The sequence below is a fragment of the Pezoporus occidentalis genome, unplaced genomic scaffold (genome assembly GCF_034315485.1).
Source record: "Pezoporus occidentalis ecotype Australia unplaced genomic scaffold, CSIRO_AGI_Poc_V1 ctg103, whole genome shotgun sequence".
Classification (NCBI taxonomy): Eukaryota; Metazoa; Chordata; class Aves; order Psittaciformes; family Psittacidae; genus Pezoporus; species Pezoporus occidentalis.
Window position 1 is genome coordinate 189,777 of NW_026912812.1, and position 144,179 is coordinate 333,955.

Below are 144,179 nucleotides of genomic sequence, written 5' to 3' on the forward strand. Positions count from 1 at the left end.
CTGACCTGGGTTAGAGACCCTCCATCCGTTACATCCATTGTCAGAATTAGCAGTTTATTAACAAATCTTATTTAAAAGCAAAGATGTCCAAACCCTCAGATTTTTAGTTATGATTCTTAATCTACAGATACCATAGAATAGAAGGTGGTTGTGACTCCCCCCTCCTGGAATGATGAAACTGTACTGCTAGAAAAGAATAAGAGTCCAGAAAATGGTATGGCAAAAAGGGATGGAAGAATTCAAGAAGTGAAAATCACCTTGATTTTTAAATCTTGTAAATTCCAATGTATTCAATTTTAAAATTTAAGTGCAGGTAGCAGCTCTTTTCCATAAAACTCAGTGAGACATAATTTGAAATATGAGACCAAACATAGACTAAAACTACCTACAAAAAGGGCTAATTAACAGTCCAAACCCCTTTTACTCAAACCCCACAAGAATTTAATCAGTCTTATTCATAAGTAAACTGTAAAGTTTCATTTGTTCATACAGCAAACAAGATTTCCTGTAGAATTTCTTAAGAATTTTAGTTATCATGATAAGCTGCTATCTTTGTTCTTTATTTGTTATTTCTGAATGTGCATCATATTAAAACCTTGGTTTCCATGCTACTGAAGTGTGATTCATATCTTGTGGCTAAAAAGACTGGCTTTTGTTTCCAAAATTTCTGCTGTGAGAAAACATCTGCTGAAATGTAGATTGTTTGTGGTGTGTGAATGAAATATGTATTCTTTATAAGCTTCTCCAGTAAGAACAGACTCATCACAAGACATGTGACAACAACCATTCACACAGCTGCATTTGAGTTGGCACATTACCCACTAATAGTGTGATCAAACAGTTTTTTTCTATTTAGAAAGAAAGGTTTCATGTGACATTTACATGTGAATTATTTACATGATTTCCAGGTGGTAGATGTATACATTACACTTGTCACAGGACAGACTATTTCTATCACTAAAAATAACATAATCAAGATTATTACCCCGTAAAATATAATCATCTCTATTACACAGAGAAAAGGCACCTTACAACACCAACAAACACTTGTTCAACTGGAAATCCAGCTTTAAATCCTAGGAGCAGAGATTTTTTCTTACTCATCTGCAGTTTAGTCAGCTGTAATGGGAACTGTCTAACACATTCCAACATGAGTACTCAAGCTTAAACCACGACACAGGAGATACCTATTGCTGGTGGCATGTCCCAAGCTTCCAAATAGAGTTCATATATCTAGACCAGAAATCCATGCTTTTGCATCCGTGTGCCCCTCTACCTTTTCTCAAATGGGGAATGGTTATTACTGTTCACACTACAGAGCGGTGGATACAGATGAGCTTCGTGGAATCCCTCTGTCATTGTGAATTGTAATGTAGAAGAAAATGGGAATTCCACAAACTTTTGATGCAAGAATTTTTGGAGAATCATAGAATCATTCCGACTAGAAAAAGCCTTTAACATCGAGTCCAACCATAAACCTAACACTGCCAAGTCCACCATTAAACCATGTTCCTAAAAACCCCTAATGTTTTTATGACAGGCAGGGAACCTCTGAGGATTTTGAAATTCAGGCTGCCTTTATTGGATCACTGTATGTTTGCGTATTTTCAGCAACTTCAAAAGGTTTACATTTAGTGCAAACATCAGTAATGAAAGCATTAGTTCACTGTCATCCAGCATTTCTCAGTCATGTGAGGAAGAATTTTAAAAAGACGAAACTTGTGGCTTTTCTTTTGTATGCCACAGTATTTGATATCATCAGCTGTTCAAAGAGCTTCTATTACTTTCTCACTTAAGGGCATTGCCAGACTTTTGGATGAATCGGAAATATCTGCAAAATGTTTTCATTCTCTACTTCAGTACTAATTTTGAGTTGCCAGATTTTTTTTTCCTAGCAATTGTTATCAGGTAGGAAACGGGTTATATTTCACTCCTGTTTTCAGTACGTAAGCAGTGCAGTACACCACTGATGGCCGTACAGGTTAAACTACTCTACTAGTTTTTGTTAGCTGTCATGTCAGCATGTTAATGTGGATGAACAGGGAAGAATGAGCTACCTGTCAACCCACAAAAAGTGCATGCACCATAGAGGATCTTGTAAGGCTGCTTTCTTTGTAACACCTGTTTTTCTGAGAAAGATGAGGCTCCAGCTTTTCCCATGGTAAGAGGCATAGCTGGAGTGCACTCATCCTGTCAAAAATCCTGATTGCAGTGGTGCTCAAAAGGGTTCTTACTCTGGCAAAGAGAAAACTAGAAACTCATTACAGAATGCCAGATTGACTGTAATATTTCTTACTAATAGATTTCTTCTTCTTTGTACACATATGGTACATTGTTTCTTCTAAATTATTGATACCTGGTAACAACACAGAAATAAATGGGTTGCTTGGCTATCGCAAGGGAGGGTAGGAAGAATAATGAATTGCATTTAGACTATAATTTGTTCCAATGAATTGTTCCAATGAGTGCTGCGGTTTTGGTGATGTGTTTAACTGCATTAGGAAAAGCACCAGATATGCACACTGGTATTGAGGGGAGGATGAGGTACAACTACTTCCCTGAAGTAGTTGTAGCCTACAAAAGTCTGTCAGAGTTTTCTGGTACTATACAACTATTGCCTATAGATAGTTAAGCTGTTAAATAGCTCTTAAGCTATTTAGTTTACTTATTAAACCAAAAGTCATACAGCAACAAAGAAATGTGTTACTTGCATAGTGAAAGTGAAAAGAAAGACTGGAGAAGAGCTAAAATTGTAATTGAAAACCATTCTCTTTCTGACAGAAATTCTTCCTGAGAAAACCAGCTGTCAGGTGCTTAACCATTTCCTAACCATAGAATCACAGAATCATAGAACAGTTAGGGTAAAAAAGGACCTTAAGATCATCTAGTTCTAACCCCCTGCCATGGGCAGGGACACCTCACACTAAACCATCTCACCCTAGGCCTCATCCAGCCTGGCCTTGAACACTGCAAGGGATGGAGCATTCACAACCTCCCTGGGCAACCCATTCCAGTGCCTCACCACCATAACAGGAAAGAATTTCCTCCTCATATCCAATCTAAATTTCCCCTAAGTTTTAACCCGTTACCCCTTGTCCTGTCACTACAGTCCCTAATGAAGAGTCCCTCCTCAGCATCCCTATAGGCCCCCTTCAGATACTGGAAGGCTGCTATGAGGTCTCCATGCAGCCTTCTCTTCTCCAGGCTGAACAGCCCCAACTTCCTCAGCCTATCTTCATACAGGAGGTGCTCCAGTCCCCTGATCATCCTCGTGGCCCTTCTCTGGACTTGTTCCAACAGTTCCATGTCCTTTTTATGTTGAGAACACCAGAACTGCACACAGTACTCCAGGTGAGGTCTCATGAGAGCAGAGTAGAGGGGCAGGATCACCTCCTTCGACCTGCTGGTCACACTCCTTTTGATGCAGCCCAGGATACGGTTGGCTTTCTGGGCTGCGAGCGCACACTGAAGCCGGCTCATATTAGTTTTCTCATCGACCAACACCCCCAAGTCCTTCTCCGCAGGGCTGCTCTGAATCTCTTCTCTGCCCAACCTGTAGCTGTGCCTGGGATTGCTCCAACCCAGGTGTAGGACCTTGCACTTGTCATGGTTAAACTTCATGAGGTTGGCATCAGCCCACCTCACAAGTGTGTCAAGGTCCCTCTGGATGGCATTCCTTCCCTCCAGCGTATCAACCGAACCACACAGCTTGGTGTCATTGGCAAACTTGCTGAGGGCGCACTCAATCCCACTGTCCATGTCAGCAACGAAGATGTTGAAGAAGACCAATCCCAACACTGATCCCTGAGGGACACCACTCGTTACTGTCTCCAGCTGGACATTGAGCCATTGACCACAACTCTTTGTGTGTGGCCATCCAGCCAGTTCTTTACCCACCGAGTGGTCCATCCGTCAAATTGATGTCTCTTCAATTTAGAGACAAGGACCTTGTGTGGGACAGTGTCGCTTTGCACAAGTCCAGGTAGATGACATCAACTGCTCTACCCCTGTCCATCTCCATCTCTAAGAGTAAAATACTTCTTGACACCCTTGAACAAAAACAACATCAAGATGAGCTCTTTACAGGAGACTGTGGTAGTGCCAGTCAGTAACGGTCAGTACTGCATAAATAAACGTCCTGCTGCGTCTATGCACCAAGTTTAAACAACACAGAGGCAGATGTCTGTGATGTCCATCCTGGTATTTAAGTGGCCCCCTTCAAATTCTTCTTGTGATCTAGCCTGAGTGAGCTCTCAGAAGAAAACAAATAGTGTGCTAGCTCCTAACACAGTAAAACACTTCCCTGTGTAGAAGTATTCCTCTGTAGTCACCAGGTTGGCATTTCATCTGCTTCCTTAGGTATTCCAAGCAACTCCACTGCTATTGTGAAGAACAGAGGGATAATGTTTGCATTACATCGCCACAATGTTTGCACCAGACTTCAGATAAGTAAGTACTCATCCAGTCAATGTACATATGTAATTTCATTCTTAGCCTTCTTCCCCCCCCCCCACCCCGTTTCTTCATGCTCACACATTTAACAGAAATTTTATAGATGCTCTTCACAACTCTCCCCCAAAACTTCAGAAGCATATTCTCTCCCTTCTCTGTACGTTATATAAAATACAACTGAATTTTTTCCCCAGTATCATGTTAATGTTTTGCAACACAAGAAAAAGTTACACTTCTTTCACAAGAAAACAGAGAAAAATAAAGTGCTGGAAAATAGCCCTTTACTGATATTTAAATAAGTTTTTAAGATCAATGTTACACACAGGGGTAACACATAGTGTTCTCCCTTGTTCCCAGGAAAGCTCAACTTCATTTCTTAATTATTAAAGTGAAACTGAAAACTGCATTCTAGACTGTGGAGAATACAGGAAATAAAATATGTGCTCATAAATCCTGGCTTTTTCTTTAAAACCTGTGAAAACCTATTCCCAGAGCTAAGTAGTTAATGTAACAGACGCCTTATCTCCTCCTAGACTGATTTTTCGCTTTGGCTGCTTCGTACTACTTGAAAGGCAGAAATATGTATTCTGTTTGGTAAGCAGGGTGGTATTCAAAGACTGATGTATTCAGCTATGATCCTAAGAAAGATTGTTTCATTGTTACAAGTTTCCCCAGTGGTATTCTGCCATGATTTTCCCTAACTATTTTTCTTTGCCTTGCTTTCTTGTTTTTTGTTTTTTTTTTTTTGCATTTTGAATAGAGCTCATTTTTGCACAGTTTGTAGGAGTATCATATATGTTTTCTTGATATTTTCCAGCACTAAAAGAATGCTTTTGGCTTAGGATGCTTGAAGAAATCAGTTATGGAGTGAAGTGGGTGTTCCCCTGTTCTGTGACATTTTAGTAAGCTGAGCTAAACTTTACAATTATATATGCCTGCTACCTCAGTGGGATTGCTCTTGCAGGAAAGTGATCAGATGCTTTTAAGAGGGAACCTCCCTTGGATAGGGAACCAAGGGAGTCTGATCAGCAGAACCAAGGGGTCTGATCAGCAGAACATACAGTAACTATATGGAACAGTGACCTCATTCAAAGCCCTGTATGGAACTTACGGCATTGTTGGCATTTTGAGAAACCGTGTTTCCTTGATGGGCTCTCATTTTTATGCACATGACTGCTAACAGTCTGGTTATTCAATTTTAAAAGTAGACATGGGGGAAGTAACAGAGGAAAATGATTCATTTAGTTGCTCTGTGTGGGTGTGTGAGCCTATGGATTTAAAAAGCCACAGGAGTACAGAAAAATATAGTGGGAGGAGAACTTGCACTGAAGAGTTTGTCAGCTTCAGAAGCATCGCATTCAGAAGTTTCACATTTACATGTCTCTATTTGGCTGTATCAGTGAGAACTTTGTATCAGAACAGAAACATGACTTTTCAGCCATGTTTGTATTTCTGTCATTTATCTGATTAACAAATATAGTAACATCTCGTCTATCAAGTGGTTTAAAATCTCTGTGGTGTAGATGTCAGGAAATGGCAGAAATTTTCAATTCTGAGCTGATATGCCTAAGTATTTAACTCTGCCAAAAATGGTAAGGGTATAACCCCCATTTATATTAGATGGATGAATGGCTCAGGAGAGTAAGCCTTAAAGCATTATTAGGCTGCTTTGTTCTGAAATAGATACAGGCAAAGGCATAATATGTAATGACAGGGCTAGGAAAAAAGGGAGAGGTGGTGTGAGGGATGCTAGCCGCTCTTTCAGAGATTTCAGAGTCTACCAAATAATGCCAAGTTGAAATGCCAACACCGAAACAAAAATGCTTTGTGGCAGTACAGCAGACGTCAGTGTCAACATGGTAGCACTGAATGCAAATATGCCTTAAAAGACTAGGGTTTTCTGCTCACTATACATACACTCAAGCATAAATTTTGAATTAACAAAAGTAATGACCCTGCCTCCCTCCCCACCCTGAACACTGACAATGGCTGGTTTTTTTTTAAAGAAAGCTTTACAGAAGGAAATTTTAGAGACAAATGCTGCTGTTTCTTGCCAAATCTGGCTAAACTGGGTGCAATGGGAACTATTCCTGATCCCTGGCTTTGCCAAGAGATGAGGGAAGAATTCCCTCAATACCGAGGTAGGCTTCTGCTTGACAAAGCAAGGTCTGAACTTCTCTCTCACGAAGAGGAAGAAGTCCCCAGCAGGGGGAGCTTGCTGGGTGCTAGGGGAGATAAACGAGGTTTCTGGACTATGAAGGATTCTGGCTGCAGGAATCATCTCACCAAACATCAGTTACGGATAGTTTCTTCTCCCTGTAAGGTGTAAACAGCCTCTTAACTTTCACTGGGGACCACGGTGGCTTTTAGCACAAGATAAATTTGACGACTTGAAAGCAGTAAAAAGCTCTGCTCTCTGAATCTGTTGACCTGGCTCTTACGCTACAATGTCCCAAGGCAAAATCCATTATTTCTTTGCTACTAGTAAATGTTTATATTTCAAAGGTAGCTTGAAGGCCCTCCAACCTAAACAAGAAGCTGTGGATTTGGTGAGTGGTTGAAGAAGACTGTCTCCCCACACTTGCATTTTTGCTTCTTGTATATGTGAAGAAACTGAATTGTGGTCTGTCAAAACAGAAATTCCACCTTCTCTTTCATCGGATAGGTAGAGTTTTTGAGGTGAACATTAACACTTATTCAGTACAAACATGCAGCAGAATGTTAATGTGCCTGCTGATGAATGTACTACACCTTTCCAAGAGAAGATGACCAGACAAAGAAAACATCATTTGGTTAAAAGGCTAAGGCTAAGATCAGAGGCAAAGCACAAGAAAAAACTGGAAGGAAAGAAGGTAGAGAACTTGCTCTTGTAAAGCCCAGACAAGTCTTGCAGACCATAGTTATATGTACATCACTCTTTACAGCGTGGCAGAGGACAAAACGCAAAACCAGTGTGACCACAGGATTTACATAAGGGAATTATGGACACAGGTTGGTGCCCTAGGTCAAAGGTTCTCTAACAGAGATTTAGCTCACAGTTAAAAGTAGGTCAGGCCCTGTAAATTTTCAGTGCCTGCAATTAGGGAAAATATAAGGTCATGTTTTCAATTTACAGTTTGTTTCTTGCAGTCTGGCATTGCTGATGATACTTAAGTAATGGTTCTTAGAATAATTTACTCATCATACTCAGACTTGGCTCAAGACTTCTTTTGTATTTGTATACATTTAGAGTCGCCTATGTCTAGAGTCTGCTAATTACAGCTTTTGAATCTGTTCTCAGCATTGCACAGATACCTTTACTTAAAATAACAGTAGGAACATAATAAGCAGAGAGAAAAATAATCAGACACAACTGTCTTTAAGCTGATCCACATCACGTTATATTGGATACCCCATCAAAGTAAAAAACACTTAGAAAAGAGTGATTCTTTTATGGCTGTGAAACCCAAAAGTATTCAACTTCTTGTTGGAAAGATTAATCAAATTGCACCATGCTGCTGCCTTAACCACATTAGGGCTTCAAGGATGTTAGTTTATTCACAGCCTTCTTTCATCTAACACTATATTAAATCATTATTCAGAGTCACTTTAATATTGTAGATCCCAGTTCCACGTTTCTCCTTCTCACTGAAAATGGCTTATTTTAAGAACTGACAGGTTAACATTAATATCTCTAGCAAATAAAAAATAACTTTTTTTTTCTATTTGTCATGTCATTAATAATGTATTTATAATCTCGTCTAACTAAGAGTGATGTGTTTTTAGCTTAACTGCACACTAAGGCTTTGGAAAGTAATACTTAGTTCTGTTCAGTCATATTCCTAGCAATGCCTGTTTTGTGGTTCACCCTTTTCCCAGAAGACTCATATTTTAGTTTTTCCATTTTGTTATCAATACAGAATCTTTCTCAGTCCCCAGAAAGCTTGATTTAAAGCCACTTGTTTCCAGTTTGTTTCAAATGTTTGCCCACAATATCATTCTGTGCCATACAGAGCAGCTATTCACCAGATGCCAGATGCATAAAGTGCTCTTCAGTTGGCTTCTTTCCTCAAAATTACTGATTTCTATGCCAAACTAATTTCTAATTTTTGGACTTCATAGCTGCTGATTGTGCTGTTTTCCTCAAGGCAGTTGTTACTGGAAACAGTCCCAGATGTCAGTGACTTGTGTCATAAAACTTCTGTAAAAGTCTCAGTATATTCTCTTTCTCATGTATTTTTCCTGGAGGTTCTGAGGCTGAACAACCACACCTCAGCAGTGATAGGTAATTGTGGAACCCAGAATTTGCTGCAGAGCTGAAGTGTCACTTTCATGATCTATGAGAGCTACATCTCAACAGCTGCTTATACATCCTAAATAACACTTAAAACATTATATCCAGACTTTGTTTAAACATACATGATGATGTAGGTATATTACTTTTGAAATAATTTCACTTTCTTACCATATGAGGCCTCTTGGCATTTTTTCTCAGAAGGTGAAAACATGCATGAAATACATCACAGTTGCAAAGCAGCTCCATAGCTGAGGTGTCTTACAAATGACAGTTTGAGAGCTGTCCCAAGACTTATGAGTTACAGAACTGAAAGGTATGAAGATAGGGCTACTTTGTGTAAAATGCTACACACTATTGAGTTGAGAGTACAAGCTTTATTGTGTAGGAAAAGATACCAGTAGTGTTATGCTGCATTTGTATATGCCTATTACAATGCTGCTTTCAATTACATAATCATGTGTTATTTTATTGTATAGCACTATATGTTTATTTGACCTCTCAAGAAATACATAAGAAGGAAGATTTAAGGCTTCTTAGACTGCTGTAAATCCTAGAATTTTTATTTTCTTGCTTTACAGTAAGCTAAATTTTATTATATTTCTGCATGTAATAATGGTAGATACGACAGAATTATCTTTGGTAGTTTCCAAACTTACATTTGAGCAGCATGTTAATACTGCTTATCCATTTTCTAGGATTCTTCTTCTCCCTCATTCTTCTCTAGGCCTATCAAAACCTCCTTTCCTAACTACTTCATATCCTACAGCAGATGTTTTGCTGATCCTTTTCTCAGAGAAAGAAGAGAACATAAAAGCAACTACTCCCCAGGAGCACAATCTGATACCTTCACAGGCTTGCTTTAAGCCTCACATCTGAAGGATTTTGTGGGAAAGCACCTGAGTGGAGTGAATACTTCTGATTTGCTTTCTCTGGAGAAGTGATGATTACAGCAAGTTGCTGGGGAGCTGGTCGTCCCTCCCACTGTTCCAGTCATGGGAACAACACAGAAGCACAAAATAAAGGTCAGAATATCATATTTGACAATATTTACATAATGAAAAGCACACACAGAAGCCTCATAGGTGAATTACACGCACAACTGTGCTTGGTAAATCATGGAATAATTCCTAAAATAAGGATCAAGGCACAGGTTGTCAAAACAACCGTAACTAATTTTTCTTTCTGCTTCTCAATTAATTTTACAGGAGATAAGTTTCCTGTATTAAATATATTTTAGAATATCTCAGATATTTTATTCTTCTATCTGCTACAACTTCTATCTGGTGGCTATACCATACAGTACCATAGGACTGGATTCTCTAATATATTATCAACCCTTCCTGTTTCTATATACTGCAATAAAATAGAGTTCCATTAGTTTATATGCTGGCTATTCTGCTTTAAGACCTAGCTTCCCCAGTGTTAACGGGATGGTTACAGCCGCCCAGTCTTCTCACTGCTGGCTGTGAGAGATTAATCATTCTGTACACAGATGAGGAAAAAGAGAATTCTACTCCTCCTCTCCAGTGTCCTCTTTGTATGGCTTGTCTCTTTTACACATTCCCTGGCATGATAGGCAGTTAAGTGACACACTAATTGAGACATTGCATCTGCTGGAGAAACTCCTGAGAGTCTTCTGAAATTCATCCCTGTTTAGAAAAGTACAGGTGCAAATGTGGGTGTTGGTTTTTTTTATCCTTTTTCTTTTTTTTTTCCCCAAAGTAAATATGCATACGGTATGTATTCCTTGAGCAGAGGTGCTGTCCTCTTTCAGACCTTTGGAAGTGTCTCCTGCAAAGCAAAAAGTAATGCTTTAGATTCTCAAAAGTATAATAAAGATCACTAAATACAGATAGGCCTCAGGCACCAGTTTTTGTTTTGCATGCCAGCTTCTTCAGTGAGAGTGTTTAGGTTAAAGGTCAGTAGGCATACGGGGATTTTCATATCTAGATTTGAACATGCACAGATCCTGAGAGTGTTTGAATAGCAGGTTTGGATTTTGGCCTTCCATCTTTTCCCATCTTTCTAAATAGCTGTTTCCTATTGCTGCACGGAAAAAAAAAAAAAAAAAGTCTTTTCAGAAGTAGGAAAAGCCTATGACTATAATGAAAAAATGTATTGCTCACTTTTTGTTTTGTACACACCTGTCACAAATATTTGTGAATTTCTTGTGAAACCAGTGGACTGTAACATCTTTGTTATTGTTGTTACCATTTTTATTACATTAAAAGGAAAAGGGAAATAACCTGAAATGGGTGAACTTGGCAGCACTGTCAGTGTGTTTCTGTGCGGATTCTGTGTGGAAAAAAAAAAAGACAAATTCTGAGACTAAAGAAGTCTGACAAAGCCCAGGAAATGCTCTACCTCACGATTCTTCTCCTTTATTTTTTTATTCTTTTTTTTAATCTTTGTTTGGTTTCCCTTGTTTTGGTTAAAAAAAAAAAATAAAAGTAAAGAAGAGCAAATGTATCAAGTTGAATGAAGGAATGACTATTTACAGTCACACTCTTTTTTTTCTACTCAAATGTCAGTTATGCAAGTTGAATAACAATTGAAACCACAAAAATGCATTTCACTTTTCTGCAGAATAATTCACACACAAATTACAGAATTACAGAATGGCACCGAATCGTGCAATGTTCAGACCTGTTCACAACCTTGTATAAGACAAAAAACGCATTTTATTTATTAAAGAAAAAACAAAACAAAACAAAAGACGAAAACCAAAGTAAATACTGCAGAAGATGCACTAGAATACAAAATATATCCCCGTTTCTAATAATCCAAAGCACCACGGCTATCTAGAATAGGTGGCAATTTTTTTTATTGATAAGATCATAGTTCTGCTGGAACTGATCTTTTACGGTAGGAGAGGAGATGGGACTCCCAGTTTAAGGAAAATTGAGAAAAAAATCAGGATAATAAGAAAATATTTTAGGAATAGAAATCCATATTCAAAAGATATTGTGAATGTATCTTAGTAATAGTAGCTATGTCTAATTTAACCATATGTTATCAATCCAAATATTGATTTTTATGGTTAAACAAGGTTTTAAAAATCTATTCATACATATAAGATCTTTCTATCTTTTAAACAAAAGGCTGGCTGCTTTCTCAAAGGAGATATGTCAATATATTCAAAAGTCACCTTGGGTTAATATAAAAGATAAACAGACCTACTGATACTTTGTCATTTTATATACTGCATACCAGCTACAGACATAGCCTTCAGCATTATGATAAAAAGTACCTATTAGCTGTCTTCCTTCCCCCATCTCACTCCCAGAAAGCATTATTAATGAGATATTTTCACAGGTAGGAAGAGACTAAGTAACTGTTTGAGGGGTTTTACTTTCAAGTCATTGATAAGTTGTTTTAATTAAAATATTTCTGAAACTGCATCTGAACATTCAGTGTGGATAGAGTGCGGGACACAGTACTGTGTTATGGTGCCTTGCAAAAGGAAAAAAAAAGCATCTATGCTTTGTAAATACATTTTAGTTCTCTTGCACAAATAGTTTTGTGTCAGGCCATGTGCGGGCACCTTTGAAATCTTGCTTGAAGTAGTTTATAGCTTTGTCTAAGTTGCGGTACTTCTGCGTGATGGTTTATACGATGACAAATTACTCTTCACATGTACAGGACTCTTCACAGTTGTGAGGTTTAGCACTGCTATATAAAGAATTAAGCTTATTATGCCCAAAAGAATTAAATTATGCTGAGGCAATTTGATTAGGTGTGTCCAAAGGAAGATACAACAGTAATGAACTAAACGTTTAAAGTGAACATTAATAGTAGTACAGTAATTGAAGTATTTGCTTAACTAATTTCTTTAAATCTATTTTCCCTTTCATTCAGTCTATTTGATGTTCTTGTAAAAATGTTATTTGGCTTCTAGATGATTCAAAGCATGAAAGTTGATTGAGCTTTCTAACCTTATTTTAGTGTTTGTACACACTTCACAAAATCTTGTATTCATGATCTGATAGCAGAAATTCTGGATTTGTTGGATTTCTTTCAAAATATTTTTAAAGATTTTAAAATCTTTTAAAATCTTAATTTAAACCTTCTTGAAACATACAGGTCTGTGCATGAATTGTGATAAAAAAATTAATAGCACCTACTAATTTCAGCTTGTTGAACCAGTCATGAATGGAAGCTGGTTGATATTTCATTAGAGTTATTTTCAGTTGAAGCAAATGGAAAACCTAGATGTCCCATAGTGTCTGCTAAAAACCAAAACGAGAGAAGACTACTGAAGCAGTGAGGCAACACTGTGGGTGAATCAATAGATTCCTGCAGAAGCAGGTTATTCAAAATCAGCACCTTGCCTTCAGGGGCAGGTAGTGATGCAGTGATGACAAATGATGTCTTATGGGCAGCCTTCACAGCACAGCTATTTTCAGCAAAATATAATTTAATAATTATTTTCATGTCAGCACAATTTAGCATATTTATTCTTTTGTAAATTTTAATTCCTCTTACGAGGAATGACCCTATCAAAGTAACAGGGTCATAAGGATTGTTACATGTTGAGATTAACCTCTCTTCTACATCATTGCTTCCAAGCTTTAGATCAGTTCTGATTTATTTTGGAAACAGTTTGTGTGCTGTTTCCAGGCTACTCTTTCCATTTTATTGTAATGGTACTAATATATATTACTTTATTTATATTAATATTTATTGGCCACTTCCTCCCCTATAACCTGATTTTCTCTCTTCATTTCTGAAACTTTTTTTGTAACTAGCTAGTTGTACCATACCTATAACATGGATTTACACTGATACGAATGTCTTTCCTTCTCCGCAAACTGAGGTGAGCAAGCACATGTTAATATTAGGGCAGTTTGTGGTATTTATGCTGAAATCTCAGAGCCATCAGTACTTCACCTTAAGACAAAGGCTATAGGGATCTGTGAATCTTAGTTTACTCCTATGGAAGTTTGTAAATGGTACTTGCTGTGGTGGTTGGTACATAGATGGGTATTTTTACTGTGGTTGCCTTCTGACGTTGCTTACAACCCTAATATCCTGTTTTCTCACTGCCTCTGTTGAGCTTGAAACACCTGAGTCCTTGAGGCATTATGAGGAGTACTGAAAGAAGAGGTTGACTTTTTTTTCCCTCAAAGGTGAAGATATGGAATGAAAGTGAACAGACATGGCCCCTAGTCAGGGTTTGTGCAGTATGTTTATGGTTCGGGAGCCATTTATTAATTATTCAAATTAGCGTTATTATTCTCATCAATATGCTCGCTTGAAGCATAACCACTCAAGAGGAACAATTCCTTAAAAAAAAATTTCCCTTGGAAATCTCCTGCTTTGCATTGTTTTCCACCTAGTAACGATAGGTCTTCAGGTGCAATTTGGCAACTGAGCATCAATATATTGCTACAGGTCTTCTGGATTTTGATTTTTTTATTACCTGTATTGTGTGATAGTTGTGTTATTTGTATGAGTAATATGGTATTTTAAGGAATGTTAGGCATTCTATGTTTGTTAGATTTCAGGCAGGATGTTCAATTTACTTCTGACTTTTCAAGAGTCAACTTCTGAGCATAATTCAAATCTATTTTTTAATTATTCTGCAGAATATAAACTGGTGCTATTTATTACAGCTTGATAACTTCAAATGGAATGTGTGCAAAGTGTGCAAAGATTCATTTATTTCAGCAAATCCACTGAGCAATAATTCTGATTTTGTTTCAACTGACAGTGGAAAAAAAAAATTATTGCAGAGCTTTTTAAAGTGTTTACCCCAAAGGCTGGAAACCTTAAGCCATGCCAAAATGAAGGAATTTTTAACAATTTTAAACAATTATTGCTGCTTCAGTTCAGACAAAATTAATGATTTTTATGATTCTCTTCCACTTCCCCCCCTCCCTAGTAAACAATTGAGTCTATAAGAATAGGTCTCAACTTACAAACTACACCTGTCATTTTCCTTTTGCAAGTCAGTATTATTGATATCTTCTAATTTCAGTCTCTGTAGTTGTTTACTAGGTGCAGTAAGATCACAGCAGGTAAAAATGTTTTGAAGCATTGCCACAGGAACTCTTAAAAAAATAAAAGTATTTATTTCAATTACATCTAATATCACTTTCCATGTATTTAATTTAGGCACCTTAAGCATTCATTCTTGAAGGTTACAGTTTAATTTCGTGAAGAAAGCAATTTAAAAGGATATTTCTACTCCTGTATTTTTTGCTTGTTTTGCTTTTGTTGCTTGTTTTCCCCATGCCTTTGAAATAACCAGAGTTGTGTGTGATTTCATGAATGTGTCTTTGTGCAGTTTACAGCTGCAGAAAAAAGAAAACACATTCCGATGAAGAGTCATGGAGGTAATTTCAATGACTAATGTGTTTAGCTTTGCATTGTGGCCTGCCTGTTCAACAGCTAGGAGTTAGATAAAAGAAAGCAATGAAGGGAGAGTTAAAAATATGAGAAAGAAAGCTAAAATAATGGTACTGGTACAACTTCCCCACACCTCTGCTAAGCAACAGAGAAAGTGCTTGCAAATTTGGTACAGTGCGATAAGAGTGGCTGGGCAGAATACAACATGGATAAGGCAGTAATCCTCAGATCAGGGCAGAACAAAAATCTCAAGAATCCTTCAATAGGAGGAAGTTTGAAAACAAAGGAGATACTGTCAAAATATGCCATAGATATCTTCTCAAAACAACAAGGTGATTTTTTGTTTGTTTACTTTTCAGTGGTGGGATTTGCTCACAAAGAGGATTTATTTATTTATTGCTTTACCTAAAGGCTTTTTACTTTGTGAAAAGCAATATAAATTACTCTGTTTCTAAAGCCCCCTGTCAGTGCAAACATGCTGTGACAAGCTCCCCCAAGGGAAGTCTTGTAGGGTCCAAATCCCAGCTGAAATTCCTGAGTGAGCCATGCTGAATGTTTGAGACTGTTACCTGATTGCTGGCTGGAGTGACTGAATTGCAGAATACTGACTTGAAAGGTACAAAAGCCTGAGGATCTGTACATCTGGCAGTACAGGTGGCTGCTCATCAAACCAAACAGCACTATTGTTTGTTTCTTTTTCTGAATCCTATCACTCCTTAGAAGCTATGATGAAATTGCAAAAGTACTCATCATTGATTAGCTTCTGTTAACTTTATTTTCAGTAATATCTCTTCCTGGATTGCATTTAGAACACTGAGGTGGAGTACTCTGTAACTGATCCCTAATTCAGATACACACACAGCACACACTATTGCTATCGGTGTTTCTTCTTCCAGTGTAAAATAGAAGATAGGAAAAAAGAGAAGAGAAAGAGAGAAAATAATATTTAATTGTGGCTCACCTGATCTGGCCATAGGATGCAACAATCACCTGCTCAGGGACTAACAGCACCCACAGTTTGGATGAACCATTAACTTCAACAGAAGACCTTGCAAAGCAGCATGTTACTCAGAATTAATGAGGAGAGCCACTTCCCTTAAACTGGAGTGATTTCCAAGAAAAAGTTAGGCTAGATATTAGACAACTTACATGGAAGCCACAGTTTTCTAGAAATTGATATGTTTTTTTCTTCCTATATCACCATTTCAATAGTTTCAGTTACAGGACATGAACAGTGTCACCAGCTTGCTGTCCTGATTATTTTCTTGAAGAACAAGCTTGAAAAGGACTGATTTATTTTCATCTGTGGGTCTCTGTACATTTCTTAAGCTATGTATATTGCTAACTGTGAAATACTACTAAACACTGTGATTTCTGTGGTTTTTACAGATGGAAATGACTGAGCTACTAGAAAAAAAGTTTTATTTCATAGACATAGGTGAATTAGAATGCAGAGTAGTGTTTAAAGCTTGTTCTGTAAATTATGTCATTCTTATCAAGTATTTTTGAGAACATGTAGTACCTCAGCTTTTTGCATACATGTAAATACAGTGTCAAAGAGGCACAATTAACATAATATACCAAATATTATCAATATTGTCTGTTGTTACACTGTGTGAATACCAAGAAACTCCATCAAATGCCTAGTGTTAATAATAGTAATTCAACAGCAAAATGGGTATCTCATTTTTTCCTTTCCTTCCCCTGTGACATATTGTCACCTAAATCAGAACGATTTGTCCATTTGTAGAAAATTCTGCTATAAGTCTGCATACAGCTTGATGTTGGAAGTTACTGTATTTTCTGACTGCATGTTAGACATACATAGATCTTTGTAGGATAGTTCAATACAGATATATATATATATCTCATGTGCTTGCACTGCTTATGGACTGCAGTTGTAATAAACTTGGCGAGAACGACAGTAGGTTGTTCTAGCCACCAGCCTAAGCTATCTGGAACATCATCATCAAGTTTAATGTCATTAATCACATATATGTGAAAAATATACTATGGTAGCAACTACTCAGCTGCTTGTGGGTAGACTGTACACAGATGCTGAAGGAACAAATTCAGCAAAGTCAGAGCATCAATAACCTTAGCAGTGATAGAACAGCACAAATACATCTGGAATTCTTGTACTTAGTGTATTGTACTTAATTTTATTTTTTAAAACAGTTCAGGTGATCCACAATCATGATTTTAAGGAAACTGTATTTCCAGCCATCAGGAACCGTAACATTTTAAGCCATAAATCCTAAAATGGCTGTTTTTTTTATTCTGCTCTGCGTATAACAGAAAAATTAGAGATGAAGGGTGAAAAAACCCACTGAGCTGTGTTTCTTCCATCTGTGTAGCTACAAAGGAAAGGAAAACAAGAGGAAAACACACATAAAGTAACTACCACGTTCTGCCCTGCTAAAGGTAACTGCCTCATTGTGTCCATTATAAATGTTGCCATGACGCTAGTTCAAACTTTGGGACTTAAACAGAGATCACAAAATACATATTTATACATATTGAGAATGTTATGGAAATGACCTAAATATTTTATACAAGGATAGCGATACATCTTGAACAAACACCATCTAGCCATAACACTCTGGAACATGGACTGCCAAAACAATTGTAGCTGGGGAGAGGTTTCTACAGGAAGCCTAATACCCCCAAGTAAACTTGTTTACAGGTCTACTTTTAGAGAGGCTTTCCTTTTCCTTTACTGCAGAAGTACTGTGTGGTGGGGGAGGTGGAGGTTTTCCTCTGTGCTTTCTTCCCTAAGGGTTTCACTAAGGAAGAATTACTGTAAATTCACAAGATGGTCTATGGAGCCAATAGGTCACTAGAAGACTGTACAGGCACAAGCTGAAGATTATTCCCGTATCTTTTCTTTTCTTTGTCCATTCTTTGGACTGGCTGATTCTAGAACATGGACATAAAAGGCAACATCTACCTAGAAAACTAAGTAGAGCCTAGATGTTGGCAATGACCCAGATACTGCAGCTCAGACATACATACACTGTTAAATTCGTAAAATTCCTTGTATGGCTTTCTGCCACTGCAACTGCAGCCATTGAAAACTCTGAGGTCTTTTTAATGTAACAACATACTGATCACTAGATCCTACAGTGACTTCCTAAATGAACTATTAAGGAATAGTAGCTTCCATGGTTCTATGAGCTACTAATATAACTCTGATTTTCGTCTTTTTTTATTTTTCAGATATTTGTTATGCCTTCCTTTTGGCATAAGTTTCTCCTTACCTGTCACCAATTTTCTCTTCAACAGCCACTCTTTTAATTATTGGTTTATTGTTATTTTTGGATTTCCTTGTCTGCTGTGCTTATTGTCTTTCCTTTTCATCAGTTTAATCTTCCTGTTCAATTCTTGTTGCATTTCTAGGAATGTACTGTATGAATCCCAGTTCTAGAGAGAAGACTCTAAAAGGCCTGTGACTGATAAAAGGCCACAAGACTTTCTGGTTATTAAACATCTCAAGATTGTACAGAGATGCTTAATTACTTTTAGCAATTAATGAATACATAATTTCACCAAGAACAACATGATATTCTCTTATTAGTGAGCATGCAGAAGACTATTTGCCAGATTTTCAGATCTGATAGAATTAGGGAACTGGATGAAACATAAACTCAATTCACTGCATATTACTATAACTATTTATGTTTTTAGTAGGGATAGTAAGAGTGATCACTAGAAAATAGAAAAAAACAAAGTGTAACAGACTCGTTGCATTTCATTCAATAACTGCAGTAACTGAAGTAACCTTCAGCTGCAACTCCTGATTATTTTAGCACTGAGGTAGTAACAAGATCAGAAATTATTCCTCCATCTCTAGAAACACATTTAAATCACACCAGTCTTGGGCCATTATCCAGACCATGGGCCACCTTAAGCCAAGCCTGAAGGTTAGCTGAAAGGTTCAGACAGACCAACCTGCAGCTGTTTGTTTGTTTCTTAACATAGATGAGACTGCCTCACCCAATTTTTGTGATTATTGTTTGGTTTCTTTTCAAATACTACTCCAAAGTATTGTAATGTGTTTCTTGAAAGGATTATCAACTACTTTTTAAGGACCATGTATCATGCTGCACATTATAAAGAAACCTCACCCTTAATTTAGTAAAGTGGAAGAGCCCAGACCCAAATTTACCAAGTATAAAGTCAAGGAATTCTTATAAGAGAAATCCTGGGTGAAAAATTAATGCTTGCTGGAGTCTTGCTGCCTCTATCCTTTTTAGTAAGCTCTCCTTGCGAAATAAGCTGTGAACTGGCTCCAGATACACACCCTCAGAAAAAAAAACAGCAATATTTTATACCTCTGAAGTGAGCAACTTTAAATCTCTGGCAGATAGACTAGATAGCAGCTCCATTGACTATTGAGGGGAAATGATAAACTTCTAAAGTTTTGTGATATATTGGTGATGCAATCTATTTTAGCTATAGAGACACAGTAAGAATATTTGTGTGAAACACTAAAGAAACTGAAGTTCTGAACTCTTTGTGCTGAGATCTCTGGAATTCCTAAGACTACTGATGGTCAAAAAAGCAGTGGCACCATGTAGGTTTTGAAGCTGGTTTTATGTACTGTTTTTCACATGATTGAAGACATACTAAAATTGAGCACTTCTTTTCTGAAAGATCTTTTATTACAAAGAATGCCCATGATAGGTTTTTTTCCAACTTCCACACTTTGTTAGGGACTTTACCAAGTTAGATATATATGATGCAGAATACAAATGAGAAATAAGGCAATTTGCTTCAGAGGAAACAGAAGAACAACTTTTTTCACTGTACAGATAATTTTCTAATTCAGTATCTTCAATGATATTAGTGTAAACAGAAAAACCTTTAAAGAACATTCTGAACTGCAAAAGAACACTCTAGACACTGGCCTGGTTTCTTGTACATCTATAATATACAAACATTTAAGAGACAGCTTCTGCATAGCTGAGATTGTTAAAACCTTACTTTTCAGACAGCACCTGAGGCTCTACATTGAAGCTGATGCTACATAGCTAGTTGCGAAAATTAACAGGTAAGTCACTATAACTGAGGAGGTAAGCATTTATCTTGCGCGTAAGAAAGACACATTCATTAGAAGATTTTCAGAAGACTCATTACCAGCAAGTGTTAAATACTACAAGTTAGTCTGTGGGCCAGGCTGAATTCAGAGAACCAGAGATAATAGGACTATAAAGATGATAACTAACAACAGTTGGGGCTTGCTTAGTGATTCATGTAAACACAGTCTGGATAGGACACTTAATAGGATAAATAATTGGGGAAAAAAGGGTAAAGCAAACAATATATCAAATGGTGTAGAATACAAGTGTTCAAGTCTTTCCCATAGCAAAGATACCTGCTCCTGTTACCCTTTTTCCAGTGTTACTCTTTACTCTATGTAATGTAGTAGCTCCCTGAATACACGTTAGCTTTAATTCTCCAGAGACAGTTGCTTCCCTAGTTTTCTGCCCTAACAGACTGACTGTCCTCTCTCCTTCACTTCCTTAGGTGTCAATCACAGCTGAAGTTTCTTCTTGGAATGACAGAAAGTTGTGGTCAGTCTGGATGGGAAAAAATGTTACAGGTCTAAATTACAAAACCTACAAAAATGACAATTGCTCATTGAGAAATAGTGTCTTAGAATTAAGCCCTGGACAAGTAACCCATGGAGGCTATAGCCTCCTTGCGACAGAAGGCTGAAAATGATGGGTTGGGCAATTAGCCATCAGGTGTGACACAAGGTATAGCTCACTATGCTTTTGAAGACTATGGACTCAATGAATGACTGCATTCTGTATGATGTCAATGAAAATAGTCTGAATGGAACTAACACATATCACATTTTTGTTCCCAAGCAGGTTATTTCCTGATTAAAATCACTGTGTTTGGGCTTTCTTTTTTTTGTTTGTTTGCTTGTTCTTATTTATTATTAATTACACATTATGTTCATGGAAATCACTCTCTGTAATTATACAGACTTAATTATACTGATTTACTTTGTTATTGGTTTTAGCCTTGGCCTTTGGCATTCTTATATCGGTATATCTATTTGCTATTTTCTACATTCTTCTTTATGTATACCTACTAGATTTGATAGGAAGTTCTATCAAAAAGAGAGAATGCAATTGCCAGTTAATAAGATACCTGTAGTTTGCCTTAGTCATGGAAAGGTTTTATAAGGCTAAATTCAAATTCATGACAACTAGCTATATTTATTAAAATTAGCTCAGGTTTGTTGGTACAGAATTAAACTCTGGCCTGGCAACTGTATTGTCACTTCTAATTTAGATAATATTTCTTACTCATTAGTCTTACTTTGTGTATACCCTTTCCTCTTAATGAGTGCAGAAAGAGAATTTGCAGGCTACTGAGTTAGCTGTCATAATGGTAAGCTTGTTTCACGCCCTCTCAAACCACAGGTTTTGTTACATTATAAGCCAATTTAGCGACAAAGCCCTCTTAATAAGTACAGTTCAGCAGTGTTTAAAAAGAGACATAAAATGATCAGCTCTTCATATATTTGCTCAGACCTTTGCACAGAAGGTCTTGGTGCAGCAAGATCATATGTTGGTGGAGCTGGATCATATGCTGCCCACATTTGCTGATTGTCATGGTGATTTATTGTTGGAACCAAAACTTTCCTGCTTCCGCACACTAATAATCGTTGGCTATTTGCAACATTCATGGCCAAAAGCATTGGAAATATACTCTAAGGTACCAGTAAATTTAACAACTGGAATGGAATTTCCTGGACATTAAAACTCAGTCATCAGGAGTTTTAAATTGTTGGAATTGTCCTTTACACAGTTTTGGCATGTTTCCATATCATTCCCAGGGGCCTTTCAGCGATTAGCACATGCCAGTGGTCATTTGCAGTTTGCATGCAGCCATGTAGTTTGGAAAGTAAGAAAATATAACAGTACTGATCTGATTTGTGTGCCAATGAGCTTCATTGGCAGGGAAGGATCGTGAGAACAGAAGGCTTTTGTAGATCCTCATAGTCTGTCAAAAATATCATACAATATATGCAGAAACATATTTTTCTCGATTTTTCTTTAAATGGGTTTGTATTTGCAGTCATAAATCTTTGTATAATCATGTAACAAAACCAAACTTACCTCTTCTACCAGGAAGGAGAGGAGAAGGAAGGAGTGGCAGTTGGTCATACTAGTGTCTTTGTTAAGAGGCTCTACCAGGTCATCCTGACTTGCCCTTGGGAAGGAATGACTTGTTACCACTGATTACTTTATGGCTCTCAGTACTCAGTGGGAGTGGATTACATTGGATTAAAATAATGAGTGGCTCTTTACTTTTCAGGATAAAGCCATGATGCTCATTAGGAATGATAATGTAAGACTACTTTAGCTGTATAATAAAATTTACTTTTAATGCTTAGGGGGGAAGAGGGTTGCTGAATGTTTTAGGCAGATGAGGTTAATTTAAGTAAGTTGTTTGCTCTAACTGTATAGCTCTTCAGAACATTTTGGTTTAGATTAAAAAAAAGAGAGCTCTCGAGCTGAAAGACAGTTTTTGCATAAAATTGTTCTCTTCTGCTCATTTCTGTACACAAGAGAAAGCCTGAGAATAGCAAGCAATGTATAGATTTTTATACTTGCTCTATAATGATATTGTTCCTTCATTCCTGTGTTTATAGGTGAAACAAGCTTTTCATTTTACATATCTTAGGATCTGAGCAGAATCATGATCCTGCCTCACAGATGGTGTTTATAAATTTCTCAAATTTTCTCAAAAAGTGGAAAACACTTGAACACTGTCTCTAAATATGATTTTCTTCTACTCAAGAAGAAAGTTGAAGCAACTAAGACTATAGATTTCATTGGATTAGTCCAAGTTAATGAATTTAAAATAATGAAAATACCATTAATAACAAAGACCTTTCAGCACTAACCATTATGTGAGGATCGTAGTCTGCTTGTCCAAACATTAATTATGTTTCATATTTTCTTTATATGGCTCTACAACTTCCGGAAATGCTCCCCAAGTTAAGTACTCAATAGAAAACTGGGTGTAATTTTAAACACTGGCATATCAGAAATAACCCTGCAAGGGTAGTGGGAACAGGGAGCCAGGTGTGGAGACAGGAGAAGAGAAAAAGAATGTTCTGGTTCTATCCTGTGGCTTCAAAAATACAAACAACAGGGAGAAAAAAAGAAAAATCTTTCTTGTCAACCTAATTGTCATTAAAACTGTGCACCGTTCAACTAGTACCTGTAAATGAGACTTTTACAAGAAAGTCAATATAAAGCAGTGTACTGTTAACCCCATTACTGAGTTTCTTTTTTCTAGATATACTTATTTCTGTTTAAGTTTTAAAAAGTGGGGCAGAATTTCCCTCAATATTCCTGGCTCCTCACAGTAAAATGTTTTTGTGACCTTCCCAGTCACTATAGAATCAGTATGTAAACTATTCACTGACTCTAATTCAACTTTTCTAGATTATTAGTTCCCTGAAATTAGTACAGTCACCTGAGTTACCATAGATATTCTTTCTTAACAGAACAAAGGCATATGCAAAATAACACCTAAATCAGCAGTACTCCTGTATACCTCCCAAATTTGAGTTGCACAAATCACAATTTTAAATTGCACTCCTCTTTCTTCATCTCCAGGGAGGCAGAAGAGAAATCATAGATAACCAAACCAGATTTCTTCTGTGTTATTTGCACTGCAAACAGATAGAACAAGTCAGCACACAGAACTAAGCTGAGGGAAGTAAAATTTTGGCTATGGACAGAAAGAGTAGCATAAAGGCTAGAAATGAGTCAAAGATGACCTTAAGATAGCAAACAGTGTTTATAATTCTTACAGATTCCTCCCAGATGACAAGATTTCTGTTGGTCTCATGATGATCCTGTGAATCTCCAGCCCATTCAGGAATTTCTGTCTGTTTAGTAAAAATCCCCTCTTCCAAAAAGCTCCCAACTTGTGAAATGAGTGAGGGGCCAGGAGACAGAGCTGAGGATGGGACTGTGCAGGATAGGAGAAGAAATGGGGCAGAACACATGCATGGAACAAAAGAACATCGGTCCTTTTGGAGTCAGGGTAGCAGGTGTGACTGCTGACAAGCAAGAGCTCCGGAAGAAGATGATAACCACAAAGCATACCGGATATGGAAGAATGTCTTCATTAATATGGCACATCACACACGCCAGGGATAGGGAAAGCAACCACTCCCTTGATGCACAAACACATTTTTCTTAAAGATCTCATCATTCAATGGCATCAGGATTAATGACTACAAAGGCAGAAAGGCTGGATTTCAGTAATGAGGAGAAAAGTGATCTCTAATGGTTCAAGAGAATTTATTATGGGAAGATGTAATCTTTAGTTCAGACCTAATAATCTGCCTGGGTAGTAGCCTAGAGATAAAATGAGAAGAGGCTAGTTAGAGCTCTATAACACACATGAAGGTGATCTGCAGAGGAATAAATCCTTTTAATTGACCACATGACATCAGTCACAGTCATCTTTTGCAAGATCAAACATGTTGTTAAACCTGAAAATATACTACTTTAAAAAGAACATTAATAATAAGAAAAGCCCAACAGAAAATCTTACACTGTAAAGAAGGCTCCACGACTGCTGAATCATGATTGGATGAGTTTTGCTTGTTTTACACTGAATATGACACAGGATCTCTACTGTATCCAAATTATCAAATAGAAAAGAAAATACTAAGACATGGATTAGGCAGAGCCAGGTGAGGATGGATTTGCAAAAGCTGCAGATACTGTGATATCAAAAATGTGTTAGGTGCCTGTGTGCAAAAGGCCCCAGTGACACATAAGGAAGTTCACCATGCCCTCTGTGATTCTCTGTGTGCTGAACTACTGAAATCTTGTATTTGATGTTAAATAGGTGGCTGATCCATAGAAGTGGATTTCCAATAGCAGGTAGTGACAAATGTTCAGAAGATGTGCTTTCTGTCCAGCAGCATGAATTTTCCTTACTTGCCAAATCAGAGAGCTGAAGAATAACCACAGTACCTCCTTGGTGCCATGCAAGTTCCCAGGGCCTCAGAAGGGAACTGGGAGATGAAGTCTATCACAGGAGGCTAAAGCCTGGTTTCTCCTTCATGTAGCCCCTACTAGAGTTGGAGCTGGCAGATGAGACAGTGTAAGTATGGGTATTTCTGACAGTATCTAAGTAGCACAGAAGGTCAAGAAAGAGACTTTGTTCAACCTCAGTGAGGAAGTAAAAGGAAGACTGGAAGCCATTAAATTAAAAATTAGAAGAAGAGCCTTGCACAATAACTGTAAGTTTTCAACGCAAAGATAACGTAGCTGAAGAGAAGAATAAGCGCAGAACAGCAATTTGTTCTGCATATGGAGTGATCACTGCATACTTGTGTTGACAGGAGAAGAAACCAGGGAGCAGGGAGAGGCTAGGGGTGAAAAGAGTACTGAAAGCGATTGGACAGTTTTGGCTGGAAGAAACTGTGCTTGGATAGATGGATAGGTTTGGAGTGCGTTTATTTCCAGTTTCTGCCCTAAAATCAAAAGAAAGTGGCTGGAGAAGGAAGACATGGTGTACAGTATTGACCATGGTTGTATTTGTGTGCTTGTTTTGTATGTGTTTGTTTGTTTTCCAGGATACTAGAAAGTTCTTGTGAAGAGAGGAGTGAAGAACTGAGGAGTGACAGAAGCTAGTGAATAGCTGATGTCCTCTGCAGAGGTGTTTGGCCAGGAATGTGGCAGGAATATGACTGCAAAGCACCGACCTCATGAGGTTCTTTAACTGTATTTTTTCAAAAATCTTGTTTGCTGAAGACATATTTTCAAAACATCATTGGGTTAACTCCTGCCATACTAACAAGAACCTTAACATCATTAAGGTTTAGTCAAATTAATTTTATCTGCATATCTTGGCTCAGCGTACTTTGCATCTGAGATAGCTTCCTAGGAGACTAACTGAGCAAATTAAGCCGGTGAACAAGAAAGCGTTGTGCTACCGAGCCCCAGCGGAGGAGGAGCGCCCGCAGAGCCCATCCGAGCACAGGCACGAGCACCGGCACCGACTGCGAGGCGGGAGCCACTCTCCGCCCGCTGGTTGGCTATGGCCGGGCTTTGCGCAGCCCTTGTTTTCCCCGCACGTTAACACCTGGGCCATCGCTCATCACCTCCACCAGCAAAGTGGGGCGGAGAAGCTCGCATGCCCGGTGCTTCGGTCACCATCGTGCGAGCGCCCGGGCGCTGGTGCAGCGCTGACGGCCTGACCGGGCCATGCGGACGGACGGACAGGGGCCAGCACCACGGACACTGCCTCAGCCTCCCGGCAGCCGGGCACGGGCGGATCCGGCGGCACTGAACCGTGGCGACACCGACGGGCCCACAGCTGCGGTCGCTCTCCGGCGGCTGGGCACCCCGGGTGTGTTCGGTGGGAGACAGAGGAGCTCTTCCAGGCTCTCTGCCCGCGTACAATGTGTTTACAAAGGGTGACTCCCAGGCTCCCGAGTTCAGTGTTGGAACTAAGTTGATCGCGATTATTCCGGGGGAAGGAGGAGGAGGAAAATGGGCGGGAGAAGCGGCGGCAGGTCAGAAAAGGGTCCCCGTGGGTGTTTTGTCAACAGTTAGGCAGTACCTCGTACTTTCTTTGCTGCTCCTTCCCTTTAAAGTGTTTAGCTTAGAACGCCGGTATAATAACTCGGGGATTTATACCCCAACAAGACAGGAACTGCGTCCTCTTCCGTGGATGCCACGGGCGCTTGCGAACAGCAGCAGTGTGCCCAGTGACTTCCTTCTTTCCCGTAGGTGTCCCGCTGACCCTGTCCCCGGTGGAGCCTGGTGTGTCCGTGTACTCCTGACCAGGGCTCCCTCACCCCTCTTTGGGAGGGCCGCGTGCTATCTCCGGTTTCTCTGCTGGAGGACCCTGCGGTCGTCATGGTTTCAGCCCAAGGGAGATGAGGAGTGAAAGACACAAACCTCATCGCTTCACACAGGTAGCGTCCGACTCGCAGCGCCTCCGTCGCGGTCCCCCCACTGCCGGCACCCCCGCCGACGCCGCCCCTCCTCGCGTGACCTTCCCAACATGGCGGCACAGCCGCTCCCTCCGCCCGCCGCCGCGAGGGGCCTCCCCGGCGAGGGGGCGGTGGCCGATCAACCGGGCGGGGCGGGGCGGGAGAGCGGCCGAGTGGCTGGGCTGGGCGGGGTGGGCCGGGCCGAGCCGCGCACACTGCGGGCGCTCGGCCAGCAGACGGCGGCCGCGTTGGGGTGCAGAGGGTGTCGCGCACTGTCCCGCCGCTGCAACGGGAGCCGGCCGGGAGACGGCGTCCGTTTAGCAGGGCAGACGCGGGGCAAGAGGCGCTGGAAAGCCCTGGCCTCCCCCTACACCTGCGCCCTCCGGGGGCGGTGAGTGGGTGTAGCCGCCGCCGATCACCTGGATCCCCACCCCGTAGCGCCTCCGCCTCTGTCCCCGCCCGGCTGGGGAAGGCGCCGCCGCCGCTGGGAGTGAGACCGGCCGCGGGCAGCAGGCTTGGGGCGCGCGGGTGAAGCAAAGCGAGAGCTTGCGGCGCCGGTGGGGCCCTGACAGCCGGGGCGAGGCGGGCAGGAGGGCGGCGGCCCCTGGCCGGTGGAGCCTGCGGCGCGGGGCAGTGGAGTCGCGGCAGGATGAACCCCAATGTCACCTACGCCAGTCGCAAGCGGCGGAAACCTGTGCAGAAAATGTAAGTGGCCCCGAGGGGCGGGAGGGGAAGGAGGCGGACAGGGGAGACCGGCTTTCTCGCGGCTCGGCACCGCGCCGTGGAGGCCCGGTGGGGGGCTGGCCGGTGCACGGTGCGGTGCAGGGGGTGGCGCCCAGGGGTGCCAGAGGGGTTTACTGATTTTAGCTTTGTTTCTTTAAAGAGAAAAGGGGTGTCGGAGCGCGGAGGGTCGGGGCTGTGGAAGGAGGGAGCTGTGCCGGCAGCGCGGCGCAGCCGGCTGACCTACATTGGGAGGCATCTGAGGTGACTGCTCCGAGCGATGCCTGCTCTCGCCCCACCGGAGCGGGTCCCGCCTGTGGGGCCTGCCGGTGGGTGGGCGGGCGGGTGAGTGCCGCGCTGTCTCTGCCGCTCTCCCCGCGCTCCCGTACTCCCGGGCCGCTCCGCTCCTCTCCGCAGTGCTGCGCGGCTGCCGGCGCGTGTCTCTGCCGGCGGCGCGGGGTCTGAGCTACGAAAGGCTCGGCCGATTCCCACCCTGCAGGGCTGTGTTTAGCCTGTTTCGGAAGGCTGAACCAGCTTTAACCCCCTGGTACTACAATACGTGTTATTTGTTCAGCTCTAAACAAACTCAACTGCTGAGACCGGTCGAAAGAGGGGGAAAGAGGAAAAAAAAAAACCAACAACAAAACCAACCAAAAAATGTCTGTCCTTATGGTGGCTGTTTGTTGTATTAATTTATCATTTTGAAACTCTAAGATCAGCTTAGTGCATGAGTAATTTCATATTATGCACCTGCTTTAGGTTGAGTTCCAGACTTTGAAGGCTCCCCTGAAACGCTGGCCTCAGGAGAGTGTTTTTCCAGGCTAGGGGGGATGCTTAACTTGTACTTTCAACTGAAAGTCAATAATCTATAGCTCATAAACTACTACTGAGTTGCAAGAAAACTAAGCAAAGTTCAAAAAATCCCCGTGTATTTCTGTGGGGTACTTTGGTACATGTAAAATAACTGCCAAGACCTCAAAAGCGTTGAAGGAGAGAATGACAAATATTTAACAAAGTTCTATTGTGAATTACATGTTTTTAGATTTATAGCAGACAACTGACCTGGGGGGGGAGGGGAATTAGCTTGAGTGCTTGCTTCTTTACGTTTGGAGTTGTTAAAATGAGTGCATGTACATAACTGGGGCTTCACCCTGCAAATTAACACAGAAAGCCTAAAAGCTTGAAAATCCCCTTGCTAGAAGATACATTCCGTATGAAAACAGCAATGTTTGCTTTTTTTGATCGTTATTTTCCAAGGAAAAATGTAGAGGTACTGGGTTAAATTCATTCTGTAGGTATGGAAGAATGATTAAGAAGTGAATGTGTTTTTTTCATGAAGAAATAAAGATATAGTTGTGGTATTTCTGGATTAGCAATAACTAACGCAAATAATTCTGGAGTTATGATTGTGAAAGGGCGAGGTGTTCTGCCTTACTGGTAAAATTGCTTAATGTCTGGCTTACTGTTAAATTCTGGTTAGTCTTAGATGATGTGAAGCCTTATGGTAGTATCCACATACGTAATCCTTTTCCATGTATCTCCTTTTCATGTAAGTTAGCCCAGCTTCTCTGGTTAGTTGAACTTGAAGCCTTTTTTATTACTAATGGATCTGTTTATCTGTAAGGGACTTTACCCTTTAGGACTAAAGGAGAGAGAAGCATGTGTTTCTTCTTAAAAGTATTAAAATAGTTTGGTGCCTCATAAATTGAAGTGGAGGCTGGTAACTAACCCACCTTTCTTGGGTTGCTAGGAATTGGTTTTATGCAGGACAAAGTAATTTTGCACATAACGTGTATGTGTTTTTTCTCTCCTAAAAATGGCTATGCCCTTTGTTTGCTTTTGCCGTTAGACCAACCTTACAGGACATTGCAAGCAGGTCAGAGGGTTCCCATTTCTTACATACATAATTACCATACTTTTAGGCCAAAAAGTGAGAGAGGCAATAAGCTTTTGTAACTGACTGGGGAGGGAGGGAAGATGTACTTGCTGCTGGTTACTAAAGGTTTGACAGTACCGTGGCTTAAATGTGTTTGAGGTTGATGTTTCTTCCCCTGGTAGGATTCATAGCTTCCTCACCCTCCTGCCCCCCCCCCCCCCCCTTTTCCTTTTTTATTTATAGAAAGGTGATACATTGTTGGGACTGGTATCTTTTATAGAAGAGATTGTTTCTGTAGATAGTTCTTCTAATGTTTTATTTCCTACCTATGTAACTCTGAATGGAGCATGATGATTGGTAACCTGTGGCAGCAGGCAGCTAGCTTATAGAAATGGAAGAAGCTATTAATATAATGTCATAGTTGCCATGGAAAAAAATGAAGTGGATTAAATACTTCTTGCTTCAGGTACAAATAACTCCTTAAAGCCATTTTAGTAACTCAATACCAGTTTAAGAAACTTTCCCCCTGCAGCTCCCTGTTTTGGTTATGTGCATTGTGAAGAACCAGACTTAAAGGGGAATCTCAGGCTGTAGCCTGGCAGCGCCGAGGGTTGAAATGTGTTGCTTCAGTTCAGTAGGGAATTACAGTATCACAGCTGAAAAAGGAAAGCATGGGGGCACTTAACAGGCAACTCTTTCTGCAGTTCATCATCTTATCGGGGGAAAAAAGTTTAAAAAAAAGAAAAAAAGAAAAGCCCACTAAACCATGTGCACTCCAATTGCATGTACTGTGCTACAGAAATCGCTTTCTTAAAACCTGGGAGACTTTCAGTTTCCTTCCAATGTAGTGTTTGAACCCTGCGAGTCCCTCTGGTGGCAGCACGTCTGTGGGGCCTCTCGCCCCCCACTGGAGCTTGGGCAGCAATGGATGGCCTCAACTTTTTGCTTTTTCCTTTTTTTCTTTAGTCTTGAATTCCTTTTCTCTGGGAATTATTGACTGACATGCTGAATTAATATAATAGTATTGTAGTAGGAAGAATAAAATGCAGGTTTTATGGAATTGGGGATTGCTGCAGATAGACTCTAATATTAGGTAAAGGATATTAAATACGTGTAGCTTCACCCTGTAGTTTTTATATTTTTCTGCCTGCTAGCTCTAATTTGCCTTGTTTTTCGCACTCTTTTCTCAGTTCTCAATTCCAATAGGAATTGTTTTGCACAACTAGCTAAACAAAAGACAAGGAGCGGGTTGGGGAGGTGTAGATGCTTCGTACTATGCAGGCATGAAATGCATGATGGCATGTTTCTTTAACATGGAACAAAACCACGTTGTAATGCTATCTTAAATGTATTAATGATATGAAATACTTGAGAGAAAAATGTTTGACTGATTGAGCCTTGATTTTGAGTAGCTGTAGTAATATCAGAAAGCAGTGCAGAGATATTTTAATGTAAAAAAAAAAAAAAGTATTTATGTAGTCTTTCAAGGCAAACAAACAAGAAGTGCCAGAGCAAACTTTTAAAATGGAAGTTCATGAGAAAAGGAAAAATAGTCATTAAAGATTCCTTTGTGTAAAGCAGGATCTGCTACAAACAGCAGCTTGAACCTCTTTTTTGAAAAGGAGGCAATAAAACTGTTACTGCATGTAAAATAGACTTATTAGATATAACTGATAGCCTTGCCAGCCTTGGGGTACCTACATATTACATGTGGACTGCTACTTAAAATTCACTGGTTTTAAGGCTTGTGAGGTGGCTTTGGTTGGTTGATTTTTGGTCAATACTTCTTGCAGATGTATACATTTTAGAAAGAGAACCTGAAGCAAATGGGGGTAGACAGATGTAGACATCATGGTCAGTAGATAGGAACATACTTTTTTTTTCTTTTTTTTCCTGTTTCAAAACAGCTTTGGGTTGTCATCTTGAACAGTAATAAAATATGTTAAAAGCAAGTGTGAAACTTTAATTCTTGATTGGTGTTCTGGCCGTCTCTATCACTCTGGTGGAGTCCTTCATACACCAAAACAACCTGAGCAAACTATGACATTGTTTACTAGTAGAAGACAGTTGCCCGGCATCAGATGAGTAGCACACTGCTGATTGAGGTGGTGTTTGCTTTAGTAAAAACAATTTTGTCCTTCCAGTGGCCTAAGTCTTCTCTGGCTTTACTGCCTGCTAAAGAAGTCACTGGAAAGGGTCTCATGCCCCTTCAGGATGGGCTGACAACAACTTTTGGTCGATGAGGTCAATAGTCTGTGTTGTATTTGTTGCTTTGAAAGGAATTGTTAGCTGAATTTTCAGTAATTGTAAACTTGCTGTGGGAGAGAAGAGTAAATGCTTAGAAGTATATTTCAGTTGCTTAAGTAAACAGAATTTTGGAGGATATCACCTATTGAAAGGCCTGCTTAATGGTAGCTCATGCATTTCATATACCTGACCTACATTGAATTAAATCATATAAATAAGAATAACATATGTTATTGCATATACTGCTAAATGAGATAACAAATATACATAGCGGTAAGGATTAAATCCGTTAGCTAGATGGCATGTATACTCTTATATCCTTCTTTCCTAAGCAATAAAATGGTTCTGATGAACTTCAAATTCTATTTTTTTAAATAGAATTACTTCTTTTAACATTTAGCTGTGTCCTTAGTGCTTATCTTGCACATTATTGTGTTTCCTGACTTAATTCCACACTTCAGTATTGCTAATCATTTACCATGCCTTTTAGTAATTGGTTTTTGATTTTTCTCCTTTTCACAGTTTTTGTTGTCATATTATGAAAAAAATAAATTTGCGTTTTCATTTTCTTAAAGAACTGCTTCAGTGTCCCTTTAAAAATACAAAATATCATGTAAATATTGAAACTTATTTTGGCCTTTTCATAATAATGAATACTCAGGTACTTGTGCACTTCCTTTGCAGTAATTTGGTGCTGTTAATGTCTGTAAAGGTGCACATGGTAAGGATATGTAATGGAAAGTTCTGATTAAGTATTCTATAGCAGACCTGTGAAAATACTGGTCAGCTAATGTTATGATGTCAAATCCTTTAGAACTGTAAAATAAGAGTGCTTGCTTGTCTTGCACTGTTGGATGATAAGGATTGTAGCTCATTTCAGAGGCACTGAGTGTGTAGAGACCTCTGGCCTTTGATTAGGGAACTCAAATTTCCTGTGAAAGGTAAAAGATCATGAACTGAAAGATCAGCTTAAAATCCACCCCCTCCGTTAGTCCTTCCCCCTACCCCTTATTTTTTTAAAATTCTTTTAAATAAAACACATACCACATACATGGATTTAATCTTGACATAGCATGTAATTTTCCTTGAAGGTAATTTTCTGCAACGTAGCTAGGGCTGTCTTTAGCATCAAGGGTTTACATAAGTGGATGGAAAATGGTTTAGCTTGCTACTCACGCCTCCCGGCACTTCCGCTCTCATTCCCATCATCACTGAAGGATGCCTTTTTATGCAATGGATTTTAGTTGGGTGACAAGGGGGAAAACTAGGGAAAATTAAGAAAAATCAGTGCTTGATTTGGAGGGAGAGAGCATGATAAGATTTATGCTGCAAATAATGGTGACTTAATATTCAGAAGTGTTGTAGACTACACTTACAGAATCCTTATGCTTTGAACTAGTTAGGAGTAAGAGAAATCGTTAGAAACTAAAGCAAAACATCAGTCTAACAGCTTGATGAGATAACTACGCAGTTGCATATGGTTTGAGCTAACTTGTCAAAGTGCTTATAGAGGTTTTAAGCAAGTGGAGGACAGTTGTGAAAATAAAAATTGGTATTTAGTGCTTGTTTATTTGGAAAAGATAGCATGCTTTGAACAGTTTGCATTGGGACCTCCACTTTTCAGAAGCAGACCTGTTTGATTTGATATATATAACTGATTTGATATATAACTGATTATTATACAACTGTTACCTGCTTCAATTTGGAATTTATTATTCAATCTCTGTTTGTGGCAGTTTAATACATAAAAAGTATAAAATAACTCTTAATGTTACTGGTAACATTTAGTGATTTTTAAACTATATTTTATAAGGGTTATATTTAAATTGTGTTAATCATATGGCTTGTACAAGTAAATATTCTGCCAGAATAAGAAAATGTGAAGAAAGCTTTACTGAATTATTTTAGGCTTAATATTCACATGGGGATATGGTAAGCTGCAGCTCTTCACATCAGGGCTTGTGACCAAACCACACATCTATTTGTCATCCATTGCAGTTGGTGAGGAACCTATGCTTTTTTTCCAAGAGAATTTTCATATTTCTTGATCAATCTGCTTTCCCACTTTCCCAGTATTTTTAGGATAAAGCTCTGCTAGACCTTACCCTGCAGCAAGCTTAACTTTATCCATCTAGGGAGTAAGTAGCTGCTGATGATATATTTCTGTGTACGAACAACATTTTGTGTTACAGCATCTTCCAAGTTTTCAGGCTTCACATAAGGAGCATGCCTCCTTTAATGTGCAAAACAGCAGTCACAGTGCTAGGGGAAAGGCAGTCAGACTTAAGTGCAAGTTTTTGACAAGTGACACTTGAATACACATATGCCTGTACAAAGAAGGGCTTGATTTTAAAGAAATGTATTAACATTTTGAATTTAACTTCTTGAATTTAGTATGAAATATAATTAAAACATAAAGCAAGCTAAAAATAGGAATGTTCACTCTATCACTATTTATTTGACTGGAAATACAGATGAAATTATTTTTCAGTTTGCTTTCAGCAGTGGCAAAAATAACTATCAGAGCTCTTGCAATTTCTCGTTGTAAAATTGATGTAAGGGTGAAGTTTAGAAGCAGACTAAATGAAATACTGAAGAAATTAACTGTTGAATGTCTTCATATTCAGTATTTTTGTGAGTGAAACATCTTGCAGAGCCAACATTCCTTATGAGAGCTGCATGAATTGATAGCTGCTGCACAACTACCTCAATTAGATCTACAATACTGGAAAAGTGAGAATGATCACTCTTTAATTAGAAAACTGTTTAATAAATATCATAAAATCCATATGGCTCATGCAGCTAAATGATTTGGTTTCAGTATGATTTGGTTTCAGTATTGGTTTGTAATGACTAATTGTAATTCAAGTGAACAGGGATTTAAACCTATTCCTAGAAGTCTGTGTATGTGGGAAGGTGTAAGTATTCATGTATCTGGAATTGGAGCTCAGAGTGGGTATGATTGGAAAATTGCAAGTTTGCAAAAGCTTAGTTATGTAATTCATCAGTAATAGGTTTTTTAATTGTTTGTTGTAAGGTACAAAGATGTCTTCATGCTCAAATGGAATGTTTTCAGCCGAGAAGTGACTTAAAGGATGAGCTCAATAGTGTTTACTGCAAAGATTTTTCCCTGCTGACAGAGCTGTATCTCTTGTTTACTTGTGCAGTTTTGTATGCCTTCTTGTCTGGCAATTTACTAAAATGTCTGTTGTGTGCAATTGACACTAGCCTGTTCCAAACATTGGCAAAAATTAAAGACCCCTGTAAAAAACCTGTAACATGTAAAAGTGTGCTGTCAAATACATTTGTACAAATATTATGAGATGTTATTGAATCATTTGTAATATGACCATTATGAAGAATTCAAATGACATTTGAGTGAAAGCGTGGGAAGCTTTTTATAAAAACATGTTTGAATCTCAATGGTTTCAAATGTTCATTATGTGTTCAAATAGACATTGTAGCTGTCACTGCTTCATTTAAGTGTGTGTGTTGAATGGGGGATTAAACCATTTCAGATTAATTCCACTCCTTTTCCGCCCCACAGGGAAACAGAAGTCACTTGGAAAAAACATTTTGCTTGTTAAGGTTTTAAAGACAATTTGTAACATTAGATGTGGCAGATATTTACCTTAATTTGGGGAAGTGACTTAAGTTTGTATTTTGTTTGTTTTTTTTTGCCACAGAGTAAAGCCATCCCCAGCTGAAGGAGTCAAGTCCAATCCGTCCAAGAGACACAGGGACCGCTTGAATGCGGAGCTGGACCGCTTGGCTAGTCTTCTGCCTTTCCCTCAAGATGTTATTGCCAAATTGGATAAGCTGTCTGTGCTTAGGCTCAGCGTCAGTTACCTGAGAGCCAAAAGTTTTTTTGACGGTAAGGGTTGGGATTTTATTTGGACTGCTTGTAAAATACTGTTTATACTGTATGCTGATTTCAGCTGTTTAAATACTTAAAACTGTTAAATTTATCTGTATTTTAATGGAACATCCAGTTGCGTGGGTATTTGCAATGTAACTGTATAAAGTAAACTTTACAGTTTCTTGAAAACTGTAACTACTTACATTTCATGTAAATCACCAGGCTCTCAAAGCTTTGCATTTGGAAGTAATATTGTCCTTAATGAGTCTTCCAGTCCTTTTCTTTAGACCATCAAAAATACCTAAGAAATTTCCTTCTTTTTTTTTTTTTCCCCCCCTTTCTGAGAATTGCCTTCATAAAACTGTTGCTGTTCAAAACATGTCTTTTGAGTTTCTATGAGTCGTTTTGCGTAATGATGCATAAAAAATGACTTTGTTTTGATACAGTATAATTGCTAGTGCCCCTTCCTATAGTTTCTTACAAAGGTGATTTCTAAAGAATAGAGGGAAAAGTCTTTCCTGTATTCAGGTCCTGATTAATGCAGAGCATGAAGCATTAAGATGACAGCTAAGATTCTCCAGTTGTGTGGGCAGGTTTTCACTGACCCCAGCCTTGTCAAGGGTAATACAGCAGCACTTGTGCTTCTGGCCTGATTACTACTCTGTATTCTGTTGCACCGCCTTAGAGCTGACTGAAGAATCTTACCCCTCCTTCACTTCTTTAGCTGTCCTATAGGATGAGAGATGCGATGACTGGCCTCATGCCAGTTTCTTCAAAGGCAGAAATAGTCTGGTCCTTTTCATTGCTGGAATAAAGTAGGCAGCTTGTACTTAATAATTGTTCTTTTCTATCAGTCAGTGAAGCTTTATGATATTACACTGAAGATGGACTTATATTGATCAGTCTTAGATAAGGAATCTTGCTTGCATGGAGTTGATATAAAATTGCAATTTTTAAATATTTATTTAACAAAGCATTTTGGATATTAAAATAACCTCTGCCCTTACCAGTTTAAGATTTAGTGTTTCTGCCTCTTGATGGTGACTTCATACCATGGATGAAAGGATTGAAGAAACTTAGCTACCTCAGATAGTTTCACTTTTTCCTGCAGAAATACAGGGTACTTATTTTCATTTATTGTGTCTCAAGGCTAGAGTTGGCGAAATATTTCTAGCAGTGTTTTTTTTTTAAATGAAAATATTTGCTCCCGTGAAATGAAAGAATTCTTCTGGCACATCAGTTTCATGAAATTGTGTTCTGAAACAAATACAGGATTGCAAGTGTTTTGCCTTAGGTGGGATGAAGTGATAAAAACAAATCTCAATTTCTCATGCAATGGAAGTGCTTGGTTTTTGTTTCTCTCCCCACCCTGACAATTTGCACTTTAAGGTCCTAGAATAAAAGGTTTAAGGCTGTGATTTCTGTAGGGGGGGGGGGGGGTGTGGGGGATGGGGGAAATCATGGCTGTAAAGAGACAAAAATCACTTCACACCAAAATGTACATCAGTTGCTTGTTTTTAATTTGAATGTGAAGGAAGTTTTCAGCTGTTGAGAATGATGATGAGTTAGATATATATTAATGGCAGAGAAGTTACATTTGCATTTCAGGTTACACTTTAACTACTATGGATCCAGAACTAAAGCAGACTTAACCTGTTTTTTTCACCTCAGTAGCATACTATTAGGTTGGTATCCATGTTAGATAAACATATGCTGCTAATGTTACCTTACTGGACCACAGCTGTAGAATATAGGGTATTTAATTGTACTGTGATGAATTAAGTAGCAGAATTTTAGTTTGCTTTGCAGGAAATGACTTTTCAGACAGCAAGTAAATGTGTATACTAGGTGCATTACAACAGACTATTTTTCCTATAGTGTCCATAAAATAAAAAAAGCCTGATAAATGTGAAAAGATGAACAATGTGATGTTGCTTATCTTGTGCAAGACATTTTGAACAATGTAGGATGAAGCAAGTTTAATTTATACCTTCAGATAAAGAAGCTTCAGTAAAAGCTCTCTTAACCTTTGGTGTTTTTTTTTTTTTGCAGAAAAGGGCTTTTTTATATAATTTTCAGGCCTTTGAACTGTAGGACTGTGAATCAGGTTGGTAGTTGGCATCTATCTGAAGGTGTTTAAAGGCTAGCATCAATCACTGAAGATAAACAAAAGTAACTAATCTATAACTATGACAGACCCAGTATTGAAAATAAGATTTTGTACTGTTTTAATGTGCTTAAATAACATGGAGTCTATCTCAGTTGAAATTTACCCTCCAAAAGATAAATTAGGTCTTTGAAGTACAGAACTAATCGAAATATCCTGAAAACTCCTAGGTTGGTGTTCCATGATCTGTGCAGTGCTCCTCACAGAACTGCTTTTCTGAAGGAATGTTTTGTGTAGTTATATATATGCGGAAAGCCCTGTAGAGTAAATCTGACAAACGCAAGCGTGAGCACTGATTGTCACCTTGAGTGCCTAGGCTGGGCCAACAGGTCCACTTTATTAACACAGCATGCCGAAGTAAAGGGAAACGCTAAATGAATAACAGGATGCAAATGGGGGTGTGTGTAAATTCCTGCGGAAAGTAAAATATAAATGTGTAATCATATGATCTTGCTTGAAAGGAAACCCAAGTTTTTGCTGTAACAATAGATATTTTTTCAAAGAAAACACTTACGTTTTTCCAAGTTTAAATAATCCAGAGTGAATGTCTGTTTTCTGAAGGGGAAGGGAGTTGGGGTAAAGAACTGTTTTGTGAAAGACATCCCAAGAAGAAGTTACATCAGTTTGAATGAATGTGTGTTACTTAGATGTCTGCAAGGGTTTGTTTGTTTTTTTTTTTGTTACTTTAAAAGCTAAGTGTATATATACATACAAAGAAAAAAAAAAAACAAAGAAACCCCTTCCCCTACCCCCAGTCATTAAAGTGGTACAGAATTCTCTCCAGAGCTACAGGCAGGTGAGTGTTTTTCTATATTGTCAACTGAAACATGCTGAACTTCTGCGTGCTTACCATATTTCAAGTCATAGAAAATGGGTGTATGTTCGCTACCCCCCTTCTAGAACCTCAAAACCTCTTTGTTACTGATTCTGTTAAGCAGTTGCTTTTGATTGCTGTAGTTAGTGAAGAAGGTACTGTGCTGCTAAGTGACCCCTTTGTATCACTACCCTTTAGATACACTAGTTCTGTGTGGTCAGGTTAGTCTTAAGTCTGCCTCATGTCAGAAGGTTTTCTGTATCCCCATGTCAAGCACGGTCTTACATATATAATATATAACTTCGACCTTGTAGTTAAGAAGGAAATTTCTGTCGTGGCTTAAAATATTGTGTCTCAAGTCTGATTCTTTTTTTTATTTATTTATTTTTATTTATTTATTTTTAACATAAGCTCAAAGTTCTTCTGTGGTGAGTCAAAGCTGATGAGTGATTTAAGGTGGTGTCGTTTCTCAGCGGTGCAGTGCTATAGCTGCCTGAAGTGGATTAGCAGTCCTCAAAGTCAAGCAGGTTAGCTTAAATCACTGTTGGAGTATTTATTTTGTGCATGTAAGATAATTCCTGAAAGTGGCTTAAGGCAAGCTTTTTATTTTTAAGAGACTAGGATAAATCAGGCAGGTGACTGCTGACAGTCAGTAAAGAAAGACTTAATATGTTGTCCTGGTATTATTTTACTCCGTTTTGATGATAAGTGCCCATGCATGTGTGCATTCAGCGGTGAAAAATATAAAGTGGAATATGAGACAACAGCTCTTTGTGTAGGTGCAGGTTAGTGTGAGTTCAGCATCTGGAGAACAACTGGATGATCATTTAGGCATAGCCTGTGTTCCCAATGCATACTAATGGAAAAAGCTCTTTTGCCTCTAGCTTTGGTCCTTATAGGATGAATTGATAATCATTTAAATTCTTTACTGCAGTAAGGAAGAACATTTATAATAGGTCTTCTCAGGCTTTGGTGAAGTGGTTAGATTAAAGTAATAAAAGTAGAGCTTGTACAAACACTTTTTTAATAATAGCAGCATGATTTTTGTTTTTAAAGGTATAGTGAGAATTAAGGAGAAGCTTGCAGAATCTAAAATGAAGTAGCTGTGCCTATGCATGTGTATCGATACATTAGAAACAAAATTTAACATGTTGCTTATTAATTATCCTTTCATCCATTTCAGTAAGAATTCCTGTGGTTTAAAGAATGCGTTGGGATTTTTTTCCCCTTCTTGCCTATTGGACAGTATTCTGCAATTACAGAAGAAAGTTTCTGCTCAAAATTAGTTTAGAATTGGTTTCTTATGTTGTATGCAAGTGATTCTGGCAAGCCTAGCAATAACAAAATAATTAAGTATTTTTCCTGTAAGTTTTCATTGCTTAATTTTACTTTGTAATATAATTAACACACATTCCTTGGCATAACGTAGCCTGAATTTGCAGTGCACCCATTGTCATCACATAAAATATACTCTTTGATATAATGCATTTTTTCCTGTGATGCCTGTTGTTCTATCACACTGTGTATTGGAGAGAACAAAGATGTGTATGGCTCCTGCTCTGGAGAGGATAGCTTAAGATAAGATGTACAGATGCCAAAGATGGGCAAAGTGGAAGACAGTGTATTTATTCTGTCACATTGAGAAGAGCTACAATGTCTTTACAGCCTAGAGGATATAGATAGCCTTTCTGCTGAGTGTTAGGTGGTGGTCTGAAACAAACCTGAAAGTACGAACAAACTGATTGAAGCTCAGTAAGTTAAGGCCAGGATAATGCAGCAGATGTGGCCTCACTTGCTTTTATTTCAGACTGTTTCTATATTTACCTGCCTTGTTTGTCTAAGGCAGCTTTCCTCGTGTATTTTTTTGAAAGTGTGACTTCCCTTTGGTGTTACAGTCTTTCCCTGCCCTTCCTGCTGCATACATAGACACTCCTGACTCCCAGGTCAGGAAAATCTAAAGCTTTCCAGGGTAGAGCAGTGGAATAAGGCTGCACTTACTGCTTTCAAGTATCTGTGTTGATGCTATATAGGAATTTACTGTTGCCAGCGGATTCTGGTGGGCTTGACTTGTCTTGCTTGATTCATGACTGTCTTGAGCCATTTTTGTATTCCCAAGGTAGAAAACATGCCATAGTTTGAGAGAGATTGTTTGTGCATTTTGTAGAACATTATTCAATTGTGATATGAAGTTAAATGGAGAATCTACTGCATCTCTTGGTGATTCTTCTAGCAGATATATAATCCTGTTAAAATATTAACTGGCCTTAAATTTGTTTGGCTTCCAGCCTTGGAAGTTATGTCGTTCTCTATCCAGTTATCTTTCTTGGACTTTGTATTTCTGCTGTGCGTATGAATTCATTTTCACTTTTTTGAATGAGCTGCTTTGAGTCTTTAAGTCTTACCTGAGAGTGTAGGAGGGGAACAAAAAAAAAAATTTGGGAAAAAAAAAAAATCCCACAAAAGAGCCAACTGTGTTTCCTCTTGTACTCTTCCTCCTGGCCCCAATCCAAAACTATTACAAAGTGTGAACCTTGGAATTGTATAGCTATTTCAGTAGCAGACAGTCGTACCATTCAAGTTATTACCTAATCCATGACTGTTCTTCCATGCTGCTGTACTTGTGTTCTCCCCCCACCCCCTGCTCATGCCCACCAACATTTCCCCCTTCTGTCCCTGATCCCCTGAGATTCATACTGAGCATTTGTGGCTGTCTGCTACAGGCTATTTTAGCCTGTATTTACGTAACAGGACATAAGTAGGGATTTAGACTTTGAAGTCCTAAATTCTGATCCTCCAAAATGATGATTAAGAGCCATGTAGCTGTGACATCACTTTAAACCTCAAACTACGTATGTTTTCACTATCCTGTGCTCATTCTTAGCCTACTCAGAAACTTCTTTTTTTAGGAGTGCTCTTTCACTAAGCTTGTCATGCAGCTTAACAGCTCTGTACCACTATGGGTTGATGCAACTGACATTTAATATACCCCAAACCAAGCACCTAAAATTGAAAAGTATGTTTATGTTGCAAAGAGCTCAGTATGCCAATTTATCTGTAGGATAAAGAGGAGAAACTGGCTACAAATACTGACAGTTCACATGTTGTTTGGATTTTCTGTTCTGAATCTGTTTTCAATGATTAATGTTAATCATTATTAGAACTCAGTTTGGAAGGGAGAGAAATAAAAGGTTATCTCTTTTTCTCTGCCCTATATGTATTATTTACATATGGAAAGTCATGTAGGAGACTTTTATGTTTCCCAAAGCTGTTGTAAAGTTTCTTGAAAACCCTGTGTCCCAGTATGCAAAGCATTTGTCTTTTCTCCATAGTCTCCATAGATTAGTTTTAAGCATACTGTTCTGGACTTTGCTCTGGATATCTGCTACAGCAAATCATAGAATCATAGAATAGTTAGGGTTGGAAAGGACCTTAAGATCATCTAGTTCCAACCCCCCTGCCATGGGCAGGGACACCTCACACTAAACCATCTCACCCAAGGCTTTCTCCAGCCTGGCCTTGAACACTGCCAGGGATGGAGCATTCACAACCTCCCTGGGCAGCCCATTCCAGTGCCTCACCACCATAACAGGAAAGAATTTCCTCCTTATATCCAATCTAAACTTCCCCTGTTTAAGTTTGAACCCGTTACCCCTTGTCCTGTCACTACAGTCCCTAATGAAGAGTCCCTCCCCAGCATCCCTATAGGCCCCCTTCAGATACTGGAAGGCTGCTGTGAGGTCTCCACACAGCCTTCTCTTCTCCAGGCTGAACAGCCCCAACTTTCTCAGCCTATCTTCATACTGGAGGTGCTCCAGTCCCCTGATCATCCTCGTGGCCCTTCTCTGGACTTGTTCCAACATTTCCATGTCCTTTTTATGTTGAGGACACCAGAACTGCACACAATACTCCAGGTGAGGTCTCACGAGAGCAGAGTAGAGGGGCAGGATCACCTCCTTCGACCTGCTGGTCACGCTCCTTTTGATGCAGCCCAGGATACGGTTGGCTTTCTGGGCTGCAATCACACACTGAAGCCGGCTCATGTTCATTTTCTCATCAGTGAACACCCCGAAGTCCTTCTCCACAGGGCTGCTCTGAATCTCTTCTCTGCCCAACCTGTAGCTGTGCCTGGGATTGCTCCAACCCAGGTGTAGGACCTTGCACTTATCATGGTTAAACTTCATGAGGTTGGCATCAGCCCACCTCACAAGTGTGTCGAGGTCCCTCTGGATGACATTCCTTCCCTCCAGGGTATCAACCAAACCACACAGCTTGGTGTCATCGGCAAACTTGCTGAGGGAACACTCAATCCCACTGTCCATGTCACCGACAAAGATGTTGAATGAGTCCGGTCCCACCACCAATCCCTGAGGGACACCACTTGTTACTGGTCTCCAGCCGGACAATGAGCCATTGACCACAACTCTTTGTGTGCGACTATCCAGCCAGTTCTTTATCCACTGAGTGGTCCGTTCATCAAATTGATGTCTCTCCAATTCAGAGACAATATTCTCTCATTTGCAAGATCAGAGCCTAAAGTATAATTTATCCTATGCTAACCATCTATGTGCTTTGGAAACTGACATTTTTACGGTTAGTATGAACTCAAACCCGGAATGGGTAGCAAGGTGAAAAGCTGTGTCAGGAAATACTGCTGCTTCTGTGACACTTTGTATTCCAAATCTTGTAATCTTTGTTAGCATTTTTATTACTATACTGTAGCATCTAAAGATAATGAGATTTTGAGCTTTTTGGTTTTGTTATACAGCCACAGTAACTTTTGATCCCTTCTCCAAATACAGTTTGAGTGGAGAAGTATAATTAGAGGTAGCACCAGGTTTTCAACATCTGTCTTCCATAGGCTTTTGATTCATCCATTTGAATTTGAAAAGTATAGTTTGCTTGACTGTGGCCTTAAAAAATATGTCATGGTAACTTAAGACTTCAGTGTGAATTCACTTTAAAAATGTGTACAAATAATCTGTTAATGCTGCAATAGCTTTTAATGCTCTGTGTGCCTTGATGACTCAGCAGTTTTCCTCCTGTGCTTGTTGATAGGAGAAATGCTCTAGCTTTTCCTGTTCAACTTTATCTGTGTTCTGATAAGGAAATAAGAGTTGCTTGTCTGATTGAGCTCTGTAGATGTTTACAGTTCTGTTCAGTTATAACTCTGTTTATTTTTCCCAAGTAAACAAAAATATTAACTCTGTTAGAACAGTTTCTGTTTCATACATGCTTTGATAGAGCACTAACTAGTTAAAGAATAAGTGCTTTGGGAATCATTTTGGAAAGCTAGCTAGATAACTGGAACCTCATTCTAGTTACTGGAGCTCGGTTGTTGTAATCAATTAATTTATAATGCCTTTTTAAAGAGAATCTGAAAAAGGTAAAAGAAATAACCAGTTTCTAAAGTGCTTTTCAGAGTTTCAGTTGATGTACTGATAAATGTTCCTGGGAAAAGCCTTCTGGGACTTCTGCAGCTCAATGCACAATGCCTGTCAGATTTGTATGTTTTAGCAAGGTATTCTATTAGTGATAAAGCTTACTATAGGTATTCTAGAAACTTAAATGAAGTAAACTGAAGAATTAGAATAGAGTTATCTGTAACAGCCTTAAGAAAATAGTTTTACTGTTTGCCAGCTGCAAACATTAAAGGGGACATACAAATAGGAATTAGTTGCCCTTAGTGATGCATGCTAAACTCTGGTTTTTAGTTGAACAAAGAGATACTCATTTTTTTTCCACTGAATAATTGCCTCTTGAAATTAAGCCTGTGTGCCTTTTGAATTGTTCAGTACTGCACACCTTATGCATGGCATCATATAATATCTAATAAGCTGAAAGGCATACATGCTTGCCCCCTGAAGACACATTCTAACTGATTGCATAAAGTAGAAATTTACTATAGCAAGTCCATGAACTGGCTGGTCAACTGCTAATTCCCCCATCAGACTGCATTGTCACATCTTCAGCGGTACAGTTCCTGTGGGCTAGCATGAGTAGCTAGCTTTTTGTACCAAAGTATTCAGTTTCAGTGAATTTATTTTTTTCCTTTTGGTGTCTAAGTCAGAGAAACAAAGTGGAGGATATCTTTCCTTATTGATTTTTTATTTTTTTTATTTTATTTTTTTTCATACCATGTATATATTTTGCATGTTTGGAGGAAAAGATAAGGGTAGCTCCCAGTCCCCTCCTTGTTTGTACCATTTGTTGTTTGGTGTACTTCTATCAAACAATAAGAGATGTGCCTAGAAAAAATGATCCCAGTCTTTCCTTGTCCTTACAACTGCTCTTAATTTTGATTTGATACCATCATGCTTTGCATGGTGCTATATATAGTTTCTTACCAGAGACCAGGCTGTTGATTCAGTCACATTAAAGGATGTTGAAATGTATCTGGCGTCATGCAGCACGCTGATACTGAAGGCTTTTGTTAATATGCTTTCTTGACCTATTTAATGGGGAACTGTAGACAGGTGGAGCCTAATACATAGTTTTGTGGTTTGTAGCTGATCCTTCAGAAGGACAGCAATGCAAATATGAATTCCTGGTCAGTATGCTAATCAGGTGGCATAAACCTGGGTTTATAAAATGAGTTATTCCTAGTGATGTGGAAGGAAAAAAGATTGCTCCTTCTCTTCATGCACTTTATCAGCATTTGAATGTAGAGCACAGAGCTTATGCTCCCCTGCAGGAAAGGTTTGAGCCCCTTGGCTGTAAAAGGTTTTTAGGAATGGATCAGCCTGTGTCTTTCTGTCCCTCTTCTGCTTCTCTCAAGCTATATTTGCTGACTGCGGGTCCTCTGCTGGAATGCTTGCAATTACTTCCCTTCAGTGTTAGGAGCGTCAGCTATCCTGAATTCCTTAGTATTTCTTCTGACATGGATGTACAACTCTGAAATGGCTACCCTTCATTAAGTGAAGAAGTCTTTCCTCAGCTGTTACCCTGTGAGAGTACTAGTCTTATTCATCTGTAGACTATGGGCTCATCAGGCCTAACAAACCTGACTGCCTCTTATGAAGAATGCCTACTTTTGTGGACAATGGGAGAGCAGCTGATATTGTTTCCCTTGACTTTAACAAGATCTTCATTGTTTATGTACCACCAACCTGGTGATTTAGGGTCTTTCCAGAGTATCTCTCCAGTTCTCCCCCAAGCAATCCATTTGTCTTCTCCTCTGTGTAGTACAATTGAGGTCTCACTGCGCTGACCTCAGAGGCAACCTGTTAAGTGCAGGGGGTGACTAGAGGTTTCTGCAAAGAGCAAGGAAGGGCTAATCTTTCAGACTGAGGACGTGCATGTGGCTTTAACAGGGTGCATCTATGGGCCTTGACAGTGAAATAAGATGGGAATAAGTCCCATATCCCGAGTAGAGGTAATACAGTCTTGGGCTGGAAAGGAAGCAACCTTCCAAAAGCATGTTTGACTCCCTTGCCATGCTTCAGTCATTGCAGAAACTTTTCTGTTAAATTGCTGGAAAGTTTTTCGATTTTGCATAAAAAACCAACTTCATCTGTTTGGTGAAGTCTATGTGGTTTTTTTTTTTCTCAATTTAAAGGAGAGATTTCTGTTAGAAAGTGCTTATTCACTAATATCATTAAATAGCAAGGGTTAGACTTGAATGGTCTTGTAAAGGAACCTTCAGACTTGAATGGTCTTGTAAAGGAACCTTCCAAACCTACCTCCATACCCTTTTAATGTAATAGTGGCAAAATTCAATATTGCATTTTAATAGTAGAATACTTAAACTGTCCTGTTTCATACATGGAAGTGATCTCTGGAGAACATCTAGTCCAGCCCCCCCCCCCCCCCCGGTTAATGCATGTTCGGCTAGAACAGGTTGCACAGGATCACGTCAGGCAGGTTTTGAGTATCTCTGTAGAAGAAGACTCCACAACTTCTCTGGGCAGGTTGTTCCAGTGCTTTGTCACCCTCAAAGTAAAGTTTTTTCCTCACATTCAGATGGAACTCCTTGTGTTTCAGTTTGTGCCTGTTATCCCATAGCCTGTCACTCGGTACCACTGAAAGCAGTCTGGCCCATCTTCTTGGCACCCATCCTTAAGATATTTGCATGAACTGATAGGATCCGTCTTGGTTGTCTCTTCTCCATTCTAAAAAGGCCTAGAACTTTCTGTCCTTCATCAGAGGAGAGATGCACCAGTCCCCTTACTATCTTTGTAGCAGTCCACTGGACCCTCTCCTTTCCTTTATTGAACTGGGAAGCCCAGAACGGGACACAGTACTCCATATATGGTCTCACGAGGGCAGAGTAGATGGGAAGGATAACCTCTCTTGATCTGCTGGCCACACTCCTCCTAATGCAGCCCGGGATACCATTGGCCTTCTCGGCCCCAAGGGCACATATAGTTAGTTTGTCCATCAGGACTCCAAGGTCCTTCTCTACAGAGCTGCTTTCTAGCAGGTCAACCCCTAACCTATACTGGTGCCTGAGGCGGCTTCTCTCCAGTGCAGTACCCTACACTTGCCCATGTTGATCCTCATTAGGTTTCTCTCCACCCAGTTTTCCAGCCTATCAAGGTCCCACTGAATGACAGCACAACCTTCTGGTGTTTCAGCCACTCCTCCCAGTTTTGTATCATCAGCAAACTTGCTGAGAGCACACTCTGTCCCTTCATCAAGGTTATTAGTGAACGGGCCTCCAGCTAGACTCTGCAACACCAATCACAACCTTCTGAGCTCTGCCATTCAGCCAGTTCTCAGTCCACCTCAGTGTCCACTTGTCTAACCCACACCACTTCCCATAAATCTCATTCTACTTGGAAGTAAATAACTTCTTTCTTTTCTGACTTTTCTTCCCTCGCCTCAAAATTTAGCAAGCTTTTTTTTTGTCTCTCCTTTTTGTGGCTAAATCAGTGTCACACTAATAGATCTGAAGGTAAGTTGCAATTTACAAGCCTGCTCCTCTTGCTGACTTTTTTTCTGTAGAAGCAAGGAAGAGGTACCCAGACAGGAATTGAATGGGAAGTACCTCAGAAGAAATGTGGGTGTGCCAGGATATGATTTTGGTGATTCAGCAGGTGACTGTCATCTCTGTGATAGTTGTGGAGCAAGAGTTCATTGCTTCTGTCGTGAAACCACAAAGCAGTATACGGTTTGGTATGTGGTTGATTAAGCTTCAAAGCCCAAGTGAGAGTTGGCAAATTTTAACAACTGCGTGTTTCCTGATACTTACTTTTCTGTTTTAAAGTAAATGATAAAAGCGAAAGTGAAGTTATATTCCCTATGTTTATTTTTTTGCCTTTAAAAAAAACAAAACAAGAAAACCCAAAAAGAACCACAAAGCCAAACAAACAACTGAACTGAAATTCTGGCATTAGGTGACTAGGTACAACTGGCTAGCTGTAAAAGCACTGCATGCTAATTGCTCTCCTGAATTTCTGATTGCTTTTTCTCAACTCCAGGCTCTACTTTAAGTTGAGGAGAACTACCGCTGATGTATTAGAAGCTAAGAAATTCCCAGACAGCATATAGATACCATTGACCCTTTAGGACAAAAACATTGTTTAGTTTATTGATAGTTTATTCCTGATCCTACACTTCATAGTCCTGTAACCTTCTGCCTACTTCTTGCTCTCAGAAATGGCTGCTTGCCTTTCAACTTCCTATCTTCATATCTGTAACAGGAGATCTATTTGTTTATTTTAATTTTTTTATGGTCTTAAGAGAAACACCAGTCTGCTTCAACAAACAGTTCAGGGCTTGCTGAACTGCATTTTGGGAATGGGTCAAAAGAGAGTATCTTGTGGAAGTTGAGGAAAATATCATGCACAATCTGTTTAAACTTAAATTACTTAGGTTATGTGAATGTTTTAAAACAGGTTTTTATATCTTTATTGTATATATGTTAAACAAATCTAGTAAAAGCTAATGTCTTAATTCTGTAAAGTGCTTTTAAACTTGGTAAGCATGTTTCTTCAATGTCGTAAGTTCAGCCATGTTTAAGAATGTGATAGCTACTGTTAATGCTTTTAAAAGAAACTGACTCTGGGTATGATATTGTAAGGAAAAGAATTCAGTTACTCTGCAACTTGCATTTTTGCAAAGCATTTTACTCTATGCATGCCAGGAACATTTTTTGTATAAGCCAGTAGGGTTGATTAACATCATCTGCCCTGTAACTAACTTCATAAACTATCCCTCTTCAGATGTCTCACATGGAGAACAAGAATATTATGCAAGATACTGAAAATGGAATTAATTTTACAGGTGTGGAAAAATAGTCCTAGTTCATTACTTTGGGTCCTAATTTTTCTGTAGTTGCTAGTATTACTACTGTTTGGTAACAGTAGGCTTTATAGCCAGTAGTAGCTGTGACTTCAGGAGCGACATTTAGCCAACAGTTTGTAGATTTGTCAGGGTGGGAGGAGAAGACAGACAGAGCTCGGGCATTAAACCACTGATGCGCATGCTAGTTTTCCATTTTAGTGGGTCTAGCACTAGAATGTTTTGGAATTTTTTACATACAATATTTGTAGCACCTCAAAGGTCAAGTGATCTCTGTTAGCAAATTTTTGAGGATAAACTCCTGATGTTAGGAGATTTGTATATTTGAGTTCAACTAGGAAGATTTTAGCAGTCAACAGTCTTTCCAGTTGCATTTAGTCAGATTGTATATTTTGAAAACATTTTAAAACCATCACTTAAATATTTAAGTCACTTCAGAATTGAAGAGCAAAATAGGCATTTGCTTTTCTCAAACCATAGCAGAAGAAAAGGTTACCAGGCAATCAGTTCATGCTAAGCTATGATGTTTCTGTTTTAATGTTTTTTCATGAGTGATACAAAAGAAAGATTGGGAAAATGTTAAAAAAATATGAGTAGCTGACTGCCTGCACTTTTAAGTACTGTGGTGTGCGACCTGGTTTCATTCTCGGACATGATTTCTGCTTGCTTAATTGAAATAGCTTGCAGGAGTGGGAATAGGGAATAGGTTTGAAAAAAAAATAAATCTTGTTTTGCTCTACAGGCCAAATAAAGGTGAACTTTTATAAACAATAAAAGGCCTTGATTGTAAAGAAAAATATTTGTGATAGTGGGCCAGTGTGTTCAAGCAGATCATCCTTCACCAAATGGATCTGAGTTGCTGGTTCATAAAATGTGATCTGGGGTATGTTTATTTTGTCCCATATATAAATTACTTTATGATCTTTTGGAAAGGATTTGTCTGATTAAGGAACATAAATGGAAATGAACAAGGAGGGAAGATGATATGAGATGGAAAGGGGTAGAGTCAAATAATGCACTGTTGGATGGTTATAACTGTTCAGAAAACAATTCTGCTTTAAACTTCTCTCAGAGAAAACAGGCTTTGCAAAATCTTTAGTGCCGTTCAAAGTTGTGTGCTGCTTGAAACTTAATTGGATCTTATCTGTGGGAAATCATACGGGAAAAGATGTGTCTTCCTTTGGATTTGGTAATGGCCCCTAAGCCTACAGTTGCTCTTTTTTGTAAAGTGAGTCACATTCCTTTCTGGATGAAAATAAAACATGACAATTTACACTGTATATAAATATTTTCATACTTGAGGTATCTTTCAAGTATTCTGAAGATTCCTTGGCTGCATGAGCCAACACCCATACCCACATCCGTATTAAAGTAAATGTCAAATTAGACCCATATTAAATTAAATGGAAAGTGCAGGAGATTTTTGGAGGAATTGCCTTAATTTATCTCCTTCCCCCCCCACACCTTTCGCATTAGCAAGCTACAGCAGTGAGAACATGTCATTACAAGATTCTTTCCTTTCTGTTCACCTTCTTTGATGGAAGAGCCCAGTAGGTGCTATTAGGATCCTTCTTAGCATCAAGAATTCAAGCTCCATGTTTGAGGGAAATGCAAATCATACCATTAAATGATCATAGGCATACTTCCAACCTATAGATGTGTTGTAGGTTCTCTGGGAAGATACAGTCAAGATTATTGCTTTCACTGTTAGCCCCATGACACATGAGGATTTCATCTCCCTTAATTAGAAACTTAATGTTTAACAGAGGGTGTAGCTCATCTGGCAGCATCTGTGAGATCTGGGAAATAGATTTATATTTTTGTTTGGGATTTTATCATTAAAATAAGCAGGAACCAAAGCACTAAAACATGTCACTAAATGCTACTTTTTATCAAAAATGTTAACCTAGGAAATAAAAAAAAAAAATCTATATTATGGGATACTTACTATATTTATATATATATACCTGCCACAAACTGAACCCTCTTCCCCTCAAGACATTGATAATAGCTCAAGACATTGATAAAAGCCTTAATGTATTTACGCTTAAATGATAATTTTGTCATTTCTGGTAACTCGAAAATGAGTCTCAACCTGGTAAATTGCTAGCTGATACAGTAAGTCTGAATATAACGTTGCTGCAGCATCACCTTTTCCATGTACTTCTCTGAAAATGTTGCTATCTCCTTGCTGAATATAATAACAGGCTCATATTGAATATGAGAGTAATTATCACCCCACTTAAAGGCTCTATGTAAGGAAATCACATGCATATGATAAATGGATCTAAGAGGTGGAAATAATAATTTTATAAAGGCTTATTTTTGTATTTTTTTCATGCCATGCAAAGGTAAATGTTGTAATCAGCTGTGATACTCAAATTTGATTTTTAGTTTTGAAGGAAGGCTGAATTGTTTGTAGCAGAAAATTTTGCTGTTTTGTTTGCAGAGTAAGTTCCTTCTGGAGAACAGGTTGGATGTCGAGTATTTTGTAACTTCAATTTATTCTGCAAAGCTGGCAGCTATATATTTATGTTTGCATACTGCTAAATGTTTGGAATGAAACAGTAGATATTTTTGGCACTGGGATCTAAGGATGGAAATGCCATTTGCTACATAAAAGCAGAAAGTTGTGAATTACTACAGTACTAACTAGACTAAACACCCATAGTTCCTTTCTTAAGAAATACATTACTGAACTCCATCAAAATTATTTCCCAGTTCTGTCTGAGGAGACAGGCAAGTATTAATGGTTTTCACAATCCTCCAGACATGAAGAGCAGTAAAACAAATCTGTTACTATAGACATTTTTTTTAAATTTTTTCAAGCGCTTCTTTCATTGCTAAAGCTAGAAGTAGGCTAGGAAAGTTCATAGCAATACGATAACTTTGTCTGCCCTAGAAAACCAGGCTGTCCTCAAGAAGGAATGCCTGGCAATTTTGTCAGTCGTTTATGAGATTGAACAAATTCGGATCCATCTCAGTGGTTCTGGATATGCTTTGTGCAAAACAGATCATGTCTATCTGGCCTGCTGTTTTTGCTTTCTAAAGGTTGGTACCTTCCTCTGTTTACAGATTAGTATAGTCATCACCAGTAATTTGCCACTTTAATTCCCTTTTGCACTTGAACTTTGTGTTTAGACATACCTGAGAAACCAGTCAGAAGTTATGCTTTTAGCAGGGTGTTTTTTATTTCCTTTTTTTTTTTTCCTGCCTAGTAGTTCAGTACACATGCGTACTGTCTCCAGTTTTGTGGTACATGATCATTTAACTTTTTTTAAATTGGTAAAATAACTTAAGTCACCAACTTTTCCAGCGGTTTTGCACAGCCTGCTTGCTTTGAATATGTTTGGGTCAGGAAATGTTGATGCCTCACATTAGCAGTTGAGCTCTGCAGCAGTGTCTGAAGCTGGGTGGCTGTGAATGTTGAGTTGCAGTGGCCATCTACTCACTGTATTAAGGAAGTGCTGTTGGCTTTGTTTTACATGAGCACTATATGCTGTGAACTATCGTAGCTTAAAGGCAAATATGTCTGCTGCTAAAGCTACCCAAGTGGTAGAGTTAGCAGTGTCCACTTTCAAGATAGGAAAGCAAGCTGGGGGTAGTTTCTTGATGGCTGTCCTACCTTCACAAATAAAACCATTTAATTCTTTGAACTGTTGTGTTTGTTTCTATCTTATTATTTGTGGTTTGCTATAAGAATGAGGATCATTCAACTTTATACTCGTATGGAATGCAGACATCTGAAACTGAACAGCAGAATTAATAAACTGTGTCCAAAATTTGTTAGTTTGTAAGTGCTATCAAACTCTTCTTAGAAGTTTTCATCTCTGGAAAATTAAACCATTTTTCTGTCTCTTTTTATAAACTTATGGTGATATATTTATTAAATATGTAGGTAAAAATAATTGCTTAAATTAGGATTGGCAACTTTTTTCCCAGAATTGGTGACATGCAAGGCACTAAGGGCGATGCATATAGATTTTTGCCAAAAATTCTCATTTTCTGTTCCTTCTGTACTGTAAGGTCAGGATCCAGAATCCTGGTTACCAGAATCCATTGGTACTCATTTCTACAAAACACTTCATAGGAACATCGTATTTGAAACAAAAAACCCAAAACATGATCAGAATATGATATAGTTTACAACCACTAATAAAAACAGTCTTCATGAGTTCAGAATCCTCCTGCACAAGGGCCTCCTGGGAAGAGCTTTGTGTCATCTTGTCTCTGTGTTTCCTTCACTAGCATATTAAAGCTAATAATAGTTTCTGTTTTATCAAAGCTAATCTTTAATTAGATGGAGTAATTTTAGAACTGAAGCAAATGTCTCAGATTACAAATATGGGAGTAAAACTTAGTTTCTGTTAAAAGATGAAACAGATGAATAGTTGCAACTATGCTGGATTGTTCTATATAAACATATCTTGTCATTAATGGCAGTTGTCAAAGGAATGTATTTATAAATGTTGTGTTTAATAATTCACAAGGCCTAGTAAAGCAGGTGGAGCTAATTGAGTGAAATTGCCAATAGATTATTTCCAAGTATTTTTGCATGATTTTCTTTCATGTTTTAAACTGTTAAGCTAAGTGCATATATTTCTGGAATTGGGCGAGTCATTTTCCTGGTGAACGTAGTGAACACAGATAATATAAATCTTTTTACTTAAGAATCAGTTGTGCAAAGACAACTTGACACACATCTGGGGAGGAACTGCGCAACTACCAGAAGTGCTTTTGCTTTTCTTCCTGGCTAAATCCCAGATACTCTAAGCATATGGAATAATTTAGCAGAAAATACATAATTATCAAATAGATCTGTCTTTGCCACCTTGAACATTATTTTTTGTGGCAGAGTAAATGAAACCTCCTGTTTAGATTTTATTTCATTTGATCTTTGGCTGTATTGGCAGAGTTTTATTTTTTTTTTTATTTTTAAAGATAAATGGCACCATTAAAATATGCATTGATTTGTGCTTACTTTAATATGAATCTGAATATGCCTGATAAAGGCATGGTACAAACTTCTAACTGAAATTTTGAGGCAAAGAAACCAAAGTACATTTATCTTGGTAAGAACCTGAACAATCTATGTAACTGTAAAAACAAGCTTAATATCATGCAGGTGTTCACAAGCAAATGTATGCACATTATTACATTCATTGTAAATAAAGCTGCCATCAGATTTTGGCCCTAAGCTTGCTTCTGACTTTCTTTTCTATGTGGAGACCAAAATCAGTGAATGCCAATTCTCCATTGCAGTGTCCATTCTGTGAGCAGATACCCTTACCAGTGTTGTAGCTTTGTATATAAAAATGACTTGCAGCCTAAGAAACCTGCTGTCAGGATGAATTCAGTATGCTCCCTATTAAATGATTTAGCTTAATTAAATTGATTGAAAGTTCTTTCAGAACTGGGTTTTTCTGGACTAGGCTATGCATTTCACATGAAGCAGACATCCCACAGAAGAGCAGAATGGCTCATTCAGCAGTGACTGGATCAAGGTCTGATCTTGGCCTTTGTGGCCTGGACGGGAATCTGTTTTCTAATTGTAACTTTCAGGCTTGGGAAACTTCTATCATGAAAACAAAAACCCAAAAAACAAAAACCCTCAACAGGAAGAGTAGGTATTATTTGTACCCTCAGCTTTAAGACTTCCTTAAGACTGAAGTGGAAGAAAGGATTGGGAACCACCTGTAAGCAGAGGGGGGAGTGAAACATGAATTTAGCATACCTTGGTACTGTGAAAATGGGATATGTAACTTTCTCCAGGCATACAAAAGAAATCATTGGCCACCAGCTGGATTTATGCCATATGGAGGACAGTCAGGAGAACACCTAGTTTCTGAATCATGCTTGAGGTCAGGGTGAAGCAGATACCAAGCCGTTCTTCCCCATCTAGAGAGGGAGGTATAGCAGCTATACATGTTTGGGCTTATAGTGAAACTTAGGAAACTGAAGTACACATGGTATTTAGACTGTGAGGTTTCTAAATAGTTTATTTGGTATATGAACCACAAATTTTATGTATCAAGTCTGTTGTATGGAACTGACCTTCTGGAGTTGTACAGTACTCTTGCATATAGCCATATCAATCTCTCTTACAATTGTCCATGTTAAAACAGTATTTCCCATTATGTAAGTGTTTTCAGAAGTCTGGGAGCCAGAGAGCAGATGTTCAAACCACCTCCTAGAATGTTAAGAATATTTTTTACTTTGGTAAATCCAGTTACAAAATATCAATGACAAGTATTTTCATAAAGTTGCAGTTGTTTTTTGTATTGGCTTTTCTGGCGGGACTCAAATACAGTGGTGGGGAGGACTGTTCATTAAGTTGGACTACTTGTCTTTTGTTTATTCCTTCTGAAAATTTTGTAGTCTCCTGAAAGAGTCTTGGAAATAGAATTGGATAGTGCTTTCTCATAATGCATAGTTAATTTATCAAATTCAGTTTAAAACAATGGAGATTCTTTAGAAGGTTGTGGTTTGTAGAATCTAGTTAGGGTATTACACGTATCATTAGAACACGTGCAGAGGAGGCCCAGAGAGTGTGTATCACAGATGAGACTGAATTTGTCCGGCTTAGTGTGGCAAAATAAAGGCTAGGGGTTATGATTGAATTCTATGGATATACCAAGTAGGGTAACACTGAGAAGGGAGAAGAGCTGTTGAGGTTAATGGGCAGCATTATCACAGGAGGGCAAAGGAATAAATTGGATGAGATAAAATGTGCACGGAAGAGTTGAAGGTGCCTAGTGGCAAAGTAAGTCTTACTAGGATTTCAGAAAAAAATAAAAGGAGGAGGGACTTAAGTATTCTTAAATTTTAGCTTGCTGTTTTCTTTGATGTCGCAGCAGTTACCAACTGAAAATGTTGCTTTGTTTCATTTGAGATATTGCACCTTCCAGCTCTAGCTTTTTACTGGCATTTCAGCCGCAGTGAAGGTTGAATGTGCTTCAAAAACATTTCAAGAGGAAGTGGCACTTACTTACGGGCACCCTTTCAATTGTCAAAGCTTCTTTAGAAATAAGAATACATGGAATTCCCGAACAAGAAAGGAATGTGTGTGAAATGAAGAGTCAGTGAAATAGGCTGTTCTTTCTGCACATCTGGCAAAATCCCATATTTTCTGGAAAACTATGGAAAAAGTTATGTGAAAACAGATGGAAATCCCTTTTAAAGTGTGGCATGGAATTGTCAACTCCAGAGATAAAAGATACTTCAGCAACACATCATGGCCACCATATCAGCTCCATGGCCAAGTAGTATCACAGCTGTAGAAAGGTCCCTTGTGCTGTCAGATTCTCAGAATAGGTTGTATTTCTAAGTAGTTTGAAAGCAAACACACACCCACACACCCCCCCACCACACACACCCCTCCCCAGTACAAACAAGAAAAGCAAAAAAACCCAAAAGCTTCAAAATCCACCAATCTCTCCCCTTCCTAATCACGAAAAACTCAGTAAGTTCACACAAGTCAGTTCTTTTAAGGCGTGTCACTGCAGCGAGAAACTGAAAACTTGTGGCGTCCGAGGTGCTATTGCTCATCTTTAGTTTTTGTGTGGTTGTCCTCCAGGGCAATTTTCTAAGGCAGGAGCTTGCTTTGTTTATGTGTGTCCTGGGTTAAGCAGTAGCAGTCATTTTTCTCCTTCTTAGTAGCTGGCAGTGCTGTGTTTTTGACTTTCAGACTGGGAACAGCACTGATAATACCGATGTTTTCAGTTGTTGCTCAGTAATGTTTACTTTGACCAAGGACTTTCTGAGTCTCATGCTCTGCCAGGGAGGAGGGGAAGCCGGGAGGAAGTAGAGACAGGACACCTGACTCAAAATAACCAAAGAGGTATTCCATACCACAGCACGTCATGCCCAGTATATGAACTAGGGGCAGTTACCCAGAAGGGCTAGATCAGTGCTTGAGTCAGGCTGGGTATCAGTCGGCGGGTAGTGAGTGGTTGTATTCTCTTCCGTGTTATTTCCCTTATCATTATTATTATTGGTGGCAGCAGTAGTGGTTTTGTGTTATACTTTAGTTACTGGACTGCTCTTATCTCAACCTGTGGGAGTTACATTCTTTTGATTCTCCTCCCCATCCATCCTGGAGCGGGGGACGAAGGGGGGCAGTGAGCGAGTGGCTGTGTGGTTCTGAGTTGCCGGCTGGGCTTAAACCACAACAATGTCTATCAAAGGGTCAGTTAAGGGGTGATGCTTTCTGAATACTGTTTAGGTATTTGTCTTGATTTTTGGCCAGCTTATTAACAGTAGAAAGTCTTTCTCATTTTTTGGATATGTAGTTCTGCCGTCTTAAAATGCTGCCATGACTGAAGCTGTGAGGAAAGACACCTGTCAATTTTGGAGACTGTTGCAGTTAAAACATCATTCTTTTAGGATATTTAACCATGAAGTTAGTGGTTTTTCTCCAAAAATAACAATGGAAACCCAGTGTCTTGTCCAAATTCTGGCTTAGGAAATTGCTATACATTTAGTGTGTCACAAATAAACTCATTAGGTAGGACCTAATTCCTTGTCCTGGTTACCTGCTGTTACCTTTTCAGCTTTCTATAGAAGAATGAGGTTAAGGTTCCTTTCTTGTAAGAGGCTTTCTGCTGTATAAAAATCATACCAGGGAGAGTGGGAGCTTTTTCACAGAGGCTTTCCCATATTACAGGTGCTAGAAAGAAGGAGTTTATGGTTTTCTTCTTCCTGTTTAGTATTTGCCCATGTAGTAACACACTTAGCAGAACAATGCCTTATCAGTACAACAAGCTATTAAAATACATCTCCTAGTTTCATTATAAAGTAGTTCTGCTATTGAAGTTGTGGTTCAGTAAATGCACAACTTTCAATGCTGTAAACTGGCAAAGTAGCTGAATTTTTCATTTCGCCTTGTGAAACTTTAAGGCATTTTAAAGTTGCCGATATGCCTTTGTGTTATTTTTTTCCTATAGATATGCCATTTAATAATTATTTGAATGACAAAATTGACAAATCTGTATTAAAATTATCTTCAATAGAATATACATATTCAAATGCACACTCTGTTCAAGCGTAACATATCAACACAGGACTAAAGGGGAAGTAAGATATTAATAAAGTTGTTTATCAACATAGGTGTCCAGAAGGGCTCCAAAACTATTTGAAAGGGATTTTTCCTGCTTTTTTTTTGTTAACATCAGTTAATTTTATAAGCAGAAAAATTAGATTCTTTCTTCCCACCCCCCCGGTATAACAGTAAACTCATTCAGTGTTTCATAAATATGAAATCACAGATGTGATCTAGAAATGTGACTTCTGGAAAATTCATGACTCCCTTGGAGTCTTGGCCAGTGAGATTTGGTTGAAGTTTAGGTAGAAAAAAGGTGATACTCCTGCCAAGTTTTTTTTATCCCTCTTATGATTTGTAACTCTCAACATTGGAAACGTATCCTTGCCGTAGACCTGGAAACCAAGTAGCACTGGTCTGCACTCGGATGCATGTCGGTTTTGAAAGGGCAAGCAACAGACTTCCTTATGCCAAAAATAGCTTTTGTGCTAAATTCTGTAAGAATAGGGTTTGATCACAGATAAATGGAAAACGTGGGGTAAACCTAAGGTCATTTTAATACTAGATGGGTTTTCTTCGGTGAATCCAAAATTCACCACACATTGAAAAAGCTGTGACACTTGGCATTAAGAAAAGTGTTGTGTACGGTTTTTATTCCTCATGTATATTTGTTTTATGTTGATTGAAGCAAATAGTTTAGACTTCATCAGCAGTTCAAGTAAGGTGTACCACTTACGTGCTTTTCTGTAGTTGAGTATAAAATATGAATGAAAACATGTCAGAAGTGTAAGTACGTACAGTGGTCCCTGGGGAAGTTCTGGAGCTGTACCTTGAGTAATTTCAGTCAGACGCTGACAAAATACTTACTGGCTTATTTTTGGTTTGTGAGTCTGTTTTCATCCACAGTCTGTGAAATGTTCAAGTATGTTTCTTAATAGAACCTTAATATAAGAAGTTCTTTATCTTGATTTATATCTTTAGTGTAGCAAACACACATGGCTTTATTGTAGTTGCATTTGTGGCAAACCTTAAAGTTCCCTAATAGTTTCTATAGAAATCTTTTGTATTAAAGCAGTTTTAACCTTCAGAATCATCCACTTCTAGAGATGAAAATTTCATTATTCTGTTTTCTTTCTAGCCTAAGCATTTTGGGCAAATCCTACATTTTTTCCTACATTAAGGAAATCTTGTATACTTGAAAATCCTCACACCTGGGTGGGCTTGAGCCTTCTCTGCTATGTTTGTATAGAAGCATGAGGTTGCATTTTACTTAGATAGAATTTGGGTTAAATGAGAAAGCACTGGATGCCTGGAAATGCACAAAATCTGCATTGCAAAGGAAATGATGCCTGGAAATTCTTGATTTCTAGAGATTTGTGCACATCAGATGATGATCAGCATCTGTACAGCAGCTAAATTACTGACTCTCAAAAGCCCAGGAAATTGCCAGAACCTGACTACTTACATTTTTTTACCCTTGTTCTCCTTTCCTTTTTGAATTCCCCCTGCTGAATCTCTCATTTTAAAACATACTCTGGTAAAAGTGTTATTCCCCTTTTCCCCCTCAGTCTCTTTTTTTTTTTCCTTTTTTTTTTTCTTCTTCACCAGCCATAACCTACTAATATTTTGTTGCAAGTATTCATAGTGGTATGGTTTATCCTCTTGTGATAGCTGCTTTATGGTGTTTTCTCTCTCTTGAACCTTGAATAATTTCTTTGATGTCAAATCAAGACCTCAAAGAATCACTACCAGTCTCCCATGGCGCATAGGTTCTTTCAGCTGCTTTTCCTAAATATATAGATATGTTTATGTCTCCGCGTTAGCTGAAAATATGCACATGAATTAAAACACTGTGTTCTCTGAGTTTGAACGTTGCTTTTTACTAATTTTTTTAACCTGTGTTCTGCTTTTGTTCTGGAAATATCAAAACATAGGCAGCTCCTACATGCGTTTTATTGGTATTTTTCTGCTTTAAAAGTAAAATATATTCTTTGAAAGCAATTCCAGTATTGTCATAAATTGGCACATTGTCATTCACATGCTTAAGAGAAAAAAGGTATCCCAAATGTACAATTTCACCTGTATTTTGCTTATGTTTACAAAATCCAGTTGACTTCCATGACTAGTTTTGTAAATTGTTTTCTGCATATAGTGCTTCAGACTATATCAGAATAGTGAGGCATTTTTAAAATAATGTGTTTATGCTTTGTTTTTTTGTTAGTAATGGAAAATACATGTTGTTGTGCCTCCATCCATTCACAGTTTACTGTAATTTACAAGCTGTATTGTAAGTTGTATTACAGCTTACAATGAAGACTACCCTTGAATTATTTCAGACATGTAAGTAAAAAAAGATTGGTGCATATCACAAGTTCTCAGTGTAACTGTTAATAGTTGGCAGAATAGTTGGAAGACAAGATAGTGCAATTAGAAAATGGAAATATGGAACTCTTCAGTATTGATAACTTCTCAATATTAAAACCAGGATATGTCTACCATACATTGCTTTTTTCCAATACTTTAGTGTAAATAATTGCTCACCTTTTAGTAGGATATAAATATACAATATAAAGCTATCTTGAACATTATTCATAACTCATAAATTAAGGGGAAGGAAATGCAAAAACTTAAGTCTCCATGTGCAGCGTTTTCCATGTACATGCAGCCTACACAGAAGTCAATCTTGCCTCTTCGTGTAACGTAACTAAAACGTTACAGTTATAATAATTCAGAATTGCATTTAATTTCTCCTGTATCTCTAAGTACGGAGCAATCCTTTGCATATTTATTAATGAAACGTACAGTTTATGCTATCTAGTAGAAGTGTAACTATTTATAAAGTATGAAATCAATGCATGTTTTATCTTTCAAAAAAAATCATTAATTGCTTTTTTTTTTCTTTGTGTTATTAACTTTCATAAGCATTTTTCCCTTTACAGTATGGGTGATAACAGGTGCCGAATTTTTCATATCATCTTAAGTAATGGAGGTAGCTAAGCTTGCGTCTAGGTACATGGATATATGTAATTTTTTCTCCTACTTCAGATGGATCCTTTGCCAGTATAAACAGTTTAGTGTGTATTCGTGATTTAGACAAGAGCTTTGTATCAAACTCAGTTTTCTCAGTAGTGCTTTTTTTGTCTAGTTTTGCGTTGTGATCATGTTGAAGGTTAGCATTTGCTGCTGAAGTAAGACCACCCCCCTCATCAGAACTGTTGTTTTTTACAGTAATCTAGAACAGACTAGTTGAATTCATAATTCTGCTGAAAAGGTTATGAAACAGTCTACATTGGCTCTGACTGCAGACTTTGACCTGTTTGGCTGAATTGTGGGAACTGTGCCAAAATTTGATAGAAAGCAGTTCTGGGAAGCTCTTTAAGATTAAATTCCAGGACTGCATGGCTGATGTGCTAACGATATACTTGTGATATTAGGCAAGTGTTACTTCAATACAGTTTTAGGCTTTAACAGATCATTTACCTAAAAGTAAAAATCATCTCCAGCCTGTTTTAAGTAATTTGTTGCATCTGAATATGATTTTAAAGGGCCCAGTTAAAATTTTATATCTTGATAGTTGTTTCTCTACAACTCTGTTGGGTCAGCTACCCTGGGTCCTCAAAAACTTTCTGCTATGCTTTTTCTTTGGGAAAGAAAAGGTAGGAAAGAGAAAAGGTTCTAACTGCAGAGTATCTTGTATGATTTCAGAGAAGCTTTTCAGACAGCAGTCACTGAATCAGTTTGTATTCAGCACTCTTTTAACATGTGACTGGTTTAGGTGAATATTGAGGTGGAAAGTCTTATTATAATAATAATAAGCATTTGGTGTGGGAATGATTAGGTTTCAGTGGAGAATAATCTCTCCAGACTCCTCAGCTGAGTACCAACATATGTGGTTTATTTCCTTCATTTATGTCAGAAAAAAATCTTTATTCACTCAACACAGAAAAAAATACCTTTATTTCTTTTCATATTTATTTTGTTCTTTCTGATGCTTTGCAAAAATGCACTTTTCTTCAGATTAAATAGTGTCTAGATTTGAGAAAAACAGTATAATAGAACTTGGTTTGGCTGAGTTGAGTACTGCCAGTGTCCTGATACACTCTCCTAGGGATCTTAATCTCTTGTATGGGCCAGACAACTGACTGTTGCACGATACAGTAGTCACATGCAGGTTAAAGTCATTTTTATTAGATTTCATTTTTACTGATACTCCTTTTGAATACTTTTACAAGTAATGCAGGTGTGTCACTTCTTTCATGGTAAGGGGTACTGGAACGGTTTTTGTATGCCTCTGTATTACTTTAAGAAGTTTAACTGCCAATAATATTTTCTTGAAGTGATAGTAAAGTTGGCAACTTGAGTTTTTGTGTGTTAAAGTAAGATTCTGTATAAATGCTCATCAGAAAGTTGGCTGGATAGATGCTGATGTATACCTTATGCTGAATTCTGTGTGTCTCCAGTTACTTTATTAACTGCAACAATTAATACAGGTAGTGCCCTTTCAGGTATGTCAGTGAATGAAATTAAATGAAAGATGGCATTTGGCAGTAGGTAGAACTCAATTGCTTGGATTCTGGAATTCTGTTCCAGACCTGAAATAGTTCTATGTCAGACTTTTTTTTTTTTTTCCCCAGACAATACTGTTAGTCTGTTAAAATACACTACAACTCTGTACAAATCTCTTATCACCTGAATGTAACAGTTAGAACTAGAGATTAGAAGCTGGTAAACACTGTTACTGTTACCTGATTTGTCTTTTTAGGTACAGTGTAAAACTGACTATCTTTCACATTTGCTGTTTTGAGTGCTAAAACATTTCACAACTGTAAAACAAATGTACCAGACACTATAATGTTGTTCTGTGTCTAAAAAAAAACCTATTAAAGGTCACCGTCTAGTTCTGTTGTCTTTGGGATTTAGCTTTTACTTCAAACCAGGAAAGTCTGAGCAATGGAAATGATACTTGTTGCTGGACATAAAATTAAGAGACAGTCATTAACCTACTTGGAAAGCTCCTGTTTACAGCATAGCCCTCTTGCTAAAATTGTGTAACAGATTCTTAACAGGTGTAAACAACTTTTCTTTAATTTTGTTACCCTAAAGTTACGAGTGGGAGATCCTGAGAGGTAAATTCTTTGTTTTTCATGTGTTTTAGCGTATGCATGTAAATTTTTTTTTCTGTTTACTCTGTGGGAGCATTCGTGTTTTAATTTCCTGTGGCTGAAAATTAAAAGGGGATAGGCTGAAGTGAGTTGTACTTAATTCAGGATTCAAAGATTATAAAGCAGTGAACTACTGGAATTACTTTGACTAAATAACGTAGACTCTGAGAAGTATGAGAATACATAGCTGATTTTAAACTAGGTGATGTTCACTGTAATATATTACCTTTGGACGAGTTGTGCTTTTTAGTTTTAATTCTTCTTATCATCTATTACTGTATCTTTAGCTAATATTTATGAGGCCACAGCATTGTGTGTTGTGACTAAGTCTGTTCAGAATTATTACTTTACAAGATAACCCTCCCATTGTCTTGTCCCAAGGCCACTTGTTGGGATCTGGCAGCCTTCAATTTGACTATATCAAACCACACATTGAAAGTTTTCATCCAGGTATCTGGGGTTGCTCAGTGTCAGGGACCTATGTTGTTTCTGTTTGTTACTCTCGTAGTATATTTGTCAACCTAAAATCCTCCTAGCGTTTTTTTTTTATAATGTTTGCTTGCAGTATATTAATAAAGAAGTTTAATTACATGGGGGTGAGGGGACTTCAAGGGGACTTAGTGAATGTTCTAGATATCCTTCTAAATTAATGCTTAGGAAAAATATATTGCTCCATCTTCCACTCACTTGAATTTCAAATGAATTTGCAGTTGCAATTCTGTGTGGCCCGTTGCAGGTCTTTTTGACTCTATGGTAGGAAGAAGTGCATTAAGGTTTTAATTTCAAAGCAAACCTTCGGATAAATTCCTGACTGATTAATCAGTTAAGGTGGTTTTAGAATATATTTTTCCTCTGCGGTGCCTTTATGGGATATCTTAATGAAAACTGTCTGGCTTGAAAGTTGTTAGCTGTGGTGATAGCTTGAAAAAAACCTGGAAGGAATAATTTATCTTTCAGTTAATGTACATACTGTAAATTATCATTTACCTTAGTTAAAAAGTGAGCAAACAGTTCTTCAGGGTACTTGACTAGAGTTCTGAGCAGCTAAAAATGAAGGTTTTCCACAGGTTGAAAAATCAGTGGGAATTTAGGGTGAATATCTTATTGCTTGATATAAGCCATTGGTTATTTTACAGAAGCGCTGCTGCCTTAGTAAGTTCCACTTGCTTTGCAGCTTAGAAATTTTGTGGGGAGTGGTGATGTTTAGCTTTATGGGTAAAGATACAGTCACTCAAATAGCTTTAAGCTGCTTAGGAGCCACAGAACTGCTCAGACTAATTTCAGATTTGGAGAATTTTATTTTTTCTTTTACAAACGATGTGGAAACCAGATAAATTCCAAGTTGTGGACAATCTTTGAATATCTAGTTTTACTTAACAGCATCCTGTTTATTAGAAGACACATTAAGAGATGGGAGGGAGTATGTCTTTCATGTACTTTGTAGCAATTTGGTCTGATTCTTCATCCCTTATTCATTGAGTAATTTTTTATTTTTTTTTCAATTGAATGAATTCGTAACATGAAAAATGATCTATGGTTACAGTATTTTATCTGAAGTTAGAAACTTTGCTTAATCGTTTAAACAGTTTAAAATTTAGCTATGGCAGAAAGAACTCATTCTTTTTGTTTGAAATAGATTTCGTTGTTTTCTTTAGTGTGTAGTATGCATTTAGGGTTCCTGTTTCTTTCATTCGTTTCTCTGAAGGGAGCTTTTGGTCTAGAGCAGGCTTATAGCTGAGATATACCTCACACCGTACCATGTTGTCATACCATAGTTGAGTTGTTACCAGGTTATAGAAGGTTGTTGTATGATAACAAAACTCCTTTATTAACAGGAAAATTGGGGTTATCTCTAACAGTGAGGAAGATGTCTGAAACAAAAATCTTTTATTAGGTTGACTTTGTAAGCATTTTTAAAATACAGTTTTTCCTTACACAAAATAGCACATCATCACCTCAATTTCTAGTGAGCTGTTCAAAGATCACTCAGCTTTTTTCTTTCTTTGTTCTAGTTGCATTAAAGTCTTCTAACTCTACCAGACCAGAGATAAATGGCATTCAGGAAAACTGTAGAGGAGCAAAACGGGGAGAAGGAATGCAGATCCTGGAAGGAGAACTCTTGCTGCAGGTATCTTTTTCATTGGATGTATTACACACAGAATTACATAAAAATAAAATATACAATTTATTTAATGTGTCAGTTATTCACTGATGAGATTGAGAAAGTTTTATCATTGTCATATTCTTTCCTCATTTTCCTCATTTCATGCACCTAAAGGTTAATATTACACAGCTCTTGCACTTTCTCGGGTGGTAATATTGACTTTGAAGGGAGGGTGTTATGACTACATGTGCCTCTAAACTCTGAGTCATTTCTTAGACTCTTTTTCCTATGTCTTTGCATCTATTGTTAACAAAGAGATAAAGAAACAGTTTTCATAAAGGTCAGATAGGTTAGTCATCTGCTGTAAATTTGGTCACTAATTGTCTAAAAAGAAATCTCTAAGAGACTTTGGGCTTGCTGAAATATCTTGCTGTCTCAGTGGTTTGAAAGAACTCATGGTTTGTAGCACCAGTTAAGGACAAATTTTAAAATGCTTTCCATAACTTCTAGTAATATGAACTGGAAAATGTTAATGAAACATAGGTGTGTTTTTTTAAAATCATATAGTCTGACAGTTTGCTTTAATGGTGTACAGTGTCAAAACACATGAAATATAATGTAGTATAATACTACGTTCAGGTTAAACTCAATAAATGGCTAATATAAGTATTTCAATGTTCTAATTAGTTTCATAAAATAGATCTTACTGTGACCAGCTCCATTTGAAATATGTTCATAATCTGTCTTGTACACAGGCTTCACACAGATGCATCCATCAGAAGTGGCAAACATTAGGTCAGTTGGAGCCAGTGGCTTGCCTAGAACAAAATTAATGTAACTGTTTAAAGGGTGGAAATTAAAACAGGTTCTAAGAATCCCACAAAATATTTACTGTAAACTAATGCTACTTGAAAGTTGTTTCCTGACCAACTAAAAAACTAGGACATGTATGTAATTTTCAAACCTTAATAGAGTATGACAAGGAATTGTTACGAAGTTACTGCAGATGAAGAGCTTTCTTTTAAACACAAATGATCTAAAATGGTACAGTATATTATTTGTATTTGAGGTTTCTATTCAATGTGAAATTTAGGTTTTCATGACTTCTGAGTGGGAGCTATTAATGTTTTGTAATTGCCTTTATATTAGGAATGTTGAGACTATTTTTACAGCAGCGCAAATATTATTTCCAGTGCTCCAGAATAATAAAATCACTGAGAAATTTCATGCCTTTTAAGATGATTATTTTAGAACTGCATTTTGCAAAACTGCCATCAGAACTTATCTCCCATTTATTGGTATATACGCATGGTTTAAGGAACTTCAGTAATCTGTTGTATTATAAAAACTTGCATTTTACAGAATTTTTGGCTTACAGAAGGCGTCTGATTACAGCATTAACAATCCTGCTCCAAGATGAACTGCATACCAGGCCACTGTAAAATGTGTTTGAATTCCAGGTGCAGGAGCTGTACATAGCTTACATGAAACAGAGCAGAATAACTGATTTTAACATATGGGTCAGAATTAGATACTGTACAGCTTTCAGACTTTTTATATCAACAATTTGAGGTGAAAAGCCCTGCAGATTAGGTCAGCAGAGGACACAAGCACCTGCTGTTGCAGCATTCTGCTCCCTGGGAATTACTGGAAACTTCATCAAAACCAAGGTTTCTATGTAACTACTTAAGATTTCTTGGGTTGGCTACACTGTTTAATTTCATTTTAATTATTATTAATTTTTTTTTTCTTAGTTTATACTGTATTCATGTAAATTTCACTAAACTTCCATAAGGAGTTTTTGAACTCACAATTATTTATGAGAATAGATTAAGAAACATCTACACGTTAAATAGGAGTGGTTCACATCATTTAAAGACCAGTCATTTAATCAGATATTAACTTGACTTAATTAGATTGTCTTAGTAAAAGAACAAGAAATTGTAAAACTGTATCTCTGCAAAGTATGGAAAATATGCAAAATATGGAAAAGAAAAAATATGGGAAAGCAATAGTGGTTACCACAGTGTGGGGCTATGGTAGTTAATGTTTGTGAAAAAAATCATGCTGGTTTATAATAAAAAATATCTTATTACAGTAAGATAGGATATCCTTCACTTACTTTACATTTTCTGTTACAATATTTTTGCATAATAAAGAGTTTCAGAAAAATGCGTTTTGAGTATGCTGACAAATTTTACTTTGAATGTAGCTGAGGAAATTAAGTGGCTAATCTGGTCCCTCGAGACAGCCTTTTGTTAAATCTTGACTGAAATCCATAGAAGTAAATCAGCACCTTTCAGATGAGCTGCCAAGTCACAAATGTACTGTTTGCTATCACAATTGCTGTGAACCATATTGATTTGGAGTTCAGATAAATGCCCTTTGCGTGACTTTGAGTGAGGAGCCGCTTAGTCTGTTGCTTCATGAAGGGGGAAATCTCTTCAAAAACATTGTTTACTTGCAACAGTCCACTTGTGCAGAGGCTTTCTATTTTAAGTAAGCTATAAAATGTTTTCTTGGACTCTATAGGAGCTCTTGATGGCTTGATTTCCTGTCCACTTAGGCCCGTCTGCACTATGAATAGAACGGATTTGGGGAATGGGTTTGTGATATAGCTCCCATTTGTGCAGTGGGCAGCAGCAGCGTGTCCTGAAGGCTTGAGCTACACAATCCTTGTGAGCTGTGGTTGATACTAGATAAAACATGGTTGTTCTTGCTGTTGTCCCTCATCTCCTACAATCAAGGGTACTAAATAAAAGTCATCAACAGGGTTTGGCTTCTCCCTGAATTTTCCAGTTATCCATTTTTCCTTCATTAGAAGCAATTTTCTTCACTGTGCCACGTGTACTATAGGGAGATGCAATGAAGAATGCTTCTGTTTGTGCTGTTGATAATGATAAGTTTTCGCGTGCTTCACATTTTATTGAGAGACTAATGCATAGGTAAGACTTACAGCCACAGCAATTATCTGGAATTTTGTCTCTGAAGACTTACAGCCACAGCAATTATCTGGAATTTTGTCTCTGAAGCTGACATATTGGTGTTTCCTCCCCAGGCATTAAATGGTTTTGTATTAGTTGTTACGGCTGATGCTGTGGTTTTTTACGTCTCTTCTACTATCCAAGACTACTTGGGGTTCCAACAAGTAAGTTTATTTTTTCCTCTGTTTCTTAGCAGTATTTTTTTCTTAATTTCAGAAGGCACCAGTATTCACATTTAGGGTCTAATAGCTTGTGTAACAGAAGTCTGTTAGGTACTTTGTGTTGGGTTACTTTGAAACCATATTACTTTTCTATCAGTTTACATAGCTGAAATGGGACCTCAGGCCAAGCACAACAGGAATAAAGTTCCCAAAGCTGAGTTAGGCGAGACATAAAATTTTCACACTTAATTAGGCTTTACTGGAACAACTGTTTGAAATGTAATACTGTGGTGTTTACCCAGTTTATGATGCTGAGTGAGACATAATTCAATAGGAAGGTAATTATATTAATAGAAACCCTTCATACAAAATTAACTTCATATGCCCTGAGGCTTTAACTATCAACTGAGTGATTTCAGTATTTTTAGAATTTTAGTGTTCTCTTTTTCATATTTACTTTCTTTCTTTCTTTCTTTATTTATTTCAAAGCAGCATTTGTTATTTACAGTTTATGATGCAGACCAGGTGTCTAACTTCCTTGGGCTTGCAAGCCACGTACCAAAGTAGTAAAGACCAAGACCCAGTGGGCTCACGTTGCCTTCCTTAGGGAACTCCTGGGATTAGTTTATGTTAAGAAGATAAAAGTTTAGTTATTGGGTTATATCTTTGGGTACTGGTTCATGATAGATTCAGTTGCTGTCTAAAAATAGGGAGAAACTCCACGTGTTCTGCAATTTTAGCTAACTGCTAAGAGGTTGGGAATATTTATATAGAAGAAAATATTCCAAAGAAAACATTATTATTCCTGGGGTTACAGATTCTTTTGGTGTTGGGGAATGAAGAAAAATGCTCGGAAAACAAATTGGGCATAAAATTTGCATAGTAATGCCAGTAAATCAAGTGCATGTTATAGGAGTGAAGTCTTAAAGTTACAAAAATTAGCATTTCTGGCAATTTATTCTGGAAAATACTGACTCTTTTATAAAATTCATCACATCAGAATTTGAGCTAGGCTTCTGCTTTTGCCAGCTCATCTAATTTCTTTAGATCTATGTTTTATTTTAAATACTTTCTGTTTATAGAATGGTTGGATTTTCCATCCATGCAGAAAATGAGCAGTTTAACTCCTCTGAGTTGACAGGCTTTTCTTGAATATTTTAGGTGGGCTTTTTGTCTCTAATTCCATCTTCACCATTTAGATTCACAATCCTAACTATGCAACTGATGGTGATATGAATACTTAATAATTACAGATTTTAATGCATCATTAAGAACTGACAAAGCTTTCATGCAAACAAAACCAATGTTTATAATCTACTTGGCTTAGTTCTGGAAGTTTTGGCTTCTTTTGTATTCCTGCAGCACCTAGAATGGGTCAGGTCCAAGTACCAGCTGGCAAGTACTTTACTTACAAGTATGTAAAGTTAAGTGATTTAAACCTTAAGCATAACAGTTCCAGGCTTGTTTAGATAAAAGCAGGTAAAGAAATACCTGACGTAATGTTATTCTTTCTAAGGTAGTATTTTTTAATTATTATTTCTTATGTTTGCAGTCATGGGTGTGACTGAATTATTTTCTGTGCTGCTAAAAATTGTTTCACAAAGCTTTGCCATGTGCATGCAAATGTATGTTTTTATCTCTGAGCAAAATTGGATTTTGTTGTATCTGTAGCAGTGTTACCAGTCAGGGAATTTATATCACACATTGTCATACAAGTTTCTTATTCTCTCTTTCCCACCTTTTTCCTCTTTGTATACAGTCTGATATTATACATCAGAGTGTGTTTGAATTGATTCACACAGAAGACAGACCTGAGTTTCAACGACAGCTACATTGGGCATTAAATCCTGCCCAGTCTGGAGATTCTGGACCAAGCGTACAAGGTGAGAATGCACTCAACTTTTGTGTTTTCCTGTCTGATGAGTGTTTGGGTTTTTTTAATCTCTGTATGTAAAGGAAAAAAGAAATTAATTATTTTATAGTAACAAAGGAAGGAATAACATCTTTTAAACTTACTGAATTTGAGCTATGTTAAGCTAACAATAGGAATTACAATTTTTTTACACTTTAGGTAAGCACTGCGATTTATAGGACAGCACCATTAAAATACTAATTATACTTTAAATTGGAAGACTTTAATTTGGAGCATAAGTTACTGGCTTGCATGTCTGATCAGTTTGTCCTGTGGTAAACAGCAAAGCAGGTACCTGCCTGTTTGTGTGGCAAACAGGGCAGTCAGAAGTGGACAGTTTCTTTTGGTGACATAATAAGCAAGGAAGTTTGATTTTTCTGTGTTCACCCTTAGTTGTATGGCTTGTCTTAAAACAGTTGTTTGAATGAGAAAGTGATTTCTCTGAACTAATGATCTCTCTTTTTTATCTGCTACCCTTGGTTACAGATCATGGCACTAGATTTTTTACCTTAGGAAGGCCAGCAGGCAGTTGGATATGACAGCTTCTTTAAGCTGCAGGCTGGTAGATCTGCTCTGTAACTAAGAATGTGCTAGCTACAGTGTTAATGTCATGGAAGGACAAGGAATGTTCTCATCTACATTTGTCAGTATTATGTGCAGGCTACCACATGGACCATCACTTCTCTTGGGAATAAGGGAAGAGAAATGAAAGCTGAAATACATGAGCCTTTAAGACCAAATGGTATGCTTGTTAGAGCATCAGGTTATCACATGTTACTGGCTGATGCTTAAACGACCTGCTATAGTGAGAAACAACTAAAGAGAAACACATTTACTATCTATCAGAACAGAGATCTATAGGTACAGATAGTGACGTGTAACTTGGGAAGCATATGCCTGCCTCATGATGACAGTAAAACTGCTGAGACAACTCAACAATGCTCCATTTTGCACAACAGTTGTTTAAATATGTAGATAAAACTCTGTTACTGTAAGTTAACTTGGTTACAGGTTATTAGGTTTAATCCAGAAAAAGTCCATGTTATTTTTTAATAAATCTACGATTTATAAAGCAACTTGATTTAAAACTCTTAATAGTTTCATATTTAATATTTTAGAGTATGGAAATGCTGTGATTTGACAGAGAAATAAAACCCAGCAAGTGTTACTAACTTGACTGGCTCACAGCTCAGTAGATTTCAATCTTTCATTTAGTTGTCAACATTGTTACATTGCATCACCTGTCTACGCAGTCCAGTTGAAAACATGCTATGCAACTAGTTAATATTACAGCTTGGTAGAGCAAGCAGCTGCTGGCATTCAGAAATGAGGCTTATATGTGTTGGCTTACTGTGTGCTTTAGAGTGAAACAGTGTTCTGTAGCACTTAACCAAGTGCGTATTAATTTACAAAAGGTTGCATTTGAAAAGTATGATGCCAAGTCAACTTGGCGTCAGATTTGACTGAATAACAGGAAGTGGTGAGCAGGATTACAAACAGTTGTTTATTTTGTACCTTGTGTTCCCAACTGACTAAAAGCTGCTAATTATTTTAGGGCCTCAAGTAATACAAAATGTTTGGATGTTGAGGATTTTTAAACTAAGTTCAGATTTATAACAAAGGATAATGCTATGATCATAAGGATCTTCTCCATTCCTGCTACTTTAATCAATTTCTTTTTTAATATGTTCAGCTAGCATTATGTAGATATTTATAGATATAATTGGACTCAGGCTTAAGCACAGATTCCAGCCTGAGTCTGGGAACTAATTCTGCTTCAGTTAGCCCAGACTGGTTGTTTCTCACTCAGTGCCCTGGGGTATGCCCCTAGACCACTGGTTTCCTCAGCTGTTACTGTGACACTCCTCCCGGACTCTCGTCCCAGTCCTGTTATATTCCCAGAGAAGTCTGCAGAATTGTGTTTTTTTCAGTCCCAAATACCTGCTTCAGGGCCTCAGGTCTGGATTATCTTCTAAAGTTTGCTTGCTATACCACCATGTATGGTCTTGAGCTCATAGAGAAAGAAAAGGACTTAATGCACAGCATCATCTGCCCATCACTTCATGGAGTTGATGAGATACTGTGTGAGCTTCATGAGGGATGTGAGTTCTGCTCCCTGCAGTGTTGACTGGTAGTTTTGCTCCAGGGACTGCAGATGCTCTGCAAGACACTTTACCATCTTACAGTGTCACTTCTCCAAGATCTTGGCAGCAATACCTCTCTGCCTGGGAAAGTGCAGCAGTATGCCCTTCACAGATGTAGGAGGTTTGGGCTTGAAGCACATTCCCTCCTGTTTTGAGTTCTGTTCACCTCTTCTCACGAGCCACAGACGGTCTTGCTTTTTCCACCTGTTCGCTCTTGAGAGCTGCCAGTTTTCCTCAGGAAGCTGACAGATGCTTCAGGGAACCCAGATAAGGTACTTGCATTCAAATTCCAGCTCTGTAATTACCAAAAGGATAACACTGAGTTGCTCCTATGGCAGAAAAGCTGAAGGGCATGCCCACCAGTTTTTATTAAATTTTCTGTATGAATTTCTGGGAAATGACCAGTTTGTGCATTTTTCATATAGATATATATATTAAAAACAAGATCACTTTGCTAAATTTGCTGTGAGTAGGCATGCTCTGGTATCACTGTTCTCTCTGTAGTAGGTGTGATATGTATTCTTGTGCAGAACATATGTATTCTATCAGAAGTTTATTGATTTACCTTCTGTTTTTACTTTATATTCCAAATGTTTAAGTCTGTTTCTAAATGCTACTTAGCAACAGAAGCTTGTCCTGAAGTGGCAGAAGAATATCATGTTGGTATCCTAGTTGTCAATCATGGGTTTGAGTCTCTTTTTTTCTTATAGTTGCTATGCCTTTTGCAGATCCTGCAGTTGCAGAAATGTTGGTGTGCTCTTTATTGAGAACTCTGCTCTCTGCAACTGCTATAGAGTCTAGACTGTTGACAAAGATAATAAATCAAAATAAACAAAAAACCAAACAAAACTCAAAACCCCCCAAGACTTAAAAAAAAAAATAAAATTTAAAAAAAACCAAACAAAACTAAACACATGCAGTTTTCAAATACTGTAACACGTACTCCCATCAGAAGAACTGGTACTTAACCTGGTGTTATAATCAGTATAGGCTCTGAGGATGTTTCCAGTTTGCATTGTTCTTGCTCAGGTCATGACCTAATGCTTTGTTTATGAGACAGAAGATGATTTGTTATAGATAGCCTTCAGTAGGTGTTCTTCTAAAAATAATCCTTATAAACAATCCTTTCCTGTAGGAGATAATGGCTTTTCACAGCCAGCAACCTATTATAACCCAGACCAACTTCCTCCAGAGAATTCTTCCTTTATGGAAAGGAATTTCATCTGCAGGTTACGATGCCTCCTGGATAATTCATCTGGGTTCCTGGTGAGTATGGAGCTCTGTAAAAACTTCCGCGTATGCTTGCAAGTTGGAAATCTTCACTATGTTTACAGTAAGTACAGCAACTTGCTTTATTTGTTGAGTCTTCATAGCTATCCCAGCTGCTTGAACCAGTATGTTTGAGTTAGTGACACTAAATTTGTCCCCTTCAACATGTTGCAACCAGGTGCAAGTTCTCTCATTTCTCATGGCTCAGTTTATTCAATGAAAAATGAATAAGGGTCTGCTTTTGTAAAGTACTGTGTGATTTGCAGATAAAGAAGCATTACAAAAATGATTTTCTGTTGAGTATCTTGAAATGCAGTAAGTCACGATAACTAACAGAGCCATAGTTTTCGCTTAGTTGAGAAAGTCTGTACTTGCTCTTTCTAATACTTTTTTTTTTTTCTGTTTGTCGATGTTGGGGATGTTAAAAGAAATGTGGCTTTATCATATTCTAGGTGACTTCTTACACATAGAGTTGTTTATGTAGGATTTTGTAGTTGTACATGTTTGCATACTTCATACTAATGACTGACAAATGCAAGATAAATAATTTGATGTTAATGGTATGCATGTATAATGCCATGCTTACCAGAATATTAGAAAATCCAGTTTTTACTAACTTTCTGTTAGTTCTTTTTCCAGTGAGTTTATTAGTAGATCTCAAAGTGATATGCTCAGGGCTATAACTACAATGTTCTGTATCATAGCTAGCATTTGTGTACGTGATGGTACAAAGCTTGAATCAGATGGGTCTAAAAAAAGGTAACTATATATATTGCATCATAACAGAAATATTTTATTCTTAAGTATCTCCAACATATAACAGTTACTTTTTTCCTTATCCTAAGGCTATGAATTTTCAAGGACGGTTAAAGTTTCTCCATGGACAAAACAAGAAAGGGAAAGATGGTGCTTCTCTGTCTCCTCAGCTCGCTCTGTTTGCAGTAGCTACTCCCCTGCAGCCACCATCTATCCTTGAGATACGAACCAAAAACTTCATCTTCAGAACTAAACACAAACTGGATTTCACACCTACTGGCTGTGATGCAAAGTAGGTGTAAATTATTCTGCCTAACACTCTGATAATTTGCTTACCAGATAGGTTTCATCTATGTATTTGAAATGTAAAGCTGGCTACTTTTGCAGTCAATACTGATGACTGTTTTGGAGCTGTCAAAATTTTTTGGATTTTTGTCTTTGTCAGTGTACTTCCTTGAAAGGGCATATTGCCTTTTGAATCAATCATTACAAACCAAACAAACAGCCCCCTTCCCCCCCCACCACCAAAAAAAAACCAACCCCCCCCCACATAAACCTAACTATTTCTCCTTCAACTCAAATAGATGTAAATACAATGAAGATGTTATTTACTTCAAAATAAATTAGTCCTTTTTTTTGTACTGTGGCTTTACCCATTTCCAAGTCATTCTTTTCCCTATGTAAATACTGGAAATGCTATTGCGTTACCAGATCAACATAACATAACTATGCATTAACATGTCAAGAAGCCCATTGAGGTGCTTCTTTATTAAAAAAAAAAAAAAGCCTCTTGTCTCCTTCCTTCCTTCTCTTCTCCCTCCTATTATTGACTGACAGTGCTTTCAGGTTTCTGACTCATTTTCAGTGGAATCACATATGGATTTCCATGCCTACTTATGGGATAACGTAGTCAAATTACTTGGTATTATGTCTGTTGATAAACCAAAATGTTCTATGGATTCTATAAACTGATACAAGTAAAAGTTAACAAAATGTTAACACAGGCTTTTCTTTCTTCTGTTTGATTTTTTTTCCATTATGTTTCACTTGAAACCTTCAATTTTTGTCACATTTTACACTTTTGCATATATTGTTTCCCACCCCTTTTTCCTATTTTTCCTCCATGTTTTTTTTTTTATAATGATAATTTTGCGAGCCCGTTCCTGGTCACTGGAAGCACCCTGGGGAACTAGTAAAAATTTTTGTTTGTTGACTGTATTTTTCCTTTTAGAACCATCATGCTTCTGCATGCAATTGGTATTGCAACAAAATGTAGTTAGCACTTGCATATGAAATGTTCTAGCCATAATTAACTTGCTTGACTTTAATTCTGTGAGTTGGTTCATCAGCAGTGTTGCAATTTTTTGGTTTTACCTTCCAGAGGAAAGATTGTCCTGGGATACACTGAAGCAGAGCTATGTATGAGAGGAACAGGATACCAGTTTATCCATGCAGCTGATATGCTTTATTGTGCTGAAAATCATGTCCGAAGTAAGCTTCATTCCCTAAGAAAGGCTGAAAAATTAAAGCATATATTATATTCGTACTGAAAAAAATACTATGAAGTACCCTTAAAAAAAAGTTATTAACAAAAAGACCACTGTTCATGTGATCTTTTCCTCCCTATAAAAGCTTACACTGGATGAACTAATATTTAATATCTAGACCCCTTTAGGTTACATATTTCAGTTTCTGTCATATCTTGCTTTTCTCACTTCCTTCTCTGCTTGGTCCAGCTTCTGCTGTTTCAACAACTTCCTTTGGGCAAAGGGACTGTTTCAGAGAGAACTTTCCTGTTAGGAAGTTAAATAAAGTATTCTGATATCCGTGTAAGATTTTTAACACAAATTAACCTGTGATTTAGTATGCTAGTGTCTTTTGGGTTCTGATTCTTGGTTGGTTTAAGTAGCAGCTTAAGGAGAGAAGTATAATGTTTTAAGCTAAGGAAATAAGCATCAGTTATTTGATATGTAACTACTGAATGGACTTCTTTTTTTACATTTTTGTTAGCTGTAACATACTTGTCTTTGGAAGTTACAGAAACATCTTCTGGATATTTTGGTGGCTGCTTCTTTTCTACTGACTCCTCTTAAAAAGCTGCTTTTTCTTTTTAACCTTTCAGTAGCTTAGTTCTCAACCTATATTAAGCATGTTTTCTCTTCAGGTATAGCTCAGTCCCTTTTGTCTATCAGTAATTTTGTTTTTTAAGTAAGGAATAAAGATTTCCAGAATAGAATGGGTTGAAATTCTGTTTTGAAATTACTGTTTAAAACTTTGTCTTAAAACTGTTTTTTTGGTTTGCATTTCTCATGCTAAGATAAAATGAAGTCATATAGCAAAGATTATTTGAAGATTCTTAAACTTTTCTCATCTTATTTTTTATTCACATTTTCTGTCTATGAATGCAGTGTTTTCAGCAATGTAGAACAAAAAATGTAGTGTTTTTATCACGCATTGCCAGTGAAGTAATAGTGGGAATGACAACAGATTTTGAAGTAGCTCTCCATTAACCAGTCAAAATGTGAAAGAATTGGATTCAGAGCAAATGTGGGTTTTGATTTCTTAAGTAATAGTCACTTTTCAGATGTAAAAGAGACTTGAGCTCTTGTCATTTACATGTTCTAGTATTTATTAATTTCTGTTACTGCAGAAATAATGGATGAAGCTCCGTACAGGATGTTGCCCCCTACAGTTGCCAGTCTGTAGGGGATCTCTGACGATTGCCTGCAGTTTGACTGTTACCTTACCAGTAAATTAAAGTAGGCATCTTAAAGTGATCAGTTATCCTGTTTCACTAAGAATAATTAGTGCTGTAGAGAAATGGCTGATTGAGGACATGAGATTTGTAAAATTGATGTACAAATGGGAGTACTTTCATGACATACCAGATTTTCTTGGTTTTGTTCACTGGACAGTAAAAAGTATGCTTACTCTTTGATTCTAGTGATGAAGACAGGTGAGAGTGGAATGACTGTATTTAGGCTTCTAACCAAAGAAAATCGATGGGCCTGGGTGCAGGCAAATGCACGTCTTGTCTACAAGAATGGAAGACCGGATTACATCATTTCTACCCAAAGACCTCTTACGTAAGTCATCATTATATGAAGCAGTATACTTCAAAAACTGAAAACTTTTGAGCTTTTTTTATATTCAGAAATGAATTATTTATGTTTAAATAAACCCCCTTTAAAACCTGAACGCCAAAAAGAAAGCCTCTTTCAATTTGCTAACAAATATTGAATTATTGAAAATAATTCTGTTATTTCAGTACTTTGTGTGGCATAGTCCTTTATGTGTAAAACTTTAGACATTTTTATTTCATATGAAGAATGAGAGCAGGGATACAAGCACCATGTTACTCATTCCAGCCCTATTTTTAATACAGTATCCACATTAATGAAAACTAAGCAGTCCAACTGCAGTTGTATAGAAAAAACAGCAGATAACGTAAATTAAGTCCTTTATGGTGCTGAAGTAAATTCTACATATTATGGAATTCAGCATAATTATACAGGTTAAATAATTTTTGTTAAGGAGTCTGTAAAATGGAGAGAGAGATACTTCAGTACTGAAGTATTCATTTACTCGATATGCCAAGAAAAGCAAAGTGTGAAGCAAAGCCCGCTTATTTTCATTTCAGCTCATAATGCACAGAAAATGGTGTATGCTATCTAGATTTAATTACAAATGTAATATGTAAATATGGTATTACAGTCATAAGCTCCTTATTTCATAATCTGCCTCTTGGTTTAACTCAGCCAAGTTGAGCTAGAATAGCTAGGAATTTGAAAAATGCCTACAAATACAGTTCTTTTTTTTAACATTAATTCCAGGGGACAAGAAGACTACAATAACTGCTTAGTACTGCAGTATTATGCTATATATATGATTTATTTTCAGAGATGAAGAAGGGGCAGAGCATCTACGGAAGCGTAACATGAAATTGCCCTTCATGTTTGCCACTGGTGAGGCTGTGTTATATGAGGTATCTTTTCCTATGTTGAGCCTTACGGATCCTTCTCAGCCGAAGAATAAAAGCACAACAGGGAAAGGAGCCAAGGCAACGCTACAAAATGATTCTGTGGATCCAAACTCCCTGCTAGGTGCCATGTTAAGGCAAGATGAATCTGTGTATCTCTGCCCTCCAGCATCACATAAACTTTCCATTGAGCAGAACTTCTTTGCAGACAGCAGAGATGAACTGGGTAGTGGTGTTAGCAGCAGCTGGATAGATAATCTTCTACCTGCTGGAAATGACAATATTCTCAAGCGGGAGATAATGGAGTGTTCCCAGGACAATACTGTTCCTCTCCCTGAAGACAGTGCAGCACTCTTTCAGGATAACAAAACCAGTGATTTGTACAACATCATGAAAAATCTGGGTATCGACTTTGAAGATCTAAAGTGTATTCAGCAGGATGAGGAGTTTTTTAAAACAGAAATATCTGATGTGGATGATATTGGGGATATTAACATAACTGATGAAATCCTGACTTATGTTCAGGATTCCTTAAATAAGTCTGACTTCTTATACTCAGGCTGTAACCAGCAGCAGTCCTTGGTTCAGAATGAAGGTTGCTTGGTACAGCCAGGGTTAGATCCACATCAATTTCATCAGCACCAGAAACAGCTCATGGAGCAGCAACAGCAGCAGCAGCAACAACTCTGTCAAAAGATGAAACATATGCAAGTCAATGGGATGTTCACAAATTGGAGCTCTGGCACTAGCATGCCTCATAGCTGCTCGCAGCAGCAGCCCCAGCAATATGAATTCCCTGGCATGCATACAACTACATCCGAGTTCTCTTACAAATCAGAAGTAAACACTTCCCCGTATGCGTGTAGGCAAGAGTTTATCCCTTACAAGCAACCCACATCAGTGATGCCACAGCTTTCTAATTTTTCTCAAATGGATTTCCCTTTAGCAGGTTTTGATGGATCAACCTATTCTGCTTCTTCCAACTTGGAGGATTTTCTCAGTTGCTTGCACCAAGTTCCTGAAAATCATGAATGCGGGATGAACTCTGAATCTGTTACACTAACTCCTCAAACATGCTACGCAGGCGCTGTTTCTATGTACCAGTGCACGCAAGAAGCACAGCCCAGCTGCGTGGATCAAATGCAGTATGATCCTATGATGACATGTCAACAAACGTTGTTGAACAAGGTAAGGTGAGCAGCATTGCTCCAGTGCTTGCATTGGTTTTATAGTTCTGGGTGGCTACCAGGGCACAGTTTCCTATAATTGTGTGTCACTGATTTTGATGGGTTAGCAGTGTGGGGAATGTCCTTTCTTTATTTGTTCTTTAGATTGAAGAGAGTTGTATTTGGTCAGTTTGTTATGTACAGGTATCCATAGCTCTGTAGCTCTCTTTGCAGTATTAAAACAAGAGTGAGCAAACTAGTCTGTTATACCTACCAGTAATTTTCCCATAGGAGCAAAGGAAAAGCAGATGAGTTGAAAGTTTAGGATTTGCTTATATATCTTTTTTGAGAGGAGTGTCATGATGTCAGAAGTACTGTCTGGCACGTTTGTTTTCATGAAATATGTTGTAAAGATCCAGAAAGATACCTTTTTAAAAAAACCCTAATGTTCTCTAGCTTCTCAGATTCTTCAGTGCTTTTAGGATTGCTTAAAATACCAGATTGTAATGTCACATAAATAGCATGAAATATTATGCACTATTGCATTTCTACACACAATAAGTGAAAGTCGGCTTGTTCCCCAGGCTGCTAAATTATCTGCTGCGGACAAAATAGGAGGAAAAAAATTATATTCAAGTAGGTAAGTTAGACCTTTTTCAGAATGCACAGTAAAAGCTGTAGAAGCAGCACCTGGCTGTAGCATAGACTACAGCATTAAGCACAGTTCTTCATAGGTAAAATTAACTTAGAAATTAAATAAAATAAAAATCAATTACTAAGGCAGTTCCTGAACAACCTTTGAAGTAATTTAAATTTTACCATTTCTGTCAGTTAATGCTCAAGTACAAGGCTATAGTTATTGTGTTTTTATTTTTTTTTACCTCAGGGAGTTGAGGTTCTAAAGTACTGATCCTACAAATGCTTATGCACATGCTTAAGCATTTACAGAATTAAAGTATTAATTGCCATTTAACCTACAGAAGACAGAGGTGAGGAATGCAAGTAGAACATACCCAGTTTTTTGATACGCTTAATACAAGTACGAAACATACCCTTTTCTAAAACTGCTTCAGTAGTGGAAAATAACATGATTGCAGAATTGCAGAAATCTAGCTAAAATATAGGATGGTTCAGCGAGATGACCAGCTGCTGCCTGGGTACCCAAGAGCTGAAGAGCATGAAGCTATTGGCAAGCTGCAGTGGACAAGTTTGCTCAGTGCTTGGCTGTATGTTGCCAAGCCGGTGTTGCCTGGTCAACATTACTAGCCCTTCCGTTTTTGGTTGCTGCAAAGCAGTTCCTTGGGTCATCCAAGTTCATCTGTAAAATAGTGTAGAATTGTTCTGTTCACAAGCGCTATACTGGTGCGATGCACAAGTTTTGAACAGCCAGTGAAAAAGCAGTTCCATTTCTTTCTTTTTGATGGTTGGTTTCAATTAAATTTATTTTGTAGATTATTTTGTTATGTTGCATTATTCTTTTTCTTAACTGTCTTGCTTTTTCTTCTTACTTGTCTGCATAAATTTTACTAACGACTAAGCACCTCTGAATGCAGGAAATGAATATGTCTGTTACTTCCTATTTGCTACAGTACTGTGCTTCAGTACTAATACTGTGTTTAGCTTGTTTGTCATTAAAAAAAAAAATGAGCAAAGGCTGCTTTGTGGAAAGTTATCTCTGAGTTGTTCAGAGGCAAATTCAGCCCCTCTTGCTATGGTATACCTATGCTGCATGAATCTGGATAGCATTCATAAGCAGAATGCTAGTGCAGAACTGATGCACATTAGCTCCTGTTTACCTCTGAGGAGAACTGCTGAACATTTGTCCAAATGAGCTTAAAAAAGGAGCATGTTCCTTGATGAGACAAGGAAGGATTATTCCCCCAACCCCTTTTGTAAAAGAGTGATCGTAGCTAACCAATAGCTCTCTCCAAGTGTTTATGTGTCCAAAAATTATGTATGCCAACTGGGGATGGTTTCAGGCAGGAAGACACTGCTTGTTCCTAAACCAAATAGCATGGATTTTAGCAGCCTACACTGCTGTATACTGTTCACATGCAAAAACCCAGCACCTCTTGTATCAGACTACTCAGTTTCCACCTCCAGTCGTGTCTGCAAATTAACATTTTTGTAGATTGATGGCAAAGTAAGGCTTTATATAAACCAAATATGTTGAGAAGTGTTTTAATGTAGAAACAGTTTTTATCTAGAAATGTCATTGGTCCAGAGAAAGATAACCCTATATTTGTATATGCTTATATTACAGAGATTGTATTTAGTCTTGTATCAGAGTTAAGAACTTTCAAATATGTGAACCAATGGGAACTAGTAAGTCTGAAGTATTGCTGCTGCACTTGAAGTAATCTTGTAAATCGGTGGCAAATAATATACATTTGTTTGTTGTAAATAGGGAGGATGTATCACTACTTACGATAATAAACTTAAGGTTTGATTTTTTTGCTAATCGGTAACTCAAGTTAGGATGTGACTAAGCAGATAGGATACTACTGTCTGAGCCTGTGTTCGCACAGTCAAACCAAAGTAGGGCAGTCTTTGTGGCTGGATTTAGCACAATGACATCTCTATCAGCAGTTGGAGTCTGGAGAGAGGACAGACGTTGTTATGTAAGCCACAATCGCTATCCTTTTCTCAGCCGCCTTACTCTCATCAATTTCAATGGGAAAAGACTAGAGGATTAGAAAGCCAGAAGGGTCTGTTGTAGTCATCTGCCTTGACCTTCTGCCTACCTTGTTATTGTGTTAGGATCATAGCCAATGTAGTCTAAAAACACTTTCAGTGGTGAAGGGCAGAATGGCCTTATATAATATAATAACTTGTTTAAGGTCAGCATTCCTGTATTAATCAGGAGGAACATTGCTAAGTACTGGATTCTGTGTTGAGAACTCTTAGAAATTTTAATGAGCATGCTCATCTTATTAATGAAGTATATTGGAATAATCTGCTTCTGTCAGAAGTAATCCTAGCTTATGTTATTGTAGCCATCTTTAAAAGTATGGCAACTTTGATTAAAAACATAATTCATATGGCTATAGTCTTGTTGTTAAAAACTTAGAAGAACTGGTCACACTAAATTTAATGTTTGTGTGGAAGGTAAAAAAAGAAGTTTCCAATACCCAGCATATATTGATAGATGAATGAATGATTCTATAATATATATTTTTAAGGCCAGACCTTGAATGAATGAATACCTAGGGTCTAAGCTACTCCTGAAGAGGTGTTGGAAATGCTTAAAATACTTTGCTGTATTTTCTTTGCATGACTGACTAGAGTATTTTGTAGATAAAGTGACTTTTCCATAGCATGACAGGAAACATTACATCAGATCATTAAAATAATCCTGTGAACAATTATGTCAAGACTGATGAAAGCCAGTCATTGCTCTTACTTGTCAATACGTAGACCATTTATCAGAAAAGCCCACCCTGTAATAGCTCAGCCTGTAGATTGGATGCAGTACATTTCAGCTTACCCATAGAACTGCATGCACATTCCTGGAAGAGCTGTAAAGTCTGGATCCCATTGCAGACATGAAAATATGTAAGTAGGTTGCTTTTAAAATATAACAGCTGGATGTGGAAATTAGGAGTGCTCGGACTGTGCTTTCTACAACACTTTAAATGATGATAGCAATGTTTCTTTACTTAGCCAGACAAAGGACTCTCACTGACTGCAACATGGGAGAGTTTCAGCGGTGATTCAGACCCTACTTTAATGCAAATTAACTTCTCCTAATTCATCATTAAAAAAAAAAAAAGAGTTTAAAAGCTATCCATTGTATTTTAAGATTATTTCATTGAATCCGTGTCTTTGGGAGGATTTATAAAAAACTAAAATAAATTGGTTTCCCATTCTAACCACTTATATTCTCTCTTTTCCCACCAGTTCCAAAACGGTTTCAATGGAGGAAATGTAAATGAAGCATATCCCTCTCAGTTAGATGTGATCAGTAACACACAGACTGCCACACATCTTCAGCCTCTTCATCATCCAACAGAACCCAGATCCTTCTCAGATTTGGCATCTAGTGGATTTATGTGATTCAGTTCTAGAGCTCCATCTGTGATTTTGTCTGGGCGTCAGGCTGCTCTGAGGAAAGGCTTGATAAATCTCTTTGAGCATCGGGCTTTAACAGCTAAATTACATTTTGAGAATACGAGGTTGGTTGCACTATTTACTGGTGGATATGTAATCCAAGACCTGGCTTTTTAGAGTGACGGGAGGAATTAAAACCTCTAATTAAAAGTACGCATGTGCTGTTTTCCATCAGATTGACTGTATCATTGCAGTATGGATTACGTATGTGTTACAGACTATGTCATGCTATACAACATAAGATAAGGCAAATGGTTTTGTTGTTTAGAAAATAATTGGGCACTTTACAAATAGCATCAATGGCACAAGAAAGATGATTTCACACATGGGTTATTTCCAGACTTTATTTTTTAAAAACTATTAAAAAGCTCTGAATTAATGAGAATCAAAAGCACTTAATTTTAATGCATAATAAGCTCTTTAATCACTTCTTTTATATTTAAATCCTTTTGTTTTAACTCTCAATTTCTAGCACTTTAATAGAAGGCTTAATACAAGAATATGATATGCAACTTCAGGTTTTCTATGAAACAGACCCCTTGCATTCCTCCTTTTCTTGTCAACCTTAAGTGCCTCACAGTTTAGCTACCTTGTTTTCTGATGGGAGCTTATTTTAGTAAAACTCACTGTTATGTGTCATCCATATTATGTGAACTTTTGTCTGACATTTACAGTGCTACTGGCTGTACCTTTTTTTTTCTCTTTTTCCCCTAAAGAGAATTTGCTGAGATAATGACTAAATTCTTTATCTGTGGACTTGTTATGCTATTATCAAGAGTCATTACTGTTCTGAATTTAGTTCAGGTAAAGAGTTTATTCTATACTGCTTTTCTGCTTTCTTCAGGTAATACAGGGTATATTAAAAAAGCAAACTTTGCTGAGGGGGAGGAGCAGATCCTCAGGATTAGTTTTAGATTATTAATGCTGAAAAACATGTGCCTTATCTTGTGTTAAAATGCTCATAATGTTCTTTAGAAATAATACAAGGCTGCTCTATGCAAATATTTTCATTAAAATGGATATTGAAAAGGTTTGCATTTTAAATAAGGGGGAAAGGAGTCTCAATAGCGATTGGTATTGACATTTACTTTGACTGCAGTTTTCAGTGTTGGTAGTGGGGAGAGGGTCAGGTTTGGTTTCAACTTTATCCCTAGCAAATTGCACTGCAAATTACAGAGAGGTTAGTCTTTTTATGTATGTTGATCCATTTGAAAAGCTTTGTGCAAAATACGAAATTGGGAAAAGAAAAAAGTCATTAGAGAAATTCTCCTTGTAATAGGCTTTATTTTTCAGGAAGTAAACCCATATCTACAAAAACATTGAGTTTTTATCTGAAAGGATTGTTAGAATTACAGACACCAATGTTTGGTGCAAAATAATAATTACATGAAAAATACAGAAATGTGTATATGTTCAAAATATTTCATACTCTTGTGTGTTGTATAGGTCATATATAATAAAACGTCTTTGTAAAATATTTTAAAGCAGTTAATTTTAAAGTGTTACATCATTATATGTTTTATTACATTTGTTATATGTAATATAAAATGGCAATTTAGCCAGTTTAAAACGGGAAAAAAAAAACAACCAACCCTAATTGGCTCCCTCCTGATAGTTGTTAATATAGTTTAAATAAAGGACAATCACTTAAAATTGGAATCCTTTTGTGGCTGAAACATACTTGCTTTAAAGAAAAGCATATTCTCTTCCATTCTGTGTGATACCATATGCTAGGCCAAACCTCTAATTCAGTTACAGCTTTTCAGATGAATAACTTCAGCAGTTCTTTTAAGTGAAATTACCATATATGAAAGGGACATTAAGGAAGCAATTACTGTTCAGGAAAAGCCCATAAAGACATTGTGGGTTGTATTACAAGGTTGCTTTTTTTTTTGTTTGGTTAACGTTTCGGATTCTTTTTTCAGCACAAGACATCAGTAACGGATCTAAATAATGTAATTTGAATTAATTTGAGTTTCTGTCCTTTGTTTTTAATTGGAGGTCTTTTTTTACGCCAAATCTGAAACGTCTTCCATATCTAGTTAGTGTAGTGTGTTTGTGTTTGAACTTGAAAATTAGGAAAATACTGTAAAACCAGAAGGTTAAAAGGGATAATGTGTTTTACATCGTACAAACCAGTATATATCCTGTTTATGAATTTAGTTAAACCAAATACCTGTTGTCCTATCACTAAGTGCCAAGGGTGCAGTGCTACAACTGTGCTGCCCTACTTACTGTAAACAAATTAGTTGTTTATATGCATATCAGCGTATTTTGTGCATTATCTTATGCGTACAGTGTTGACTGTATTAGTGCACTCTTGATCTGCACCAAACTGTACCTACAGTGCACAGGTGTTTCTGAATTGGATCTCTATTAGCCTTTCAGGTCTGTTACAAGTAAGATTATAACCCAGTGTTAGTCAGTATTACTGTCCATTTTTGTACAAGTTTCCTTAGCTTGTTTTTCTTTCCAGTTCTTGTCTCTCCTTTGCTATGCCTGCACATACCATGCAGTACACCTCTTGCATTAAATGGTTTTGTAGTGCTCTTGCTCATCTCCACTAAAGTTTGTAATGTATAATATATGGTAATAAAATAATCACTTGAATGTAGCTGAAATGTATGTTCTTTTACTGCAAAAATGTTTGATTTCAGCAGTATACAAAAAAGTATGTTATCATACAGTTACCGGTATCTCTTAAGAGCTCGTCGTCTGATAGTTTACAAAACTATTGTTATTTACATCACTGTGGACTTTGCACTTCTCTGAATATTAGATGCAAATACAATGTATATAATTTAGAGTGATGAACAAATGTGTATTTGTCCATGGAATTAGTATTTTATACTTGCATGAAAATGAGTTTATAAATAAACTTTGTAAATAGTAAGCCACAGTTAGCAGTTGGAAGGCTTCTATATTCATTGCTTAATGACACAGTTGAAAAGTACTGAGGCAGGAATAGATTTCTGCATATATGCTGCTAAAAAGAAGTATTTTCCCTTTTGAGATTTGTAGCTGGGCAGGTTTGTAGCTGGCTATTCGTAACCTATTAATTGTTTATTGCTACTTCATAAATGGTATTTTTAACTTAAGAAAAAATTATTTTAGTTTATTTCTAATTATTGTTACTACTGTTTCCTGGGTGCTATATTGGCTTCGCATGATAATCTTTTAAAATCAGTTGTAGCGCTGTATCAAATGTTTCACTGTAATTGCCTATGCAGTTTACCAACCTTACAGTAGTTCTTTGGTTTAGCAACATGATAGACAAGAATTTAATTGTATTCAACCATGCTGTTACCTTGTAATGTATTCAGACACATGTCTTAGCCAGAGCCTGTACTAGGTCTTCTTGTTTATTCTTCTTGCATAGTGCAAAAAAGATAAGCTGAGATAGAAGAGTAGTTCAACAATGCTGCAAATCTGTTAAGTAACATCTGGAAATAATCAGGCAGTAATATAAGCAACATAGCCTGTCCTTTTTTTGTAAGTTTTACATTTGTTAAAAGGATACCTTCAAGCCACACAATCTGTTCCCAGAAGTGTAACTGTTCCCTCACTGTCCAGTTTTGTCTGCAGGAGGGAGAAATTTTCTTCTGGACTAATCCATTTTCTTCATGATTTATGGAATTCTGTTTCTAATTCCACATGAAAGTGAACAACCATGGCGGTACCTAACCTGCGGTAGTCAACAGCATCGTAAGCTCAGGCAGTTCATTGGTGGAAGTCATTCACATTTCAGAGGGAGATTTGCCCAAATGGCTTTTTAGGAAATGCATTTTCCTAGTGAGGAACAATATTCCTACTCACATACTTTAAACTGAAGCTGTTTTAGTCTCAGGTGATTTTGTTCACCTGAGAACTGTTTTACTAATTTAGGTTAAAATGACTATCTAGAATAATAGCCTGATTCCACTTTTAATATTTTTATTTTTTCCATTGAGTAAGTTGAAGCTTTAGACATCCATAATACAAGTTAACTAATACTAAAATTAATAATGAAAAAAATTAAAATCTAAAACTAATAATGAAATTCCATCCATTGCATACTTTGTGAAATGTGAACATTTAATGAGTTTCCAGCACAGGCCACTGTTCACTTTTTTCCTTTACATTTGTTACCTCCAGTGAGCAATAATCACTTTGATTGCTTACCAGGGAATCAGAGCCAGCTCTCCAGAAAAACATCTATTCTTCCTCTCAAACAAGTTCTGATGCACTGATTTTTGTGCTAAACCTACATTTTATAAATCCTTTTATCTCTTGAAGTCGATCTTCCTGACAGGTAAAGAAGGACCATAGTAGTAAGGCACCAGCAGTGAAGTGCAAAATTTTCAAAGGTTCAACCAACAGTGTGAAATCCAAGACATGATCAGTCTTTGGGACACTGGGATTTCTTTTTTATAACCTACCCTTTCTAGTCAAGGTTCAGCAGGCAATGTTCTTAGTAATAAACGAAGCTTAGTACAATTTAGTTTCCAAAGTAGCCAGTCTTTGAGAAAGGGAGAGGTTCCTTAACATGAAAATCGCTGTGGTTCTTATAATTCATGCTGAAGCCATCAGGCTTTCATCTTCACTTGACTCTAGCCTGGCTACAAATGAATGTATATGCAATATTCAGAAATTAATAACTTCAACAGATCTTCTTCTTTACATTGTTTTGAAGTTTATGTGTGATCATAAGTGCATATCTAAATTCCATGCAAATAAGTTTGAGAAGTTTCATTATTAAAACCTGTAAGAGGAAGCTTGAGGGATGTTGGGACTAATTGGAATCCTTCATACTGCATAATAATAATAAAAATAAATGTAACAATTTCTCCTGTATTTCAGATCAAGGAAAAAAAAGTAATATTTTTTTTAATCAGATTTTTCCCTTTTTACTGACTACAGACATGAAGACTTCCCTCAATGTGGAATAACGGGTGTCTGTTGGTATGTGGTATGAGCCAGAGAAACTTGGCTCCTTGCTAATGAAAAATACTGAATTCACTTTGTGGCACTAATCAGTGAAGTAACTACTCAGATCCTAGCAACAGTGAGCTACTTGCCTAGCAAGCCCTCAAGAAGTTGCATAGCAGGTGTTTCCTGCATCTCTGTGGGCCCCAAACCAGCAAGTGATTGCAGAACATACTGAAAAAGTCTTGTCCAACAGAAAGCAAAGTCTTCTGTCAAAATGAACTAATGGGCAAGCAAAACACACAAATTAGCACCATCCTGTACCTTGTTTGGAGTTAGGATGTGAATGAAACCCAGGTCTCCAAAGTGGTTGTTCATAGGATATCCTGAAATGAATCACACTCTCTTTGGTTATTCCACTTTGAACAAACAGTCATGAATAACTGAAGAAAGAGTGCAAAGTCTTTATCCTTTAGTCTAGGAGCTAGGCCATGCGCTTAGAACAAATGGATTCCTCAGTAGGAGGTGCTGGGTGCTCAGGGAAGTCTGTGGCCCACTAATTAGGGCACTTGTTCTGCTCTTCACCAGCATCTTTTTCATTCTCTTGAGGGCAGAAGTGTCGTAAATGTAGGTGGAGGTTTAAATGTAAAAGCCCAAAACCAAAACCAGCAACAAAAAAAAAAACAGCCTGATCTTCATACAGCTGTATGTTTGCAGCTGTAGTAGATGGATCTCTGTAGCTATTGATGGTCTTATCAGAGAGGTTATTCCCTTTGATTTGAGCTGTTCATGCTGCCATATATGGTTTTCAAAGAACGTCTTTTCCAAGTTGGCATCAACTCTGCAAATTGTTTCTACAGACTCTGCAAATTGTTCTTCCAAGTGGAACTGTAGAGAAAAGAATGACTTTCTACTAGTAGAGCTTCAAATACAATGCTAAGAGCTGGTCAGGCCTTTACAGTAGTGCCAGTAACTATAAAAAATAGTCCTTTGCTTGCAGAAGTCCCTAAAATTATTGGACAAAATGGTATACTGTTTGTGAGTCCTTGCTGGTTGGTGGTAGCATTGCTGTGTAACATGTAGATGCACACGCGCAGAGCAGCCTGTGATCATGAAGGCACAAGGTCATGTGCTAAAGAATGTTTTAATTACACTGGCATATAATCAAACCTTGAAAGGCTAATAAGAGCCTGTGACACCTCGTTCAACATAAAAAAAGATCTGTGTTAAACTTCAGGACCAGATTTATAATCTCTGCATAAACTTTTTATGTACTTAGCTTTATGGCTCAAGCCTACTTTCAGTCCCTCAGTAGTTCTTGATAAAATAAAGGAAATTCTCAGGCAAAGAGACATCTTGTGAACTTTTTAATGCTTCAATTTTTGTATTGCTAGGTAAGACAAAAAAAAAAACAACAAAAGCATCAGAAATGTGGAAATGATCAGTTAAAAGAATGTAGATAAACCTCATTAAGATGCTTTCAAACTCTCGTTTTTTTCCCTCAAATATAGGTGTGTGAAAACACATTCATCAAGTTTATTCCATTCACTCCTTGTTTTGCAGACATCTGAAACTAGCATTTAAAATGTTTCTTTCTACGGATGAAATTGATTTTCTGATTCTTAAGTTGTGACTTCAACACTTCTAGAAATTTGGTGATTTGAAGTCAGTGTGCCAGTTGCTCTCTAGTGATAAAATTTGGACAAGAGTGAGACATGCCGAGTCGCACATGAGTGGATGCACCACAAACGTTTTTCATACTTTTATTTATTCTTAGAATTAGGCTACTTGTATACTAATGGACATGCTTGCCTGCCTGCTTCCAGGAGACATATAAACCTTGCATGGAGCCTGCTCCAATAGACATTCGCAGCATAAGACCAAGTTAAGCTTGTCATTTAGATGCTATCAGTGTTGTTTGTAGCCTCTGCTGCTTCTTAATGAAGACAGTGGTGCAGCATCTGCAGAAAGGGTCAAAGTACAGTACAAAAGTCTCTTCAAATCACTTTGACAGGTAGCTACCAGATGGCAAAGGCAGACAAGGAATTTAAATAGCGTATGGGAGTCTGTGTGGCAAGAATGTTTGCTTCATGGCCAGGGCAGTCGCCCATATCTTTAGGGAACAAGGTATCCACGGTTCTGCCGCAGTACTGCACAGTAGTTCAAGTTACTAACAGGGCGTGCAAAGGACAAATATGGGTGAGAATTGCTGCCAAGGCTCTTAATTCCTTTATAGGCACTGCAGGGAGATCCATATTGCTAAGTACTGCTCACACCGCAGAGCTCAGGGCCAGCTAAGCTCCTATACCAGGTTTGTCAGAGCCAGCTGTGGAGAAACTGGCAACTCCCTTTTATGCAATAGCCTCATGGGTCCGGTATAACCTTTCTGCCAGGACTTGATTGGCAGCAGGAAGGACTGCATTCAAATGTAGAGCATCACAACAAACACACCAGTTGAGCTCCCACCCAGGAACTTGGAATAACTGATCTGAATTACTTGATCCTCAAAATGAGCTGACTTCCCTGCTTGCAAACACAGATCACTTAACAGTTGTTGTTCAAGGTGGGATGGGGGGCAGGAGGAGAAAATTCCAACAAGTTGGGTAAACAGGGTGGTTTATAACACCTAATGCCTAAAGCAAATACCAGACTATTTTAGAGTCTGTTTTCCTCTGATGTGGCAACTGTTGGGTCAACTCTTGTCCCCTTTGCAGTATCACATAAGTAGCAGCCCTCAATTGATAAAACCTGTTGAGTAACATGACCCAATTTGAATAGCTGCTAAGCTGCTTTTGTTACGTGCTTTTTGTAGCTTTGTCACACTCCTTTGCTACTGTTCTTTGCAGCTTCTGGCTCCTCTCCATGCCTTGCTCTACCAGCCAGTTTCTTTACCATGGCACATTGGTGAGCAGTTCCTGCTACAGCAGCTCAGAGCAGGTTACACTGAAAATAGCACAGACATCTAACATACATATTTATGTGTGTTCACTTAAACAGGTTTTCCTACTTTGCAGCACACAGGACAATTTTTGCATAATAGACCTTTATTCACCATTAGTGAAGAGGTAGATTTGGGTGGGTTTTAGGTCTTAGCTATCAGTCTTACAGTAAAATTGAAAGGTAGAATGCCTCTCTTGGGTCTATTCTGCATCATCACTATTCCTTCTCTGCCCCATGTGCTGGGAGCATGGGCCTCGCCCCAGTGCCAGACTCAAGGCTTTTCTCATTGCCAGTCACTTCTGAGTCACGTAGAGGTAGGTAGCAATTCCCTGGCTAAGAGAAACATACCCAGCCAGGTGCTACAGCCCACTCATGTTCCCTTCTCACTCCCCATGTTAGAGGAATAGAACTTCTACAGACTTCTGCCAACCTCTTTGAAGCCTCTTATAACTTCCTAGTTTTAACCCGAAATTTGAGAAACACTACTTTAAAAATAGCATGCAACAAATGATGAAGGGCCTCCTTCCATCCGTCAAGAGCCGGTATTTAACCTTTCATTTACCATACCATATTTTTAGTAGTATAATTTCAGATACAATTATCTGCACTCAGCTTCTTAAATCATGCATGAAATGTTTTTTCAGAGCCACATTAACAGCTAGCTGCTCAGCTTGCTAGAATTAGAAACCGGATATGTCTTTTTATTTACAACATAAAATCAGACTCTGGTTTTATGGTAGATTGCTATAATAAAGAGAAAAGGTCCCTTTGGTGTTTTTTAATTTATGACACACTGTAAATGTCCAGGCGCATTTTGCCTAGTAGCAGAAGAAGGAAAAATAGTAACTCTTGGCTGGAGATTAAAAAAAGTATCACCCACCATGAATGTATTTTGAGATCCTGCACATTTGGGAGCAAATCAGCCTCTTATCTGCTTTTGAGATCATGCTTATTTGTAACCACAGTGCAGGCTCTGTGGCTTTTAAGATTTTTTTTGTTAGTCTGCCTAAATAAAATCATTCATATCAGATGAATATCAGTACAGTGCCATTAAGATCACATTAAAGAGATCTTTAGGCTAACATTTTTGGCCTTGCAGGATAAATTGCATCCTGTTCAGATTTTTTTTGATTCTCCGTGTCTCAAAGCCTGCTTTTTAGACACACTGGAAACTAAAAATAGCGAAGTGCTATGAATTGCAGCTATATTGTGCTCATTACCCTGCTCATGTAAAGTCTTGTCATCGTTCTGCTGGAGTGTTTCCTGGAGAGCTGCATAAACAAGCCATGACCTATGGCTTTCTATAGCTTGTGATCAGACTGTTTAATCTCTGCTTATCAGTCAGGAACATTCAACATTACTATTTCACAGCAAAGCCTTTAGTAGAAGTACATGACTTGATTATCATAGAATCAGAGAATAGTTAGGGTTGGAAAGGACCTTAAGATCATCTAGTTCCAGCCCCCCTCCCATGGGCAGGGACACCTCAGACTAAACCATGTCACCCAAGGCTCTGTCCAACCTGGCCTTGAACACTGCCAGGGATGGAGCATTCACAACTTCCTTGGGCAGCCTGTTCCAGTGCCTCACCACCCTTACAGTAAAGAACTTCTTCCTTATATCCAATCTAAACTTCCCCTGTTTAAGTTTTAACCCCTTACCCCTTGTCCTGTCACTACAGTCCCTAATGAAGAGTCCATCCCCAGCATCCTTATAGGCCCCCTTCAGATACTGGAAGGCTGCTATGAGGTCTCCACGCAGCCTTCTCTTCTCCAGGCTGAACAGCCCCAACTTTCTCAGCCTATCTTCATACCGGAGGTGCTCCAGTCCCCTGATCATCCTTGTGGCCCTTCTCTGGACTTGTTCCAACATTTCCATGTCCTTTTTATGTTGAGAACACCAGAACTGCACACAATACTCCAAGTGAGGTCTCACAGAGCAGAGTAGAGGGGCAGGATCACCTCCTTCGACCTGCTGGTCACGCTCCTTTTGATGCAGCCCAGGATACGGTTGGCTTTCTGGGCTGTTAGCGCACACTGAAGCCGGCTCATGTTCATTCTCTCATCGACCAACCCCTCCAAGCCCTTCCCCACAGGGCTGCTCTGAATCTCTTCTCTGCCCAACCTGTAGCTGTGCCTGGGATTGCTCCAACCCAGGTGTAGGACCTTGCACTTGGCATGGTTAAACTTCATGAGGCTGGCATCAGCCCACCTCACAAGCGTGTCAAGGTCCCTCTGGATGGCATTCCTTCCCTCCAGCGTTATCGACCGAACCACACAGCTTGGTGTCATCGGCAAACTTGCTGAGGGTGCACTCAATCCCACTGTCCATGTCAGCAACGAAGATGTTACTTTAATATCAACTGCATCAGTAAACAGAAACATTACTGGTGAATCATAGTATGATGCAAAGGCCTCTTACATCATCTCTCTCCTCTCAGGGACAGAACAGGATTCCTTATTGTTGTATAAAAGCTTCATTTGTCTGGTGAGGGCAACTGTGGAAAGTCCTAATCACTCAAGAGTGCAATCAGTCTGTACAAGTTCTCCCTGGGAGAAAGATTCCCCTTCATATATCGCATCTTTTCCTGTTCTTCATTTCTTCCTACTAGTCTTTCTAAGCAGTTATTTTTGCCTCCCAGACAGCCACAGAACCAAAAATTTCTTGACTATTACCCTTAGTCATTTTGAGGTTGAACAGTATCTATTCAGGGATGGGGATTTCCATATAACATGCAATAAAATAGTTTATATGAAGAGACAATTTAAAAGAAATAGACTAATCCAGCAGAAGTGGCAGGTGATGAGCTACTATTTTCTTTAAAAGAGAGGAAGTACTTAAATAAAATCCTTAATTCTATCCCTTGTAACACAAGCCCATTTTTATCCTTGTGTTTCCAAAATCCTTTCATTTTAGCAAGCTGGAGGTTCGTTTGTTTTGGTTGCTTTGTTTTGTTGTGTTTTGTTTTATGGGGGGTGGCTTGTTTTGTTTGGGTTTTTTTAAAGGGGGGATGGTTTGGGTTGGTTGTTTTTTTTTTTTGTTTTGTTTTCTTGGGGTTTTTGAGGATTGGTGGGTTTTTTTGTATTTTGGGGTTGGTTGTTTTTTTTTTCTAAAACTGAATACAGTCCATTTTGTCAGTGCTAGACAAAGAGACATTAGTTGAATCAATTACTCATGTATTTAAGAAACGCATACATACATGGGAAAAATCTCTTGCCTCCTTCTTTATTCTACTTATGCATGCCAGATTTGTACTCTTTTGGTTTTGCTGAACATGATGCTGCAGGCTCATGTCAAATGCCTGTCCAGTGTCGCATTCTCCATCACTAAGAATTCTTTGTTTTCTTCACACTTCGAAAAGAGGCAACAGTCTGTGTTTTCCAAACAATAAATATGGAAAGGGAGAACTGTTCTGACAGAAGAGGATGCAGCAGGGAGCTGCTAGATAAAACTGTGAGAGGAAGATAGACCGAAATATTAAAGAAGGTTGGGGGAGAAATAGGAGATCCAGTGATGGTCCCTTGGGGTTTAGAAGTGCCATTGTGTAGGGCGCTCAGACCTAGACTGAGCTAGCTTGTACTCTGGGAACAATCTATATGGCTTAATGCATTTCTCTCATCTTTAATTCATGACTCTGCTTAGCCCATGACTGGGGCCTTTCATTCTATGGCAAAAATGTGTGCACAGCCTAAGACTGGATGTTTGCCTGTGTGTTTTTAAAGGGCTCATAATTGCCTCCCAGATTTCTTTTTGGTTTCATGTATTTTTGAAAATCATACAAAACCTTTGGAAGTGACTCATCTAAACACTTCAAAATCCATAATCCAGAGAATAATTGGAAAAGAAAGGTGTTTCCTCCCTAGCTGTCAGCCTCTCTGTGTCATAGCCTACAGCAGGTGTTCTCGGCTGTCAAGATGCTCATAGCAGCTGAACATACATCTCCCTTTGCTCACAATGTTTTTTTCTCATGGAATTTGACAAATTGCAGCATAAGTTATCTGAGATTCTGTACAAAATTTGCATGTAAATCCTGCATTTGCTGCTTCTAAATATTTCTGTCAGTGTTTTGTGGAATACTTTTGGCCTATGGGAAAAGCAATCAAACAAAAAGATGGATATAGATTTACCCACTGTCTTTCTGTCTTCCCCTCCATTCCTGCTGGCTTCTGAACCCTGACAGTTCTTCCTCACCTGGAAGCCCAGTCATGGTGGATTTAGTTGAGTCTGCAAAGTAAGAAAATTATCTTATTTAAAGCTGACAGGTGAGTTTAGAGGTGGTCTGCCTTACCTAGAAACTACATGCCTTGGTAAAGAGATCACTTCTGCCTATTCATGTAGAAAAATACAGAATGTATTTGTGAAAATAACTACTCACTGCATCCACCTGAAACAGTTCTGGGAGTCTCTGGCTCTGAATTTCACCTCTGGGTCTCCTAATTTTGCTGCCATCCCAGCAGCAATGGTTACTGCCTCTGAAGCTGGAGATGATTGTCATTCATGCAAAACAGAGAAAAGATCTTATGCGCATTTTTAAAATTAATACGGATCAAGCTTGGAAAACACTGACAGTTAGGGCATTGCTTAACCTTAGTTTTCTGATCTATGCTACAAGCCTTTTGGAGACAAAGCAGAGAAGATAGAAAATACGGCCATAGAACAAAACCAGTGTTCTTTCCACATTTCAGGCCAGCTACTACTTAGCCTGTTAGCTGTTTTTCATAAATGATGATATACTGTTTGAAGAGGTTGAGGCAGAAGAAAGATTTTTATACTTTATTTTCTAAACACCTTTGGAAGATTATCTTTTCTACAGGTGGAGAAATCAGCTTTCGTGGTTTTTCTTCTATTTTTTATCCTCAGCCATTCAGCCTCTCCTTAGCATCTGTGTAGTTTCAAAGAATGCAATCCCTGCCCTTCACTGAGAAACTGAAACCTTTGCTGTATTAGCAATCTACTGACACAGTCTTACTGGTATGCATCTTTTCTTTCTCAGTCAGCGATAATGTCATCATCCATTTTACTCTTAACTCTGAAGAATGAAGAGTGACTATTTGAAATGCTTCACTGCTGCAAAGGGGAAGGATCTGTTACCACATGTAATACTAGATGTAGCTTTCATCTGAATTTACAGAGTATCAAGAGCATGACTAAGGTAGAAAATAAAGATCAGCCATTTAATTACTCGGGATATACATAGCTAGCGGTTACACAAATGAATCTTAAAATTCTGAACTTGTAAATTCAATCTCCTACCCACATCAATGAATGACACACTGGAAGACATTCAGGATCTAAACACAGGCATCTAATGCCCTCTTAGCTATAGGCTATCCAAAGCATCTACATAAGCAATCGCACAACTTTTTACAGTACCAGCTGGTAGGCCAGAACCGATTGATGCCTATGCCAGGCATATGAATCACTGCCATATTGGGGCATCCCCACATTGTTGAGGAATGCTTAAGAGGAAAAAAGATATAAAGAATTATGACCCTTTTACATTCTGGCATATCAACATGTGGACTTGTTTAACATGGTAATAGCAAAAAGTTTGACTTACCTACCATCTCACAGACCTGGAAATTAGAAGAGCAAAACTGAAGTTACTAACAATTTATCTTCCTAATCCACCAGCAGGTCATAGTCCTTTTGTCCTCAAAAGTGGTTAATGTTGTACTGATAAAACTTTTTAAAATTTAAAAAAGTTAATTGTATCACCAAAGCATTTGGGATGTGGAAGGAACTTACATTTTTATGTGCGAAAACCTGCCAGTCTCATCTCACTAAAGAAAATGCAGTACTTCTGTCCAAATGTGACTGCATGGTGGTGACAGCACATCAGGTCTGGCCTCTGGTGTTTGGCCTTCAGTGTAAAACCATTCTGATCAGTTCTCTAACACATTCAGTGGATTTGCACCCTGCTTGTACATGTTCTGTGAGCAGAAGACCTTGGGAGTTATCCATCTGTTGCTGCCAATGGCATCTTGAAATCACAGAATGGTTTGGGTTGGAAGGAACTTAAAGATCATTCAGTTCCAACCCCCTGCCATGGGCAGGAACACCTTCCACTAGACCAGGTTGCTCAGAGCCCCTTCCAACCTGCCTTGAACACTGCCAGGGATGGGGCAGCTGCAGCTTCTCTGGGCAATCTGTTCCCCTCTCTGTGACAGGGGTTAAGAAAGTCATTCAGAAAGATTTTACAGTGACATGGTGCAGGCTGTTTGCCAGTACCACTGGGTGTTATAGTGATCAGACACAAAAGCCAGATACAGTGAGTGCAGCACCACAGTTCTGCTGGAACTGCTGGCACTCAGCTCAGTTTTCTATGCTAATTATTCTTCCTCCAGATCTCCAGCCTGGTGAGGGAGGAAGAACATTTCTGAAGAGAGATTTTTGAAGCAAACGCTTTCAAAGCTGATTGTGATCCCTCAAGCATATGCTTTGCATGTATCTGGGTAGCATCATCTAGCTGGAACAGTGCTGAATATTTTTCATAGATGATGCATTCACTTCACCAATAGAAGCTCTGCCATAACTGCTCCCCTCTTATCTCTGATTTCTCATTCTGAGGAGTCTTTCTGTTTGCAGATGAGGTAATGGGCCAAAGATGAGCTTGCTAACCATGCCAAAAATTCTGTGGACAGTTCTTCACAGTTTTACAAACTGTGTGATCTGTGATTCAGAAAATCAGAGAACTGGGTGGAAAGGCTCGCCTGGGACATTGCACATATCAGCTGTTGTAAGTGATTAAACCATTCAGACTACCTGTCCAAGAGAAGACTTTACTCTAAATAAAATTAAAATATGAGCAGAGAGGTTCCGCATAGTTTACTGAGAATCTGCATCCCCTCATGAAGTGAATGAAGCTGAGGATCTCTACAGCTCTCCAGGGTCTGGACTCATAGGGGGAGTCAGGCAATTTTCTCTATCATCTATCTATCTATCTATCTATCTATCTATCTATCTATCTATCTATCTATCTATCTATCTATCTATCTATCTATCTATCTATCTAATCTATCTATCTATCTATCTATCTATCTATCTATCTATCTATCTATCTATCTATCTATCTATCTATCTCTCTCTCTCCCTCTCTCTCTCTCTATCCGTATAAACATACATACCATGCATCTACTCACAGGAACCAACTTCCCACTGAAATCAACTTGCTGCATTTTACAGCTGGACTCTTAAAGCTTTGCTGTGTCACACAAAAAGTATTGTATTGTATTGAGTCCCAATCTTTAGAAAACCTTCCTATCACATCTTCCAATAAATTTCCCCCTTTTATAGATTTCCTCCTGGCCAAAGTGTGTGTATTGTCAGTAAAAGAGGTATTTTATTTTTAAAACACATGCAATTTACCTGATGCTTTAAATTGTCCTTTGCTTCAAAGAAGTGCAATATTATGAAGAATAATTATCCCACACCCATGAAGCGAATAATAACTTCACTTTCTCTGAAAAGCAGTGGTACAGCATTTTTCTTTGGCTTTATGCCAAATGCAGAAGCATTCATTAAGGTTTTACTGCATTATTTTTTTTAACACAATCTGATTTACATGAAATACCAACATGATCTTTGTCAGAAAGGTTATTTACTTGGGTTTTTTTGTATGACACATTTTTCTTGGGATCCTACACACCAAATGACTGTCCTTTGAAGTCTTGTATCCACTGACAACATGTACTAGGCTCTCAACATTGCAGATATATTCTGACATCTGGGTCTTGACAAATACTAGATAGGGTCAGGTCTTCAGACTCTTTCCTTGTGTTTAGTGTAATGATAGCACAATATTTTGCTTTCATCCCCTTGACTCTCTTAGCAGACTTTCCCATTGCTTTGATTTGTTCTGTAAAAGTCCCCTCTTCTACTTGAATCTATGTTTATAATGACGTATTAATTTGTCTGGATTCTGCTGAGAGCCGCTGACTTGCGTTGAGGAAGAAAAGAATATATACAATGTCACATCAGGCAAAGTGCTAGCATAATTTAATTTAGTTTCATAGTCTTTAGGTGCCAAAAAGGGAACTAGAAATGTAAGTTCACTTCCTCTGTTTACTGCAGTGGAAGAAGTGTGCACTGTCCATAAAATGGAAAAATTAAGGTTTAGGGTGTAATATGATCCTTATGGGTCCCTTTCAACTTGAGATATTCTATGATTCTATGATCTCCTGCATCAACCTCATTTTCAGTCCCAGGCTGAAAAATAAAATGTTAAATAATAAATGTAGACTGCCACCTGTATTTTATTTTTTGCTAGACAGTTCCTGCTTTTTCTGTCTTCACAAATATGTCAAAACAGATTCAAAGAGATGTAGCTCATTGGGTGTACTCACAGAAGTACTCTGGTCCTTCTCTTTGACAGAGTCAGGCTCAGGCAGAGTAACTGCTGGGCAGCATCAACAGACAGTTGTGGGCTAGAACATGTAATCTCAGGCACACAGGATGGCAGTAGGGCTTCCAAAACCAGATAGAAATTGAACTGCTAAGCATCTGAGATGGTAGTTATGAAGACATACACAGCAAGGTTGGGGCAAAGGTACTTCAAGAGCATATTTTGCATAGAAGTGAGTGATGAGAAAGGGGAAAAAACATCACTATCTGTGTTTGAGTGAGCTGGTGTCACCCCTTACTACTGCCTATCCCCATCCCCTTTTTTCTCTTGCTAAGAAGTTGGCATGGACCATCTCTGGCATATCATTGTGGAAGTCAGAACTGTTTATTTCTGTAATTTCTGTTTTTCAAGACTGCATTAGCAGATGTTGTCATTGCCACCTCATGAAATCAGCCAGGGTAAGGGGCAAGTATTACTGACCTCAAAATGCACAAGCACTGTGCAACCCCACACAGCTGCTAAAGATGGATCTTTCTGGTCTTAGCAGAGAGAATGAGTGGGCTGACACGGTTACTTGTTTTTGTTTTACTGCCTTTGCAGAAGCGGATTTCATTCCAAAGTCAGCCATTCACCTCCACCCAGAATTATGAATAAACCACAATGGAAATGAGGAACCTGCAGGCCTGGTTGCTCTCTTGTGAACTGACTCACGTAATGGGGCTGACCCAAAGCACTGAAGATTACTCCAGTGATAAAATGTAACTACTCTCTGGTTCCCACTTAAATAGGAGGCCTTCTATTTTAATTACATTTGGGTAAAAAAAAAAAAAAAGTCATATTCCCTGTATGCAGACCTTAGCATCTGAGACCGGTTTACTGAGTGTATGAAACTTCTTTGATTTACAGATTCATGGATGAATCAGAATAATCCGTGCCAGCTAGTCTGCATGGTCATATCTTCATGCTGTCCTGACTTGATTCAAAAAAGGGTAACAGAAACAAAAGCAGAGTGAAAAGTGGGGAGTCAGCACTGGGTGAAGATGCTTAATTTTAGAATCTACATGTGAACTTGGTGTCAGTACTTCAATTGTTATTGTCAGTGAAGATCTCAGCCTACAGTCAGTGAAGTCTGGAGAGTGATTTGGTTATTGGAGTCTGGTCTACTGTAAGCAGAATGGCTCTCCAGTACCAGTTGAGGAAGACTTCTAGATCACCAGCTCTAGCCCTCCAGTGTTAAAGCAGTCTGGTTGTTTCGTCCCACACACAAAGTTATCAAGTAACACTGAATTTTCTCTGATGACTAGGAGAGATTTTCTCATTACTGACTTAATCAATGATAATTTATCCTTCAAAGCACAGGAATCCAGATCATACAGTGGTGGAATAACAGGACTTCAGGGCTTGCCCCTCACATCATGCAGTCACTGATGTCCAGCTCAGTACTGTTTCGATTGATACTAAAGTTTCAGGATCTGACCTGACGATTTTTTCCAGATGAGTTCCTGCTGTAATACTATGGCATTGCATTGCATGGAGCAACCACACATTCTTCATCAAAGCACTGGAACTCTGCTATTGACTGTATTTACTTCTATCACCTCACCTCATCCTTTGAAAATTCTTTGTGCTGGCTGGTGACCATGGTAACCATGTATGTCACTCTATGCTGTAGAAAAGGTTTGCACAATGACATGGCTTGTGTAACATTCCCATCATCTATTCTGCTTTTCTGAAAGTTCCAGAGTTAGATTTGCTTCTGTGCCAAAACATGTAGCTGACTTCTTTTGCAAAACACTTGTAAGCACTGTGCTTTGGGGGTTTTTTATTTTGCTGTGGAGGTCCTGTTCCAGAAAGCAACCTGACATCCGCTTTTTCTAAACCCAGATATTTGTATAGCCTAGCAAACATTTCCTGCCTTAATCTATTCTTGAAAATCTGAAGTTCTGCAAAGCTTTTCCTTAATGTTGCAAGTAATAACTTTCTTGTGAAAAAAAAAAAAAATAACAGGACATGTCCTGCAGCTTTCATGTTGCAGAAGATCAGTATCTCTTCTCAGTATAATACAGTATCTCTAGAACAGAAACAAAGTGAAAGTCTTGAATCAATTTATTTAGTGACAGCTGAAGATAGCCAACTGTCAAAATGGAAAACAACCTAAATGAAAGATGACCAACACAGTTCTGAAACAGTGCCATTTTAGTTACTCTATTTCATTCTCCCTGTTTTCATACCTTGAAATATTACACCAGTTGTTATATTCTTAAAGGAGTTATTTGAAGAATGGTTCACAGTCCATTTATTGTTATTCTGTATGGAGATGTGATGAAATCAATGTACTCTGTACCGCAGGCATAATATAAAGCAGATGGTTTTTCCTCAAGCAATGAGTACATTAAAATCTGAACTATAATACAACGTATATAGTGCTTCTAGATTAAAGCTCTTGCATGCCAGATTTGCAGCTTTTATTCTTTCTGATTTTAGCGCTTAGTAGGATTTATTCCAGTGATTCTGCCCTTGGGCCAGAATGAATCAGCTTTTATCTAGGGTGATCAGATATTGGTTAAGCCCTATAGCTTTTCTTTTAATAAATATGTAACTTTAACCTACCATTACATGTACATAAAGCATTACAAATCAAGCTTGCACACAACACTATAGCAAAAATAGAATTCATTACAGTTCAAAATGGGGTTCATTTGCAGAATGAATGCTTCTAATGTGTGTCCTTTTAATTTCTCTGGGTGCTTTTAGTCAGCTTTCTTATAATCAACTTCTTTCTTGTCCAAGCTTAAGCATAGGTATAAGTAAGTATCATAGAAAATCATCTTGAGGCTCCTGCTTTCAGAGTGAATCTTCACAGAGCAGCAATTCTGACTAGAAAGTGACACTGTCATGTGTGCAAAATGGCTCTCTGGTTTTGTCATCTTCCTTGGTAGCACACCCAGCAACATTCAAAAACTGTTTATGCATCTATTTGGCTTATTTTCTTAAACCTTTTTCTTTGTTTTTCAAGACAGTCAGGGCTTTGCTCATACTCTAAAAGAGTAAATTTCCTGAATCTGGAATTACTATTTTCTTTTTCCAACTCTCTAGAAATTCTGCACATTCTGGACACTCTGGCTCCTGGCTGTGATACTTGCAAGAGACATATGACTTGCAGAGTTAGCTTCATATGCTCTCCCCTTTTTTGTCCTCAATGCATATGATGTGACAGCGATGTAAAAGCAAGTGGGCAAGTTGCTGGTCTGCTCTTGGACATTTTGGTTTTCTCAGCACATGGGAAATTCCCTCAGGGTCATATTCAGGCTATAATTGGAAGGCAGAGGGTATTAAGCAATCCTTGCCACCAGTGATGTTTTCAGTAGTAATTTGAAAGCACCCTGAGATCTCTGAAAATACGGGCTGGTTTTAATTGGGAAGATATTTACAGAACCAGAAGCTAGAAGAGAATAAATGTGTATCAGGCAAGCAGTTCAATCTACTGACCAAAAACTTAACTAATTAGTTCCAGGACAATTAGAAAATAATGCTTTCTTGCCCCAGATTTATTTTATGTATCTGTCTAGACTACTCAAAGAGGCAGGAGCAGTCTGAGCTGAGATATCTCTGTGGCATTAACTACATGCTCTGGTTTCACAAATACAGCTCATTAGCTCAGCTATCCCATAGAGAAGCTCTCTGTAGAAGGAATAACATCTAGACAGGGCTGAGGGATTCAAGACAAAGTGAAAAATTGTTTCAGCCAGTCTAACATGTTGAAGGCTGCATTTTACACAGGGAAGAATCCTGCACCTATTCGACCAGGGATGTGCACTGCTCTTGCCCTCCCACCAGCTGTTCCTCTCTTTGCCACCAGTTCTGTCGACCTACTTTCAGTACAGGGTGTCATTTCCACAACTAGACATCAGCTCCTCAGCAAGACTACCTTGAATGCAGTGCAACATGGTAAAAGAGAAATATATCATTCATATGAACAAATTAGAGGGGGTTCCCCTCCTCCCTTTTTCTCCTCCATGCAAAGTAGAGGCCTACTTATCATTTCCTGTAAGTCTTGCAGCTCTGAGGTTTGTACTGACTCAGAGCAAAATTATTTACGCTAATAAGGAAAGAAGGCAAAGCTTTTCCTCTAAATTTAATGCAGACTTTTTCCTGACTGGTTCAAATTCAGAAACAAGCAGTGTAAGGTTCTCATTGAGTGTTACTGTAACTCAGTAAGAAGACCAATAAACAGAAATAGTACAGAAGGTGAAGATAAAGCAGTCTTCCTACGCTCTGGTTTCATGTTAACATCATTCAGCATGTGACTTACAGTGCATCTCCTCCAGCCTCTAAAGATGCTTAGCAGGTCTGTAGCAGGTCTCAACAGGTCAAATAGAAAAGACTAAGTATTTGAAAGAATTTGTATATTTTACATGTTAATTTAGCATGGGTGACTTTAATGCTGTCTGTCCATCAGACATTCCCACAGCAAATTCTCCCAAACCTGTCCTCCAGGGCAATATTTCTAGGGTGAGAAGGAAGTCTGCAGTCCTGAATGCTAAACTCTTGCTGGTGTGCTGAGACAGCCTGTGAAGCCCCTGACGACAGTGAGAGATTTACTGGTCCATGGAACTGAAACTGCTGCTTCATTTCATTTAGAAAACAGACTTCAGAAGATCCTTATCAAGGACAGTAAAAACCTGGGGTTACTACTGACCTGGGCTTCTTCAAGACAGCTATAGAAAGATGAAAAACACTGTTTCTCAGGACTTATCTACTGAAACCTTCCAGTCTTTTTTAACCGTGGATTGAAATATGATCAGTTTTAATCACCATATTGTTAGAACTTGTTCACCCTGCCACAATTAATGCAATGAGAATGCATCTGCACAGCAAATTGTTTGATTATTACTTCATTTTAAATGGGGGATATAAAATTACTGCAGTGCAGAAACTCCCTTTTTTTTTTTTTTTTTGAAGCACTCATTGTTCTCTGTCAGATTAACTATGACTCTCCCACAGTTCTGCCAAGATTTTCTTCTCCAGTTGGAACAGTGTTTTTTTGTGACTGTCAGGAGTTCTATTAACCTACATTGAACATTGGGCTTCAAAGGAGTAATAACAAATAAGATGAAGGACTAACATTTGCCTGCACTGATAAATCCCACGTCTAATGCTATTTTAGATAGATAGAAAAGTATTATCTTCCTAATGCAGAAATTAAACTCCTTCACAGAAAGAAGATTGCCCTCACTTTTTTTAGAATCTCAGGTGGAAAAAAATATAGGATTATGTGTTCTGATCCTGTTTGGGTTTGATTTTTTTTCTTTGTGCCATTTACGGTTTGTTTCCAGACAATTCAGAAATGTGATTTTTGGATGGAATTACGTGTTTAGTATAAACTTATGCTAGAAATGAGAAGAAATAATTTCTTTTCTACTTTTGAAAATTCCAACAGCTGTTTAAATAAGCACAATCCTCCTTCCCACAAAGAGGTATTTTTCAGGGGGAAAAATAAAATCACAACAGAGATAAATACAAAGTGTAGCTCTCAATGTAAGAATTAAAACAAGTAATAGAAAACAGTCTTATTACAGAGGTTACATTTGAGAACATGGTGATGTGATTGCCCGTAAGTGGTAGGGCATAGTCCTTCTCTTACTTCTGTTAACATAAATCAAAGGTAATGGCTGTGTAATCAAGGATATTATACAGAGGAATAAAGTTCAAATGATACTAGCCAATGTTATATTCTACATATATATGTATATACACATACATAAATATATTTATATAGTCTCCATTGTCATTTTACTGAAAAAAAGCATTGACAGAGGTAATTTTCATTTTATCCCCTGACACAGGCAATGCACTGATTCTGCAGGGCACTTATGGTTTAATTCGGAAATATACTGTGGTTTAGTGTTGAGTTAATTTTCTTTTTATTTAAATTTGTTTTTTGTTTTTTGCTATGTATTTAAACATGTATTTGAGTTACACTACAGTTGAATTATGATGGCAGCTTCCATATTCAGGGACAACAAGGATAAATAAAACTCAAAATAAAACCATATGCCAAGTATGATTGCTTTGAACATTTGCAACAGCAGAGGAAGCGAAATGTGAATTCTTTCCTGTGAAAACATTTGTGGAAAGTATGAAATCTGGGAACTGGCTGGCTTCTGCACCCTGTTTGTTTACCAGAGCAAACACATAATTGCAGCAGGTTACGCAACATGCTGTTGCGCGTTACCTGGGGTCCCTTCACAGAGGAGACTTTCAGGAAGGAAACAATAATGAATCAAAAAAGATCTAAAAAGTCTGCAGTTCCCACATAAAATAATCCCTTTCTTCTGGAAACTAGTGCTTGCTCCACAGCTCTGGGGAAGAGCAGCAGCTGGGACTGGGACTGGGAGAACATGGAGGGATCCTGACTGCAGGCTTAGAAAAAACTGGGAGGTGTGTGGGGAATGATCTGAGGCAGAGCAGCTGCAGGTGTAGGTGCATGGCCAGAGCCAGGAAAGGCCCTGGGGAGGGAGACTGGGAAGAAAGGCCAGTTTGGATCAGGTCTTTGGAGGGACGAATGGGACCAGGTCTGCAAATCACAAGAGGAGGTTACATTTAGGGGACAGATGAAGGGATAGAGTCAACAAGAGATGAAATAAAAAGAATATAAGTAGACATAGAGGTGAAGACCCATCTTGGAAAGGGAAGGGATGATTTTGTGCACCAATTAATGCACTCAGAGTGGGTAGGATGCAACCAGACCCTGGATTCAAGCTAGGGGTCTCAAGCAAAATTTGGGTGGTCAACGCAAAATTAAGACACCAAATACTACCACAGAGCTGCCACAGAAGCCTGCAGGCACATGAACATCGGAGAGTTTCACTGTGATTCACATCTCAGCACATTACCAAAACGGGCCCATTTCTGGCAGGGCCGAGCAGCTGGGAGCTGGGGAACCAGGCATTCCTTTGCCTAAATCCCTGAAGGGGCATGACTGGAGAGGCATTTGCAAAGCATGTTGAATGCCTCGTGACTGCCACTTTCCTTTAAACACTGCCACAAGCGGAGGGGCCCCTTTGCAACACGAGCAAGGTTAAAGTGCTTGCCTGGGCTGCAGAAGAACACCTTTGTTTCCCCATCAGGATCTCCAGGATCTGGGAACTGAGCCTAGCCCCACACTTCTCTTCTCCAGTTGGCCAGCAGGCAGGCTGTGATCCCTGGAAGAGGTGTTGTAAATCAGTTTGCATCCAGTTCATAGGAGTGTGTGGGCCCAACCAGGACTAGTATCTGGTACAGATCTGGGGGAATCACGTGGCTGCACCTCAGCAAAGAAGGGAGGAGACTGCTCTCATGACAGAGGGGGTGAACCAGCCCAGCAGCATGGCCTGTGAGTGCTGTGTGAAGCCAGCATCTCAAAGGCTGTCAGCCATGCTGACTCCCATCCACTGCCAGGGAACCCCAGTGCAGATACTGGGGTGCTGGTAGATAGATTAACATAAAAAAGGGGACCCTTAGTAAGCCAGAGCCTAGTTGTGTTGGCGGGGCAGACCTTGGCAGCAAAGGTAAAGGCGTGGTTATGAGCCCTACCTGCTATTATGTCCCACACATGCCAATGCTTACTGTTATGTATTCTTGCAGTAAAGCACCAAACAAACCTGACCTGCACTTTACACAATTGTTGATTTATAGCTTCAGCCTCTAAGACTCCTTTCCTTTTTTATCTCTTCTTCATTGATTTTACTGTCCTCAGTGGCATAACACAGATGAGAGCATCCTAATATTTATTACAACCACGTATCTTTATCATACATCAGTGCAAGGCTACACTAACAGAAGGCATAATAACAAAGGAATAGTGTTGTAATAAGCACTGTGTGTACAGTCACTGCCATAGCTGCTTGATTATGTTATTAAACACATGCTTTATTTAATCACATCTAAAATGCAGGCTGTATTCCCCATGTTGTCTTCAAAGCCTATATCCTCACTCAAAATGGTGATACCTCAAGCTCTGAATTTCTGGCCATGTCTCCACTGCACTTGTAACTTTCCTCATGGCCAGACTCCTCTCCATGTACTGTGTGCCTGCAGACATGACCCCAGGCATACGTAGAGCCTGGGGTGACTGCCCCAGCATGTTTGGGGGTGAGCACACTGCCAAGGCACAGCCAGGCAAGCTGCCTAGGAGACACGGCTGTGGTGGGAAGAGGCTGGCACCTGAGTGCTGCTCAGCCTTCACTCACTCTCCTGACTACCTTGGAGATAGTATTTTTCCACTAGAAAAACATTCCCCCACTTCCTCTCGACTCACACGTTGGATGACACAGAAAGGGAGCCCATTCTCTTTGACAAGTGCTTTAATAAGTTAGTAATTTATTTCCCTGTACTTTCATCAGTTTTTCTGTCCCCAGATAAAAGTGAACAAACAAAGAACTTTTTAATCCATTTTAAAAGCTGTCAGTTATTTCTCATTCAAACTACTGTTTCACTGACAGTGATAAAAAAGCGGGAGGAAAAGAGGATGAAAAAGGCACTGAGATGTATTTAAATGGCAATTTGGCATTTTATTTGTAAAGGGAGGAAACTCTGAAATCAGTGAAACATTTCTCAAACTAAATTATGTATCCCAGGTTAGGGATTACCACTGGGACCACGCTGGGAAATGAAAAGATCTGGCTCATGGAGCCCTGACAGAGTCTGCACTTCTGCTACAACCTTTGGACTGAAACCCCTTGTCCTGGGTTCAGCAGCAGCAGTCATGTTTCTCCTTCATGGTAGCTGGTGCAGTGCAGTGTTTTGACTTCCAGCCTGGGAACAGTGCTGGTGATACCGATGTTTTCGGTTGTTGCTAAGTGATGTTTACCCTGACCAAGGACTTTGTGAGGCTCATGCTCTGCCAGGGAGGAGGGGAAGCTGTGAGGAAGCAGAGATGGGGCGCCTGACCTGGGCTGACCAGGGAGGTATTCCATACCACAGCACGTCATGCCCGGGGTGGGGGGTAACTGGGAGTTACCCGGAAGGACACGGGCTTCTGGGTGGGACTAGTTTCTTGGCCGGTGGTATCGTATTCTCTTCCCTTGTTATTTTCTCTTATCATTGTTGTCGTTGGTGGTAGCGGTGGTGATCTGTGTTGTACATTGGTTGCTGGACTGTTCTTGTCTCAACCCGTGGGAGTTGCACTCTTTCAATCCTCCTTCCTGTTCCTCTGGGAGCAGGGAAGGGGAGAGCCCGGGCGGGGGGGTCGGGCCTCGATTGCTCTCAGCCCGGCACCACTCACTGGGAGTGAGTGAACAAGCTGTCTGGCTAGGGTTTAAACCACGACACCCCTTATTTTTTTCCTAGTAATCCTTGGAATCTTACCACTTTTGGATTCATTTTGTGCGAAATGGACAAGGAGTCTCCCCATAACCACCCAACACACTGAGTGCAAGATAAATCTCATTTAAAGACATGAGATGTAATCTAAACAGAGCTGTAAGAGCTGAAAGTACTGGTGAGAACAACATATACGATCCATCAACACCCCAGAGGTAACCTCAGGCCACCTTTCACATCCCCAAGCGAAGCAGGTACAACTTTGATGGCACTGGTGTCCATATGTGTAGAGCTACAGATGTGTAAAGCCTTCCCAACCTCAAGTGTTAAGCTCGAGCTCCATCCTGACACTATCCCTCATCATATCTCTCTGTATATTCAGTATCCTAAAAAAGTACCCTAAGCCAAGTATAGACATTGTGATCTTCCCTCAGTATAAAATCTGGTTTTGTTGTTGCTGTTGCAATCCCATCAGAATCAGCCCCCATCTCACATCCCTCACATCATTTACCCTTGAATTCTTTTGCTTTCTTCACCTCTCTCTCCATTTACTGTTTCTGTATATGTCTTGGCATTGGACATGATAGACAATAAAAAATTAATGTGGAATTTAATTCTCTTTTATTTATTCAATAAATTTCAGAAAGGGATAATTTTTATAGGTAGAAAATCTTCTTTAAGGAAAGGTAAAAGGAATACAGATTCATTTATTAAGTAAGGCACCAAAAACTAAAATAGTAATGCATAAAACTAACTCCTGGGATTGCAGAATATGTTATCATTAATTTTATTACATCATAGTATGTAACTCTTCTGATATCATAAGAGTGACTCAAATTAAACCAGCTGAGAGTCTACCTACACTTTTTAAGGGGATTTAAAAAGATACATAAAAGTCTAACTATATGTGATGTCCGTAATCCGCTGACAAAACAAAACTACAGTGAAAGTGTGTGTCTGCGAGAAACACTGTACATGCTCTGAAAACAGTTTCCAAACCACAATCTTAGCAGCTTTCATTTTCCAAAACAAAAAGTAATAAACTATATAATGCACTGTTACACTGCCAAAATAGTTTTAACCATTATGGTTAGATAAGCACAAATATATCCAAAATGAATAGGGTCTGGGGCTCTTTCTTTGTGTGTTTATGCTTTAGAATAACCATATTAATTTTTATCTTATCCACAGGGTAGAATAATTGCTATAACTATAGTACACCACAAGCAGGGTTTACAGCCAAAAACTCAGTCTATTGTATTTCAACTAAACTAGCTGGTTTGGCCATTAGGTTTTGTTTTGTGGATATTTTTCATCTCAAGAAAAATAATTGCGCTAGCCAGCTGCTCATTTGAGGCATGTCAATGATTTATTACTTGTTTGTAAAGTAAATGGGAAGGGAAAGGTGTCAGTTCAATTTGAAACGTAGTCTGAAGTGAGAGTGCGTATGTTAACTATTCTGGGTATTGCCAAGTCTGAGCTAAAAATGTGTTTAGAGCATTGGTGGTGCCTATTCCAGCTTTGGAGTCCTCAGTACAGGAAATATGTGGACGTGGTGGAAAGGGTCCAGAGGAGGGACGCAAAAATGATCAGAGGGATGGAGCACCTTTGCTATGAAGACAGTCTGAGAAAGTTGGGCTTGTTCAGAGTGGAAAAGAGAAGGCTCCAGGGAGGCCTTATTCCAGTCATTTAGTACTTAAAAGGGGCCTATAAGAAAGATGGGGAGAGACTTTTTAGCAGGGCGTGTTGTGATAGGATAGGTTTAAACTAAAAGAGGAGAAATTCAGGCTGGACATAAGGAAGAAATTTTTTGCAATGACACTGGTAAAACACTGACACAGGTTGTCCAGAGAGGTGGTGGATGCACCATCCCTGGAGACGGTCAAGGCCAGGCTGGATGTGGTTCTGGGAAACCTGATCTAGATGAAGATGTCCCTGCTCATTGCAGGGCGTGGTGGACTTCTCTGATTCTATTCATTCTTTCATGCAGTAACACAGACCAGACCGATCCATAGGATGCTACTCCAAGCTCTCCTAGTGGAGGGAAAATACACTGTGATGGGTAGCACAGAAACTTGGACTGAGCTGACACATATAAAGTAACTAGAGTCAAATTGACTGTGGCATTTATTCCTAGCTCTACATTTGCATCTTGAATTTTATGACGGATCTGAAGATTTCTGATCATCATCTGTGACTGAGTGGAGATGGGTGCACAGTTTGCCCTCATCTGGTCAGTATTATATAAATAATTTCTTTGTGATCTGGGCCACGCAAGCTCCAAGTTAGTGTTCTGTAATTATTAGTTAATGGCTAAAAAATTCCCTTTTTATGGGAGAGTGAGAGCTGAATAATCCCATATGTTTACATATGACATCCTATTAAACCTCCACAATAAAATTAATTCAATAAGCAATGCGTTGCCCAGCTTGTCCACCTCAGAATTCTACTATACAGCAGTGGGAAGATTCATCTCACCCTCCTGTCTCCCATCAACAAATTTTTTCTCCCAGCGAAGGCATTTTTCCCTTTTAGTTTAGATGACTGTGTTCGATTGAAACATTGCCTGACCTTGAACTTCACAAAGCAATTGCTCTCCTTGGCTACCCAGGATTTGTGGGGAGCAATTGACAGAGCTACTTAGTACTTTTAATCTTGTTTACCATGTATACTGTTAGCAACCATCAAGTTTAAATACTGACACCTATTTGACCTCACAGCTCCTGCTGCCCCAGCCAGCACATTTGAGGAGAATGTTGTTTTAGAGCTGTGAATGGTATCACAGACTGGTGTGCAGAACTCTGTTGCAGACAATAATATGCAGGGTAGAAACACCACAGCCTGATTCACCAAAAAAAAAAACCAAACCCTTAAATTAGCATTAAGAAACACCTGGGTTTTTTTCTATACCCAAATTACAGGGTTGCACACTGCAACTAAAAGCAGCACTTTAAGGGGAAACATGAGGATTCAGCAACAGCATGTCAAATAAAAAAGGAAAATTGAAGGCCTTTCTATGATACTCTCCCTCATGTTTAAACTATCGTCTTTCTTATTCTCATGTCTTCCTGAGATTTTGTCAAGGCAGTTTCTAGTGGCTGGGAAGGCATCAGGAATATGTTCTAATAGCTGAGACCATTACACCATTACTGTGGTAGCAGAAGCTGGCATGTGCACCCACTGACCATTACCTTGAGCTGCATCTTCTCAGCTGTCCTTGTTCTGCTCATTTCCATAATCTATTATGACAAAATGATGTGAAACAGGGAGCTTTTCCCTGGCACAGGTTAATGTTTCATACTGCCATGCCTGGCATTTTTGCTAATGGGTCATGGCTAGAGATGCCAGAAAGACATATAGGTCATGCACTTCTCATGCTCCTGCCTACAATAGAGGTATCTGGTCAAAACTTAACTAATAGTTAGCATGACATTTCTGGAAGGAGGTAACTCTGTAACAAAACATCTTTTAGTCATAATATAAATAAGCTTTAGGAGCTTTAGGTGTCTACATTCCATCGCAAGCTGGGTCTTTAATTCCCCTAAGTTCTTAAAAAATCCTAGCTTTGTTCATGTAATAATCAACATCATCTCTGTCCTTCAAAAATTTGCAACTAACTAAGCCCCTTAATTCTGGAATTAGCTCTCACTAATGCAAACGAAGACACTAGGGAACCTGATCAAATTTAAATCTGGGCCATGTGATAAATAAGCAAGTGATCTTTAACTGTTTATCAGAAGATTGCTTCTGGGGTAATTTCTTAGAAATTGAATCCAGCTATTAGCAGTAGGCATTAATTTCCCATGAAAATGATCTGAGTTTGTGAGCCAAAATGTTGGGTTTTAAGAACAAGCTAAACATGGTTCCAATAAATTTTATGTTCTTTTAAATTGCTTGATCTCAGATTTGGTATTGCGAGTCCTAGAAATAACTACACATTTAAAACTCTTTCTTTAACTATTAAAGCATGGAAAAATTCAAAGTGCATATGTTCATTTTTATTTATTTAATCTTTCTTCTGATTTCTTAAAAAGAAGAAATTGTATTTATGGGCACAAAGAAATCAGTACACATTAAAGTACTTTGAATTATTGTGTTATGAATTTCTAATGTAGACAAAGATGTGTAAATATTGTTATTTGCCAGCTAGACAAGCTGAGACCTGGCCTTCTATTATCTTACAGTGGAACCCACAAGCACATGTTCACAATATGGAGCCCAACACAGGATTTCAGAAAGCATTAATTGACATAATCTGGCAAACCAGTTCACTTCTTCGAGGCAAATTTATAAATTCTTTGAGAAAACACCTGGCAAAATGTCCAGAATGAGTTACCTATTGCATTCAGAATAGAGTTCTGAATGCTGTGGAATAGAAATACTCGTAGCCCTCTGCTCAGCCGTTCAGTTTTGGTGTGTGTTATCTTTCTCTTAGTGTCAAGTGCTCTACTATCTACTATGTGTCAAGTGCTCTATTGATGTGAAAAAGCTGCTCTTCTATGGATACAGCTTTCACATATCTTTGGTAGACTAGACAGATTTTCTTATTCTGGAGCTGCTGATGTGACAGAAATGGTATGAACAGAAAAGATGGAGAACTGTTGACATAAAAAGATGGGGCAATTAAGAGAAAAATCTGCTACGTACACAGGCTTCCATGTGATGGCACTTCAAAGACAAAGGAGAAAAAAAGCAACAGTGAATGGGGCAGGTTTAATATTGCCTTTTCTGTTCAGGAAGATGTGAAGCTGATATGTCAAAGGGGTTTGACTCCCTGAACATGGAAGAGAATTCCAAATTCCTGAAGCACAGAAAAATCAATGATTTACTACAGATAGGGATAACTTCACGGAGACTCCATCTTCTCTTTTGGGAGTGGACAATATACGAAATACAAATAAAACCAAGTAGACATAAAGATCTTGAAAACAATGCAAACAAATATAGACAGCATATTCTTGTTCCTAAGTTTATCCTAAGGCTCCAGGTGACAAAACCAGGAAAACATTTATTTTAAAAGGATTAAAATTATCATGATTTTTGCTCAAGCATCAACCAGCACCATGTTTCTATTGAAAGCAGAATAAAGTCAGAGAGAGGTCACAGTCACTGCTTATTTGTTTACTTGTATATTTTTGCAGGTAGGGAGGGTGATGGGAAAGGGATTGTGAAAAAGAGCAGTGAACTAACAAAGAAGCAAAGGGGTAGCTAACTTGACATTAAAATGAGTAGAGGTTGGATTTAAAGAAAGACTGCAGAGACATGATGGGCTACAGGATTTTTTTCTGTTCCTGAGGTTTGTGGGATTTCCTGTTTTAGTTCTGCATCTTCCCATGGATTGCTGGCAGTTTTCTGCAATTAGCTGTGATTTGTTCCTCTTCACATCTGTTACAGTTTCTAACTCCCGACTCAAGAACATCAATGTTTTTAGGCTTTCTGATGGGTCAGGGCCATATTTCTGCTGCATCCCACCTAAATGAGTAGGACTTCAGAGAGGCTTTTGTGGAGTGCAACTGGGGCAAGAAGACACACAGATGTGCAGCAGACAACAAGAAGGAATTTGCTGCATAGATCAAAGTACTCAGAAGTGGTGTCACTAAATCCAAGTTATTATGATCCTTTGGTATGAAAGAGGTAGGCTTTAACAAATATTTGAGGCACCATTCCACAAAGAGTTTATGTGTATGCTTGACTTACAATGTTGAAGTCCAACTTGAATCAGTAGCATTTAAGTGTATGTCTTGGCATATGCATTGTGTGGCGCGTTGTGGATATTTTGCAAACACTGATAGTTCTCCACCTGTAGAAAGGCTAACATAGGAAAAAAATATACTCCAACTATAGACAGTATGAGTATCCTTGAAAGTTTCTCATGTGAGATTTGCTTTCATGGACAGAGGCATAATATAATCAAGCATGGATGTAACAACACATGATAAAACTGCAAATGGAAATGAAACATGATTTCTTATAAACAATGTGCTTTTGGAAAAGGTCTTTATACTGTGTGAGAAGCGTCACTTGCCAGTTTCATATATCCCTACATTTCTTAGAGGTAATTGTTGACTGAAGGTCTATAGAGAAGAGTTTTTTCCATACTTTCAGAGAGATAAAGTACTTTCCTTGTGGAAATTTCTGGGTACCATAATGCCTTTAGAAAAGTTTCTTAAAAAATTATTTTCCACTTGGTGGCAAACATATCATGAAGGCTCTGTGACCAGCTAACAGTGATGCTGCTGTTGCTAAAGAGGAACGACTGGATGATACCCAGACCATCTGACCCCAGTTTAAGAAAACATATTGCAGATAGGTGCTCCTGTGCAAAAGGAGCATAGACCATCTGTATCAGATAGGATTGAGGTGATGGGTACATACTTTAAGCAAAATTCAAGAAGTACCTATTTCACATTTAGAAAGTATTTTTTTTTTTAATGTTGTCTCATGACTGATGCATCTCCAGCACTCCCAGCTTCTGCCCCCATCCCATCCCTACAAGTCCCTCTTCCTCATACCCTTTCAGCCATATACCAGTCCTAGCCTTGTCACTGCTTATATCCCTGTGGCATAGTCTTACATATATGTGTCCAACCAGTATATTCGAGCACCTCTTACAATGTCACAGTGCAAGAACAGGCTCAGGTGCTGTTTCCATGGGCAGGATATGGAAGAGGAACTTTCTAGGAGGAGGATTTGATGAGACAGACTAAATAATCCCAGAGCATTCTAACAGATGGGGCCTATGCTGCCATTTAAACTGCCTGAGCTTTAGGCCAGCTTTGTGTCAGCATTTAATTTTTCTCAGAGAACAGACGCTTGTTTTATGTTGTATCTTCCATATTCTCTCAATATCAAGCATTTTGCAATTACCCTATCCATGACAAATAAATGCTGACAGAATTAAGTGCATGGGAGACAGATGTAAATGAGCAGCATTGCTTTGACCAGCTATATCTGCCTGAACCTCAGCAGCAAGCTGTCTGTCAAACTCTGGGATGAAAAAAAAACCCCATAACTCACATCTTGTGAGCCGGTGTGGTGCTCTGCAGAGGCTGATGCTAGAATAGCAACCATGCTAACCAGGGAAGAAGAGAGCCTGAGATGAAGCAGCTGCTGCAACTCGGTGCAGCTTCATTTAGCTTTTCCCCCTCCCACAGCAAATGCTCACACTACCCCAGTAAAGAGGAGCTCAAACCATGAAGGTATTCCCCACAGAAGAGGATTTTAAAGCCCTGAAGTGAGCCTGGAATTAAATTAAAAATAGCCTGTGAAATGAATGTGTTTTCCTTAGTCTGGGAGTTTCTAAGAAGGAGGTTTCTGCTTCACAGGGCAGTACACGTAATCTCTCATGGATAGATCCCAAGTTGTCCACTGTGTAACAAATGTAGATGACTGTTCAAAAGGAATGTGGTTGCCTTGTCTGGGGTCTTTTCTTGTGGTGCTGGGGCAAGGGGAGCATGTGTGTGCATGTGAATATGTGTATAGGAAAAGGAGGGCTCAGTCAAGTCGATCAGATTTCATTTGGTTTCTAACTTCCATCTTTAGGCTAGTGGTTTGGAATATTACTTGGGATCATTTCAAGTATTTTCAGCTTTGAAAAGCAAGTTGTAGTTTCTAATTAAAAGAGAGGGAAAAAAAGGCCCCTTTGTCAGATAATAAATAATGCTCATTGACACTTCAGTTCAAAAAAACAGGAAACTCTGGAGCTCTTCTTTCTCCCATCTTGGCTAAGAGCTCCTGGCAAGAGGCAGTGTCCCCAGCAGAGGACCACCTGTGGCTCAGGAGCAGCCAAGCTCTCGAGCCGAGATAGAGGAATTTTTATACATGACCATGATGTCCACTTCCACTCCAGGCCATCTTGAAACCAGATGCTTCTCAACTTTCAAGATACAGAAGTAGAGGGTGCCAGATTTACAGTATAAAACACCTTCTTTTAGCATTACTCAGTCTGTGGGATTTCTGGCTGCTTATTTTGTCACTCGTAATATTAGAAAAGAGTATGGATCCTGCCAGATTTAGTAGTTTCATGTAAAGCACTGACAAATAACCTTAGATGGTAAATTCCCTGGGAGCTCTCTTACGTTTGCAAAGTACCATGCACACTCCTGCTGAAGTACATATATAACATAGTCTCAAGGACAGAGAGAAGATATGCTTAACATTTCTTTCAGTTCTTGCCTCATTCATGTTTGTCTCTTATTCCATCATGTTGTGAATCATACTATCCATCCACTGATGCCAACAAGAAGGATTAATTTCAAGTATATCTAAGCACAGACTCCCTTGTTTTGTGGTAACATAGTCGGTATGGCCTCATTTTTAAGGATGTCTGCCACAGTTTTATTCCCAGACGTGTGGAATCTACGTAGATCCAAAGGCTGCTGAGGGCTGTTAAGTCAACTGAAATAAATTGCCTCATTGATGTTCTTATCTCTCTCTAGCGCCTGCAGAAGCAGCCTAGGCAATCAGTTTACACATAGGGCCTACTACTTACATGCCTAAAGTCACATGCGATTAATCCAGCCACTCTCCCTAAATTATGTGGAAAATTCTTACCCTTGCCTAATAGCATCAAAATTATAGATACTATCCTTGGTTTAATGAAGGGCATAGAAGTTGATAGGCCTTGTATTTTTCATGCTAGTGTTATATCTAGAACTCACTGTTCTAGATCTCATGGTATGTAGGTGTCTGTAAATTTTATGTGTAGGGATCTTCAGAGTCTATAGATGAAACTAAAGTCTAGCACTAAAATTAACCACCACAGACACTGGGAACACTCACTGTTTCTTCTCTGGCTCATTGTGAGTGTAAGCATGACTACAAACAGCTAAACTGTACCTTCTACCTCAGTACCAGAAAGGTGGGCTAGTAAAAATTCCTCTGGTCTTTTAGACACTATTCTATTTCTGTGATAATGATCCAAAAAAACTTCGGAAGGGTCCCTTCATGGATGTTTTACAAGACATCAGCTTTTCCTGTGACCAGCTCAAAAAAAACAACTGTAAGATATATACACAGAAATAATAAAGACCTACTGTTTTTTTATGGAAGTATAATGCCATCCAAATAAAATCCATCATATATGGAAACTTTCATTAAAACATAACTCTGAAATCCTCAATACTAGTAATTCAATAAAAAGCACCCTTGTTTACTAATGCGAGTTTGAGTCTTGTAACATCAGGTTTGTCACAGAAAAAAAAAAATCACATCAGAGAGACAAAACACATCAGAGAAAAGCCTACATGTGAAGGTAATGAAGGACAGATGTTATCTCAGGGAAGATGCTGAGCTTAAGAATTTTTTGTGATGAAGGCTCAAGAATAGGTGTATTATGCATCACATGTCATTTTTTTTCCCCCTTTTTTCATTATATTCAACAATATGCTTGTACTTTACAGGGAACATAGAATTTGGGCAAGCACAAGCTTCCCATCAGCTGCTGACAATATGGTAAATCGTCCCTGCTCTTTTTCCTGTCTGAACAACTTTCAGCTCCCTGTACCCTTCCCACTGCCAGTCCCAGAGCACATCTGTAAGAGCTGGGAGAGGGGAGAGCAAGTCTTCTTGCCTGTTGACAGGGGGAAGAAAGGAAGTTTGAGGCTGCTCTGCGGGCAAACAGTAATGAGGGGGGACTTCATTACCAGGGAATCACAGGCTTGCCTATGTGGAGAAATGAAGTTCTTATGAAGGAAGACCCAATTCTAAAAGGTTTCAAATGTGAGTGGAACAGGCTTTAGGAGAGCTGAAAAGTAATATTACAAGAGCCCGGACCCCCATGCACACCTGGCATCTGTCCTTTGTGGTTAAACTACTCTTTTGTATCTTGCACATAGGGAAAATTAAGCTCAATTTATCAGAATTATCTCAGTGTATGTGCAGAAATATTATTGCTGAATAAGTGCCCAGTAGAAATCTTGGAGTAGCCTATGAGGAATTAAATGCCTTTTGAGAACTGTATCTATTAAGGTAGTGAAATAATATTAACTCAATAAAGGGGCAACAGCATAAATGGTAAAGCTCTATTATGGGTAAGGATTTGACTATAAAGCAAGAAGAAATAGCTTTCAACATGCAAAGTGATTATAAATATCTATTTTTAACAAGCTGAAGAAAAACCACTACAGTGTAAAAAATTAGATGTCCCAGTGTAATTTAGATCAGAACAAAACATACTCCTGGAACTGTCAAACTGAGGATCAAAGATGGCTTGCATTCATTTTAGATGACTAACTTGTTTATTTATTGTGATGTTTTCAATTATTTTATTGCAGCAAAAGTTTTTGGTTTAGTTGCATTGAGCAATAGAATGCCCTCTGTGCATTTAAGCATTACTTTGGGTCTCATAAACTATTATCTTTGGTGCTTTTCAGTGCCCAGAGATGCCAAAACCACAGCTGCTACATATCATCTCTTGACATTATTTTTAGGTAATTTTTTTTTTTATTTTAGTTTTTATACTGGAGGGAAAGCCTGTGAAAGGATCTTTAAAGCATTTAGCGGGGTTTTAGATAACTAAGTTACAGAGCATGGCTATCATGTAAGCACTCACTGCTTACACGATAAGTACACTGGGTTTGATAGGTAATACCTTGTACCTACTGTAATTGCTTGTTGTTGCAGATTGCAGAGTAATCCAGAAAGAATTCTACAGTCATTCTATGGTAACACAAAACAGCAGAGGTTGCAATATGCACATTCCTTCTCTGATAACACAGACATAACAAAAAAATAAAGTAGGTGTGCCACAGACCTGTTTATTTCCTGCAATAGAGGCGGGTTGTTTCAAAGCAAAGACATCAGAGATACTAGTGTAGAGAGCAGCCCTGGAGTAATACAGCAAATTCAGACACGTACAGATAATAGCAAAATGTATTTACTGCATTTCAGGTGCAGTAGCTGAAAGATTAATGTTGACACTACCCAGTCCTTTTCAAGGCTATTGCAGAATAGAGCTGAAATATATTTTGGCCTGAACAAGGTATTTCAATTTTATTAGGTTTTAGGGGTTTATCTGTGTTTTTTTAACATATGTGCTTTTGTCAGTTCATTTGTTTAATTTTTGTGTGGTACTTACTTATCAAACAATAATCTTTTTTACATAAATAATTTCTCTTAGTTTTTCTGATTATATAAGCAAAACTCTTGGATTTGCCAATGGAAGAGAAGCACAGTTTATTTAAGGAGAAGTAATCATTACTAGCTTTATTCAACTGATGACGTACAGTTATCAACTTTAAAAGTTCCAAGGTGGTTTCTCAGGAAGATTAGGTGTAACCTGCAGTGATCCTCAATTTATTAGTTAGAAAATGTTAGTTTCATGTATCCCTTGACAATAGCTTTCCTGTGATATATTTACACATCATAAAATAGAATAGGAAGCAAAATAAAAAAAACCTGTGCAATATAATCACAGATGAAATCCAATGAGCAGCTCAGCTGCAAAAAAAAAAAAAAGATTCAATTAATTAGATGACTTCAATTTACTCTATCGCAAAATATTTTTATGCTTTGAAGAATGAGTAACAATTGTATTCAGAGAAAGAAAATTCTTCACTCATATCTGCAGTATGCATGGAAAGCAAAACATTCATGGATGCTTGCAGTGGCTGTGCTTGTAGTTGTGCCATGAACCACATACTACCTTTTCCAGCTCTTATTTTGCTTATGATCACTAGAAAACATGCAAGGCACACTGCCATAACTGGCGGGTCAGCAAAGTATGTTGAGAATAACTACTGCACTGGTTCGAGTGTATTGCTTGCTTTCTGCTGTGCTATAAGGAAGAGATTCCCTGGGGCAAGATAAATTCTTCTCTTTCTTCAAATAAAGGGAATGAGAAATAGCAAATGGACCCCAGGGGAAATAGACAGAGTTTACCTGGGGTGAGCTGAAGCTTCTTCTTGGTACATGGTCTAGGAGACCACACTTTCTTAGAAGGGATGGGAACAGGAGTGAAAAATGCGAATAACAATTTTGAGGAAGCCAAATTATTTTCATTAGTATTTGTCAAGTGCAAGAAATTCTGAGGTTCTAACTTCACTCCATTTCTTATTAAAGTCAGGCCTTCTAAAATGTAAATATTACAAGTGTACCAATCTGATCTTGGTTAACCTTAGTATTGCTAACAATCACCTCATACCTCAAATCTTGGCCAAGGGTTTCTATTTGCACAGAAAAAGGCTGGCAGTACCCACAGCTTTGGCTTCAGGCTAAGCCTCACAGGTTGCTCTCCATGTTTTTCATCTTTCTAAATGCAGTCTTTTTACAAGGTTCCCCAATTTCATTCCTTCCATATGTTTTCTACTTGGCTTTTGCACAACTACCTGATATTGGAGGGCTGGATTCTTCCCCACATGCTGTCAGAGAGGTGCCCCATCTGGGACTCCCAGCAGTTCACCCCTCCAGGCTCTCTACCTCACTGAGTAGGCAATGTCACCTCTGCTGTTCCTCCCACCTCCAAATTACTGCTAGAGCCATTACCCTGCCTCCAGTCTGGCCTGAGCACACATGGGGGAATTCACTCCTCCTTGCACAAATGGGCAGTCCTCAATGCCCAAATTAGTGTCAGGCAACTTATAGAGTACAATTAAATAACTACCCCAGAGGCTCAGAAAAGACAGACAGACGCATGTGAGGTAACTTATGGTGGCCAGCAGAGAATTCCCAGGCAAGAGCAGGATTTAGGTATTTTCTAAAAGGTTGTTCATAGACAAATTTTTGAGTAGAAGAACAAAAGATTCCTTTAACATATACTTCACAGCTATGAATCTTTTTCAGAAGTAGGGTAGATGCAAGTGCAGTTATAAAAAGCCAAGAGAGGAAGTTTGTCATTGTGGCTGAAATAAAAGCATTGAATCCTGACCTTCAAGTCCTCCTTACACCTAATTTAGAAAGGCTTTGAAATAAAATTGCTTTACTCCTAAGAGAACTTCCTTACACTTAGACCATAAAATAAGCTGAGCAAAGTCTTTGTTGAAGGTGATGCACTTTACACACACATTAGTAGCTGTATAAGCAGATTTTTGGACCTAAATATAGTTATCTTCACACTCTGTCCAAGCTCAATGAATATTTAAGTATTTTTACACAGTAGGACAAGAGAGACTGAGAGGCCATCAGAACTGAACATTTCTAGCTTTGCAGTGTGTAGTGGAACTAGATTTAAATCCCACACACATGTATTTGGATATTCCCATCCTGCCTAAACCCTATTAACGTTGACTCCTCAGTGAAGATACAGGTTTTAATCAGTGTCTTTTGCTTGAAAAGCATCATACTGACTCCTAAAAGGTGTTAAGAGGGAAGGCATGCTAATGTATTTCTGCAACATGATGGAGCTTAGTCATGAGATACACACTTACATCCTTATGATGTCAGGATTTAGACAGAAACATGCAAGAATTTAGACCCTGAAGATTCTGAGTGTCAAAGCAATTCAGGAAGGAGTAGGAGATGAATGGAGAGAAAGGCAAGTTTAATCAATTTCTTCAAACTTTCCTAGCTTGAATTCATTACAGAAGAAATATGTCTTGATTTGCAGTCACATGCTTTAGTGAGAAATGTACACTGAAACAAAAGCCCGCTTAACCTCTGGCTTTTTTCTTAAACAGACAAAAGTCCATTTAACCTCTGGTTTTGAAGGAAGAGAAAAATTCTCAGCAGGTTTATAGTCTGGATCTCCTTACTTGAATTATTTGGCTGCCATATGTTAAAGCTACACACAAAGCCTATCTTGAAAAACCACAATATTAAAAGCCACATAATTCAGAAGTTAGGAAATGGTAGAATTAAGGGTTCTTTGTGACAGTAACCCATCTGTTTTGTGCACGTGTATTAAGGTAGGATCCTACAGCATCCTTGCCTTGTCCAGTGCTCAGTATAGGTAGGGTGTCCCTAATGAGCACGTATTTAAAACTTGTTTTCTCTGTGTGTTTAGTGTTCACTTCCCAGCTGTACTTACTGCAAACTGTTTAAATGATAGTCAAGACAGAACTGTTTTTTTTTTCCCCTTGTTTTTTCTTGTTACCCTTAGGACCATAGTGTCTATGTGGGATAGCGTCTATATATTTTGCAGCTCAGTGGAATCTGGGAGCCAATAGCAGGCTGTCACATTGAGCCTCCCAAGCCCCAGCTGATATTGGAGGACATGGACTTCTGCAAAGCTCTTTCATCATCAACCCTGTACATTTAACAAGTAAGCAGGTCTTGGAAGAAATTAAATTAGTTAGTTAAAATTCATATATATATTATGGGGGTGTGTGCTAAGATTACTCTGTTGCATGTTTCAGTTGGCAGTCTTAATAAGTTCATCACAGCTCAGTAATTTTCTAGCTTGCTTGTTTCTCAGGGCAAAACTTTGGGATGTAGCTGGTCCGGGATGATGCCTTCTTTTAGCTATTTGAGGATCCCTTTGGGACAGTTTTCAACTCCAAGGTACCTTCAAGGGAATGGTCTCCATATCTTCACATGTATAATAATGCTTTCACAGTTGGCTCATCTGTGGTGCTGCCAACAGCAATGGGGGCAGATTCTCTGTACGTGATCATCTCATAGCTATTGCTCATCACACCTTCCAACAGCTTCAGCAAAGCAATTGGCACCATCTTGCAAAATACTTATCAAGCAGCAGTTTAAGATCCCTGCACAGATGATTTTTCTTGTCTTTTCATGTTGTTTCAGATCAGCCACACCCATTCCAGCTATTTGAATCTTGTGAAATACTTTTTGCGATCCTTGAGCACATGGTAAAAGGGAATTCTATGTTTTTTTTTTTTTGTTTCTAATAAGTCTTTTCATGTTTGCCCGAAGTACCAGATACATCCTATAAATTTTACTCAGTACTTGCCTTGATAAATGATGAGTGGAGTTCAAAAGGGAAAGAGATTTTGCATCATTAAGCACCAATTCAAAGTAGAGATGCTCTGAAAAGCCTGCAGTTCCCTTCTGAAAAATCTTTCTGAAGGCATTATGGTTTACAAAGCTTAAAGCAAGAGTAGTTAAGTTGTATGGTACATCTCATTTAAAAACAGAAACCTGTTGCTTCATCTTTAGTGTTCTCTCAAAAAGGCATGAAAAGAGATTTCATGTACAATAAGAGAGTACAGCTGGAGTTCCCTACTCTGCCTGTGGATTTTAATATCTCCACTGTTCCCGTCTCTAATACATGGGCAAATTTCAGACAACAGCGCAGTGAATATTGCCTTGCAATTTACCTTAGCTGGCGGAGTCATGGACTGGTCTGAAGAAGGGATGGCAGCATGGCCTACCCTGAGATGGTTTTTCATGGTATTCCTGTCTGTCTTCTATCCTCAACTCAGGAACCAGAGTTATGTAGGAGTTACTAGCACAGGGTTGGAAGGTTTCAGCATTATTTTCTTCAGGTCAAGGGTTTCACCTGTTTGTTAACTTCAGCTTTTCCTGTGAAAAATCTCTTGCCAGTGTTTCACAGAGGAGAGAGTAAATGAAGGGAAAGATTAAAAGCAATATCATGTGAACTGTTTGTTATGTACCTGGGATCCCTTCTGCTACTGTAATTAATGTTTTTGTAATGAAAACGATAGCAGAACATCAGTCCCTTGCTCCTATGTGAGGAGACAGGTATACTTAGAGGTTATAAAAAACGTCTGTTGGCTGACCCAGATCTCAACTCTGCACTGGTAGATTTGTTGTGCACATTTTGGTTTCCATTTCTTACTAATTCCCTCTTATGTGTCCTACAACGTATCAGACATATCAGCCTAAAGTACTGACGGTTGCAGACAATTGGTTCCTGCAGCTGACTGAAGTGACTCTGAGGGCTGGGTCCTCCCCTGCGTCCCTTCAGTGAAGCCCTGGGCCCTTGGAGGAGGTTTACCACCCTCACAGAGACTGTTTCCTGAGAGCCGCCATGAAGGCAAAGAGCATCTGCTGAGGGGCTGGGCCTACAGACCTTATTGGTTAAGAGGGGCTATTCTCTGTGTTCACCATCAATCACTCATAAGTGCTGCAAATTACTGGCAATTAAAGCTGGAGTCCTGTGCATTCTTAATTCTTGCTATTAAGAGCTAATGAAAAATGAAGCCATGTTTCCTTGGGAATGGGAATGAAAAACTGAGACAGAGTTTGGGACTGAAACAATTGTGTGTCTTCCAACAATTTTGGGAAGCTGGGCCTATTCTGGAATTTTCCCCATAGTAATTCAAATTATTTTTGTGAGTGACTTGAGTGACCTTTTTGTGGAAACACTTATGTTGCTATGGTGAGGTCTGTATTAATATTAAAAGGTGCTGTCAGACCGCATGCCTCCACTGAGACATACAAACACTTGAAGGTGGGAAATCTGCCAAGATATTCTACACAGTTAGGAGAGGGAATGTATGGTCAATCACTGTTTTGCTGAGCAGGAAGCCGCGAGAGAGAAATTTGTACCTTATATATGCACCACTCTTCAAGCATTAGAACAGAGCAAGGCCCAAAACTGTATGGAGTTGTTTGCAAATATTACAAAAACATCTGAAAGTACAAATGGCTTGACAGGAATTTTTCATAATTACAGGTGTCTACATTTCATCTCAAAACAGGAAACAAGACAAAGCTCAGAAGGATACATTTTTAATCTCAGTTACACCTAAGAAACTTCATTGACTTCACTCATTTTGCAGAATATTTGGAAATATGTCAAAAGCCTATGAAAGCAGAAAATTAAAAAAAAAATTGTAATATTTTTTCTAGAAGGTTCTTTGCAATGTTTGATGATCATACACTGTTTGGTTTGCTTTGCTTTGCTTTTTAACTCTCTTTGGTCACACATTTAGGAAGAAATATTTTTTCAGCTTTACTGCTCTTTAGTCTGAACACTTTCTATACCCTAGTTTCTTTAGGTTCACTTGAATGCCAGCCAGTATATGTGGTTGATCTCTGGATACATTTCATATAAGTTCCATAAACAATAAAGGGTTAAACAAATACCAGATTCATTTAATTGTTTTTGAGAGCCACAAAACCTGATTTTGAGTTTGGCCTGGAGGCCAAATACTCTGGGTATTGCCCAGACCAGTGATGTGATGGATGGCAAACACTTCAATATTTACAGTGGCACATTGCCCAGCCTTTATGCTGTCTGCTTCCTCGTCTTCACAGCCCATGAGGTCTCCAGTTATTTTTCAAAATTATAGTCCTCAGATGATACCAGAATGCCAGACTAGAGCTGAGACATACGTGTCTCCAGCATACCCTTTTATTTTATAGGAAATGTCAATCTTGACATAATGAGCCCCAATAAGCTCTAATTAGTAGAAAGCCTTGTTATATCCCTAATAACAGAATGGTCAATTGTAAATCAGTAGATGAGGTCATTATTTTCAATCAGACTCTTCCATAGAACACCAAAACTTTATAGCTAAGAAAGCAGACTTCTTACAAACCACTAATTCTCATTCACTTCTTAAGTAGCTTAGCAGAGTTCACATGAACATATGAATCATTCTATTTATCTTCTTTCATCAATTTATTTTATAACTGTTCCAAAGAAAATCTTTTATAACAGTTATTTATGATGTAATAAACTTTCCAGTATATATTTATACTAGTATTGTTGCAAAGTAAAGGTTTTTTTTCCTTACTGTTTTTGAGGAAGTCAGTAGTTGGATTGTGAAAAACTATTTCAGTCCCATTCACAATAAAGTTCAGAATCCCTTTGGCTAATTCAGTGAACGATTCAGCAACTTTATAAGTAGTTTCTGCAGACATACTTTTGGGAGGCAACCAAGATGCAGGCAAAGAGAAAAACTATTTTATATTTAGGTGACAGAGTTGAGCCACTTTTAGCTCTCACTGAGCAGTGAGGCTTTTTTCTTTACTTTTACACTGTTGGGTGAGAATGGGTTTCTTCCAGAATTCACATGCACTTAAAATGTGTACCATCTAGAGCACACTGAGAATTGAAAATCTTTTTAAATGCACAGAACAGACGCAACAGAGCCATTGACAAGTGTGATTCAGTTGTGGTTTGCAGGGAGACAAACAGGTTTGCTATTCTGGTCCTCACCCTATCCCTGAGATTTCAAACATAAAGGCCTACTAATATAATCTGCTGCATTGATTTTGGTTATGCCTTTCTAGGAATTAAAGAGGAGTCATGAAAAAAGAAGATTTTAAAGTTATTGGAAGACAATATCAATGAAAGAGGATGGAGGGTGAGGTCTGTTGAAAGCTTTATGCCTAGAGAGTGCATGCCCGCACACAAAATAATCCTCACTGTAACAGCATTTATATCAGTGTTTAATCCACTTATGAAATTTGTTGATAAACAATAACTTCGGGTTACCTACAGTCTATAAGGAATATATCTTTGTTTTATAACTTACAAGGAGATTCAGCATGAGATAAGTGCTTTTAGTACAGGGTAGGGGGGCAGATCTGCATCAGGATTTTGCATTGATGTTATAACACTGCTATTAAATGAAATCATTAAAGTGACTTCTGCTGTGCAGTAGCCTTTGTTATACTTAACTGAAGTTCATTGTACATTCCTACTGCTGTAATGGTAGAGGAAGAAAGCTTACAAATTATTTATTTTCAATAAGAACAACAAAATAATATGCAGCAACTCTTTAAACTTTCACTTAAAACTCTTTTTAACTAATACACAAAACATCTGTTACAGATATTAAAATATGTGGGACTGTCTTCCAGATGTGAAATTATGTTTATCAAAGAATAGAACAAAAAGCAGTTATCACTGAAGTAGGTCAAGAAGGAGGTCTCTGAATTATCCAGATCTACTAGATCTCCGTAACAGGCAAGAGGTTACAAAACAAACATCTAATCATGGTCAATATAAATTTATTTGCCTTATGAATAAGGTACTTCTTAACAAGATCTATCACTAACTGAGACAAACTGAGATTCAGTGAAGTACTCTGTGAAAAACAAGCAGCCTTATCCATACAATTTGTGTTGTGAGTACATTTAGCTTGAAGAGATTAAACGTGGTGTTTAGGCACAGCTCCATCTTGAGTCACACCTTCCCTGAAGGAGTTTGGAGAGATGAAAATACTTCCCAGCACTCTGGAGTTTGTGGTGTGAACTTGGCATATGCACCAGCTGCAAGCCTGTGCTTTGTCCCTCTTGGTGGGCTGGTCCCTTCTCAGTGAGACCATCAACACCTTTGAGCAGAAACCCACAGACCTCAAGACTGAACACAGCCCTTACTTCATAGCTGTGATAACTAATGTCACACTTTCTACATAGGCTTTCTCTTAAAATTTGAGCTTCCAGCCATGCCTTTAAACTGCTTATGTATCTTTTCCTCTGGAATTAACCGTTACCTTTTGTTTTGTGATTCACTGATGCATCTGTTTCTTCTGTGTTTCTTTTATGGACTTTAAAGTCACCCGGCATACACAGCTTTCTTATACTGTGTGTATAGACATTTATTTTGCTGCCATTAATACAGAGTTTATTTCTTCCAGTAAATGAATGTCAGAATTTTAAGAAGGCCACAGCATCAGAGACATCTTAGGATTCTGAGATTATCCTATCTTCTCCTGTTCAGACCAGGACTGTCAACTGACCCACTAAAGCTCACAAACCTTTCAGAATGAATTGGTGACCACAAAAGTCATGTGAAGCAGTAAATATTGCATAGTTTCAATGTAATCTTTTCTGATCTTGAAATCAAATGTGAAAGCTAGATGAAAATATCAGGAGTGATGAGGTGAAGGCTTCCTTCACCAAAGCTAAAGAATGTATTTGGGAGGGATCATGGAGGGAAAACTTCTGACCATGCACTGTTTAGCAGAGCACTGCAATAATGAGCAGTGGTAGAACATTGCATTCCAATGAAAACCACTTCGATCTTTGCTTGCAAGCAGAGATATTCTGTGTCCAGATACGTAACAATGAGGTTGTATTAGAATTTCTATCATGCTCCTCCAGAGCATGAACTTTATGACTGCACTTCAAGCAGCCAAATTAAAAGGTCAGCCTTCTGGAATTGCTTACCAACAGCTTCACATCAGTGCCTCTTTAGTAAGATAATTTATAACATAGAACCTAATTGATGTCAATCATGTAGACATGAGAAAAATTGTTAAACAATGTCCTTCTGATAGAATAATGGGTAACGTGCAATTTTCCAGTTTGAGGTTTCAACTTCACTGCTTTCACCTGTGTTGCCACCCAGTCCTTCATTTCAAGGTTCCATATTCTTTATATTCAGCTCACTTCTAAAGAAACATGGTATCTTTAGTCCTACTTCTCACAATACTTCAGCAAATCCACTTCATGATTTTGCAGAATAGGACGATTAGGCATTGTTGCTTTAGTGAAGCAGCAAGTATAGCTGGTTTTAATGTCTCAACAAATTTGCTTTGGCAGAAGGCCAGAAAAAATGGAAGGAAACAAGCTCATGACCTCCAGGCAATTGCTGTCAGCTCTTTGGGGGGCTGCTCAGTCATAATAGTGAAAAACTCACTATAGATAGTGGCATTTTGTCTCTGAGAAAAAATTGTATTTTCAATTTGTGAAATTGTTTACATGTAACAAAAAATATGCTACACTTCTAAATATCATTATAAGTCAAATTAAAATCTTGATATATAAAGCAGATACCATTTATACACCAGTGTTTTCTCATGCAGTGATCTTGGTATCTGAAGTACAAGAAATACAGGGCACTTCAGATAAAAATGTATGCTACTTTTTCTCATACAGCTGTTGACCATTTAAAGATGACTGCTATAATGTAAAAATGCATTTTTGCAAAACAGAATCTGTGTACCATTGCATATAATTGAACAAGCCCATCTCTCATTTGCCCAAAAAGAAAAACAAGTCCCCCAAACTCCCTACCTCCCTGGTTCAAATGAGTCATATGATTTCTAGCAACATCCTGGTTTTATTCAATGTTGCATCTGTGCTGGCTAAGGCACCAAGAGGTCAAGTGACTTCCAAGGGTGGCTTTCCCATAAAGGCAGAGCCAGCAGCTGTCTAATGGAGAAAACATGAAAGCAGAATAATACTGGTTGACACTGGAGCATTTAAATAACCACAGGCTGGGAGGAGATGACATTTTCCCATTCCCCCAGAGCAGCAAAGTCTTTAGAGAAGTTGCTAGTGAGATGGCAACAAGAAGTGGGTTTTTCACTGATGTGGCAGCAGTAGTTTTGCATCTCCCAGCACATATCTCTGATCTCTAGGCAATGCACTTGTGTCCATGAACATTTACCTAGTCTGCACCTATTCTTCCAATGCCAAAAGAACTTTAAATCAGCTTAAAGACAAGATGAAAATAGGCTCATGACTCTTCATAAAATGTTAAAATCATACATCAAATGCAAAAAATACCAAGACGCAGCTAAAGCCTTTTATCGGGACCTATTTTCTTTTGTTTACTAAGCACAGTGCTAGTTAATATTTGCAAATACCTACTCCATGGCAGAGGCTGAGGTAAACAGTAATCCTTTCAGCTTGAACAGAGGCATAATCTCTGTGTGGGTGGTAACATGCAGAAGGCGTTGGATCACTCTGGTGCTTATGTCCTGGTCAGAGGGTGAGGGCCCCTGGAGAGCCCAAAGACACATGTTGGCATTGCTGTTCAAACATTATTCTGCTGCTTTCCTTCATGGCTCTTGAATTTTGCTAGGAACAACACTCTCACTTATATTTCTTGGTCTGAATATACTGTTTTTTATGTCCATCAGTTTTGGGTCACATCCTGCTGTGCACCCAACTCATGGCCAGAAAGCCCAGCAGATCCTGAGTGAAGACATGCTCTCAGTGCAAAGGGAGCCCAAGAGGCCTTTGCAATAAACCTGGCCTTGTCATCCAAAAAAGCTGATACTATCCTGACTTAATCAGCTGTGAATATCACTTGCAGAATGGACTGGTACTGTCACAGGAGCTGTCCCCCTATCTCCTATTGCAAGTGGGGCATCACATTGGTGCTCAGCACAGCTCATTATTAACCAGCTGCACTTCCGTCAACTCTACAAAAACAAAACTTTACACACACAACTGCATTTTCAATAGATTTCTAGAGGTATTTATTATTATTACCATTATTATTATTATTATTTTGGCCTTCAGTGCTCTCCATACCCAGACCTCTTTCCAGCAGCAATATCCAAGGCTGCAGCACAAGGCGAGCAAGAATTCAGAAACCAGTGACAGAAATTTCCCCTTGTAAAACAGAGATGGCGATTTATTAAATGGCAATAATACTTTGAAAATAGCCATCAACTGGAGGAATTACGAACAATATTCATAGGCATCAATCCAAGAATAATACTTCTGATCTGAACAGTTTCAATTTAAAGGACAAGGAAGAAAAAAAACATTAGGCAGGGCAAAGAGGATCTTTGAAATATGAGAAAGGAACTACACGATGCTCCCTCACATTTCAGACACTTGCTCCCCAGCTGCTTTGTTCTGAGCCCATTTATATAATTAAGATAAAGAGCAACCTTCAGACAAAACAATTTCATGCAGCTGACTTGTCTCTTGGAAATGTGTCTTACAGAGCTGTTGCTTACTACCAAAGATTCCTTGGGTCAGTGGATTACTCTAACAATACGGAGTGAACAAAGGGAAGAGAGAGCCCCATACATCTTAGGAAGCTTGTACAGTTAGAAACGTATATGTCTAAAAAGAAAAGGAAGCATGGATAGAGTTTCAGGACCTATACCCAACATGGCAATCTAGAAACGTTATGAGAAACTTGCCTCTATCATCTCCACAAATCCTTTACTTTTAAATTTCAATACTCTTTGGACATTCAAAAACCAACCTTGCCCTGTTTTGAGCAATTTTGCCCAATTTCTCCCGAAAATAATGATATAGAGATATTTTTCTATACAATACGCCTGAGAAGAATAATTTCCCAGTCTTCCTTCTCTGGAAGGACCAGACTTAACAAAAACTGGTGGTGAAGGTGCATACTATTAGTTCAGAAAGTTTCCCTAAGAAATGGGAAGAAAGATTAAATTTTTTCTTTGACTTGAGAAATGACAAATCTATACATTCCACCTCTCATAAAAAAGTTGCTCAGGAACTTCAACAGTTTTTAGGCCAGTACATTAAGGTAAAGTGAAGTCACAGTGTCGTGGTTTAAACCCAGTCAGGTAATTCGTTCGCTCACTTCCCCTCCTTTCTTGCCCTCCCCCTGCTCTTGGAGGGACGGAGAGGAGAATCGAAAAGAATGCAACTCCCACGGGTTGAGATAAGAACAGTTTAGTAACTAATGTATAACACAAATCACTACTGCTACCACCAGTGATAATAATGATAAAGGAAATAACAAGGGAAGAGAATACATCATCTCACCACCAGCTGACCGATAACTCGCCCACCCCAGCCCGACCAAGCTCTGACCGATACCTCCTCCAACCCTGCAGTCTCCCAGCCCTTCCGGCTAACTCTCAGTTACATCCTGGGCATGACGTGCTGTGGTATGGAATACCTCTTTGGTCAGTTCAGGTCAGGTGTCCTGTCTCTGCTTCCTCCTGGCTTCCCCTCCTCCCTGGCAGAGCATGAGGCTCACAAAGTCCTTGGCCAAACCAAAACATCACTATCAGTTCTGTTCCCAGGCCGAAAGTCAAAACACTGCACTGCACCAGCTACCAAGAAGGAGAAACATGACTGCTACTGCTGAACCCAGGACACACAGTTAGACGGGAAAGTGACATTCTTACTGTATATGATCAAATATTCCAGTGAAGGGCATTTGGAGGAAATACTCAGTTCTGTGTCCAGTGTTTATAGATCTTGGCTAAAAGATTTCCTTTCCTGAAACCTAATCCTGGAAACAAAGATTGTTTATGTACATTGAATATCTTCACCTTAGAAAATGTATGTGCAGCTATATATAAGGGGTTCAAAGGTAAGATTTAGCTTACCTTTAATGATTTTGCTTTTCTTCACTCCCCATGAAACAGCAATGCTTTCCTGATATTATCAAAGCATGAAACAAGAGGACTGGAAAATTTCCTCACCTAGAATATCCCATATCTGGTTGCAAAGTTGCTCTCCTGATATGAGGTTTTGAAATCTTCCATCCAGATGGAAGATCTGATTTACTTCAGCACTTAGTTCCTGTTTGTGAGCTTTAGCTAGTGGGTCATTTAGCAGGTCAAAGGTACCCATTCATCCTTTTAAAATAATACTTTCACTGTGATGGTTTTTGGTGTCTGCATCCTTCATTAGACTGAGCATAGAATTTTTAACATGAAAGTCTAATACTGTTAATGCAACTTTCCTTCTGTCATTTCCATTACCCTCTTGTAACAGAACTTTTTTTGCTCTGTTTGTTAATTAGGAGTTCTGCTGAAAGTAGATACACTAGCTTGAACCAGATGGATGTTTGCAATGTGAGGTATCCTCAGCAAGAACTATGTGAAAGCTGTGATTTTGATTAAATTGTTTCTGTTTAATTTATTTTATGTCTGCTAAATTAATAAAATATCTGGTGAACAATATTGTAATATTTGCATCAGCATTTAAAATAACCCTTGTTACACACTGGAGTTAAACACTTAAAATGTTTATTATGACATTTTGTGATATCACACCTATACAAACATACGGCTTCGGCACTGACAATAAGAAGCTTTACTAATTCCCTCCCAAATTCTGTTGTCTTTTACATCTGCTCTTGAACACTGCAAAGGAAGCTTCCCCTCATTTATAGTTTAATATCTATAAATTCATGTACAATAACCAGCTATTATGTAAATGGATAAATCTGGGGAGCTGGGATAAGATTTTCTATTCAGACCTTGCTGGTAGATTTTTTTTTCCCCTGTTTCTATCTATCTGCCTTTTTAAAAACAAAATAAAACAAAACAAAACCAAAACCAAAATCACTGACTAAGAGGCAACCAGTGAATAAAATAGTGTAAAAGTCGACTGCCACTCTTCCTTATTCTGAATGTATCCATTTCTCAGAAGGGTTGAAATGAAAATTGCTTTAATGATTAGAGATCTGGGAAACAATTTTCTTCAAAGTAATGGTAAACTTGAACACTGTTGAACAGGTGTGGTATTAGCAGCTGTGCCTGTTACAAGACCTGCAGTGTGGTCTGTCATCAGGGAAAAGGTTAAATGACACTAAAAATCAAAGTTTCATTGGTTTCTGATGTGGTTAAATCACTCTAAATGCTCATATTTAACAGCACCACAAGATGATGAAGTCTGAGTATCAGCTGGTGCCTGCACTTCACCTTCTGTATGATGCAAATACACCCCAGAAAACAGTTTAGAGCATACTGCATATGGAGAGCCAGAAGTGACATGGGGTTCCAATTACAGTAAAATGAACCATATGTCTAATTAAATATATATGTTTTCTGTTGATCTCTGCACTAATTGCTGAAAACAGATGCACATGTTTCATCTAAACAGCAATTAGTTATGGGTAGCTATAATCTGTGATTCTCCTCCATACATCTATTTCTCACCTACTGCTCATCTTACCCCTTGTGGAAATACTGGTTTTTTTTTTCAGGCTATAGTTTTGTTTTTATTGGAGTTCTCATGCTTCTTCATATGGTGCATTTTTCCTGGTAGAAGGAAATGCGCAAGTATTTTAAAAAGTAGTGATAAGACATTTCTCCAGTTTTATGGGAGACATCTTAAAGATATCCTGAGGGTGGTGCTAAGCACATTATGAAGATCACCCCTTCAAGATCTGCCAAATTAAGAGTACAGAGAAATGCTGCAGATGTTTGAATGAAGTTAATTTTCTTGGGTATTTCTTCATGAGGAAAATTTAAAAAAAAATATTTCCCTAAAGCTGTATAGAAGTGACAACTTTTTTCAGTGCATTTCCAGTTTTAGCAAAACATATATAAAATGGCCATCTAAATAACCAGCCCCCCTTTTTTTTCCCAAGCAAAAAGGAAACAACAGCAGCAATTCTTTTCATTAGACTAGTCTAAGAAAAGTTGTATCATCTCACTGGCACACACAAAGTCAATGTAAAATACTTTCAGAAAGAAATTCCTGAAGTAGGAATAGAAGTTAAAATTTTTAGAGCTGAATAAACTAATTCTGAAATCATCCTGCCCAGCCGCATTCTGAAGTGCATTCGGTTTTTCATATAGAATTTTAATGGTGATGTAAATCACATTCTGAATAGCATAGTATCCTTAGCTGCAATACTCCAGCTTAAAGCAAAGACAACTTGTCAGCATTTTTCTGCTTTCAGATGACTGTACATTTATGTTTTGTCATATCAAGTTTTTTCCCCATAATTTTTTAAATTATCCTTGTAGGCATTATGCTGTTGAGCATCCTCATTCACTGCAAACATTTGGAAAGATAAAGAATATTTCAGTGAGGTCTTTTCATTAAAAAAAAAGTGCTATTTGGAAACATTCCCCCAGTAAAAGATCTACTTTTTAGTGCACTGTGAGATATGTGTGTAAATCCTTAGTAGTGTATTTTTCCGAAGGGATTGCTCTGCATTGCTTCTACATTAAGTGTAGTTACTCATAAACAGGTATTTTCATCATCTGCATTGTCTCACTTTAGCCTTGGGGCTTAGGTGTGTTTCAGTGAATTCAAAGGCTTGTCTTTTCCTCATTGTCAAAGGAAGAAGGGTGGAAGCCTTCAGTGGGTGAGGAGAAGAAAAGGGGGAGCAAGAGAAGTGGTACCTGTTAGACATCTGAAATGGTTTAACTGCTGTCAGTGTTCACGATGATGTCAACCACATTCCTTGTATTGTAAATATTCCTAAGTATGCAACTTAAATAAAATGAATCTCAGATTGAAAGCCAATTTAAGTTTATTATGAGAATATAAGGATTCACAAAAAGCAGTTTATGAAGGCCTGTAAAAATGCAGGTGACTTGGATATTTGCTGAGAAGGTTCCTGACTTTCTGGAGGAGATCAGAACATAGAGGAATGATTCACAGAGTAATGACTTCACTTGATGAGCAGCCTACATAACCAGGGATTCAGTCAGTTATACATTTTCCTTGTTTCCCCTTTAAAACCCACAGTTTTATCCAGTGCGAGGTTAGCCGCACTGTTTTAATCCTGATTTGAATTATATTTGTCATGCAGTTTGGATGCCATTCTATTTCCCGTCTTTGTTCTGGTCAGCTTTTTAGGAATCGGCATATTCATAAAACTTTTACCAGTATTGCTTAAAAGAAAAAAAAAAAGCCTCCAAAAGATTATATCCCCTGCCTCACATGCCTCACATTGTCATTCTTCATTGATAAACAGAATTAATTTTGAAGGAACAAATTCTTCCCACATCACTTCATTAGTTGTATTCATATAGCAAAACATTTGTAACATGAGCAAGGATGAATTTATCTCTTAAGCTGGATTCTTTAATATTACCTTTTTAATAGAGTATATGCTTTCACTTGGTAATGAATATTTGTTTCAACAGCAGAATCTGTTACTACAGACTGGAGAGATGGAATCTGAAGGGCTTTTGTAACATTTAGACTTCAAGGAAATATCAAATACTGCATTTGCAATTCTTATTTTTTCTGGAAAATTAGTTTCTTGCCTCACATTTTGTTACACTTTAAGGGTTATATTTGAAAACCATTTTAGCCTCTTTTGACTAACTTTCAGAGTGGAATTTCCAGAATGAAAATAGATCAGACTACTTTGTTATCGTACTCTGATGAAGACTTCCTTTTCTGAAACAATCAACTCCCTTTTTTTCTGTTTACATTCATGGGTCACATTGAGTAATGCCAGCTGCTGACAGAAATATGGACAAGTGAGTCATACAGTGCAAAAGCTAGGGCAGAAGATAAGAAATCCTCATGTTAAAGAAAGACTAAAGGCCAAAGATCCTGCCTCTGTCAAAGGTCTGAAGCTGATGTTTAGGGAAAAAAATGCATGAAAACTGTAATAGTATGTGTCTCATGTCTACAACAGTCTGTCTTTGAGGCCCATAATACTGCTTAATAGTCCTTAATGGATTTTTCTTTCAAAATTCTTATGTAGGATAAATCTTTTCTGATCAATTTAGGATTCAGTATAAAGTGCATCTTGTGTTACTAAGTACCACACTGCAATCATGTGCTAGTTTTACACCTGTTAACTTTTCTTTGAGTGCTCCCACCCTATCCTTTCTTATGGAAACCGGTAATTATTTATTGCTCAATCATTCATGAATTTCTAGAGTTTTGATCATCTAGAAGTTATATGCATACTTAGGAAAATCTCCCAAGCACTTCTGTAAAATAATAACTGTTAAGACTATGAATTTAATAATGATCAAAACTCCCTTTTTGCCCTATGCTAAGTGAAAATCCCACTTAATGCTCTGCTTACGGGCAGGCAGTGCATAATGAGGAGGTAATCCTATGAGAAGGATGAGGGCAAAAGCAAGTTCGGTAAAACTAGAAAGATTTTTTTTTCAGGTCTTTACGAAAATTCATCATCACATAAACAAAGTTTTTTCAGCAGTGGTTGCCTTATCTCTAACTAGATATGCGGTCTTGCGTAAGTAAAACAGCAGAGTTTTGGTTGGTAACATCTGACCTCAAAAGAATGGCTGAGGGTTTTATTGATTTTTCTGCCTAGACTGCATTTACAGTTAGGATGATTAATTAATAAATTTCTAGTTCCAGAAAGAGATTATTGCTACTTAAACTGATTAGCACAGAAGTATTTTATGGCTTTCCAGTAATTAATCTTTATAGCTAAACTGACGTAGTAGCATCTTTTTCACTCTAGCATTTCTAGTTTGTACAGAAACAGTAGTTGACTGTTACTGATGTCAACAAAACAGTAATAGAGTTATATCAGAAACTCAATGTACAGAATGTCATGGGACATTTGTATCATTTATTAATAGGAAAATATATTAACGGCACTGTCAGTTACATATGGACCTCTGTCATATACTGTACAGATACAACTTTGTTGTGTAGATAGTGTGGTGGCTTGCTGCCACAATATACTCATTCATACAGTGAAAAAGTACTTAGCTGAGCTGAAGCACACAATCTCCTCATCTTTGAGAAAAATTCCATGGGTTTCTGGTAACAATGCAGAACAAGAATACTTACAAGAAAAAACAGTTCTTTGGGCTCTTTTGAGGGAAAAGGAAAACGGGAGAGACATTGAAATGTCGCCAGGTCTAGCTTGAATAATTATGACTTGCTGCTGTGCTGTGTTATAGATACAAGATTAAATGTGTATTACACAACATTGTTTGTAGGAACCTTGCTGTATTGGATAACATCTTTGTATTTAAGAAAGAACAAAAAATTCCAGAAGGCTCTGCCCTTGGGAAACTGCCTCACACTGACCTAATTACTTCATTAAGCTTGGATTGAATGGTTGATCCTAAAGTAGATAAAGCTGCAAGCAGGAAAACAGAAAATTCTCCCTCTCTTCCTCTGTCTCTCTCACCCTCTGGGAAGAAATATCATTAGGATGATGCTTTGCGTCATAAAAAGACAATCTTGCTGTGTGTCTCTGTTCAGGAAGTTGGCCTAGGTAACAAATGCATTACACTGTGCAGAGCTGCAATAATTCATGACCATTCATAGCCATAATTTTCACTGTGAAGAAGGTGGCTGCAAACAGGAAAAAGGTTTGTATTTTGTTTGTTTGGCTGGTTTGGTTTCATTTCATTTTTTAAGTACAAAGGAAACCATGGAGAAAAAGAGAGACCTGAAACAGGAGGAAAGGAAAGAGAAGATGGGAACTTTTAAGAAAAAAACCTGAAATCTGATTCCTGTCATAAATGACATAGGAAGGCAGTGAAGAAATCTAAAGAGAAAAAATGTATTTTCCTCCTTTAGAAAAAAAAAAAAAGAAAAAGGAGAGCAAAACAGGGGAAGAGCATGATATTTCTGTTGTTACTAACTATGGTGCAACTCATTTGCCAGTGAAAAAAAATTCTGTGACCACTCCAGTATCTCTTGAGTGATCTGAAATCCCTTGTCAATTTTGGGATTAGCAGGGTAGCAAAAGCTCTCAGCTTTCTCTCAGTGTGCCTGAAATACACCCAGATGGTGCATAATCTCTTTCAAGAATATTTCCAAAACTTTTTTTAAAGGTTACTGGGGGTGCACCAGGAAAAGACATTGTGACAGTGAAATAACTAGTCTTAGCTTCAAAATTCTTCACCTTACCCCTAAATTGCACAGTCCTCCCCTTGCAGCCATGTGACCTTGATAAGCTTTCATCAGCTGTATTGGAGATCCCCATACTGTAAGAACTTTCACAGAGATATGTAAATAAATGAACTGTTAACCTTTGCTTTGAACTAAATCAATAGATTGCTATTGATTGCTCTATGATTATGGTCCTCACAAGAAGCACTTCTCAGAACTCTGTCTCATAAAAAAAATATATATATATATAAAGTTGTAACACTGTAGTCCTAATCTACTTAACACCGTCTCAACTTGGTATTCTTTTGCCTGTGTGTCCATATATGTTCTCTCACCTATGGTGTTGAAACATGAGCTAACATTTAGCTGTCAATCTGTCATGATTCCCAAGCATATCTGCTCAAAATTTAGATTTTTTATCTCATGGGAATTGTTGAATTTTTCAGAATTTTCCTTCAAAAATTGAAGCTTCATGAGAATACAAAAAGTGAGTTTTCATAATGGCTGTTTTCAGAACTAAGATTTTTTTCAGTATCTCCAAACTTCATCTTGGATGCTATTTTTATTTCTGTATTGAGAGAACTATTTTAACTTCACCCCATACCATACTATATATCAGTCACTGCTTACCACTCCTACTACTGAGATGTTAAAAGATGACACTATGTAATAGTTGAAATAGTCTATTCTATCTTTAAAGCTATTAAAGACAGCTGGTATTCAGTGCTGATTGAAACATCTTATCTCCTTTTACAGACCAAAGTGTATACTGTGCCACTGACCGTGGTATGGCATTTGGATATTCTAAATAGATGGTCTTCAGATGATCCCTATGGATCTCAGATTTAAATTCCACTGGAAAGTAAATCACATGATCCCAACTTTTCCTGTTTTTTTAATAATTAATTGTAATATTCCTTTCATAGTACAGGATCTTCCAAGGACATGTGAAGGATCTTAGGATAAGTTTTTCCAAACACGTAAGATGACCTTTTGCTGGTAGCTGGGGAGCCCAGTGAAATAACAGCTTGTACATAACCTTGCAGAAAGCTTTCAAATGTAGAGAAAAAATAGCAAAATAAAAAGAGTCTGGATCACTGGCTGAATTTTCATGTAGAGGATTTGCTGCCATATTCCTCAGGCTGGAAAAAGCTGCTTTGGTGGAATTTCCCCCATAAGGGTGAAGCTTCTGAAAGATTCAGGAAAAAAGAATTTAAGTTCTACAGCTGGAGATTTTAAGTTAAGTTCTGTGGGTATTGTTTCCAAGTAATATTACCATTTTGAACACTAGCTCTATTTAGAAAAGTCCATAGGGTTAAAAATTGAAGGAATATCAAAATGCTTTCAAACCATTTCTGTGTTAGCCACCTTACTACTATATTTAGTATACCTAACAAAGACACTGATAATTCAAAGTTAAGTAGACTTTAAATCATATTTACATCTCAGATGCAAGTAAAAATTAATGATACCGTGATGGGGATCTGCATAAGACTCCAGCCTGGCTAGGTGTAACACTATTGCAAGGGCTGATGGCTGAAAATGCTCTAGAAGAATGTGAGTAAACAACCATATTAATTCAACTTGTATAACTGTATATTCAAGATCCAGATGCTAGAGAGTGAACCATTAGTGGCCGACTTGGTTTGTATATTTAGTTATATGTTGGATGCTTAATTTGCTGTACTCCACTATCCATTTGGACTTGAGGCACAAACAAAAATGGAATAGTTGTTTTAATGTAATAAATGGAGAGAATGAATAACAAACATTCTACAGTCTCCTACTTCCCCACTGTTTTTCAAGAACAGAAGCCTCCTGAGAATAGGACACTTTTCTCTAATTTTCTAATCAGCCACATTTGTGGTTAGTTGAGCTGTTTCCACTTGCTACTATTTATTTTTATTATCCTTGCTCCCCCATATAAGAGAGATATTCTGTAGGGGGAAGGCAGGAAAGGAAAGAGAGTTAAGGGGAAGAGACAGAAAAAAAATAGACAGTATCATATTGCAGAAATCCTGGCTTCCTGATGACACAGCTTTAGCTCCAAACTGGTACCATATACTGAAAACTGACCTACTATTTTTTACTGTATTAGTTGAGTAGAGTAAGGAATTTAGCATAATTGAGAAATAAAAAGCTGTCCACTGTGACAAGCATTAATGTTTCATTAAGTATGCCCACTACTACCAATGCTATTTCATAAGATAAAGGCAATGTCATTGACACGAGCTTTTGTGTTTCAAAAGACAAAGAACCACCCTGAAACATGTTTTTAAGTGTGCCTTCTGAGATTTAGCAACAATAAAAGTATTTAATTGCATTACTTCGGTACAAAAAGACATTAGCCAATGCACTTTCCAGTAATGTGTGTAAACATGGACATTTGCAACTTCTTAACATTCCAGCCCTTGTAGAAATGAGGTTCTGCATGATTCTTGTATAATTATTTTAGTATTCCATAGGTAGAAAGCATGATAAATAAATAGCTGTGGAAATCTTGCTGGATACAGGCTGCAACTGAGTCATTTGGACTGAAAGTTGCTTTTCATTCACTTCCTCTGAAACTTTAGGTTCCTTTTATCTGAAAAGTTATTTATGGGATGAGAAGCTGTCACGATTATGTGCTTACAGCAGTGGTCATGCCAGAGGTATGCAGTGGTCATTAGAAACACTTCTGTGGGTTTGGGAATCATCCAGTGGGGACCAATAGGTAACTCACAAAGAGAAAACAGATATACATTTGCTGAGTCAATTGCTTGCTAATAATAGTTCCCCTTGCTCTAGCCCCTCATTCCTTGCTTTGCACGTATCGCTAGTTAGGCTTGGGTTACACATAAACACAAATGTCATGACCCATGCGCATTAAAAAACTAAGATACTACCATTGGAAATGTAGCTTTAAGCTCTATTTTCATAAATACAGAGAAGCAAAAATAGAATCATTATGGATTAAGACATGGAGATATAAAAGCCCCACTGAGTTGCCTGGGGCCACTGAGCACAATGGGGCCTCAAGGCTGTGACACCAGTCAAACCCTGCCTCTTGGCTTTCTGAAGGGCTGGTTACTGCCTGGACCCCAAATCCTGTGGCTGCCTGGGTCATTTGTATAGAGATTTTTCTCTAAGGAAGGGCCTGATTGTAACCTGTTGCCATATAATCTGGTTACATTATCAGCTCTCAGGAGAAAGATGATCTATTTACGCTCTGAATTTCTAGTTAAAGGTCAGTGTCCAAATGACTTTGGAATGACTGACAAAAATATAGGTGAGTAAATAAGTAGATCATTGATGATTTGACTGATTGGTCATTGCTGCAAGCACCCAGAAGAAAATAATGCAAACACCCATTGCATATGTATACAAATACCACACAAGTCTGATCATGAGTTCTCTGAGGCAGCAAACTTATTTTAGGTGGCACAATATAGGATGCATAACCTGGAAGAGTGAGAATTTTATTGGTAGTTTGGGAAGACAAGAGTAATGATGAAATTAATAGATTGTCCTCAAAGAATGTCAGACACAATTGGTATAACTCACTACAATCTCATGTTGTAAGAAGAACACTAACCTTCGTATACAAATAGGGCAATCTGCATGTTGCAAGAAAATCTAGGAGTAGAGAGACAGATCTTAAAAGTATTTAATACAGCTCTTAAGTCTAAGGCAGATGTTGATGGGACATGAGACTGAGATGCCCGAGAAACAAGTGTTGAACAGAAACTGTGTTCAGCTGATTGCTGTTATTGTATCTGCAGAGACACTACTGTTTTCCTCCCAGCTACTACTATGCAGACAGTTGCATACAGTTTATTAGTTTTCCAAGTCAATCCTAATTTATTAGTGTAAATGCTTTCATTTGCATTCTGTTAGCTTTCGGATGGTTCAAAGCAAAACTTTGTGATCTGGGAAAGAGCAGTAATTCTTAAAGAGTGCCAGAACTTTGGTCAGAGACATCTTAATTGAGCAAAGTACACAATAATGGTTTGTTTGTTTCGGGCTATCTCTAGCCTTGTTCAGTGGACCAACTGCCCAGTGATGGCTGGACCACATCAGCTCTGGTCCTGGAGCATGATGTTGTTTGGTTGCATCCAAAAGGAATACATTTTCAGAAGCCCTAGAAACGTTCACCAAAGCACAAGAAGAGGGGATGATCAGAACACTGGCTTCAATACTGTTAATATGAACAAAAAAAAATCCTATGCAAGAGCCATAGTTTTTCCATTATATTTCAGGTACTGCAAAAAAAAAAAAACAAAAGCCCCTTAGTTCTGGAAACGTGTGATAGTAAGACAAATGTTGCAAGAGTTGCCATAAATCAACTGTCCATGCCAAAGAATCAAAATAACCTTTTCTAATATCAGAGGAGGCAGATTGCTTTGTATGTTACTTTCTTACTTTTCAGCCTTAAAGAAGACATAAACAAAGCACTAAGCCAGACTGCCAGCTTTCCAAAAAGGTCATACCTGCCAGTAACATATCTCAGGGGGCAAATTTCTTAGTAGATCATGAACAGACGTGCTGTAAACGTCAAGTCCCTTCAGATGTTAAAACCAAAAACTGTTGAGGATTTTGTGGACTTACAAACTCCCAATAATAAAGTGGATTTTATGCTTGGCAGGTTAACAACATGATGTGCTAGTGAGTCCCCGTAATGCTCTGCTAATTGTGCTCTCTCTGATCCATCCCTAAAATTCCAAAGATTTTAAGCTAAGCCCACTCCACCCTGGTCTGCAGGCTGCTTACGTAGGCTGCTTGAGAACGGCCATACATTTCTGCTTCTGATTCTCATACATTAAGCAGTGCCTGGC

The 144,179-nt window shown here is 38.3% G+C and overlaps 1 protein-coding gene across 1 annotated transcript; it reads left to right on the forward strand.

The window, feature by feature from the left end:
* Positions 1-27,300: 27,300 nt before the first annotated feature.
* AHR (aryl hydrocarbon receptor) lies at positions 27,301-86,688 on the forward strand. Its single transcript, XM_062616503.1, has 11 exons — positions 27,301-27,782; positions 35,607-35,794; positions 65,217-65,332; positions 68,367-68,456; positions 70,213-70,336; positions 73,645-73,775; positions 74,624-74,826; positions 75,916-76,025; positions 77,479-77,620; positions 78,435-79,701; positions 83,580-86,688. The coding sequence occupies exons 1-11, from the start codon at positions 27,727-27,729 to the stop codon at positions 83,733-83,735; spliced, it is 2,583 nt and encodes an 860-aa protein (XP_062472487.1). The 5' UTR covers positions 27,301-27,726; the 3' UTR covers positions 83,736-86,688.
* The last annotated feature ends 57,491 nt before the right edge of the window (positions 86,689-144,179 follow it).

Excerpts from the sequence above, each read along its gene's own strand:
- AHR (XM_062616503.1), top strand. The coding sequence starts at position 27,727 with ATGAACCCCAATGTCACCTACGCCAGTCGCAAGCGGCGGAAACCTGTG. Across the intron at positions 76,026-77,478 it reads TGCTGAAAATCATGTCCGAA|TGATGAAGACAGGTGAGAGT; the intron begins GTAAGCTTCATT and ends CTTTGATTCTAG. Across the intron at positions 79,702-83,579 it reads AACAAACGTTGTTGAACAAG|TTCCAAAACGGTTTCAATGG; the intron begins GTAAGGTGAGCA and ends TTTTCCCACCAG.